Raw genomic sequence first — 142,500 nt, 5'->3', positions numbered from 1 at the left:
GTGTGTGTGTGTTTCAGTCATGAAGACCCAAGAGGTGCATGAGATATAACACACAATATTATTATTATTAATAATAATTTTATATAGCACCTTCCTCAAAATCAAGGTCACTTTACAAAGGTAAAATATAACCCAACATATTTAAGCTGTTTAAGAGAGATGAAGGACATGACAATCTTTAATTTAAAAAACCTAAATCAGACATAGCCAATTTAGACAAAATCTTTTAAATATAGTGACAACAGAGAAAGCCAATGCCCTGGGAGACATTTGTATTGTACATCAAACACACCAACATAACCATGTGTATGGAAAATGTGAAGACATTATTTAAGTTGTGATTTCAAATCTGAAAGTGAGTGATTTTCCATAGCAGCTAAAGTCGGGCAGCTAAAGTCGGGCACCGTAAATAAGCCAGAACTGGAAACCCTAAAGGAAGGACCCAACTGTACAGGCCAGGGAGTAAAGGAAGGACCCAAGTGTATAAGCCTGGGTGTAAAGGAAGGACTCAGGTGTACAGGGATGTTTCACTGGTGCACCATGTGTGTGCACAATGTAGCATGATGGTTTGGTGGGTGTGAACACACTATCTGATTGTGCTATAGTTTAGTTGACTTTAGCAGGAACATTACATTGGTGAAGTTGAGAACTGATAAAGACATGATACAGTGGCTCAGTGTGTGCTACTGATCATAAAGAAGAGTCTAAAAATAATAATAAGATTACAAATGCAAAATTGGTGAGGGTACTAGTGTATCTAGTTAAAATCTGGGGGTGATGGGACAAATAAGACACCAATTACAAACAGTTTGAGAATTTTAACCTGAACTCCATTAATCTCAATTGATAGGTTAGAATGGGTGCTAATCAGATATTTGGAGCCAATTAATAGAACAATGATTTTGTTCAAGCAACCTAACGCTCATCCAGATCTCATGGTACAGATACAGATGTTTACAGAGGGAGAGGACGGTTAGAGACGGTCTGGAAATGTTATACATCTGTGTGTCATCAGTATAGCAGTGAAATCTTTGACCATGACAATGAATTATGTGCACGCAAACGATGAAACGGTGCAGACCAAGGACACATCCCTGGAGAATACGTTCAGCAAGGGAAACAATGGTGGATTTATGCTGTAGTGTAGTAATAAAATGCTGTGGACCTGAAAGGACCCGAATCAAGAGAGAGTAGTGCCAGAGATGCCAGCTGAACTTGGATGTAGCAAAACACAAATACATCGGAAACAACTAGATATGACCGATTTAAAACACACTCTCCTTTCCCAATCATACATGTCCTATTCAATAGGCATGGGCTAGGAGTTTAGGATCGTTAGCAATGAGTTCATGTGAGGTATTTATAGTGTTATAGTCCTGGGAATCTAGAGAGTGTGGTACTCCTGACCCAACGCAGGGTGGGTGTGTTAGGGTGAGATATGCATAATGACACAGCACACATCATTATAACAGCTACACATATTTCAAACACATTGACCTCTATTTTGTCTCACAAAACAGCACACTACACAATTGTTTGCTCAGTGCTTCTGCTTCCTCTAAATTTCAATTCTAATTATGTTTCTGCTTTTTCCTGTTTTTGATTTGTTGACAAAAACAGGAAAAATGTGTTCCATGGATGGATTATGTAAAGCAACCTTGAGTGTGAGGAAGCCAATATATATATATATATATATATATATATATATATATATATATATATATATAGTATATTATATTACTCTATCAAGAGATCTCTTGCATTTGCACCCTAACCCTCTAACCCCTAATGATCTGTAATTCCAAAACATCTCAGGTACTCACAACCGTTCTTTCTGTAAAGCTAATGGGTCTAATAATAAAACGGAAAGCGCAGCAGACATTTCAGAAAACTCAACTGCAGGGAGACAAGAGAGGGTGAGGGGCAAGGCAAGAAGACAGAGAAAGAGAGGGAGAGAGAGAGAAAGAAAGAGAGATGGGGAGGAGAGTGGTCAGCTCACACTGACAGATGCTCTCTGGCAGTGCCTGGCTAGAGCTGCATAGTCCCAAACCCACACACGCACAGTAATGTCTCTGTCTCTGCCTTCAGTCTCTGCCCAGCTCTCCTGTGCTTCTCCAGCTCATCACGTCTTTTTCATACATGCCCCTGGGTCTACTCAATACTTCATGACACTGGTTACCTAAACGAGATAAACAGCTTCTCTGCTAAAACTGCATTTTTGACCACAGCTGCTGCTGGGTCGTCTAGTTAACCTCCCAGCATGAACCGAGAAAGTCCCTTTTCGATCATCCAGTAACAATTGCGTTGTTTCCAGAAGACAAAGAGGAAAATAATAAAAATAGATTTTAGGTCCCCTTTGAATTCTTTCAATCACGAAATGTTCCCCATATGCTCCCGACGTTTCAATTGTTTCCAAAGAACTGGAAATGCTTTCATGATAAAGTTATTTTAGTGGGATTCATTAACCGAAATAGAGTTCTTATTATATTTGTTCCACTTAGTTGTAAGATGAATTATAATGATCAATAACAATGTGAACGCTCACAGTGAGCTCATTAGCACACTGCCCATAGCACTGGTCAACAGATGCTTCAGTCTGAAGCTCAGAAAGAGGAGTGTTGCTTTGTTAAAGTAAAGAAAGTGCGATGTAAAGAACATGCCTGAGAGAAACATGCCTGAGAGAAATCCTGTAAATCATTATCTGCATCCATTTTGATCTAGTCTTACCTTTCTACATGTTTTTATATGAATTTAGTGTAAGACTGTTGAATTAGTGATGCAATTCAGTCGAGTATGCAAAATGTACTCCACAAACTTTGTCATTATATCTCACACATTGTTAAGAATTATGAATTGGCTGAACTGACTGGTTGAAAAAACATTTTTATCTCAAACCACGATGTACTGAAGAATTTTCAAGTTAAGATATACACTGTAGTGGAGTTGTGTGTCTGGCCAGTTTAAGCCTTGGAGGTGTGGGCCGTAAACTTTAGCAGTCACCAGTTACCCAGAATTCCCTTCTAGAAACAAGCAAAATTACAGTAATATCTAGCAAAATTCACTTTCTTGAAGTTGACAAATATCTAGCCATATAAAACACTAAGTTAATTCTACAAATGAAGGCATACAGATCTTGAAAAGTATGTCTACATTCCAATCTATAAAAACTACATCTATATACCAATCTATAAAAACCATGCCCCATTGTTCTAAACTAAAACACAAGGATATAGCCAATTTAAAAATGTCTATATACAGACCAACCTAACTTTTTACATTTGAATGTTTGGCTCTGGTAAGACTTCAGTTGCCTCTTGTGAACATTGTGAATAACCTGACAAAAATCAGTTGGTAAGAAAGCTTCCATGAAATGCATTACATACAAATATGCTCTCTTTTAAAGCAAATATAATACAACCAGAGTCTATAATAATGCAAAAACTTTATTTTCATGACAATCTTAAAGTGACAAGACTGGTCCTATTTTTTATGTTTATAGCCCAAAATTGCCTACGTTTGTCCAGTCCATATAGAGCTTAGCATCATGTACTTTTGATGTCAGAAACAAGAAACAGAAACTTTTGACATGAATTTCATTTTCAATGCACAGAACGTATGATGTACTCCTAACAGACATCCAGCCTGTCACATGCTGTCAACCACAATAAGCAAAATATTTATTATGATAAAAGAAAACAATGTAAAATGAATCCTTTTCTTCTTTTCAACCAAACAGGTAAACAGATTTCTAATTCATTTAATTTAACAAGAACAACAAACACACTGGGTGAAGGAGGTTGGCCCTGATGGAGAAATGACATCAGACAATGAATACAAAACATTTCAGTTAAATAAATACAGATATTAGGACCATTATTTGTACACACTGAAATTGCGTACAAGTGCATACTCTTACAAACCTTAGAAGATGATCAGTTTGTCCAGATGTTAAAAACTCCTTTATAAATGTAAAAATGACCTTTATAAATGCACCAGCCAGCAGCTACCTGTTTTGGGCCTGTTGATTGTAAACCACTCAACTTGCTTCATGTGACAGGAGCAGTTTGTTACAATAAGGGGCAGAGGAAAAGTGGTACAAAACTAAACATAACGAGAGAAGCACAACCGTGGAGTTTCCACAGGTGGTCTGACTGCTTTCTGTAGCAGGGGACTGGCCCAACAGGGCTCTGTATCCGTGCCTTTCATCCAGAAAATCAAGGCCTAAAAAAAAAGACAATATGTCCCCATTGTAGTGCCGCACATTGGAAATTCCTTTTTTTTCCCCTGAGATATGGAGAGGCATATGGGGAAGGATGATGGCATCCAAGCGCAGAGTGCAAATATTTTTCCTCTGGAACTTTCCTTCCTGCCTTTTTAAATGCTTTAAGGCAAGAAAAAAGAACATGTTAAACATTTATGCCCTACCTGCAGCTATTACGAGTCCTCATTCACTCACTCATTCCATTGTATTGTCATGATACTAACATTTTGTTTTGATACCAAGTCATGAATTTCAAAATTGGTACTGAAACAATAACATGGCATAGTGTTGTCAGGACAACAAAATGTTTATTTTGATATATCGATAGCAAGTCATGAATTTCTATACATTTCATAAAAAGTGGGAAACACTCTAATGTCACCATTGAGCTTTATTTCAAACCTGGACAATGTTTTCAAACACACATTTTTAGTGCTTCTTGATTTGTTTATTTTTCTTTCTCAGTTTACTTATAAGCACCTTTTGGTTACTGAAAAGTGCTTTATACATCTAATGTTTTATAACAATAATAAGAATTCTGGGCAATGTTTGTCAAAATTCAAAATATATTATGGTGATTAATTTGTCATATCACAGGCTCTAGGGTGGCAGTAATTGATTATTTTAGTAATCAAGTATTCGGTTAATTATACTACTAATTGCTTTATTAAATAGTGAACATACAAAAGAGAATATAAGAGAAGTCACTTAAAATTAACAACAAATTGGTTTCTATTTTAGAAAAGTCCAGTTTTATTGCTCAAACTGCATATAGCATCTGAAAATAACCCAGTACTCAATGTAAATTTAATTCCCTCAGAACATGGCTACTTTCGTGAACATGTATTCTTTTACGAACATAACAGGGGCATAAACTACCCAACTATGACCAATCGGTCTTCAAAATCCTCGAAAAAGGTTGGGATGTTTTTCCGACAAATGTTTGGTCAGGTTTTACATGTTGCCTCCCTTTGCGACACATGCTTTAAAGTACCGTGTGCACAGAGGTGCTGCTGTGTTTGCAGGCCTTTTTATCCACATTTAAGATGAAATATCTCCATATTTCACACCGAGTCCCCTCAAAACTCTAGTGCCACAGTATGCTTTCAGTACCAGTCTATGGTGCAACACTGTTTCATGCTCTGTATTCAAACCAGGTAGACCAAGATAAAGGTGCAGCTTCCGGTCAAGGCAACACGCCCCTCGTTACCCCTGACAGCTTACTGGTGACACTAGTGACAAGGCAACCACAAGCACATTATTCCACATGAAACAAGGAGGACTTCCTTGTAAGAATTTATTACTCCTGCACAGAGCATCTAAATGTTATTCACCAGGAGTTGGAACATTGTCTCAGTCCGGTCACCCCTGCAGAAGGCTAATCAAAAATGACTCAACACTCTTTCACTGTCTGGTGCATAACCACGATAAAAAGGTACTTCTGCTTCTTTTGTTTAATTTTATTTTACTATTGATTTATGCTCTTTTGTATGCATGGCTAAGAGAAATAATAAAACATGAGCTTATATCCTTATAATATAGGCGGACAGGCGGAGGTACTGTCCAGACATTATTTTTAGACAGAAATTCTGGCCAGAGCAGGCGCCACAGGAACACAGTTTTAAAAACTAACGTCCTAGAGAACAAAGTATTGTTTTCTGCTGATCGTTACTTTATGGTCACGATGAAGGGTTTATTTAACCCTGATGATGAAGTTGATGCTCCCACAAAACACATGCGTGCTCATCACTTATAAGGGACTGACATTAACAAGCAGGAAGGAGCGACCCCTTTGCACAGACATTTCAGGGGTTAATATTCCTAATTCTACTTAGTTGCTGTTTACAGAGCACAGGACCACCTCCAAGATGTTCTGTTCTCAGGTCAGCTATGAGCAGGCTGTAAATACAAAATGCCAAAGAGCTCTTTAAAAAAAATGTACTTGTCGATTGAAGATTGAAAATAAGTAACATAAATTCATTGGTTGCCTTTTTGTTTACAGGTTAGCTGATGTGTACTTAAAAAAAAAATAAAAAATCAGCCTATAATTGGAAATAATATACCTTGGTGTCTCTGATAATATAAATTACTACTTTATTGTCATTCAAATAGAAAGAGTTGAACACAATGTGGCAAACAGATGACTAGTATGCTTTAAATACATGCACATATATTCATATACATGCACATATTTTACAGATAACTGGTATATCTTAAATACATGCACATATGCTCACTATGTGTATATACTGACAAACAGTACAAATATTGTACAAATATCTGGAATAACACATCACATATATCATGGACAAGTACTGCAAATATGAACATCTGATATAGGAGGAAATTTGCACATATTGTCTTTATGCATGGTTCAGTAGTGTGTGAAGTTCAGAATGTAGGTTCAGCTCAGTACTAGATATTAAAAGACCATACGGCATTAACCATAAACAAGTCCACTTCAAAGCAGTCTGGGCCTAATTGGAATTTGCTGGTATTTTCATTATAAATTGTGCTGGTGAACTTTCAACCCCACTAAATGTTTGCATCACACTTCCTTCAAAATTCAGTTCCTCATCATGCATAAAACTCTTTAAAGGTATAAAACATGAAGGAAAAAAGCATAAGATTAAATAGAGACTCCAACCCCTGTATCCCAGATAGCCAGAGAGTAGGGGATGAGTGTTTGAAAGAGCTCTTACCACCTTTTCCATCAAATCTGTCCCACTCCCTCTCTTGCACTCAAACACAGAAGCCCTGTCTCTCTCAAACACAGACACACATGCTCTCCTTCTTCCTGTCTCCCACACACTGTTTTCTCTCTCTCACACATAAGAACTCTCCATCTGCCTCCCTACTTTGCTTTAGCCTACACACTGGATTTCATTAGACCTCTTTATCTCTGAGCAGACTGGGCCAGTGCTTCGGCTGCTACTCACTCACACAGCAGACAGAGGGAAGTGAACTCATATACATATATTAACACTGGATGGTTTCTTTAAGAGTGAAGCATATTTCCCCATGGACAGCTCCATGTGCGCGATAGAGAGAGAGAGAGAGAGAGAGAGAGAGAGAGAGAGAGAGAGAGGGGATATTATATGTAGATTAGCAGATTAACACATTACCACATTAAGAGTGTGTGACATTTGAATTTTAATTTCAGGTTAGGTTAACAATAAAATCATAAAGTCTTTTCTAAAGAATCTAACAATAACAATACTGCAGAACTCAATAACACATTATTATGGCTAAAAATGTTTAATGCACATTTGAAATTATACACTACTATAATACACTACACTATGATTATATACTACTATTATATACCACTATTATACACTATTATATACTATGATTATATACTACAATTATACACTACTATTATATACTACGATTATACACTAGCATTACAAACTACTATTATACACTAGTATTACACACTACTATTAAATACTACTATTATACACTACTATTATTATATACTACAATTACATACTATGATTATACACTACTATTACATACTACTACTATAAACTGCTATTATATACTGCTATTATACACTATTATATACTAATATTATAAGATACTATTATACACTACTATTACATACTACTATTATATGCTACTATTATACACTCTTATAGAGTACTATTATACGCTACAATTATGCACTATTATACATTATACTACATTTCCATACTACTATTAAATACTACATTTTATAGTAGAGTGACAGTGCCCTTCACTTTAGTATATATTGTATACTAAACAAACACTGCAACCAAACCAAAACGGCCTATAGTTGTCCTTTAAATATTGTTTCACAACTGTCCTAGGAGCTGTATTTATAGAGCAGAATTGAATTGGCCAGTTCTCTACAAATGAGGCAAGTAGGATTTGTCAATCAACAAATAAATCAATGGATCACCCAGGAAACTCTATATCTGAGAGCATCACCATAGACAGAAGGCTGTCTAAAGCTGGTGAGCACTGCTGTTAGAGCCACAGCAGGGTTCTCTACTGTAGGTTACATTTATCACAGCGCTTTCTGCTAAAGGCATTTTATCATGCAGGACTGCACTTCTGTGCAAAGGACTGAACTGTGTATGTGTGTGTGTGTGGGGGGGGGGGGGGGGTGTTGTGTTAAAGGCTGCTGGAAGTGTTATACATGATCAATGATTGGGGGGGCGGGGCGTTATCATGTTATTGTGAAGAGTTATACATGATCAATGATCTGCTCCATTATTACAGATTTCCTACAACACCATCACTCACACACCAAAGTGGTGGGAAAGAGAGAAGGAAGCAATTCTCCCCGAACAAGACAATAGGATTTTATTAGCAAAGGAAACCACACACACACTCACACACACGCAGCTATACAAAATAAGATACTCACACACACATACACACACACACTCACACACACGCAGCTATACAAAATAAGATACTCACACACACACACACACACACACACACACAGCTATACAAAATAAGATACTCACACACACACACCCACCCACACACACACACACACACACACACACACAGCTTTACAAAATAAGATACTCACACACACATACACACACATACACACACACACACACACACAAAATCTCTCTCATTTGTCTCTCATACCTCACAAGTCCCAGTATGCAGAGATTTTTTCAGAGATTTTCTTTCTTATGTCCAGTGTACACTCTGATCTTTGGTCTGCAGGTTAGCAATACTTTTCAAAGTTCACACGATTTCCAACAGCAGCCTTTTCAGAAAAAAAAACACCTTTTGCACAAGAGAAATAGAAAGTGAGAGAGAAAGAGATCCAATTAGATCATTCTGATGGAAAAATCCTATACCAACATGTCGGGCAAGATTCTTTGGCTGAGTTAAGCAATAAAACATAATGCATGTTGTCTTAAACAAAACTAATTATGCCTTGACCAAATGATTAGGTAGCAGATGTTCGTTTGGTGATGGATAAGTATATTTAGTGGGTGGAAATAGGCCAGTGCTGAATGCTGGTGTGGTTCATTATTCAGTATTCAGTAAAGTGTACATTGTGATTCATGTGCACATCTATATTCATATCAGTGGGAGGGTTGGACCGTTTGGGGTCAGTGGGCCCCACAGGTCCAATAGTAATGGAGGATAGTGGACGGAGAGGGAAAGAGGACAGAAAATTCTTGGAACTGAAAGAACAGGAGGCAGAGTTTAGCCGTTTCTGGGAGCTTCATTTGGCCCACTGAAACCTGCACCTCACAAATAACAAACAAACTTACCACAGTGCAAGAGCGAGAGGGAGAGAGAGGAAGAAAGAGAGATGTGTATGCTGTTTTTATGGCCTGTCAATGAGCAGTTGTGAAACAGGTGTTCAACCTGCTGCAGTACACAAAGGAGAGCCGGAGGCCAGAGCTTCACACTGTCACTCCCTTTACACACAGTTCACAAACACGCAAAGCACCAGGCCTGCTGCCTGCGTAACTGCTGAAAAACACACAGACACACACACGCACGCACATGCACGTGCGACCTCACGAAAATCAGAAGCAATCATTCGTCCCCAGCCCAGATTAATTTCCATCAGAACACCACTGTACCTCCATCCAGTCACACCATCTGCCACAAGAGCAAACTGGACTACGTCTCCCAGGATCCTCTGCCTGCCTCCTCTCCGTCCCTCACGTCTTTCTCTTGGCTGTTTCCATCCATAGCAGCCATTTGGAGAGGGCAGCAGTGCTACGCACACAGACGCTTAATGAAGCTCATTCTGACTCTGTGACACTCTCTCACAGAGCACCATACAGCAAATTAGACTCATAAAAACCAGCTAACCGCACAACCTGGCAGGTTGACAGAGAAGCTTGGGTGAACTGCAGAGAAAGGTCTGGCAGCGATGGGACTTAGAGCATTGTTAACATGCAGACCCACAAACACAGCGCACACACACCTCTTCATATTTTCTCATACCCACTCTCCAACCTATTTCCCTCTGTGTCTGCTCCATTGCACTCCACTGTGAGATATTTTCGAATTTAATTATTTGATATAACAGTGCTTTAAAAAGTGCTAAAAATGTTCTCACTCATAACGCCAATGATTTTTTTTAAAGACAGCCAAGCACAGTGGAAGCCTTGTCTCTCGTGCATGGTCACTCTGTACAGTATCATAGTTCAGGCAGAGTTGGTGTTCCTACACTTGTACAGTTCAGGATAAACTCACCTCTGCACTAGTTATTAAACACGTTAGAGGTGCATTTCTGTCACCAGTCATATCCCTCCTATTCAAAAGCATCAATTAGTCTATGACTAATTAAAAATCGATTAGCATTGACCTCTGAATTATAAACGGATTATAGCAATGCTGAGTTGTCGTGCCTTCTGCCTCAATGTTTTAAGTAGCTCATACTCACCCTTAAGTGCACTACAAGAATGCAACAGGTGGACTCGCCACGCGAACTCACCTACTCTGAACTGTGACGTCTGGTCAGTCGTATCCTGGTGTTCCTTCATCAACATCATGTGCAGAATTCCGAAAGAGTTTTGTATTCCGAAGATCGAGCCATTGCACCAAGTAGCGGCGAAGACCACGAGCCATCCAAACCCCCCCTCGGGCGGCACGAACCCTTGGCCTTGGTGCCCGCTCGGCGCCGTGGGCACGGGGCCCGTCTGTGGATGCTTGTCGGAGCCCGCAGTGTCCATCAGTTGCACCGTGCTGTCCTCGGGATGTGGTTTGCCCTCCGCCTCCCAATGTACTCCTTGCCCGTCGGTTTCGCTCTCCTTGGGTTTGAGCGAATAGTGCTGCTGCGTTGCGGAGCAAGACCGCTGACCGTCCCGCTCCGTCTGCAGCTCAGACGGGGGTACCGCCGCCCTGGTCTCGGCTCCATTCTGGGTCTCCGGCGTTCCGTTGCCGATTTGACTGTTGTCAGCGCTGCTTCTGCTGTTTTCTGGATGCATCCTATATGCATCCAAATCTAGGCTATATTATGTTAAGGTCTTTTATCATATAAAATCTAAGATATATTATGTTAGGGTCTTTTATCATATAAAACAGAATGATCTCCGTGTACAGACAGAGGTTTACGCCGGTCTGTGTGAGTGCTGAGTTTTTATAAAAGCTTGAACTAAACGTCCTGTGTACTGTGATCCGTATCTTAAACACCATCGGGGCGCCAAAGGGCAATCGGGCTTTGCATGTTGAAACCTTGTACTTGGCACGGATAATCCCTCATGATCCGATCGATAAGCGCGAAAGTAGTGCAGAACCAGTACAAGTTGTCCTAAAGAGAAACGACTCTCCCTTTCTCCGGTCAAAGCGAACGCGGCGACCCACGAGCCTGCAGGCGTAAATAGAGCTAACTCCCAAGCAACGTTCTCGTGTCCCAAATCGGGACACATCCCTTTATCCGCGCACAAATGAGCCCCGGCTCCACCTCCTGCTCTGCTCTGCCTCTCTCTCATTAGTTTAATATTTATGCTCGCTATTCGGCGAAGCCCCGCGGTTTCAGTTCACGCCTGAGCGAGACTCAGCGTGCGCTACGAATCTCAAAGTAAACGATCATCGTTCAACAGCCTCTCCCCAGCGCTCCCTCCCGCCCGACGCCTCTCCCTTCGGCGCCAACGTGCAGCCAGATGAGCGGATTAAAAATTCCAGAAGCTCAAGATTACAGAAACAATCGGATGGCGGAGCCCAAATCCCTCCCACCCCGCCCGTGTCTCGCACGCCCTCCACAGCCCTCGGCTGGCCCGGAATAACGAGGGCTATCGTGCCGAGGACGTGGGCATTCGCAACCCGGGAGCACGCAAGGCGAATTTGACACGGCTGCAGTTTCGACGGCGAGCGGGGAGCCGGGAGAAACCGTAGCCATCGATTGGATCCGCTTTCATTGACCCTTGATTAAGGCTTTGGCGTAGGTTTGTTTTTGCAGAAATGAGACCACGCACCCGGGTTTTTGCACCTCAAGGCTTAATTGTGTGACCTATATTTAGGCAATGTTGGGCATTAAACGAGCAGCAAAAATGTTTGTATTTTATATCCTCAAACGCACCTTGATAAAGACAATAAGGTGTTCAGAGACATCATCCCCTTGATAACCCCGGTCCGAGGTAGAGCTTTGGCCAGTGTGAGCAGAATCGGTCCGATACCGTCGGAAAGTCAATGTTTGGGTAGCCATTATGTGCTATGCTATGGAGGGGGTGGGACACGTGACACGCTTCCCTAGAAAAATTTCTAATAAGTACATTTACAGTACGGATCGCGCTCTGAAAAATGCCAGATTTACCGTGTGCTGATATTACCAAACGGGATATTCAAATTAAGGAATTAGTCATATTATATACTTCTGTACGGATCCACATTTGGTCAATTAAATGCTGACATTTAAATGTATTGTTTTGAACGGAAAGAACACAATTTACGATATATTTAATCTCGAGATTATTAAAGAAAACCTCGGACTATTCATCTTTTATGGACAGCATCGTTTCTATTTTCGTATACAGTTTTCATGAAGTATCACAGGTGTGTGTGCGTTGACTCTGTTGGCCACCAGGGGGCAGCACAGTCTAGCTGAACGTGCTGAGTAGCATGGTATGAAGTCAAATAACTTCGAGATTTGTTTGCTTGTTAGGTTATGGAAACTAAATATTACCCTAATAATATATTGCTATTGAAGCTGAGCATAAAGGTGGCATGAACAGGGGTCCAATGGAACCTGAGTGATCAAGTCCACTCTATTTGCAATAGATTAACATCTTCCAACATTGTTATTAATACTACTATAGGACTGCTATATTTTTAACAAGCAAAAAAAAAAAAAATAAAATAAAAAAAAAAAATATATATATATATATATATATATATATATATATATATATATATATATATATATATAACTTTTGTCGAACAATAGATGTGTTATGTGTTCATTTTAAATAATTGTTATTTAATTCAAGAATGTGATTAGACTAAAATTTCAGTAAAAAGTTACCAATCAGATCAGATTCATACATTTGCAAGAAAGCTTGTGAATTACCCGAATTTCAGCATGAATGATGTCTAAAAGGTCTTTATTTGAGTCACAACCAAACCCACAATCCTCACCCCCAGTACTGAGTTATTGTTGATTGTTAGACTTTTTTAGATGTGCACTGATCTTTGTAGGGTGCCAAGGTTAACCTTTACCTTAACCCTAACCTATATCCTAACCCTAACATTTACCCTAACCTTTACCCTAACCCTAACCTTTAGCTTAATCCTAGCCTTTACCCAAACCCTAACCTATATCCTAACCCTAAACTTTATCCTAACCCTAACCCTAACCTATATGCTCACCCTAAACTTTATCCTAACCCTAACCCTGAATTCTCAGAGAACAGAGGTGCTGATTATCTGAATATTTATATCTGCAAATGAGTGAATGCCCAAGAATTTAGAGACCAATTATAATCCCTTTCAGCCCCATCATAAAGTTTCTTCTAAGATCTTCAAAATATATCTTTAATCAAGACATGACAATGTGATATGTGGGGTGTGTGTGTGTGTGTGTGTGTGTGTGTGTGTGTGTGTATGTGTGTGTGCTTTCTTAAATGGATTGATTTTATTATCAAAACTTGAAAGAAAACCAGGTTATTTTCAGAAGTCATTCATATAGAAATGCAGGTAAGTCTGAAAGTGTTCACAAAAGTTTCAAAACGTTCAGTGTCACATATATTTTGTGATGTCTACCTTTACCAGTTCTCACAGTAGAGATCAAAAAGATTTCTGTTTATGTACTATTACATTATCTATTATTATATATCATGTGTTATCATATGTATTATGTATTAATTTGGGTATTGGTATTAAGATACTAGTTAAGTTACTGGTCATAAATATGAGTTGACAAATACATCATAGACTGGTGGTCTAAGGAGGTGACAATCACCTCCAGCATGATGGAGTAAGATTGTGGTTTTCTCTAAGAACATTAACTGATAGCCAGTCTCAAGTAATCAGACCATAACAGCAAAAATCACATTTATGTGGTCTGGAGACACAGACCTTGAGATCAAGGCACCAACCCTGATACATCCTGGGTTATAGCCCATATTTTTGTGGAATATATTAGAACATTGCTGATGTAACAGTGGCAGAGAAACTGGCTAATTTTAGAACCAAACCTACAGTCAATGTGTTCATTTTTGATTAAAGTTGCTGCTTTATTTACTATCTATAAAATGCATATATATGAAGGAATGTAATAAGGATAAATTAATTCCTTAATCACAGAAAATCATACAAAAAGAAACATATGGGTACTGTTATTTTGGAGAGAGGGAAGAGATTATTTCCAGATGTTTCCCATCATTCTCACACATAAACTAAAACCTTCTACACACCCACACTTCCCTAGAGATGTCTATATTGCCACAGTTACGTTGTCAGACTAATGATGAAACCAAGTGCAGAATTATATCATAAGACTATTTCTGCTTATTTTAGTACATTACCAAACTTTTGTATTCCAAACCCCATCTTTCCCCACTACCAGCCATTCTCATTTCTACTTTTTGAGCCAGTTCAAATGCTATAGAAGAACTCTTAATGAGCTGGATCAATCCTTAGAGGTGAACCTACCATTGCAAGTCTTACTGAGCTGGATCAATCCTTGAAAGAGAACCCACCACTGCAAGTCTTATTGAATTGGATCAGTCCCTAGAGAAGAACCCACCGCCACAAGTCTTATTGAGATGGATCAAACCCCAGAGGAGAACCCACTGTTGGCAGTCTTATTGAGCTGTAGAAAACTAGAGAGCAATAGATAGAGAAATTAACTTAATATATTTTGGTATTTTTGAGCATGTGTACATTCAAATGTGGTTCTGTTGTTATAGAAATGCAAATCGAACATGAATATTTAGTATATTATAATATTTTCTACACATAATATTCCAGAACTGCACATTCCACTCATCCCTGAGAAGGTTAAATTCAGTCAGTCCAATTCTCAATTCAAGACTGACAACCCACTTTAGTTAAACATCTCAATCAGTGTTGAATATCGGGAAGAATCCCTCCACATTCATTCTCTGCAGTCTCTCCAGCAGTCAGGGGAGGTGATGTCCATGAGCACAGGAACAAGTCTTGACTAGCAGCTGAGAATATTTTTTACGACTCTCAAGTCTCAGGTAGAGCCGTGCAGGTAAATGCCTAGTGTCTGGAGCATCCTTGCCTCCCTCAAACAGCCAAGGCCTGACTCCACTAAGTGCAACATATCCAGGGGTACAATGTCATGGGCACACCACATCATAATCATTCATTAGTAGTTGCATACGCAGACCACAGTGTTGGCTAAGTGGAGGTATACAGTTAGATTGGAGACGTATTTCAGAAAGAAACCACTGATGATGTAAAAGAATCTAAGAAATCCATACTTACCATGAGTCTGTCTTATCTGACTCATAATCAACCATGTAAGTAACTTTGTAAATATTGTGGTCCTAGTCATGTGTGGGTGGATATGTTTCTGATTGCTTTTAAATATATAAATAACTAAAACTGGACATGAGTCACATTACATTTTTGCTTGGAACATATGTTGATGTAGTAAGTGCTAAATAAAGTGTCACCACAGTAAGTCTGTGTAGATACTTTCTGGTAAGTTCCAGTGAGTTTGTTTTGCATAAACACACACACACACACACACACACACACACACACACACACACACACAAAAGTATTTACATTCATGAAAGTAGATTTTAAAAAGAGTTGAATCCTACTAGCATCCTCAGTCAGACACCAGAAAATAAGGAAGGCTACAAATAACTTTATTCAACATCTACCATGCAGACAGCTTCTCATTCAAGAAGGGAGTCACCCTTTTACCACCCAACGCAGTGCTTTTAAACTCCAAGCTTCTCCCATAATTAGCCTGGGACATACCACTGTTAAGGTATAGACACAAGCGGTGGTTTACAAACAATACAATGAATAATATTAAGGTAAATAATTATGTACTTTACGTTATTCACAGACTTACTCCTGCTGTGCTTCCCTCCTCATAGAAGCAGTATTCTGTGGATCCTGTTGGCTCCTAGAAGACCCACTTAGCAGCTTCCTGATTCCCTGGTGGAACAAAGATGAGTCTTATTACCACCTTTACTTTAGAACTTGTAAGAGGCCTGGTGATGAGTCAGCTTCCAGTGGCTTCATTACAGAGCAATGTATAGTGTCTTTCCAGGCTCACAAAACCCTGCACAGTGTAGGTCGCTGAAGATGCTAGTTGTAAATTATGTGTGGGGGTTGGAACACCTAAGCATATTTTATTGGCATGTAAGATTATATTGTCACAGGGATGATTTACATGGAGACATAATGAGGCGCTTGGCACATTAGAATGTTTACTCAATAATAAGCGCATAGAAGTTAATGCTTTGTCAAGTAGTGATACAAACAGAGCAATTAGGTTTTGTGCAAAGGACAGTGTATTGCAGACTGAGTGCATGCTACTAATATTGGTAGATAAACTGAAGCAAGATACTGGAAATTGGTAGTGAAAAATCTACAGGTCAAACTACACTGTATTGCTTTGACTACACTGAGGGCAGACATGGCGTTGTGCACTGAAAGTAAATGGATAGGTTATTTAAAGAGTTTAAAGAGGTATGTGTGGCAGGTTTAAGTTTGAAGGGGGTGGGGTGGGGTGGAGTGGGGCTGGGATCCCAGACCTCACTGTTGAGCCTTCTGGTTTTGTCTTAGGATTCATTCAGAGAAACATAGATGAAGGGAGGTACTGACCTGATAACCTCTTGTTGTTGTTTTTTTAGTATGAACTGAGTGGGTGGGGTCCTATGTAAAGCTTTAATGGTTTGGCACAGGATATCTGACATCTTATCCTGTGTATAATTACAAGCAGTGCAACCCGTCTGGGTTGACGTTACACTCCTAAGAAGACATGTGCCCAGGGAGTGCATGCAACTCTAGGATTTGGACTATGCTATCTCTACCAGGAAGACTGGGCGAGAGAAAGAGGAACTAGTATAACTAAAGATTGAATGTAATGTATGTAATGTATTACAATAAAATACTTGCACTGTACAATATATCGTGGAACCAGAATAACGTATCTTGTTATGTACCATCTGTCAATTCTCTAGAGAAATGAATGTGGTATACACCTGCAATGACGTACTGGATTTTACCTAGGTTAGGTAGGTTGGTGTGAAATCCAGCGTATAAATACGCACCCCAAACCAAGCCTAGTTAGTCCTCTGAACCGTTTGAAGAGCTTCGATATAGACATGGAGTAATTAAGTTACTTGGGTATTGTAGCTACACTGACCAATTTTAAATACTGTTCACTGTATATTACTTTTCAGTGTGCCCTGGCCTGCAGTGCATAATGCTATTTTGTCCATCTTTTTATGTCAATTGAACACTGTAGTTTTGTGGATAAGGCATGTGTGCACTGTTTTTACAGGATTTACTTGAGTGAAGAAAAATTAGAGAAATATAAGGAATGAAACTCAGTTGAGGCGTTTGTCCTGTCTGCTTCCTACCACACGGTCACAGTACCACAAGGTGTGATGCAAGCAAAGCAGGTACTAGTGTCTTTGATATTTCCTACCCAGTAGCATGAAAAATAAAAAACATCTTCGAAGGTATACTAATTTAGAAATTAGAAGTGAGTGATGAGTCAAATATAATTCTGAGCACCTGGAACATAGTTCCATACCTTATTTACATCCATCTTTTTTGATCACTCCACCACAGGCAGACCCAGTACTCAGCTATGCAAAATATGGATTGGATGTAAATAAATAGCAGATTTTGCCCTGGACTTCCATGCTATCATGGCTGGCAGTGGCCAGAGTGCTTTTGACCATCTTTTGAAGAGGTCCTTTTTCACAAAAGTCCAGATGTTAAGTGTGGTCCATTTAGGGTAGAACCTTGCCCTTCTTGACGTTTGTTGGTGCTCAGAGTGTGGGTATACCCAATCTTCCCACCTCACTGGGGCTTAGTCATACCCGAGGCTCACCGTTAACAGGTACACTTTATCTATTCGTCTTGTTGACTCTGTTCTTCTGATTCAGCTTGTTCAACTGGTTCAGGGACTCTCGTATAGTGACTGGGGTGGACCCACGTGGTTCTTCCTGCTGTCTTCACTGCTGTGCGTGTAGTAAGTAGTACATGAAATGGTCCGGTCCACCTAGGCTTGTTCCACCTCGTTCTTCGGAAATCTTTGATTACCACCCAGTTCCCGGGATTCAGGTCATGTAGAGATCCTGTTGCTGGAGCCAGTAGGGATGCTTTCACCTACTTGTGAATAGATTCAAGAACACAGAACAGGGTTGTGCAATAGTTCAGCATCATCACACATGGGTAGGTCAGTTATACAAGGTTTCGCAGGTCCTATTCCAGTGTTGGGTGGTCATCCGAACAAAATTTCAAATGGGTTTAGCCCGTGTTTTGGTCTAATCTGTAATCTCATTTGCATGAGTACTATGGGGAGGACCTTAATCCATCCTAGCCCCAAGGTGCCATTTTCCCTCTCTACTGCTCCTGCAATAGCTGGGTGGTAAGCACAATGCTGTTTTAGATATATTCCCAGGAATTTTCTCACAGTTTCCAATGCTTTGCTTACAAAGGGTGTACCGTTGTCGCTAGATATCTTACTAGGTATACCCCATCTTGGAATTATATCTCTCAGAAGCGCTTTTGCAACAGCATCAGAGTCTTGCTTTGCCTTTGTGAAAACCTCAATCGATTTGGAGAACATATCGATTATTACCAGAAAATTTTTCTTTCCCTCACTAGATGTAAGTCCTATAAAGTCCATTTGTAAATGGTCAAATGGCTTGTCTGGTATAGGGAGTGCTGCCTGTTCTACTGTAAAACCCCGTCCTGCATTGTGTTGTGCACAAATACCACATTGTTTGCAAAAATGTTGAGAGTAATTAGAAAAACCCTTAGTGTACCATCTTTTGTTTACTATGGCTACCATCCCCCTTTTAACACATGTGCTTTACCAGACAGCTTTCTCATCCATTGTGGCCCTGGCTTGGAGTTCTGTTAGCTGTAAGGGAGGCATCACAAGCAGTGGGCAAGAAACAGTTAGTTCCTTCTTCATTAGCGCTGCATTCTTGGCTTACGCATCTGCTCGTATGTTACCTGGATAGGCTGGATCAGATTTGTTAGTATGATCTGAACATTTAGATACTGCACTTGCTGTGGGAGGTTGGATGGCATCTAAGAGGTCAGACACGAGTTGACGATGGGCTATTGGAGTACCTGAGCTTGTGAGAAATTCGCGGTGTTTCCAGATGGCACCAAAATCGTGAGTTATGCCCAAGGCTTACCTGCTGTGAGTGCATATGGTGGCTGAGCAATCCTTAGCTATTTTACATACTTCTATTAGTGCATGGAGCTCAGCTGCTTGTGCAGAGAGATGTGATGGGTGAGGTGCTGCTAGCAATACCTCATGATCTATGACCACTGCATAGCCCACATTGTTTTAACCAGTGTCTCGATCTCTGGATGCTGACCCATCTACATACATAATCAATTCAGGGTTCAGGAGGGGCTCATCCTTCAGAACAATCCTGGGAGAGCATAAGTGGTTAGTTAATGAGATACAGTCATGAGTTTCTCCATCGTCCTGTTTTGGAAGTAACATAGCGGGGTTTAGCACAGTACATCTCTTAACCATGATGTTTGGCATGTCTAGCAAAACTATGTTGTACCTGAGCCACCTCTGTGTCAACAGATGTGATGTCCTCTGCTCCAGTAGGAGCAGGGAGATGGCATGAGGATCCAGGAGTGTCAGATCAGAATCCTACATCCTACTATGTCTCTGGAGTCTGCCACTGCCTTTCCTGCTGTGGCCACCGCTCTGAGGTACTCAGGGAGTCCCACATGTATAGGGGCTCTCCCGGGCTATACATGACTCTGTGAGGCTCCCCCATGGTGACTGTAATACCCTTCGGAGAAGAAGAAAAAGTAAGATGCAATTTGCACATTAGGTCACGCCCCATTGACTGGGCAATGTTCAGTTATTAGAAAGGAGTAGGTAGTACATGTCCCACTGTCAGTTTGGCACTGCAAACCTTCAGAAAACTCTTTTGTAGTTGAGTGACCCATGACACCCACTGTCTAAATTGTTTTGTCAGTTAGGCCTGGTGCTTTCTTCAGTTCACTGTTGTATGACTGAATGTCCTGCCCCTGAGTCCACTAAAAATATCAACACCTCCCCATCAATAGTTAATGGAACGCACAGTAGTTGGTTGTAGGGTGTACAGCCATATTTTAGCAAACAATAGGAATTTTCTGATGGTTTAATTTCCTCATTGTCATCAACCTTTACTTCTTTGGGTGTTTGGGGCTCGTCTTTCTGCTGTGAATGTATGTGCTTTGTGGTATGTTTTGTATCCTGACTAATGTGAGCTAACTGATTTTGCTGGTGTTGTGTGTTACCTCCCCTGCTCCCAGTGGAGGGCCCCTCCCTGTCCTCCACCCATCAGTCTGCTTGATCTTGTGTGGAGGCTGGGCTGTCTTCTTCCTCTTCCTTGGGACAGATTTTAGCAAAGTGTCCAAAGCTCCCGCAGGTGAAACAGGCCCCCCTCTGTCCGCCTGACTCATATCTTCCTCGCCCTTCCTGTTCCTCATCCTTTGCCTCTTCCTCTCCTCCCTCACCTGAAAGTGTAACTTGGAACATCGTAAAGGTGGCTGTGTGCAGATCTTTTTGCCATTTCTCATTCCTTTGCTTTTCCTTGCCCTGCAGCGTCTCAGCATGTACAGCATACTGCTCGATCTTTGTGAGATTTGCAGTTTCCCACAAGATACAAAGCTGTTACGTTGTGTGTGCAATATCTGGTTGCAGGCCATTCATGACGGATTTTGAAGATAGGCCTCCCACACTCCCGGAACTGCTTGACCTGCTGCTAGTGCTTCTGGCTCTTCAATGCCACAGTGTTTCTCATGCAGCTCTGTAAGATGTGGTTAGATGGGAAGTCACTGTTTTCCCATCTTCTTATTTGCACATGCTAATTTTGGCCATATCCATTCTGACTGGGAAAGCTGCTTCTAGGTGCTGACAGAAAGCTGTGTCAGGCACATACGGCTGATTGTCTGCATGGTCCCAGTTTGGATCAGTCATCTTATGGTCTTCCTGGGGCCAGCCACGTGATACCTTGCTTCAGTCTTTGCCCATTTTATCCATGAGGAGGCGACGGAGTTCTTGAGTTGTTGGGCAGAACTCCCTGCAGAAGATTTGTAATTCTTCACCAAACCTTATTCCTCCTACCTCTCGGACATCTGGCAGGGTGGTCATGCTCTCTTTGATATCGCTCACAGTCCATGGCCTGTGGACGAGAATCACGCCTTCTAGTCCCGAAACCTCGATCATGGGTAGTGAGAATTCCTGGTGGACATGACCTTGTGAATTGGCTCTCATGGGACTGCTTGGCATGCACCTTTCATCGTGCCTCGTCTCCTACGCATGATAAGCTGTCCCAGAGCGTGTATATGGTGGGGAGAATAGAGGGAGATCTTTGCAGTCAGGAGGTAGAGCTGATGTGCCTGATGAGTAAGGGGGAGGCTCCTGAACTTGGGAAAGGTTTGGATAGAGTGATGGGACTCTTCCCTTAGCTGTTGGATGCTGCACAGGCGGAAGTGGTTGCACATTCTGTGGTGGCTCTTGTCTCGGTTGTCTAGGTGGGGCAGAGTCCAGGTCTGTAACTCTGTAACTGTAACATTGAGAAGAGGGTGAGGTGCCTGCCTGTCGCCACTCTTTTATGTGCCTCCGTCTGCCAGGCCCCAAACGACTTCCAGTCTTTGTTATTTATCCCTATTCTTCTCATTTTGTTCTAATTTCACTTTGAGTTGTTCTATCTGTCTATCAGTGCTCAGACTTCCCTTATTCCCCACAGTTCTCAACCCATACTTCAAACTGTGCTAAACATTCTTCTACATAATTGACCTCCATAAACTGAATATTTGGACTGTCAAAACAACACCCTTTTCTCTTCAATTCATGTGTGATGAGGGGTGGCGGTGGACCCTTAGCTGGTAGAGTTGGTTCATTGGCCCCTTTCTTTGATTTTTACTATGGTTTTGTCTTATCTTCTAAACACACACACACACACACACACACACACACATATATGTATATATATAAAATTGGCAAATGTTCGTGGATATCTAGAGATTAAAATTTTTGCTTGATTTGGCATTTAATTCAAAGCACAAGCGATGTTTCACATAAACTTTACTAAGTAGTATATTACAGTAAGGATGATCACCAGAAACACAATACAGAATATATTTAACAGGATGTGTCTATTACACACGCTTGTCAGACTGTTCCCTGCGCACCGGTGCGTCTTCACTAAACACAAATTCTCAGCAGTATAAGGATCCTAGTTCTCCGCTTCAACTAGGTGAACATCTGTGATCATCATCACCAGTACAATGAACACTCACTGACTATTTTTTAGTCTTTTGAGATTATCTCCTACAATCTCTCGGAATCTCTTATAATTCCTTTTTCATTGTCTCAGCTCTGATGAACATCTGCAACCACATACACTACTATACTCAATACTCAACATGCCAACTTATGCTTTGTACTATTATAATTACCACTTTGTTGTTATTTGTTGTGATTCGGAGGGCAATGACAGTCCACTCCTCATGTAGAAACCTCCCTCAACGTGGAGGTCACAGATGAATTTCCTGGAATTCACAAGTGACCTCCGGTTCTTGACATCCACGAGCGAAAGCAGGACTCATGTTGCCCACCCAGGGACCCCAATTTGTCATGGTAATCTCTAATAAAGAGTCAGAGTCATCCTTACATTTTCAAAGAAAGTTTACTTCCGAGAACTGCTTGCAATTCAACTGGCCCTGGGACATTGGCATCACTGGCTGAGAGAGCCCACTGCCCCTTCTTAATCCTGACTAACCATAAAAAAATAGTGAATACCTCGTCAAGTAAAAATCAAAACCCCAAGACAAGCCCGATGGGCCCTTATCTTCGCATGTATTCAGTTTATTGTGAATTACAGACAGGGATGTAGAAATATTAAAGCAGATGCTGTCTCTCACTTTCACAAACAAGATGAAAAAACGTGAACCAATCCTGCTTTTGACCTATTTGCTTGCTACCGTATGCTGGGACTGCCACGAGGATGTGGTAAACCTCAACCCAAAACCTCACCAGTAAAAATCCATCTTCCTGTCTTGGCTATCTGTACAGGACACCCTAGCATCACCCACACCAACAACCTGCACCAACACCAGCCAGTGAGTTATACCCCTGTCAGTTCTTTATAGGCCTTGGTCACACATAATGGTTGACTTTGTCCTGGGCCTCCCCTCATCTGTGGGCAATATGGTCATCACCACTGTAGATCACTGTTGTAGACTATTATCTGCAATCTAATGAGCAGGTTAACCCAGAGATCGGTCAGTTTGTATGTCAACACTGTCCCAACAATCAAAGGGATTGGCATCGCTTCTAACTGTTGACAGAATATATCCAGAATTCCCTGGTTCATACCTCACTATGTTGGACACCTCTCCAATGCATGCTGGGTTACCAACCACCGATGTTCCCATGGGACCCTTCACTTTCCAAGGCCCCATCTATAGATGATTAGCACCACTGTAGCACTCACATTTGGGAGACATCCCACGTGCGACCCCAGCAGGCTGTACAAGCTCAACAAATTATTGCCAAAATCTACCCCCTGATCCAACCAGGACAATGGGTGTGGCTGTATCCACTGGACCTGTTCAAAATGTTAAGATACATTAACCAAGTCTCTTAGCTCCTCCAGATCCCACCTTGCATGTGTACCTTCTATGTTTCCCTGTTCATTACAGTCCTACTGTCCTACTACAGGCTATGTTCTTCTACAATGTGTTGATCTCCTCCTGTCAAGTGAACCAGCTAGAGGAATGACAACAGTGACAACACACACCAGAGGAATGAACTACATCAAACTAGAGTGTTTGAGTGTTTGAGCTAGTGTATGTTACTCTGAGAGTGTTTGAGCTAGTGTATGTTACTCTGAGAGTGTTTGAGCTAGTGTATGTTACTCTGAGAGTGTTTGAGCTAGAGTATGTGACTCTGAGAGTGTTTGAGCCAGAGTATGTGACTCTGAGAGTGTTTGAGCTAGAATATGTTACTCTGAGAGTGTTTGAGCTAGTGTATGCTACTCTGAGAGTGTTTGAGCTAGTGCATGCTACTCTGAGAGTGTTTGAGCTAGTGTACGTAACTCTGAGATTGTTTGAGTGTTTGAGCTAGTGTATGTGACTCTGAGAGTGTTTGAGCTAGAGTATGTGACTCTGAGAGTGTTTGAGCTAGTGTATGTAACTCTGAGAGTGTTTGAGCTAGAGTATGTAACTCTGAGAGTGTTTGAGCTGGAGTATGTGGTTCCGAGAGATGACTGAGCATCAGCACGAGACCATACCTGATATATATATATATTTAAATCATTTATTTAGAAAGTAGATCATGTTGCTTATTTCCAGGTCTTTCCAGCTGTATTACCCTCAGAGCTAACCAATACAGAAACTACTGGTGGTCTGACTGATTACATGGGAGGACTATATCAGGCCTTCTTGAGGGCATGGAAAAGGCAGAAAAGAGCTTTAGATTATTCAGATCATGTGGTATGATTTCCAGGGGTTTTCTGAAAATCAAGATATAAGAATTTCCCCTCATTTCTGGGCTTAAAATAGAACCGTGCAGTGTGAGAGTAAGGCAGAGGTGAAAAGTTCAGGAGGTCAGCAACTGCTCAGATTCTTTTAATCCCAGGAAAGAAGGAATGAATCACAAGTGGAGAGAGGGGGGAAAAGAGATAGAGGGGAAATAGGGAGAATGTGAAAGAAAGAGGGAACGAGGGAGAGGGGAAAGAGGGAGAGAGAGAGAACTTCAGGGGTGTGGGACACAGAGAGAGAGAGAGAGAGAGAGAGAGAGAGAGAGAGAGCTATGGAGTGATAAATTATTCCATACATTTTGAGACAGACAGAGTGTGTGTTTGTGTGTTTATTATTCAGCGTGATTAATAAAATTGGGTTAGTCTCACATTTGCATTAACAAGAAAATCCCTGGTGTCAGATGGGACCTTCAGAGTTTATCAGTGTTGTGCAGTTATGTATGGAGAGAGGAAAACCACATGCCCACCCCCAAGCTTTCATTCTCCACCTCAACCCTGACACAGGCCAGCTGAAATGATCACGTACTCTAGCCATCCGTCACAAAAAAGACCAACCTTGCCTAGAATATAACTGGTCTCACATATTAATGATAAGTAGTAGTTTGATTTATATAGCGCCTTTCACAAACCTAAAGATACTTTACAATATATAATATAAACAAACTAGGGATCAGAGAGATGGAGTAAGAAAGGTTTTAAGCAAGGATTTGAAAGAAGACAATGATGAGCAATTATGGAGCGATTGAGGCAGAGAGTTTTAAAGTTTGGGGCACTAAAGGATCTGCCACCCATGGCTCAATGTCTAGTAACAGTAACAAGTAACAAGAACAAGACCAAATAACATTAACAAGAACAGTAACAAGTAAACAGTGACAACTCAACAGTAACAAGTCAACAGTAACAAGTCAACAGTAACAGGTCCAGAGCTGGAAGATCTAAGTGTGCGAGAGGGATGGTGTAAAAAAATAAGTTCAGAAAGATTGCTAGAAGCCAGATAATGTTGAGCTTTAAAGGTTAAAAGAAGAATTTTGTACTTTTTCTGAGAAAAAATGGGGAGCCAATGTAATTGCTGGAGAACAGGTGTAATGTGTGAAGTGTTTTACCCACCTTGACCACAATTTAAAATGTCTCATATATTCTTTGTTGAACGGCATTATTCTAAAATAGATTACATGTCTACACATCCCAGCAAAGGGCCAATTCAACTGCAATTTAAGCAATTAAGCTGATCTTAAATGGAAATTAAAATGATGCCAAACCCACCTACAATATATGATAAGTAAAACAGCATGTTATCAAGTAGTATAGCACTGTGCATACGGTTACATTTTGCAACGGTCCAGTACAAAGAAAGGGGATGTCAGCAAAAAGAAAAATAAGCAAATGTGTTTGAGACCAAACAGAGGGGAGTCCATGTGCTAAGAGTTTCAAGTCTATTACAGAAATAAAATGTATCAAGCTGAATCAAAATGAATCATGTTGATGGTATGTTTGACAATACAGACAGGGCACTGAACATGTTCCTACAGAAGTGTATGTGTGTGAGAGGAAGATGCAGGGACAGAACACACAACTTCCTTCATCTACTCACCGGTTCATGTCCTTTTTCAGACAATGAGGGTGTGTTTTGTCTGCTGCCCCTCACACACACACGATACACCTTGCCCGAGTGAGGTAACCCTACATGCTCTCACATGGCATGGCTTTCTCCCTCCCTGATAGCGTGCAGACACATGCAGGAGCATTTGAGCTCATTCTATCACACAGTGGCAGACGGCGCGTGGCTACAGAGAGCCTCATAGTGAAATAGATGCCAGTGCCCTCCTACTGAATGAAACGAGCACGTGTGAACACAGGGGCAAAATGTAGATGGTTGCCGAATAATCACCTCATAACTAAAAAATTGCCTCTACTTCCTAACCAATAGTGAGGCTCCACAAGGCAGCAATTAGCCACCAAGTGTTGGCCATGATCACATCTGGAACCTGCGCAGTCAAAAAAGTAAATAAACCAAACTGAGTCTCATTGGTTGCACAACAAAAGAAAACTTGGCTCACAGCAGTGACTCTTTTCTTATCGCAGTGCTCTATTTCTTTAGTATAAAAGGCTTGCTGTGATCCCTCTTTTCTTAAAAAGGTTGGCTGTAGCTTGTTTTGGTGTGCTGCTGACTGGAAATGAAAGCAAGACTGTCTCTGTTTAATGCTGAGTGCTTACAGATTCATAATGGTGGGCTTTGGTCTTCACACTCATGTGTAGACAAAGCAACAAGCAAAGTTCGTGCTATAAGTAGTGAGTAATTCACAGGTGATTTAGATCACCTCACTCCTAGGAGAAGATACTGGTACAGATATTATCTTTGTGCACATCTGTGCTCAGGTTTGCACTTGTGCTATATATGTACATGACTCTGGCTTCCGCCTAGGCCCTCTACAGGAATGTCATCCGTGGGTGGTGGTGGTGGTGGTGAAGGTGGGGGGTATAGAAAATAAACACATACTACACACACAAAAACACAAACTCTTTACCCAGCTGAGCTCAGCACAACTGCCAATGGCAATAGAACAACTAATTGTGTGATCAACAATCTTGCTGTGACTGTCATAACAGTTTTGGCTCACAAACACACAAAAACATAGTTTCTGATATGTTTGAACATGTATCCAGAGCTGCTGGTACTACCTGCCCTAGTTACTAACGCTAGAGGGAGGGGGGGGGGATAGTGGAAAGAATGAGAATATTGTGTGAGAGAGAGAGATTTTTTAAACTTGTTAAAAGCATACATTCCATATTTGGAAGAGAAAATGATTGATATGTTGCTTGATTATAAGAGAAATATTTGAATGTGTTAAAATCTCAGCTTGCGTTTATAACTGCCACACCCTCAAACAAAACATTTGTATCCTGAACAAACCCCATGTACATATAACATACATTTATTTAGTTGTGTGTGTGTCTGTGTAAGCATATGTGCATAATCAAAGTTTGTGTATCTGTATGAGTCTACATACGTATGTATGATGTACGAATCTTTATGTATAAATCTTTGTTATATTTATTTAAATGTTTTAAAATGCAGTTTTATTACTATTAATATTAAGCATTTTTAAAATTGTATTAATTGCTTTGGCAAAAGTTCTTCAGACCAGTAAAACTACATGAATTCGAATTTACATCTGAATACAACAGAGAGTACGAGACAGAGAGAGAGCGTATGAGTTTGTGTGTGTGTGTGTGTGTGTGTGTGTGTGTGTGTGTGTGTGTGTGTGTGTGTGTGTGTGTGTGTGAGAGAGAGAGAGAGAGAGAGTATGAGTGTGTGTGTGTGTGTGTGTGTGAGAGAGAGTGAGTATGAGTGTGAGTGTGTGTGTGTGTGCGTGTGAGAGAGAGAGAGAGAGAGAGAGTATGAGTGTGCGTGTGTGTGTGTGTGTGTGTGAGAGAGAGAGAGAGAGAGAGAGAGAGAGGCTGAGTAAGTAATAGAACAGTAGGAGGATTTCTGGCATGCATGGGAGATTGGGGTGTGAAGAGGGAGGGGACACTTTGATGGGAAGAAAAGAGAAAGGTAAAGAATGAGTGTGCTTCACACAACGAGACAGCAAAGGGGCTTTCACAAGAGTTCTGAGAACGCTGGACTAAGAGAGAGGAGACAGAGAGGAGACAGAGAGGAGACAGACTTCATTTCCTTCAGGTATGATCAGTTTCTTAAGTCGTATTCACTCAGCTGCATGGCTGTGAGAGGTAGCCATGGCAACCAACGTGACAAAAATATGGATCGCAACTACCTATTAGTTAAGGTTTCTCACAATTTCCATCTATTAGTTGATGTATTTTGCCTTTGTTACTGTAGTAATCCTAAACTATATCCATAGTCTTTTAAATAAGCGCTCCATAAAACTAATAAAATGATTCAACTCTTGAAACTTTTATATCCAGAGAATGGGGAAGATCTATCTGTTGTGGTATGCAGCCAGGTTTCCATGGAAACAGTCTGGCTCTGAGCCAGGGGGGTTTGAGGATAATGTGCTGAATATGTGGGGTTCTGTGGGGAGGGCTTGAGTAAGAATAGACTCTAGTGTTTACTGTGCCTGCCTGTTTGTACAAGTTACATAAGCCCATCTATGGGAACAGACGCATGGTCCATATCTGTGGCCAGCACTGAAAGAAACATCATCATCTAGAGAACTGAATGTTTCAGCGTTGATTATGAGTTTAGCTCAAATGGCTTAAAGATGACAGAGACCTGAGCTGAACAGCATTTCCAGGTGTTCGTGGGGGATGAGGAGTCCAACACTGACCTGATATTAGGTTGCAATTTCACTGTTCTTCCAAGTGGATTAAAGTACTAAGAAGATCCCCCACACACATTCCTTTTTAATGGGATTTGCTGTTTAGAACTAGCTCTGACGGTAACACTTCCTACAGAAAAGATGGACTTGTTCAGGAAAGCTGTAGCTATATTACAAAGCACAGAATCAGACCACACTGAGAGCGGTCCTTGTTCGAAGGCACAAGTGGCTCACCAAGGAGAACAAATACAAAATTACTCAGATTAACATAAATCTTGTGCTTTTCATTCCTTTGGAAGAATGAAAAAAACATCCTATTTGGGAGTTTTACCTCTTGTTTTCAGATTAATGGTACAGCCAAGAGATTAACACTGGACCTCAAACATATGTTGTCATCCAGTTTTTAATACAGGCATTGATTTATGTTACAGCTGTCATAAGGTTTTACAATATTATTTGTGGTCACTCTGTCATGGTGTCTGTGTATATGACTCATTTAAGATGGTTTGTGTCATTTGCGCGATCGTCATAATTTCCTTGTGTAACTTTGAGGGAATCAACTCAGCAAAACAACACTGAAACCACACTTCAAAATTATTATGAGTTAAAGCAGTTTAAATTAAAACTGACTAAAAGAGAATATGACTAACTTTTACTTGTATATCTTTTACAGAATCAAGATGTTTGGGGTGTCAAACTTTATACTCTTCCTGCTAATCTTTGTGGTTGACTTCATATGGGCAGCCTCAGTGAGCCCCTTAGCGCCTGACCTGCCTTTAAGGAAAACAAACATCATCTACATCCCTGACATTGACGAAGACTACGAAGACGAAACCTCCAAACCTTCGTATGGTCCCAGGCTGCCCTGGGAAACCACAACCCACTTAATCCCCCAGGAATGTGACTATGACCCCTGTGTGGTTCATGAGGTCTCATGCTCTGAGATCTCTGCACGCACCAAGTGTTACTGTCCGGGGCTTACGGGCCCGCAGGAGCTGCCGCTATCCCCACAGCTCCGCGAGGTCAAACAAGGAGCATCTGGAGAGGCGCAGGTGCATTGGTGTGCTCCTCTTTCTATAGTAACGCACTACAAACTGATGGTAGAAGGAAGAGAGGGCCTCCCGCCGGTTTTTGGGCAGTTTTCCCGTAATGGGACAGTGCGAGGAGTGAAGGTGGGGTCACGGGTATGCGTGGTGGCTGTGAATGACGCAGGGTTCAGCGTGGAGACTGAAATGTCATGCACCCAGTTCATGCCACAAGAGCTCAGCCAGGGAGCCGTCAGGGCCGGGGTAATCGCTGGCTCCGTCGGCTTCCTGGCACTGTTGTCATTAGTTGCACTGTTACTGTGGCGACAGAAGTCTTGTCAGAAGGACAGGTCCTTGAACGCGGAGGGACTCGGAAATCCTTCATACACCATAAATGAAACCCTGTGATTGGACAGAGAGACAGAGGACATGATGTGGCTGGAAAATGTGACAGGACACTGTGACAGAAGAGTGAAGGAGGCAGGATAGCAAGAGACTGTAGAAAAAGCCCTATTGGATAAATAGATTTCCAAAATATTTTCTAATAATAGGTTTGTAAGCTTGTTGTTCTTAAAGTTTAATTTATGGTGCTATAGCACAATGGAATTGTTTCTATGAGGTTTTAGGGAGTCTTAGTTGTACAGACCCTGCTGGTTTAGAAGTCATGTACATAAATTGTTTACATAACTATGTCTTTTGGCACAACTAATCTTTTAACAAAATAACTTTAATTGCATTTGTTGTACCAAATGATTTGATTTGACCTGAAGAAAAAATATTTTAATAGAACTTAATTTCTTACTTGGTTTGACAGGGAAAAGAATAAAGCGTAAACTTATTGAAAATTTGTTTTTGAGTTATTGGTTGTATTGTATTTGTAATGTGAGGCACACCCACAGTTTTCCTTCAGCAAAATACTTTAGGAATGTAAAATGTAATTTAAGAAAGAGGCGTGAACTGGCACAGCTGGGGCACACTGGTACAGGTGGGGCACGCTGGTACAGGTGAGGAATACAAGTACAGGTGGGACAAACTGATACAGGTGGGACACACTGATACAGATGGGGAATACAAGTACAGATGGGGCACACTGCTATAGGTGGGGCACACTTATACAGGTGGGGAATACAAGTACAGATGGGGCACACTGATACAGGCAGGGTGCACTGGTACAGGTGGGGAATAAAAGTACAGGTGGGGAATACTGGTGCAGGTGGGGAATTCAAGTACAGATGGGGCACACTGATACAGGTGGGGAATTCAAGTACAGGTGGGGAATACTGGTACAGGTGGGGAATACAAGTACAGGTGGGGCACTCTGGTACAAGTGGGGTGCACTAGTACAGGTGAGAAATACAAGTATAGCTGGGCCACACTGGTACAGGTGGGGTGCACTAGTACAGGTAGTGGGACCTAGTTCAGGAGGGGCACACTAGTACAGGTGGGGTACCTTTATACAGGTAGGGCGCACTGGTACAGGTGGGGTGCACTAGTATAGGTGGGGTACCTTTGTACAGGTGGGGCGCACTGGTACAGGTGGGGTGCACTAGTACAGGTAGAATATCTTTGTACAGGTAGGGTGCACTAGTACAGGTGGGGTGCAATAGTATAGCTGGAGTGCAATGGTATAGCTGGAGTGCACTGGTACACCTCAGGAAGGTTTTTTGCAGAACAAAAGAAAAAAGAAGTTTCATAAAACATATTACAATCTAAAAAATTAAATACAATTTATGTAAATAAAAAACAGAAAATGCATATAAAAGAGCCAGAGCAGATGAAAAAGTATCAGTGTTTTAAGAAGCACCGCTAAATTTTACAAAAATGACCCATTTTCTATGAGACATACAGTATGAGCTCATTTATTCAGCAGCATACCCAGCAGATGTTAATGTATGTGTCCACCAGTAAATGTCTGTATGTGTGTATTCCTGTTATTGCTGGGTTTCCTGTATATTTTCTCTCTCTTGTTTTATCTAATCTCTAAGCATTGTATCTGTGTCATTTTGTTTGGACTGTTTCCATTTGTCTCTGTAATAATAGGTTGGGGGGAAGAAAATCCCTAATCATACTTTACTGTATGTCATAAACTCATAAGTGCTCAGTAATACTCTCCATACCCACCGCAATTAAACTTTAGCAAGAACAGTAAACCATTCCTTTTTATCTTCATTCAGGCTGGTGTCACATGTCTATTCTGCATGCATATTTACCCTAAAGTACATGATTACCATTGTAAGGCTGCATCCCCAGGAACTTTGCTTTGTTTTACAGCATACCTGTAGCACAATCTTCAACATTAAATGTAACTTGCAACCCCTAATGGCTGAACAAGGATGGTGCTGTTATTCCTGGTGTCTATACTGCAGAGCTGCCTTGGTATTGGAGTAATCTCAGTACTGCCAGCAATTCTGGAAATATGGCTAAAACATATTATTGGATATAAGATCCTTATACATATTAAAAGACATTATAGGACAAGCTGCTTAAATATATTATCTACATACACATCTCCAAACAGATGGGGGGATCTAGATATATTTTTCTGAGCTAGAATAAATTGTTTTCCCTTAAATTTAGACAGAGAAAACTATCATCTTGAGTTTTTTTTAACAAAGCCTAAATGCTGGGCTGGTCTCAATTTTTGTTTAAATGGTATTTGTAACCCTTTTCACCTCATACATTTTATGTATTGCAGAAATGTAAAAAAAAAACCATAGAATTAAGTATGTGTAAGTATGTGTATAATCTTATACAATAAAGGACTGAATTTTGTTCATTTCTGTTTGTTGAAGTTTACAATATTTATGTCGTAAATGGTTACAATAGCCACGTCTCAATTAAGTGTATGGGCTTTCCGTAACATGTCTTTTATTTTGAAAAGACTGGTCAGCCTAGTGATTGCTGCTGTCAAATTCACTGTTTTGTTCTAGGCAGATCAGCGCTGACTAATTACAGACGGATCCTCAGCGATCTTAAAGCAGGTTGATGGGAACTCAAAACTGTTGACCCCTGGTTTTGTCTTCTTGTAACCACATATATGTAGCTTCATCTGGGACATATAAAACTCCTTCAGCACAATGTCTGCGCCGGGTTTTACGAATCTCAACCCCTCCGTCAATAATTACGTGAATCCAACACAGAACGGTGGCGGAGGTGCAACCCCTTATCACAACGGTACGAGATTATCTTATTTTATCTTAGCCTAGCGTAGCCTAGCCTAACTACCCATCTTATTAACATCCTTAGCTAATGTAGGTTGCTAAGATATTGGCTGTCTAGCTAGCTGCCGAGGGGTGAGTTCCACTTTGATTAGCTAGCAAGCTACCTTGTAGGAATTATGTTTTGTCTAATATTTTTATGCCAGCACACCTCCTTAACTCTACCTAACTAGCAAGCTGGTTAATATACTACTGTAGTTGTAGACGTTTATGTGTATGTGTGCTAGCTGGCTAAATGGTCAACTATAACACACGTTAGCTCCGGGATTTCGGGCATGACTGCTTTCCTTCATCGACTAGCACTGACGCTAACCTAGCAGGCTAACTTAGCTAACGCTAGAGTGGTTACACGTCCAGCTGCGGCTTATTTTTTACGGCGTGTGATCGTCTGCGATCTCAGTGGTAAATCTATGTTAATGTAACTACATGTTATGTGTATTTAAAACTCCCAGCCATACAGAATTGACTTGTTTTGAAGCCGTTTTGCTGCTGTTCGGCTAATCTTCCTGTGAGCTCCATGGTCAAATACACTTACATCGTCCTTACTCACGCCGTCAAACTGGTGCAGTTTGCAGGGCTCGGATTTGCCAAACACGCCACTCATCTTTTTCTCAACTCCCAATGACCAGCCTTGAAATGTTCAGTATTATGTCAACTACGTCCGAACCAAACCCTTCACTGTCCGGGGAGACTGGGGGATTTGGTCCCGCGGGGATTAGCTAGCGGTGTTCTCGTATGTTCCTACTCTGAAAACTACTCGGGCTGCGCGGATGTCGTGGTTTTTCAACGGCGGACATAAAACCCTTCCAACCTAACAAACGGCAGTGGCATATCTTCATCGAGGGTCGCTCGAATTCATTTTTGGCCTCCATACACAAGATAGCCAACGCTATTGCTATTTCATATTTTCAAGTTTGGCCCTGGCCTTTTTTAATTATACTCCGGAGGACTGGGCAGCCGTTATTGTCTAAGTAACTGCCCTTTGATCAGATGTTGTAACTCTGATGGATCACTTTTCTGGCAGTCAGTAATAGTAATAATAATAATCGGATGGCATTTTTGCCTTATTTTGACTGTTAGTCTTATTTGCTTATTTTTGTTGGGGTCTTTAAGTGTCAGTGACAAGTCAGACCTGGTTTATTTTTGTTTTTTTTTTCTGCTTGATGATTTTCTTAATTATTAGAATATAATTTAATATAGTAATGATACTAATACTTTATTTTTCATTTTGCAGGTCCAGGCCAGCCACTCCCAGCCATGTATCCTGCTTCAAACTACTACACTGGAGTTCCCCAGCAGGGTTATCTTGCCATGCCGGGTCAGTTACCCCCACCGCCCAGCAAAGCCCCACCGATGAACACTGACTTCAGCGCCACCTACTACCACAACAGCCACTCCCAGGCTGGGGCAGGGCCAGGTGTAGGGCCCACCCCTTACCCACCTCCCCATGGCTTGCAGACTCCAACCCAGCCACCTTCCACCGCTACCCACTCTGTTTCTGGAGCCCCCCAGTACCAGCCGCCTGCCTCTTATGCCACACCTGCTAACTACTACGGACAGCGTTATGGTGCCTCCTCTCAGGGCCAGCAGCAGCCGATGCTGGTGCCTGCGTCGAGCAGCAGTAATCCACTTTTCCCCATCGTCTCCTACCCATCAGGCCCTGGGAGCAGTGAGTATGGGACGCTAAGATCATCCCAGGGAGCTGCAGAGCGTCCCCCCATCCCTGCTGTGATCCAACCACCAACCCACAGTGCTTTGCAGCAGTATCCTCAGGGCAATGGGGCCACACCCAAACCAGCGCAGCAGGGGTACGGAGCCCCACCCCTCACCCAAACGGCCACTGTCAATGGCCAGTCAAATGCAGGTGGGTGGGACTTGGACCCAAACAGAAGGAAAAAAAAGTTATACAATCAAAATTTCACTGGTCGTTTTACTTATTCATGAATTAATTAATTTGCTTTACTTTTATCATTTTTTTTTGTAACTTTTAATTCAAAATTAATTTTGTCATATTTTATTGTCTCTCTCCCTAGTTCAACAGTGCTATGACCAAACCCCCCCAGGCCCTGTGGGCCCTCATTACAGCAGCACCTCCCCCAGTTTGGAGGGCCCTGTCAGGGGTCACGCCCCCTCGGGGACGCCCTCCACCTCCGTGCATTCTTCACCGAGCCGCCAGCAAGGTGAGCACCCCCCCCCCCCAGAAAGCATTTCAGCCCCCTTGGCTAGCCCATCCCCTCCTCACGCTCGCCCCCTGGTGGCCACTGCACTCTGCAGCCTTGTGCAACGTGCTCCTTGTGATCATGTCTTGATGTGTCTGGCAGGTCTGCAGTGCAGCGGGCCAAGGGGGGGGCCACGGTCCGAGACCTCTGCTCCCTCAGATGCTTCACGGCCCAGTTCTCATAGCCAACTTATGTATGCTTTGTTCCGCCCATTGCTCGGTGCGACTGTGTGTGTCTGCGTGCGTGCATGCGTTTGAGTATCATTTATATAGACGATGTCCCATCCATGTATCATTTATATAGCATGAGTCTCAGGGTGTGGGTTTTTTTTCTGTTGGTTTAGCCTCAGCAGAGATTGTGACTAATGGGCCATTCTGCCCCGTGAATTCATGACTTCGTCTTTGCGTCCATGGCGCGTCACTCCAACCCTGTGCTCTCTGTGCCCCGCCATCCCTGTCTACCTCGTCCTCCTCCAGCTTACATATAGACTTCATCTGTTAGAGGGACCTGTTTTTGTGCCTCATTTGTCCACACTTGTCTAGACTATCTGGATTTATTTTTCTTGACTTATCTAGAACAGTGGGCTTAATGCCAGTCCTGGATTACACCCGAGTTTTGGCTAGTGCTGACTCCTTATGCTGGCTCATCCAACTGTGGAGGGCAGTAGAGTTCCAGGAAAGGGCCTGACGCCCACTGATCTAGACTCTGTGTGGGCCTGTTGTTGTTGCGTTTGTTTGTTTGTTTTTGGCCCCATCACTGCCTACTCCATGCATGTGTCTGACATACTGGGTATCTTGGTCCTGATCCTATCCCGCTCCCCTTCATGATCTTTCACAGGAATACACTTGTTACTACGTTAATAGAACAACAATAATAGTAGTGGTAATAATATTAATAGTGATTATAGTAGTAGGAACATGAAAAGGCACTGTAGATTTAGTGTTTTCGCGCCTTTCACTCTTTGCTCTTTCGCAGTGCTAAGTCTTTCATTTTTTCCACACACTCTCTTTCGTCCGCTCTCTCCTGCTATCTCTTTCTAACTCTCTCTTTCACTCTTTCCATCTCTCCCTCCCCCTCCTCCCTGGCTCCCTCTCTCCTGTGTCTGTCTCCTGGTCTGATGGTTGGCTATGCTGTATTTCAGGGCTCCTGTATGGTGGATATGGGGAAAATAGCGCTCCTAGTTCATCCACAGGGTTGCCAGGTGACCACTCCTCATCCAGCTCTGACCAAGACGACGAGGATGAGGAGGATGAGGAAGCAGGTCTGCTCTCGCTTTTATTCCTCCGCCCGCATCCCTTCGCCTTACGAGTCCCCAACCCCGGGAACCCCGAGCCCATTCACTGTGACCCAGGCCCCTCAGCCTTGTGACCGTACTGTGACCCAGGCCCCTCAGCCTTGTGACCTTGCTGTGTCCTTCCTGGTCAGATTAATAGGTTGAAGGTTTAATAGGTTGGTCTTTGCTTCCTGTTTTGTAGTTGTATTAGCTCAGTGAACATCCATTTCTCAAAAGTGATGGGCTGCCATTTTCCATGCACACCTTGCTTTCTTGTGTAACTTTCAGTAATTTCCAGTTTTTCATTTTACCTCTATAGCAGTGTGAACTTGGTGGCCCTATACATTAACAGAAATGATGTAAGGTTCACCTTGTTCTCTCATCCTCTCATATGCTTAGGACTGTCATGTAATGTGTGTGTGTGTGTGTGTGTGTGTGTGTTGAAAGACAAAGTGTTATTAATACCAAGCATGAAAAATGGAGTTCTTACTGAGCAGGTTTTTGTAAACAAGTCTTTACATGAGAGTAACTATTACCTCTGCAGGCTTATCTACCCTCATTCGCACACACCCCCACACACTCCCCATTAAGTCACATTAGGGAATAGGTTTGACTGGGCGAGCATGATCTTTGGATCATCTTTATTGCCACTGAGTGAGTGAGAGGTATAAGCATTTTATCTTGTATGCTAATCCATGTAAGGTGTGTGTGTGTGTGTGTGCGCGTGCGTGCTGGGAGTCTTTAGTCTCTTTGTGTGTGTGTGTGTGTGTGTGTGTGTGAGAGAGAGAGAGAGAGGGGGGTTGGCCTTCTGATGGACCCTGGAGCAGAACTGTTGTCACATGGTGGTGGGTGGGTGGTGTAAGTCAAGGAAGGTGTTGCAGTTTAAATCCTCACTGGTGTTTTTCTCTTGGGTTCAGTTCCCTGCTATATTAAGCTGAACCCTGAGGGCACTGGCTGACACGTCACTGTAGCGCTCTAGAGAAAGTCAGGCTTTTATCTCCAGCTGATTCCGCTCAAGGGCGAGTGTTCAGAAGAGGAACCATGTTGAGCCTTGGAGCGGGTGTCAGTGTGACGATGCAGTTCTCCTCTCGCTGTCTCTGTTCTTTAATAAAAGCCACTAATGCACAGAGGACACAGATTTAGCCTGTTGTCACTAGAGCCTAGCCAATCAGATCTCGCTCTCCCACGCTCTCTCGCTCTCACTCACTCACACACTCACACGCATTGTACTTGGCCCAAAAGTGTATGAGATTGCAGATTCGTGTCCTGTATACAGAATCCCCCTTTTCGCCCTGAGCCAAAGAAGCATAACCTTTTCTAGTAGCCTCCTGTTGGTGGGCTCTCGGGCTCGGACTGGCGTGTCCAAACAGCACAGCCATACAATTTCAGTAGGAGCACTTTGATAGGAGCACTTCAGTTTTATGTAGGATTGAGAGATGTGCTTATGGAGTAATAGAGGTCACAGCAGGTGGGTTTTCTGTTGAAGTGGGTAGTAAAGAGGCATACACACACACACACGTTAATGCATTGTACTGGTGGTTGATCAGAGGCTAGTGAGGATGTGGGCAAACACTTCCAGTTCTGAGATGTGGGCTGATTTCACAAAAACACCTTTGTTCTCCAATTGACTGATGTGTTTGTGTGAATGATAGCAGGTCATGTTGTATATTTATAAAGTCAAAGTCAGATTTATTTCTTTTTACAACACACATTGTCACAAAGCCGCTTTACAAATATCTGGGTCCAGATCCATGATGAGCAATCTGAAGGTGACAGTGGTTGAGTTAAAAACTCCCTGAATGTGTTTAAGGAAGAAATCTTGGGAGGATAAAGACTGAAGGGGGAACCTGTCCTCCACTGGGTGGGCCAGTTAGTAACCCCACACACACACACACACACACACCGGACTGAAGGGGGAACCCGTCCTCCACTGGGTGAGCCAGTTAGTAACACCACACACACACACACACCGGACTGAAGGGGGAACCCGTCCTCCACTGGGTGAGCCAGTTAGTAACCAGTCCATCATTTATAATGTTGTTATTTTTAGTCCAAGTATCCACTTCATTATAGATGTGACCAGGGGCCCCTGGTTCTGCACCTTTACATACAGAAGGCTTACTAAAAACTTCAGTAAATAAGTTGTTATATGCAGTCTCTTACTCTTTGTGTGTGTACACACAGGTGGAGACAGTTCTTCCACCACCACAGGTAGTGCATCTCCTGTTCCCAACAGCTACGAGTCCTTGGAAGGAGGCATCTACCCAGGTACACACGTCTTTCTGCCCTTTACCGCTGGGTGGCTGACCTGCGCTCTAGGTGCTGTGGAATGATTTGTATTCATCTCTCTCCCAGGCTCCTCCTCTGTTCCTCCTCCTGCTGACCCAACCAAACAAGCCCCGCCCTTTGGTTACAACTATCCAGCCATGCAACCTGGTTATCAACAAAGCCCCACCCCGAGAGCAGGCTCCTCCCCATCACATGGAGGGTACAATGCACCTGGATATCAGCCGTATTCCCAGGTAATAGCTAGGCCTGTCGTCGTGATTTATTGCATAATCACAAGATCGAGATTGATTGAGCTGACGGCAATCATTTGCTCCGATCTGGATTATGTTCCATACTAATTTGATTTCAAGACTGACTGACTCTTTATTGTAGTGTGTGTATAAAGCAGAGCAATAACGGGCACTTTCTCCTGACCCCTAACGTAACAGTACAGCTCAGCGTATGATGTCTATTGTCCAGCTCTACACTGGAGCTTCGAGGCTAATGTAGCTAGCAAGCAATGAAAGCATGTGGACATGATGTAATATCGTTCAAATGGCAAATTCTGTCTCTCTGGCACTCTCAAAACTAGTCATCAAGTAGCCTCAAACATTAAGTGGTCTCAAACCTTCTTAAGTAGTTTCAAATATTATCAAGTAGCCTCAGACCTTGTGTTTTCTGATCACGTATAAAATGTTAGCCATGTGTGGCCTCAGCTAACGTTACTGAGAACACCGTTAAGAGTCAGTGCCAGTAGGATGGGGTACCCCACATCCCATGACTCTCTGCCTCTTCTGTACGTTGAGAGTTGTAAATATTTCCAGCTGTTTTTTTTTTTTTGGTTTTTTTGGTCTCTTCACCATAAGAGCTCTCAACCTGTAATAGCGCAAGTCTTCTCTGAATGCACGTGTGCTCACGGAGCGTAACCATGGAAATGGGAGACTGTGACTGATGCCTCGGCAGACGTTGGCCTGTGTAGCTAATGTAGGGGTTAGGGGACAGGAGGGGATGCATGTAAGTGTGTGTGTGTGTGTGTGCGTGCGTGTGTAGCCGTTCCCCAGTCTTTCTCAGCTGTCGACAGCGCTGGGGGGTCTGAGTGGGGTTTCAGAACAGGAAGTGGAGGGCTTGCGTCCCGTCAATCTTCTGCAAGAGAGGAACCTCCTCCCCCTGAAACGCGGCACTCCAGCTGAGCCCAACCTCAGCAGTAACCTGCGCAAGATGAACTGCAGCCCAGAGTAAGGACTCCCTCGCTGAGTTTGTGAGGCCCATGGGATTAGCTATAATCTAAATTCTTTCTCTCTCTCTCTCAGTACGTTTCGCTGCACTCTCAGCAGTATTCCTCAGACTCAGGCCCTGTTGAATAAAGCTCGCCTGCCCCTGGGCCTCCTCCTGCACCCTTTTAGGGATCTGACGGTATGGCACTGCCCGCACCTCATTATCGCCACATTTGCTTCAGGTAAGCCGTGGTCACACCTGTTCAGTCGAGCCTAAGCGTGCACTTACCCTCCCTCTGCAGCAGTTGCCAGTCATCACCTCCAACACCATCGTGCGCTGTCGCTCCTGTAGGACATATATCAATCCGTTCGTGTCGTTCCTAGACCAGCACCGCTGGAAGTGTAACCTCTGTTACCGCGTCAATGACGGTAAGATGCACGTGAGAGGTCGGTGAAGGGCGCAGGCTAGTCCTCACCTCCTCGCCCGAGTTGCTGATTTCCATTGCCGCCATCTGACCGGTTCCTCTACGATTTCACAAGGTGTCTTCAGCAGTGTGAAAGCCATTTAAGATGTGAATCAGTTCTCTTGAAACACTCCTGCTGTCTGAACATTTCACAATGTGAGCTCGGAGGTTAAAATGGAAATCACTCTCTCTCCCATACTTTTTCTCTCTCTCTCCCCGTCATTGTGTTTTTCTCTCAGTTCCTGATGAGTTCATGTATAATCCAGTCACACGGTCCTATGGTGAACCACATAAGAGGCCAGAGGTGCAGAACTCCACAGTAGAGTTCATTGCTTCCTCAGATTACATGGTGAGGGAGGGTGTGTTAAACGTGTGTGTGTGTGTAACTGTGTCTGTGTGCGCGCGCATGTACTGATAGACGTCTACCTTTCTGTTATGGATGTCTGAGGTGGTATTTCTCTAATGTCTCTCTCTCTCTAGCTGCGCCCTCCTCAGCCTGCAGCCTACCTGTTTGTGTTGGATGTATCCCATAATGCAGTGGAGTCGGGCTACCTGAACGTGTTGTGCCAGTCGCTGCTGGAAAACCTGGAGAAGTGGGTGAACTGTGATCTTCATGACTTCTGTGTGGTTTAGCGGGAATATGATCAGCTGCAAGCTCTCACTCTCCTGCTCTCCCTCAGGCTGCCTGGTGATTCGCGCACTCGTATCGGTTTTCTGACCTTTGACAGCACTATCCACTTCTACAACCTGCAGGAGGGTCTGTCCCAGCCGCAGATGCTAGTGGTGTCCGACATTGACGGTAAGGCCCCCCCACCCCTCCAAAGCTCAGACTAACCAGGCGGAACAGGACAGATAGCAGTCAGAACTAGCTCTGGGTGGAATGTGGGTTTGGGGTTAACTGGACCGGATGAGGTTTAGTTAGAATACCGATGGTTCCGGTTCCGGTTCCAGCCACTAAGTCCTTTACATCAAAAACAGCCTGATTTGCCAGTCGTGATGTTAAATATTGTGTGTGTGTGTGTGTGTGTGTGTGTGTGTGTGTGTGTGTGTGTGTAAAACTCAAATGTGCTCTATGCTCTTTACAGATGTGTTCATTCCAACTCCTGACAGTCTGCTGGTAAACCTAAAAGAGAGTCATGAGGTATAGAACTTACACATATATGCGCGCGCACACACTCATTCACTCACTCCCATACCCCCCCACCCGTCACTGTGTGTGACAGAATTACATGCACCTGTTTGTCTCTTGTGGCTTGTAACAGTTTCTCGTTATGTTCCATTAAGTGCGTGTGTGTGTGTGCAGGTGTTTGTAAATTTGATGTTTCACTAATAGTTTATGATTACATTCCTGCCTATTTCTCTAACATTTCAGTCTTTAATGTGTGTGGTGTTTGTAGATGGTGAAAGATCTGCTTAATGCATTGCCGGCGATGTTCACACACACCCGGGAGACCCACAGTGCTCTGGGGCCTGCACTGCAGGCCGCGTACAAGCTGATGTCAGCCACTGGGGGGCGCGTGTCTGTGTTCCAGACCCAGCTGCCCTCCCTGGGGGCAGGACTGCTCCAGTCACGAGAGGACCCTAACCTGAGATCCAGCACCAAGGTACACTCACACTCTCTCTCACACACACACACACACACACACACACGCGCGCGCACGCACACACATGCTGGGATGTCAGAATGACCTCTGAACTCATAGTCTCTGTCCTGTTTTGACGAACGCGTCTTCCCTGTGAATGACAGCATGCTGTGACACGACGTCTGACTCTGGCGCTCTGTCCCGCCTACATCTGACTGTAGTGCCATGTGCAACAAGTTTCTGTGATGTCACATCAGTGCTGACTTTAAAATATGTTCAGACCTTTCCTTTAGTTTTTCAGTTGACTTTTTCATTCAGAGCTTATTACTGTTGATATATACATAAATCCAAAAATTTTTATATTGTTTGAAAGAAATCCAGCAGTTGGTTTTCGAGTCAAGTGTTAAATCTCAGCTTCAGCAGAACTTCAGTTTCAGCCAAGAATTCTCAGGCACTACACGTACTGCAAGAGTGATGAGAGGATGTCGAGCAGAAATGCAGCAGCATGAAACACACACACACACACACTCCCTGAGATTGGTGAAGAACTCCTAGTTCCAACAGTAGTGTATGGGAACACTGCAGGATCTGATGTATTTGCCTAAAAATACAAATGCAGTGAAACAGTTGGTGTCCTGTGGAGTATTGTTATGTTAGAGAGGAGCATTGTTACCATAGGAGGGGAGGGGAGGGGAGAGGGGAGGGGAGAAGGGAGGGGAGAGGGGAGGGGAGAAGGGAGGGGAGAAGGGAGGGGAGAGGAGAGGAGGGGAGAGGAGGGGAGAGGAGAGGAGAGGGGAGGGGAGGAGCATGGTTACCATAGGGGGAGAGGAGTCTTCACACTGACCATTTCCTTAGTGTTCATACTTTCTCAGTTTCTGGTAAAACACAGAAATGCCACTGGGGGGTGTGTGTGTGTGTGTGTGTGTGTGTGTGTGTGTGTGTGTGTGTGTGTGTGTGTGTGTGTGTGTGTGTGTGTGTGTGTGTGTGTGTGTGTGTGTGTGTGTGTGTTGTAGGGCGTACAGCACCTGGGTCCTGCTACAGACTTTTATAAGAAGCTGGCTCTGGACTGTTCTGGTCAGCAGATAGGGGTGGACCTGTTCCTGCTCAGCTCTCAGTATTCTGATCTGGCATCTTTAGGTACTCACATACACAGTCTTCTTAAAGGTGTCCTGGTCTGACCTGACAGCAATACTAAAATGAGCAAAAAGTTCAGTCTCTCTCTCACACACACACATGAAGTCATGTGTACACTCCCCACAGCGTGCGTGTCGAAGTACTCGGCTGGCAGCATCTTCTACTACCCCGGCTTCCATCATGTCCACAGCCCCGCACAGAACCTGAAGCTTCAGCAGGACCTCCATCGCTACCTCACCAGGAAGATCGGCTTCGAGGCCGTCATGAGGATCAGGTGCACCAAAGGTGAGCAGCCGCTCGCTTCCTCGCATCTCTGACCTGTGGGTCCATGCTGGGCCGTCACGATTTGGCGGTGATGTTTGATACTGTTTGGACTGTGAATACACACCTTGAACTTGACGTATAGAAGGATTTTGTTATGCAATACTGCAGTTCTGGTTGGTAATGGTCGAAATACAGATGTTCTGGGTTTTGGCCTGTTAACTGCACTTAAATGAACAGCAAATAAGTCCGTACAGGGTTAACGGCAGGGTTAATGCTCACATTTCAAAAATATTGTATGGAGATATGGTGTGAATGTATATTACTTTCATTCACGCGCAAGTGAACGTTTGCACTGGTATCAAGTTGTGCTTCTAAATCCAACATAGCAATCGGACCAAAGCGACAAAAGGTAATATAATATCTGACTTTACGATGGTTACTTTCCTGCAGTGGAAAACGGCACTTGGAAACGGTGTATTTAAGGCTCTTCACTGATCTGCATTGCACACTTTATTGGTTTTAAAGTCCCTGCACAGTTGTCTTTTTATTTTCACACTGTGAAAATAAGAATGTATTTAAATATTTTTGGAATCTTATATATTCCAGTTACTTTTCTTTTTTTCCCCCCAAAAAACAACATTAAAGGGGGTGTTTTGAATTTAGTTTTTTCTCTGTCGCCTTTTACCATTCTGCCGTGTGGGTGTGGCCACAGCGGGTTGATTGACGGCCCCAAACTTAATGGCCCAGTCAGGAAATCGGATCAACACGGCTTTACTTACCTGAACCTGAGGAGGTGAAACGCTGTTAGACCATCGCTCGGGTAAACAACTTCTCTGCTTAAATCGCAGGGCGCCACAGTTCATATTTTAATAATGTATTTAGAGAGTCATCAGGTGTGAACACAACACACGTCCTGCGGAAACGTACTGTGCGGGGCCTTTAAACTAAAACTATGAATATGCCAAAAGGTTGTTGCATGGTAGGTTGCACAATACATAAGGCTTATACAGAACGGGGACCATATTGACGGTAGTATTCAGCTAATATTCAGGCTAACAGTAGACTATTGACCTGACGGTTCTGACGTTAGCCATCATGTTGACGGTATTGACTAGTTTAGCCTACCTGTGACCCCTCTGTGGGGTAAATGTCCACTTAAATTTCTGATCGCTGGGGCTGTTTAATCAGACTGATTTTCTCGATATATCCGGGCCTTGCTTCTGGCAGAAGAGTACTGAAATAGGAAGGTGTTGACAATTCGTTAAAACAGTTTCAAGACACGATTTCCCACAACTTCACACTCACTCGTTTTAACTTTGCGGAATGTTTTCCCTCCCTCCGATGACGTGATGTTGCTAAGGGTATGTTGTCGAGGAAACGTCTGAGATACCGGGACTGTTTGTTTTTCTAGCTAAGCTAATTATAATATTAGAAGTTAACTTTCGCTCCATTTGTTTCTTATTCTGGTTTTCACGGCTAAATGTGACGTCGACTAGTCAGCGCCGTGGCGTGCCGTGACCCCCCCCCCCCAGTCAAATGCTGAGTCGTTACCCGGGTCTGATGGCTCACCGTATAACTAGTGCTAAATATGGAAATTTGTGTTCCACTGATAAAACCAGTTTGGACTACCATGTGAAAAAGGAAGCGCCCAGTCTCATGCCAGTCCCCCACCCACCCCCGCCCCCGGGTACAAAAAATACTTTATAAACTTAAAAAAAAACAAAAAAAACATCTGAGTAGGAGAGACAGACAGGTCAATGATATGGAAGTCATGCTTGAGTGTTGCCTGCTGTCTGAAAAATGTTAATTTTACTAATGTTATGTTTTGTTGTTTGATTCACTGGCAGGACTGTCGATACACACGTTCCATGGTAACTTCTTTGTGCGGTCCACTGATTTGCTGTCTCTGGCCAACGTGAACCCGGACTCTGGCTTCGCTGTGCAGATGTCCATAGACGAGAGTTTAGCTGACACGTCGCTAGCCTGCTTCCAGGCCGCACTTCTCTACACATCCAGCAAAGGTGTGCGCGCGCTGTTTTGCACTTGTGTGGGGTGGAGCACTTGTTCTGAAGTTGATGAGCAAAAGTACATTATGGTCTGTTTTTTATATTTGCCTCATCTCGACTGTGACTGGGTTCAGCACTGTGTTCTAAAAAAAAAAAAAAATCGTTCCTTTCTGATTGTGTTTGTGTAATTGACAGGCAAGCGGCGAATCAGAGTGCACACGCTGTGCCTGCCAGTGGTAAGCCAGCTCAGCGACGTGTTTGCGGGAGCTGATGTTGAAGCCATTACCTGTCTGCTCGCCAACATGGGTGCGTATGTTTTTCTCACACACACACACGCTCCCCGTTCTCTGAACTGACTTTGCTTCCTTTACAGTGTCTCATATTTAAGGTCTCAGGTTTCCTTTTGCCCAGTTAAATAATGACTTTTTTCCATAGAGAAATCCAGATTTTTCCTCCCTCTGGTATGCTGTTTTTTAAATACTTTTTCTGCCTCTTGCCCCCTTACGTCCCCCTGTGACCATGTCTCCCCCTCTCTGCAGCCATAGACCGCTCCATCTCCTCCAGTCTGTTGGATGCACGGGACGCGCTGGTGAACGCAGTGGTGGACTCTTTGGAGGCGTACCGTGCTAACGGCTCCAACCTGCAGCTCTCGGGCCTCACCGCCCCTGCCGCCCTGCGCCTCTTCCCGTTATATGTACTCGCACTGCTCAAACAGGTGGGGGCGCCGCACACACACACACACACACACACACACACACCATTTTTGCCACCCACACACAAGCAGAAATCAACACCCAGCTGGCCGGTTCACACAGCCTTGCGCTTCTGGCAGAACCATGCAGCGTTTTTAAAATTATTTGCGTTTTTTTTTCTGGTAGGACTGCATGTATTGTCCTTGTAGTGTCCCAGTCCACCAAAAGTTAGCTGATGGGTTTCACCAGAGGTTTCACGCCTGTGTGGTGTGATGCGATGCGAAACGTGTACAGAGCTGGTGATTCAGCTGTGTTGCTCCGCAGAAAGCGCTGCGGACGGGGACAAGCACTCGCCTGGATGATCGAGTGTTTGCCATGTGCGAGTTTAAGAGCCAGCCACTCAAACAGATCATGCGCTTGATCCACCCCGACCTGTACCGCGTCGACAACCTGACAGAACAGGTACACAAGTGTACACACACACACACACACACACAACACTATTTAGCTTGATGTCAGGGACAAATATATCATGCACTTATAAATAAATAAATGGTTTTATTAAAAAAACTAAATGGGAGTCGCATTTTTGTCACTTGTGTGCTGTGCTGTTTTATTTGCATGCATGCCCACTTTTGTCCTGCAGGGGGCCCTGCACCTGAATGAGCGCATGATTCCCCAGCCTCCTCTACTGCAGCTGTCCGCTGAGAAGCTCAGCCGAGACGGCGCCTTCCTCATGGACTGTGGCAGCGTTAGTGCCACTCTCACCAACTCTATACAAGTCTGTCCTGTTTCTTCTCATCATTGAACCTTTGACCTTTGCCCTGCAGGTGATGTATCTGTGGGTGGGAAAGTGCTGTGACGAGATGTTCGTACGAGACGTTTTGGGCTGTCCAGACTACGCCTCCATACCTCCCGACATGGTGGGTGGGGGTTTCATGGTAACCCGGGGAAGTTGCATGTTAAGTGGAAGATTTTCAAGAGTGTAGATGATGCATCTAAATCCCCAAACTAAATATGTGGTTGCACCTCAGTCGTGGCGCAACTCTACGGACATACAAGTTCTCCAGCACAGCTCACGTGCACACACACACCCTGCTGTGTCTGTAGCCTAGGAAGACAGAGAGATGATTTTTGAAAATGAAAAAAAGCTGAAAAGGTAATGTGTGCGTGTGCAGACGGAGATCCCAGCTCTGGAGACGACGGCGTCGGAGAGAACCCGAGCGTTTGTGTCCTGGCTGCAGGAGGCCAGAGCATTCTGCGCCGCCTTCTGTGTGCTCAAGTACGCCACTACATCCTCCCTTCCTCTGTCTCTCCTCCTCCCCCTCAGGAGAAGGATGTATGTCTGCTTCCCTGTTGTCATATTAAACAAGTATGCAGCCAGACAACAGAACACCAAGATAGAAACAAATGGCTTTTGGGTACACGCGGCAGGAGACCCACCCACACACACACACACACACACACACACACGAACAACTTCCCAAGTTCACAGGTTCACCTCCCATTGAACGAACACAATGTCACACTGATAAATATGTAAGTCGCCTGCCGTGTACTGCACATGTAAATGCATTTGTGTTTGCTTTGTACTTAGAGAGACTCTCCTCCCTCTTTCTGTCATTCTGTCCTTCTGTCTGTCAGAGATGAGCCCTCTGCTAAGAGTAGCTTTTTCCAGCACCTGATCGAGGATCGTTCCGAGTCCGCCTTCTCCTACTACGAGTTCCTTCTGCACATCCAGCAGCAAATGTCCAAATAGAGGCCCACAGAACCGAGCCCGGCGCTCCACCGCTGGTTCTGGCACTGTGGACCCATTTCTGCAGCAGGCTGTGCCATTGGACAGCAGAGTGTCTCACACACCCCTCCCGTCTCCCATTGGCCACAGCCCGTGACCCCTCTTGGGGGAGAGGGGTCAAGAACAATTGAAGCAAAGCATTGAATAAATGAACACATCATTTTACATACGCTGAACAACAGTGCAGCAAGTACATTGAATGAAAAAGGAGCTATACCCCATATATGGACACCGATCGGCCAGGCCGCACTGGTCCCGCCTCCACCACTCATTACCGATTGGGCAGGCAGCACTGGTCCCGCCTCCACCACTAATGTCCTGTCATAGCTACTGTTGTACCACATAACTTGATTCCAAATATTTTTATCCCCTCCCGCAGTGCCCCTCATCTCTGCTACATTACCTGTAGGTGCACTCTCACACTAGTGATGAAAGTTTTCACACCTAGCCTTCACTAACACTGCTCTTGTTTGCTTTTTTTGCTTTTTTTTAACACTGCCATACCGCACTCCATAGCACCTGCAGACATTCTTGTCATTCCATTTCTATTGCCTCCCTCTTTTTTGCTCTCTTATATTTCATCTGATTTTTATTTTCCCTCTAACATGCTGGCGTGTGTATGGGTGTGTGTGCAGTTGTGGTGTACTGAGTACAGGTCCATCTGTGTCACAACCATAACGCACACACCACTCTGCATCGCTGCCAGGATCTGTGCTTTGTGTGATGCTAGGATAATTCTCCTTCACTCCTTGCTTCCGTGAGGACCCCACATGACGACGTAGATGGCAAAACCGTTGTCATCCATCCACTTTGTAACTCTGGGGAAAATAATATTTTATGTGCGATAATTTATGATGAGCTTATTGAATAAAATGAAAGGCTGTACGTCTCTGTGGCGTTTCGAGTGGATGTCTGACATGCCGTGTTATTTAACTTTTCAGAGCACATTCCTGTAACACCAGCCCTCACCTTGTGGGTAAGAGCTACATGTAAACTAGATTGCTGTTGTGGCATCAGATTGTCTTTCAGGTCATGCTAAGCTAGGGTTTGGTAGAAGTGTGAACACAGTCTGAGCCTACTTTGGAGCAGAGAGAAACCTCCCCTGACCACATCCGTTGTCATGCTGGCTCAACTAGACTTTAGCAATTTGCGGAATTCTGGAGTGTTCTAAGAATGCCAGAACCCTAGAGTGTTCTAAGAATGCATATTCAGAATGACTGGAAGCCATGGAATCAAATGGAGCTTTTCCAAAGAACCAGTTTGCTTTAGGCTGAAGCCAACAGCAATTATGCCACCCTTTATCCAAACAGTATCCCAGAATGCACTGCTAATCACAGGGCCTGAGCAAAAGATGCAAAACCACCATTTACTGTCTTACATTCTGCAAAGGTAACACATATACACTTAGAATGGCTATTAGAGTAGACAGATCTTTGACATTCCCCATTGCAGACATTTTTTTTGCACCCACGTTTTGCATGTTCATGGAAACGGCACAATTCTATAAAACGAGAAAGTTTGAAGATGCAGTTTAGTTGAATTATAACGATGGTGCTTTTTCCTCTCACAGATGTTTAGGCTTTGTTGGTGATTCTGAGGGATAATTGTGAAGAGAATTCCTTTTTGCTGCTTTTTCCTCGTAGGAATTTGGGAACATGGTCCAAGGGGGGTAAAATTGACACTTGCGCTCAGTCAGATTTACGCTAGCAACAGGAAATAATCTGAGAAGAGCTGGTTATTTGCTCAGGGTTTTCCCATGACAAAGGAGTTGTTTCTGTGTTGTTTACTTTGTTAAACAGTCATCTAAGTGATGTCAAAGAAAACATGATTGATCAGAGCAGGTCGCCTTCTTCTATTGCGCCATGGTCCAGTTCTGATGCCCAAGTGCCCATTGGAGGTGTTTTCCTCTCTGTACAGAGGTCAGCATGGGCCCTGTGACTGGTCTCCATCTACGCAAGCCCTTACACAGAGAACTGTGATGTTCAGTGTGGAAGAGTGGGCACCAGGATGGACTAGGGCAAGAGTGCAAACCAGCAGTTAGTGTGACACTCTGGACAGTGTTCTGCCATGGTCTGCTGTCACGTAGATGCTCAATTTACATGTACCATCTATATAAACATTTGTTACAGAACCTTCATGCAAACTATTCCCTAATGCCTGTGGCTCCTTTAAGCAGGATAATGTGCCCTGCCACACTGCAGAAATTGTTCAGGAAATTTGAAAAACATGACTTAGAGTTGTCTGTGCTAATTTGGCCTGCACATTCTCCAGATTTCAGTCTAATTGAGCATCTGTGGGATGTTCTGGTAAAACCAAGTCAAATCCTCACAACTTGCAGGACTAAATACATCTGCTGCTAATGTCAAGGTGCAATACACCACAGGACACGGCAGGACACCTTCAGAGGTCTTGTGGGCTCCAGGCCTTCACAAGTCAAATTTATTAACAAAGCCACCAATATAACCAGCCCAAAAGGAACAATTGTTAATATATTCCTCCTCATGCATCACTGCACTAGTTATCTATTCTATATCTTACAAGAAATAATATCAACTCTAAATTGGAGAAAATCTAAATTGCTGATAGTCTAAATGTATATACTTGTCAACAAAACTAAGTTATGTTTCTGTAGTTTTAAACATGTCCACTATTGGAATTATAAAATAATATCATTTAAACATTACTGTTGGAACTATAAAATGTGTAACACATAATATTTAAATATTTAAACATTCTGTTTTGAATTTAAACTGGTTTCAACTCCTAGAACTTCAGAAGCACTTTGCTTGCACAGCTGATGAAGCTGTCTGAAATGTCCTGTTTCTCTGGAAGCTTTTGCGTTCCTGCCATCTTTAGTCCATCATGTTCTTTTGCCATGATACCATGCAATTACTCTTTGTAAACTTTTTCAGATATCTGTTTATCTCTCAACATTTGCTTTCCTTTAATGTGTTTTTTTTAATCAGATTCTAGGGGTTTTGCATGATGTCCGTTTTAGAAATAGCATTAAAATACTATGCTAATTTTGGAATGTAGCGGTGTTTATGGAGGTGCAGATCAGAGGCACAAGCACGCTCCTCTATGGTTGGCCGTATATGCTGCTTGTATTACAGGGGTCATACCCTCACTTCCTTGGGGGTTTTGTTACTTGCAATAGTAAACCACTCTCTTGGCATGTAGCTACCAGCATACTGTAACAAAAAAGTGGCAGGCTGTTTCTATACAGCTGTTTGAGTCTTTTTCTCTGTCTCACTCACACTGTTCCCTTGGCCTAGCCAGGTTTCCACAGCAGCCGCTGTTGATATTTTCATGAGGATGATTTCACTGGTTTCCTCGTGCCCAGTTACATGAGATTTTCCCTCCCTCCTGGTTCTCTGTCTCTCTCTGTCTCTCATTCATACTTCTTTTTGCTGTGTAGGATGTTGTGACTTCTGCCATATCACGGATGTGCAGGAATGCTTTGAAGATGATCTTTTCTTTGTGCGGTGTGTTTTCTTCCATTATAGTGGACTTCTGATAGTACAGCCAAACACAATAGATAACCAAATGTGTATGTGCCCGTAGGGATAAAAATCTTTCATTTATGCTGCCATATGAAAAAGAACCAAGATGCTCACGTTTAATGGAAAAAAAGACCTTATTCCTTCCATGTCACCGACACACATGTACAAGGGCTCCTGGAACGCTTGAGCTCTCTTCTCCTGCAAAGGTACCAAATTAATTTTCTTTTTGTATTTTACTCCTGCAGAGGCAGATTGCAGATATCTGTTATCCCTGCCCTGGGCCTAACGCTGTGTGCATTTCCTGTCTGAACACAATAAGCATTGTTTAAAAGGAAGTGAGCCAAGATAGCTCTGCTCCACACACAGCTCACTTAACTTTCCATCATTATACAACAAACAAACCCCTATTGCTCCTGAAAACAGTAACCATGTTGAACATCTTTTTTAAAAATCATACCCCTGCAGCAGTTCCAGCAAACATTCATTTGAAGGTTGCCAATAATTTGTGATGCCGTGGGCAGTGCCCTTGCTGCAGTTCTGTTCTCAACCTCTAGGGGCATAAGGGGTATCTTGGAGCTTCATATGCAAGGTGTAAGGAACAAGGAAGCAGGAAGGGCCAGGCAGGAATAAACCTACAGCTTGTGACCATGTTATCTGTTGCGCTCTCTCATCGTTACAAAGAAACATGACTGGTGTCTCTCTTGATAATGGCTTATTTTATGATCTTATTCTGATTAATGCTGGATTGATGTGCTGAGGTCGGACTGGAGCACATTCCCTGCTAATCTATGGATCATGTCCTTGGTGTCTTATGAAGCCAGTACCAGCTCCTGAACCAGCTCCTTTCATCAGAATACATCATCAATACTGAGTCGATCTAGGGTGAGATCTGTCCATATATGTCCATATATCAGTCCAGTTATAATGGACTATGGAGTTTGTGGACATTGCACCTAAAGATGGACTGGGTGAATTTGGAAATGTCTGTATGTCACATTACGGGGGGTATGTCTTGGTATTAATCCAGTGAAACAGTCTTCACACATTAGGTGATATCCCCCCTTTTATGATAACGTCTTCCATTACTTGTTTGCGAGTGTTATAAATGATATATTTGACATGGAAATATGATCTACATCAGTGCAGTTAGCTGCATATAGCCACAGGCTGTCATGAACAATATCCATACTCCCATCTCACTCAGTATTTCCATATGTCAACATTTACTTTCAGTATTTACATTTTGCTGAGGTGGGTGAGAGACACAAATGTCATGTGATCAGATGGCAAGTGTCTGTCGCTTGTGCACGCCACTGCACCCCCCCCCCCCTCTGACGAGCACGTCTGCTATAATACCATGTCAACTTTACTATGTGTCATCCAGGATGCAGAGTAAACAGAAATGTCTACCTACTATCCTGCACTAGCCGGAACACAATCAGGCATCCTGGAGAGGGAGAGGGAGAGTACATAGAGGTCTCTGAACATTAGATTCTGTTCTTTATGTGAAGGATGTGACTCTCTGTCAAACTTATACTTATATATACACACACACATACACATAGAGTAGCACAGTAACAGTTAACCCTGATTAAGCCAGGATATACTGCACTGCAGAGAATCAAATCCTACCCCAACACACACACTTTCTAGAGTGTGTCCTGCTTCCATTAAACTGCATTGTTGTTGTGTAGCATCACTGACATTAGTTTGGAGATTTCATTTTTTGCTTTCAGTGTTTTCTTTCTCTCCATGTCTTCATTAACCAGAAATTAAGTTTAGTCTGGGTGTTGTGTTCCAGCTGTATAGAGTGGTGGTGTGTGTGTTGTGGAAGGGACAACCATTATATAAGGATCATGCACCACTCAGACTAAGTGCTTTACTCCTGAAAAGAAGCCTTCACAAGTCTTTACATGGTGCAGGAAACTATTCAGTTCTCTGAGTTTTGTTTAATGCCATTGGGGGAGGGTGAAGGTTTTCATAATTGTAGTGAGATTGGTATGATGGGATTTAATGAGGCTGAAATTCTGAGTGATAATAGTTGCCACTGTAAGCTTATTGTGTGCTCCCAAGGCCAAAGTTGATCTTAACTTTGCTGTTAAGATTTTCACAGACAAACACTAATTGCTGTAAGCCCATTGTGGTGAATTCATGGGTGCTTTTGTAATGAAATACTGCAGACTGCCTACTATTTTTGGGCACAGTCAGTATACGAGTAGTACGCAGTATGCTATTTTGAATGCACTGCAATGCAGGCTTCTCATCCTTCAGAATGTAAATCTACGGAGCTGTTGCTCAAATTCATCCATTCATTTAACTGGAATGAAGAAATGGAAAGGAAAGAGATAGAAAGACAGAGGGAGATTCAGCCTTCATAGTGTATAATGTGTAGTGTTTTCACCATAATATTTCTCTGGAGGCTAACAAACCAAGACTAAAAATTCTCTTTCCTACACTTTAGAGACAACAGCATTATTAACTAAATGGACAGATTAACAAAATGTTTAATAACAATGACTATAGACATAAAACAGATGACCTATAACAGCAGATGATGAGTTCAAGTGCCATCGCTGTCTAAGGGAAACAGAAAGGCAAGACTCCAGTGAGCAAAACCTGGATCACTGAGCAGTGGAGAAACATCACCTGGTCCAGATTTCTGTTACACCATGCTGATGGGAGGGTCACAATTTGGCACAAGCAGCATGAATCAATGTTTATCTCAGGCTGGTGGAGGTAGAATAATTGTGTGGGGAATATTTTCTTGGCACACTCTGGGTGTTGATACCTGTGGATGGGAGTGGGGGTTTACCCAAGCTTTGTGGCCGGCCAAGTTCATCCCTTCATGGAAGCTGTTCACCCTGTAGCAGTAGGACACTTTGCGCAGGACAGTGCACCAGGGGTTGTACAGATATGGACTGGTTCCAGGAACATGACGGTGAGTTTTCCTTCCCTGGTCTTCACAGTGCCCAGATCTTGATCCTGTAGAACATCTCTGAAAACCAGACTAGACATTAATTGCTCCCCCCCCTCCCCATTTTTAATTATTATTTATTAATTTTTCTCTTAAAATTGTTACTACTGTAGTGTCCGTTGTCCAGAGGAGGATGGGTTGGGTTGAGTCTTGGTTCCTCTCCAGGTTTCTTCCTCGTGCCCTACGGAGTTTTTCCTCACCACTGTCGCTCTTGTCTTGCTCACTGGGGGCTTGGACTCAGACATTTATAAAGCTGCTTTGTGACAACAACTGTTGCAAAAAGTGTTATATAAATAAATTTTATTTGAAATGTTCTCTCTGAGATGAGGTAGAACAGTCTGTTCAGAACATTCCAGTGAGAATCTGTCCTGTCTGCATGGGCCAAGATTGCTGCAGAATGATTTCAACACCTAGTTTAATCAATGCGAAGACGAATTACTGTGGTTCTGAAGGACAAAAGAGGTCCAATGTGCTTGTAGACGGGTGTCTCTAATAAAAAGGCCATTCTGTGTGTGTGTGTGTGTGTGTGTGTGTGTGTGTGTGTGTGTGTGTGTGTGTGTGTGTGTGTGTGTGTGTGTGTGTGTGTGTGTGTGTACTTGTCACTATTTTACTTTACTTTGATTTTATATAATATGGTTCATAGAGACCAAATGATTTCTGGTGTCCACTCTTTCTTTCCTCTCTCTCTCTCTCTCTCTCTCTCTCTCTCTCTCTCTCTCTCTCTCTCTCTCTCTCTCTCTCTCTCTCTCTCTCTCTCTCTCTCTCATTCACACAAACACATTAGAGATCAGAGATCACAATATTTTGGAACACAGGATAAAGATCAGCATCACAAACTCACTTTGTGTAAGTCCATACAGGCACTACTGACCCCCTACTATGACTGTACAGAGCATACTTCCAGTGGTGAACACATACACAAACAAACAAACATTTAGTAGTTATTCATATACTACACACTACACACAATAATAATGATGAAACTAAAGTCATTATTCACATAATACTCCCTATACAGTCAATATTCACAGTCAAATGATGCTTATTCAGTGACTGAGGCCATATCAGTGCTAAAAACTACTGCCCACACTGTAAATATTATTCTATTTAAAAGGTCTGACATTTTACCAGATATTTTAACAGTTTACCAAACAGTGCAGCAAATTACATACAGGTTCCATCTCTTAACAAGAGGGTTAGTGAGATTGTACAACAATGAGTTGATCACCAGGTAAACACAACTTTGTGCATCACAGGACAGGTGTGATAAGAATGTAGTCCATCACTTAGCTTCTAGTGGTCTGTTTGAACTGCACGTTGAAGCTGAAGCAGTACTGTGAGTGTGTTTGTCCAATGACCTGTCCAGTCTCATCTGAGAGGCCACATTTGCCTGATTCAACAATGATTATCTATCCCCCTCCTCTGGACCCCCTTACTGTTAAGGGTTGTGTTGAGCTCGTGAGGTTTTTTGGGTGGGGTATTCTTTTTAAGAGCAGGACCAGAGTATGCGGAGATGGTCTTGCAAAACTGATAAAGACCCATAGTTTCTAACCATAAGTCCACAACCTATCTGCTTCTCAGATTATTATTATTATTATTATTATTATTATTATTATTATTGTTGTTGTTGTTGTTGTTGTTGTTGTTGTTGTTGTTATTATTTCTATTATTATTAGTATTAGTATTATTAAAGTTTATTACTTGGGGTTTAGACTGCACTCTCTACGTCAGAGAGGAACATCATGTAGGCTACATTTATTCTCTGTTGTTAAGGGCTGAATAAAATCCTTTAAAATGAAAAACAATGTATTGGTCAACTGGACATTAAAGTTAGATGACATGAGCTTTAACATAACTATTGCTCTTCACTCAAATAAACCGAACCGGAAATTAATGATGCCAGCTGACCACCTCAGAAAGCGAAATAATGTAGTAGCTAAACGTGATATACAGCAAACGTTGGCGGACATCTGGTTTTACAGGTGCATCAACTTCTGAAAGGCGCAAAGTACAAAAGCACGCCCTTACGTCAGCGGGTAAATATTACACAAGTGGGACAAATATCGCACAGATGTTGTGAGAGGAGGTACATTAAAGCTCGTAGCCGTAGTCGTTTTCTATATCTCGGTGTGTATTTTGCGCAGAACCTTTTTAGAGTCTGCCTTTAAAACATCCAGGCGGGAGGTTGTGTGGAGTTAAAGCGAATTGGCTGTCAAAGGGGCGGTAACTGTTTAAGTTCGTTCTGCCGACCGTACGCCGTTTTACGCGCTTTTTCTTGCTCCATTAGAGCACATTTTTGCTTCTTAACTTGTTCACGGCGGCCGCAGAATAGTTCGCGGTTTCAGTTTGTGATTTGGTGCAACGTATCGTCTGTGAAGCTGTTGTTTTCTAGAAGGGTGCGCTCCTTATTTGTATGGAAACGTGGTTGTCCGTGCAGTGGTGCGACGTTTGTCCGTTTCACATCGACACGGTTTAACCCAAAGCTTGCTTTAAGGAGAAACATGGCTTCGAGTGGGAATAGCATGGCAGGCGTGGGGATGCAGCTAGCGGAGGACCAAATCAAAGTTCTGGAAGAACATTTCACGAAAGTCAGCAAGCATCCGGACGAAACTACGCTGATGTTGATAGCGGCGGAGTGTGGGCTGTCGGAGGAAGAAACTGCGGTGAGTTGCCTAGTTCCCGCAATGCACTTATATTCTCATGATGTATAAGATAGCACGACCTTTCGCTGTGACCAGCGCTTCTGTATCTAATGTAGGCGTGCACTGCTGTACGCTATAAGAAATGATTAGTTCAGCAGATGGTTTTACAAATTGACTAAATTGTCAAACATTCAACTGCTGACTTTGCCCGTAACACCAAAACGCGTGATCCTATATAAATACCAGAAAGATTTTATTAGTAGATCATGAGAGATTATATAGGCTGCATATTTTTTCTAATGGCAAAACGGTAACTATGGTAATTTCTAAAGTATGTAAGACTGTGGGCTCAGTGCTCGTCGGATTGAGGTAATTGGGAACGTAATACAGAACATTACCACAGTGTCGTTTGTTTTTTGTTGACAACAATCACAAATATGGGCTCCCGCACTCATTCTTGCAAGCTTTTGGCAGAGAGGCGCAGAAGATGCGCTACAGGACCGGGTGTCGGCTGCATGAGCGCTCGCGCCTCACTGAAGCATGGGCGCCCTCTGCGCGCCCTCGTTGTTCCCTTTATTTAAAACGTACCGGAATGTGCGTTTTCAATGATGAATAACGTGGTATGACACAATGAAGTCATCCGGAGAAGATTCGGGTGATTTCAAGTCTTTAGTCGAGATGACCGCAACTTCTCTTTTTGGGTAGACACTTTTCCAAGATATTGTTCCAGATTAAAAAACAAATAATTACTGTATAAAAGCTGCGCTAGTACGTTGAGTGGTGGTAGTTGTATTCTTGTGTCTGAAACTTGCGTCCAGTGTATGTTCATTCGATTTAAATAGCAAATATGCCCCTGGTAAAGTGAGAATGAATAAGCGCTTCCTTGCCTTGAGCACTTTATTTGAATATTAAAAAGTTAAAGCACATAGCATCGGATTTAAATATGCCCGCAGCAGACGCTACGCCACACGTGAACTTTTTAGAACAGCTCGCATCTCTCTGTGTCTCTCAAACAGGTTTAGCCTGCCTACAGTTCTCAGGGCAGACATATTAAGGTGTGACAGGGTGGAGACTGAGTGTTTGGCCATGGGTAAAACTGGCTCCACTCTTTGTCTAGTCTGACTCTATTTAAAAACCCAAACAAACAAAAACAAACATGGACCCACCCTGTTTTTAGCGTGAGTCTGTATCTACCACATTAATAAGTGAAGGTCACCTTGTGGGTAAGTGCAGGACCCATACTTATCAATAGTCCAGAACAAGAGCGTATGACTGTTTATGTTAGCTGATCTGGGTTCAGCTCATTGATCAGCAGTAAAGAACTGGATTTAGCAGCAGAACCTACCCAGAAAGCACCGAGAGCTGTTCCCATTTCAAAGCCGTTTATAAGCGAGTGTTCGGACTGAAACACCCACTCCCCATTCTCCCCTCCTCAACTTGCACTGTGAAGTGGCCACTTGTGAAATGCAGGTGTAATGTTTGTCCCAGTGGTCAGTGGAAGTTTGAGAGGGTATGTTAACAGGACTATTGAAACAGGGATGACCACTGCTCAATGTTTCAGTGCAAAACTACATTTTTCCCCAAGGTTATTAAAATGGTCCAAAGATGATAGTTTAATTAAGATACTTTAGCACTATATTCTTTTCTTATTAGGCATGTTCTTGTTCATTTTTGCTAATTTAGAGACTATAAAAGCCACACCTGTTTCATGTGCTGTCTGGGCAGAGACAGCCCAGCAATGGTTAATGGTTATGTTTAGAAGGATTCAATTATATATCATGACCTGAACTCTCAGTTGTGAGACACACTAATCTCACAGGTTTAGCAGCACTCCAGAAATAGTGACGATGAATTGTGGCAGGAGTGCTACTATATTGTGAAGAAAATAAAATAATATTCAATTGCTTATAAAAAAGCAAAAATTTACATAAACATTTGCACACATACAGGCTCTGATCTTGGACCAGACAATTTCTCTCTACCCCCTCAGATAGAACCAGAAAACTGCACTTAGATCAGCATCCAACAGCGTCTGCTGCTGTTGTCCACAGTCACAACACAATGCAAACATAGTCTACTAGTATTTAAATTGACCCTGTGGCTGCTGCTCCTTGTGGGAAATAGCAGAGCTTCTTTCTCTCTCCCTGTCTCTCACACACAGTACTCATAGCAGGAATTTCTCATACTTTTTTTGACATGACTACTTACAATATTTCCCAAAAAGGGGCGTTGGATATTTTGTAAAAGAGGTTTAGTAACTTCTAGTGTGGGCTGTGACTACCGGACCTCAGGTTTACTCACTGTGTAACTGTCAACGTATTAAGAATAAGATAAACAGAGCTGAGGGCATGTCACCAGGATGTAGTCACTGAGAACACACTGCTGACAGCATCTATGATTCAATTTGCATTTATTTGATCATTTCAATGGTTTTGCAATCTATACAAGCAGTTTTGTGCTCTATCCATGTGATTAAGGATTACAAAACTGATAAAATCATTGTCAGGAAACTAACATTTCTTCATTCTCTGTGTTCTGCAGAAATGGTTTAGGCAGCGTAATGCTCAGTGGAGGCAATCAGAGGGCCTACCTGCTGAACTGGGATCAGTGAAAGACTGACGGAGAAAGAATCATGCCCCCACACACACAATCAGAGGGCCTGCCAGCTGAACTGGGATCAGTGAAAGACTGAAGGAGAAGGGCACACAATTCCATTGCTCATCTGTATCATTTTCCTTTGTGTCTTTCAATCTTTTTCCATCCTGCTTTCTCATCCTTAAATGGTAGTGTAAGATAGATGCTGAATGGATACTTTGTATCCTCTCTCTTGCTTGTTGTCACTATGCAGACGTTTTGATGATTGTTACTTATTTTGTGTTCATAGGTTAAATGTGAACTATATATATTTTTTATTGCAAGCATAACAATCATGTTTACATAAATAAACTGTATATATGTGTATATAAAAAGCATATATAAAAAGCTTCACTGAACAGTGTTCCACAGTACTACATGCCTGGTATAGTGTAACATGTCAAGCAAAACCAAGTTTCCTTTTAATTATAATTTGGAAGTTAATGTGCAGCTTTAAAGCACCTTTTAGATCCCAAGGATGTTGCCTTGAATTGAAGCACTAAGACCCTAAAGTTATTAACATCTTGCTCAAGGATTGACAATTATTCTTGAGTATTTTTTACTACTGGTACAGGGACAAAGAGAAGTGTATACAGTTTGTGCATCAGACACACAGTGTGTACAGTCTATGGTCTGATGAAACAAACAACTAAAAACAAAAGGCTGTAGGCTTTATTTCAGAAAACAACTAACAAAAAAAAAAAAGCAATAGTACCTCTACACAAACATATGAAAAAAATGGCAAAAAAAAGGCAAAAATATTTTTGCTCCAACCAAACAAGCCTAAACCTCTCAAACGACAACTAAATGTACAGTGTCTCATTTTTCTTGATGAATAATAATCTCTTTTGGGTTGTGAAGTGTGTTTGGATGGCCTGTGTTGTGGGAAAGAGCTGGGACTCTGTGGGTAACCTTGGCAAGAGGACGCACGGGATCTGCTGTGGCTGTGCCTGTTGCTACGACGACTCAACAGACACATGTAGAATCCATCACTAGGGGTGGAACAGGGGCACAGAGGGAGGGAGAAAAATAGAGGTGAGGAAGAATGAAAATGGATAAAAGGAATGAAGAATCTGAATATTAGAAGAGGAAGATTGGAAAGAGGGTGAAAAATAAATGTTGGGGAAAGATAGAGACATAAGAGTTGGATCGTTCTCTCTCTGCTCCAGGAAGAGATCCTACTACTTTGTTATGCCAAAGCTGATGAGAACTGAGGGGACCCTGTGTCCACCACTGTATCTGCACATATTATCTACAAGAAAAAGCTGTTATTTCATAACAGTCAGATCAGAGGTTTCTTAGTCAGTCCTTCATGACCCCGAGGCAGGTCAGCGAGGGCTATGGCACACTGACTGGATCAGGGACAAGGCTTCCCAGTGTTCTTCAACACTGCTCCCAGGGTGACTCAACACTGCACATTTTAGATGTCTGTCTCACCCAACACATATGATTCTACTCATCAGCTCTTTAGCAGAGTGCTTTATAAGTTGAAAAAAAACATGTCTCGAGAGAAAGAGACCGAGACACAGAGACAGACATAAAAACACAGAGGCAGAAGGAGAAAGAGACAGGACCCCCCCCCAACACATTTTTATGGTTACATCCATAGCGACAACATGGAAAAATAGTTAAGAGTGTATGTAAATGCAGCCACCTAACGCATCACAAAACGCAGACACGGGTGGTGTGATGAACCCCCTCCATGTTCTCTGATAGCACGCGGCTGCTGGGGTTTGCTGAGAGGAGTTAAAGCACAAACACTGCCAGGAAGCTGAAGAGATAAATAGTAAATACTGCCAGGGAGCTGAGGAGTTAAAGCGTAAACACTGCCAGGGAGCTGAGGAGTTAAAGCGTACACACTGCCAGGGAGCTGAGGAGTTAAAGCGTAAACACTGCCAGGGAGCTGAGGAGTTAAAGCGTACACACTGCCAGGGAGCTGAGGAGTTAAAGCGTAAACACTGCCAGGGAGCTGAGGAGTTAAAGCGTACACACTGCCAGGGAGCTGAGGAGTTAAAGCGTAAACACTGCCAGGGAGCTGAGGAGTTGAAGCGTAAACACTGCCAGGGAGCTGAGGAGTTGAAGCGTAAACACTGCCAGGGAGCTGAGGAGTTAAAGCGTACACACTGCCAGGGAGCTGAGGAGTTAAAGCGTACACACTGCCAGGGAGCTGAGGAGTTGAAGCGTAAACACTGCCAGGGAGCTGAGGAGTTGAAGCGTAAACACTGCCAGGGAGCTGAGGAGTTGAAGCGTACACACTGCCAGGGAGCTGAGGAGTTAAAGCGTACACACTGCCAGGGAGCTGAGGAGTTAAAGCGTACACACTGCCAGGGAGCTGAGGAGTTAAAGCGTACACACTGCCAGGGAGCTGAGGAGTTAAAGCGTAAACACTGCCAGGGAGCTGAGGAGTTGAAGCGTAAACACTGCCAGGGAGCTGAGGAGTTGAAGCGTAAACACTGCCAGGGAGCTGAGGAGTTAAAGCGTACACACTGCCAGGGAGCTGAGGAGTTAAAGCGTACACACTGCCAGGGAGCTGAGGAGTTAAAGCGTAAACACTGCCAGGGAGCTGAGGAGTTAAAGCGTAAACACTGCCAGGGAGCTGAGGAGTTGAAGCGTACACACTGCCAGGGAGCTGAGGAGTTAAAGCGTACACACTGCCAGGGAGCTGAGGAGTTAAAGCGTACACACTGCCAGGGAGCTGAGGAGTTAAAGCGTACACACTGCCAGGGAGCTGAGGAGTTAAAGCGTACACACTGCCAGGGAGCTGAGGAGTTAAAGCGTACACACTGCCAGGGAGCTGAGGAGTTAAAGCGTACACACTGCCAGGGAGCTGAGGAGTTAAAGCGTACACACTGCCAGGGAGCTGAGGAGTTAAAGCGTACACACTGCCAGGGAGCTGAGGAGTTAAAGCGTACACACTGCCAGGGAGCTGAGGAGTTGAAGCGTACACACTGCCAGGGAGCTGAGGAGTTGAAGCGTACACACTGCCAGGGAGCTGAGGAGTTAAAGCGTACACACTGCCAGGGAGCTGAGGAGTTAAAGCGTACACACTGCCAGGGAGCTGAGGAGTTAAAGCGTACACACTGCCAGGGAGCTGAGGAGTTAAAGCGTACACACTGCCAGGGAGCTGAGGAGTTAAAGCGTACACACTGCCAGGGAGCTGAGGAGTTAAAGCGTACACACTGCCAGGGAGCTGAGGAGTTAAAGCGTACACACTGCCAGGGAGCTGAGGAGTTAAAGCGTACACACTGCCAGGGAGCTGAGGAGTTAAAGCGTACACACTGCCAGGGAGCTGAGGAGTTAAAGCGTACACACTGCCAGGGAGCTGAGGAGTTAAAGCGTAAACACTGCCAGGGAGCTGAGGAGTTAAAGTGTAAACACTGCCAGGGAGCTGAGGAGTTAAAGTGTAAACACTGCCAGGGAGCTGAGGAGTTGAAGCGTAAACACTGCCAGGGAGCTGAGGAGTTGAAGCGTAAACACTGCCAGGGAGCTGAGGAGTTGAAGCGTACACACTGCCAGGGAGCTGAGGAGTTGAAGCGTAAACACTGCCAGGGAGCTGAGGAGTTAAAGCGTACACACTGCCAGGGAGCTGAGGAGTTAAAGCGTACACACTGCCAGGGAGCTGAGGAGTTAAAGCGTACACACTGCCAGGGAGCTGAGGAGTTAAAGCGTACACACTGCCAGGGAGCTGAGGAGTTAAAGCGTACACACTGCCAGGGAGCTGAGGAGTTAAAGCGTACACACTGCCAGGGAGCTGAGGAGTTAAAGCGTAAACACTGCCAGGGAGCTGAGGAGTTAAAGCGTACACACTGCCAGGGAGCTGAGGAGTTAAAGCGTACACACTGCCAGGGAGCTGAGGAGTTAAAGCGTAAACACTGCCAGGGAGCTGAGGAGTTAAAGCGTACACACTGCCAGGGAGCTGAGGAGTTAAAGCGTACACACTGCCAGGGAGCTGAGGAGTTAAAGCGTACACACTGCCAGGGAGCTGAGGAGTTAAAGCCTAAACACTGCCAGGGAGCTGAGGAGTTGAAGCGTACACACTGCCAGGGAGCTGAGGAGTTAAAGCGTAAACACTGCCAGGGAGCTGAGGAGTTAAAGCGTACACACTGCCAGGGAGCTGAGGAGTTAAAGCGCAAACACTGTCAGGGAGCTGAGGAGTTAAAGCGTACACACTGCCAGGGAGCTGGCTTCTTAAAATAATGCAATGCTTCCACTTCAAACAGACAAATGATTGAAAAAGAGAAGAAAAAGAAAGTGAGAGAAAGAGCATGAAAACCTATTGGACAGAACAGGGTAAATAAAAGAACTCAGAATATTCTTTGTCTGTACTTCTTACTGCAGTCATTTATTATATCCACCACTTTTTTTCCCCTCGGTCTCTGTTCTGTGACCACTCTAGCAATGCTGTATGTATGTGCATATAGCCCCTCTCTCTCTGTCTCAGAGGCAGCCTTGGTCTCGGGGAGGGATGTAGTCTTTAGCAAGGAGCTTTGGCATGGATAGTGCTCTCACACGAGCACTAGCAGTGGCCTTCCTTGCTTCCTTTGATACCTGCAAGCCAAAAAATATGTCTTCAAATCAGCATTTAATTTTTAGCAATATAAGAGAAGTCCTGGATTGTCTATCTTATTTACAGGAAAACAGCCACACACATGCAAGTTATAGACAGAACCAGGCACTGCTGCCATGCACACCTGCGTGCAGATGTACACACACACACGTACATACTCATATGCGCACACGCATGCACACGTATGTACTCATATGCATGCACATTACACACTCACATGCACATGTGTGCACTCACAGGCCGGATGGGGCTCTCAGGTGGCCCATGCTGATAGAACAGGCTGCTCTCTCTTAGTTTGGGCAGACACAGCTGCTCCAGTCTGGGGCTTGGCTGAGCCTTTTTAGCCGCATATGTGACATTCGTTTCTATTGTCTGAAACACACATGCATACAATATGAATGCATAACTCAAAATGACTACATGCAGATCCATCTTGTAAATTGTTTATTCTCTTCCTTGTCAAGTTCTTTATAATTGTTCTTTATAATTGTGTGTTTTTATATAAATGTATTTAAAGTTATTTTTCTTCTCCCCTTAACGCTCCCAGAAGATTTCATCACCGTCTTTGAGAAGGTTTCAGTAATCTGCCAGTCTTATTCCTCTGTTCCCACTCCTCCCTCCAGTCCTTTTCATCTGTTCCCACTCTTTCCTACAATCCTTTTCATCTGTTCCCACTCTTTCCTACAATCCTTTTCCTCTGTTCCCACTCTTTCCTCCAGTCCTTTTCCTCTGTTCCCACTCTTTCCTACAATCCTTTTCCTCTGTTCCCACTCTTACAACCAGTGTTCCTTCCTCTACATCCAATTCTCTGGCTTCTTTTTCTCCTCTCTCTTCAGACGAAATTCTTCAATCCTGACTTCCAGCAATCTGACTACATATCCGCTGGATCCCATTCCTTCCACTCTGTTCCACATGATCTCAAGAGATCTGCTTCCTTTCATCTCCCTCATCATCAGCAACTCCTTATCCTCTGGAAATGTAACGACTGTGTTCAAAACCGCCAGGGTGATCCCAATCCTCAAGAAAGAAACACTCGACAGCTCCAACATAAGCAATTATAGACCAGTATCACTTCTCTCTTTCTTCTTAAAAGCCCTTGAATGAGCAGTTTACAATCAATTATCTCTTTTCCTCACCCAGAACCAGCTCCATGATACCCATCAGTCTGCTACAGACCAGCACATTCAATACAAACAGTCCTCATAGCAGTGATGGAAAAATGTCATGCTACTAAAGCTGCCAAACTGTCATATGTCTTGATTCTTCTGGACCTTTCAGTAGCCTTTGACAGAGTAAACCACAACATTCTCCACTCTCTTCTCTCCAGCCTAGGTGTGACTGGCTTTGCATGGAAATGGTTTCAGTCCTATCTGAAGGGATGGTCATATCAGGTAACATGGAGAGGACCCACATCCAAACCATGTAGACTCTCCACCGGTGTCCCCGGGACTCAATATTAGGCCCTTTTCTATTCTCCTTGCATACTCGTTCTCTTGGAGATGTAATATCTTCTGATGGCTTCTCCTACCCCTGCTAACACCCAATTATATCTTTCTTTTCCACCCTCCGACACGCAGGTCTCCAGTCGTATCTTAGCATGCTTGACTGACATTGCATCATGGATGAAAGCCCACCAGTCAACCCCAGTAAAACAGAGCTTCTTTCTGTACATCCCAGGAACTCCCAGCCCTTACCATGATCTCGCAGTTCCCTTTGAGAACTTCGTGGTATCACCATCTGAAGCTGCTCATAGCCTGGGTATTGTTTGGACAACAAGTTGTCGTTCTAAACTCATGTTTCAAATCTGACCTGGTCTTGCAGATTTCTCCTTTGTAACATGCGAAGGATTTGGCCGTTTCTCTCACAGGAAGCTGCCCAGGTGCTTGTACAGTACTTTTGTGATCTCAAAGCTAGACTACTGCAACTCGCTACTTTCTGGTTTTACTTTAAGAGCAGCAGCACGACTGGTCTTCAGTCTTCCAAAGTTCACACGTTACTCCACTGCTTTACTTCCTTCATTGGCATCCAGTAGCTGCATGCATCAGATTTAAGACATTGTTGCTACAAAGCCAAAAATGGACTAGCCCCTCCATATATGATGTCAATGGTCAAAGCCCGATCCATACTGTTTGACTACTCTGAACCTCAAGTGCGGCTCGGCTTGAAATACCATGCTTCAAGTCTCATGGAAGACAAGCATGGAGACTATTCTCTGTCCTGCCTCCCAGATGGTGGAATGAACTTCCTTTAGCTGAGTCCGTTCCGGTCTTCAAAAGCAGACTGAAGACCCATCTATTTGTGGATTATTTAAATGACCACTGACCCTGCTCCTATGTTGACTAACTAAAACCCTAGTACTTATTGTAGAGTATTGTTTATTGCACTAATGTTGATTGCTCCTATGTTGACTAACTTATCTAGTACTTATTGTTTATTGCACTGATTGTTGCCTGAGAGAAAGCTTATGTATCTTGCACTTCTAGGCATCAGCATTGAGCCCTGTATTTCAACAGTATTATAGTTCAATGATATATTGAACTCTAACCTACTGAACTGGCTAGGATGTATTCTATGAGTAAATGACAAAGCACTTCTTATAAGTCACTCTGGATAAGAGCGTCTGCTAAATGCCGTAAACGTAAATGTAATTTTTAAAATACATCTTTTTAAAAGGGTCCTGCCCCCTCGTGGGGCTCGAAGAAATTGCAGTGAGTGCACGGTGAAAGAAAATTGCAAAAAGTAAATATTTTAATGATTGTCATATAAGTGTTATTTTCATAATATGATATTTTATTTGTTTCACAATCTACTGGTGATAGCTAAAAATTTACCAAACTGACTACTTTCAAAGACCATATATTCAACTAGCATTATTGTGAGTTACTGGGAGTTACTGGGAGTGTGTCTGACCTGGCGGTTGCTTCTGAAGTTGGGATGGGTGGATTTGGGTTGGGCAAGCTGGAGAAGACGTGGAGAGATGACCGCATTCAGTGCACTGAAGCTAATGTGCCATACAGGACAACTGTATTCACACCACTCTGAGTGAGGAGGGCTGGTCTTACACACACACACACACACACACACACACACACACACAACGAGAAAGTTATAACGATACCACACAAGTGAGAAGGGCTGACCACACAAGCCCACACCCACCCCCAACCCCACATCCAAAAAACAAACTTAGTCTTACCAGTCTGAGTAAGAAGGGTTAGTCTCTCTCGGACAAATTACACTCTCAATGGAAATTATCTACAAGAAATGTTTTAGCCTTAATCTGTGTAAAACAAACTCATACATAGAATTCAACCAAACACACTTTTTGAGACTTTCATAAAAGGCAGTGCTCTATGTTCAGTTAGTCTTAACTGTATCTGGTCTGAAACAAATATCTACAAATCCAGAAATCCATCCTATTTCCTGCACATGCGTTTTCTACTAAACAATGTTACATATCGGAAACCTCAGACAGATCAGAGGAATACCATTCTGCTACTACTGCGGATGTTTGGACTTCTGCCTACAGAGCATTTGTAATGAAGTGTACAGAAAATAGCTACCTCATGTCTCCATCAGAGATGTGTCTCAAGAAAGTCTGTGAAAGTGGGTTTATGTAATTTTATTTTAAAAACTTTCAGGGGTCTCTTATTAATGGTAGCTATTAATAAGAGATCCAGCAGATCTGTGCCACACAGAGACCTTTTGTCTCACAACTTTTCTCTCCCACCATCCCAGGGCCTCACTTGTTCAATCTCCTCTCTCTCCTTCTTTTTGCTTGTGTGGACTCTAATTTTAGCTCGTTATGGCTCATGGGGTCTCTGTTGACTACTGGTTGTGCTCCTTAATGTGTAGTGTGCTGCTTCCTGTGCAATCATTTACCTCACTTCCTGGAAGCTCCTGGACCGGGACCTTGGGGTGGCCAGGCGGACGACATGTTCATACTGTGCTACACAAGACAAAGGATGGCTCTTCCTCACCCTCCTGTCTTCCTCCTCCTCCCTACTGGATAATAGGAGGAAGTTTAGGTCTGTGACAAAATCCACCATTTCAAATGCTAACAACAGGAAAAGGATCGCAAGGTAAATGTTGGGGAAAAAACAGCCTCAGGTGTGGAGACAATTTCAACAAACTCATCAGCATAACTACTCATGTCAGGCATTTATAAACTCCAAGTCCAGAAGTGCCTGGAGCCAGTAGTCTGGACAAAGAACAGTGTGAAAGACAAAATGAAGTTTCCTTATTAACTTATGAGGATTTACTGCACATGCGATGCAGGAGTGGGCACACTGCTCTCCTGTAGTCCAGCAGTGGTACAGGTAGCTGAAACTGCCTGAAACTTCCATTTAAAGAACACAAGTCTCTTCTTCCAGTTCATCAATTACATCACAAATACGGTAAAGAGAGTGAGTTAGTGTGTGAGGAGCGTTGTGTGGTGGTGGTGTTTTGGGTTGGGGTTTTTTTAGTAATCAGAATTTATCATTAATACTGTAAAAACAGAATATTACATTATCATCATCATCCTTATTATTTACAAATGTATAAGATGTTGACAAGGTTAAAAATGATTAAACTGAGAAGTTGCATTGCTTTCCTACAGTAGTTTATTCTGGAGGTTACTTTCCATAATGATGACAAAAAGCCATGGGGTCCAATAACCAACCATTGGTCTCGCTATGACATCTCTACAAAATGGTGTATGGCCTGATAGCAAGCCTGCTAAAGCTTTTCTTGAAGTCACCGATTCTTTCGGTGACAAGGGGGTAGCGATTAACACACAGTGTGTGTTTATACAACATAGCAAAACGGCAAAAGGGTGAAGTCACTGAGGTGTTTCATGTTTTTACACCCTCTGGTAAAAGTGGCTTGGTCCCATACATCCAGCTGAGTGGTGTAGGCCATGCTAGATGATCAGATTTTGGGTTTCTGAGATCAGTAAAACAGTAATATGAGACTTGCAAAAGAAACAAACATTGTGCTGAACTTGTAAAGCAAAACTTACCAAACTCTATACAATACCTATTAGCTAATAACAATAATGGTCTCTTTAGAAACAGTTTGTAGTAATGAGCCCTACCATAGCTGTTCTTGGTGGAAAGCAAAGAAGTCTTTCTTGTGTTGTGCAAGAGCCTGAAGCCTTGGTGTTGGAACGGCTTCTAAGGCTGCTAAGGTCACTGGCCATATGGGCTCCTGGTTGCCCCATGTCAGCTTCCTCCTGCAGGGAACACACCCACGATGGAAAGGGTACAATACCCTGAGCTGCAGGGTATTCTGTACATATGCCTTTTTTCCAGTCAATTTGTAAGAAAGGGAATAAATAAATAAATAAATAAATATTATATATATATATATATATATGAAAATTCCCCATTGGAGGATGTTATGATCCGTGGAATTTCTGGATTTACACATGGTTTTGTGTCAAGGACAGAGTATGAGGTTCACTGCCCCAAGAGTACGGCACACCTCCAGACAAGTTTAGGGTGTTCAATGGTAAAAATAAAGAAAAAGGAAAATAAATAACTTTTAATGTAAACAGCAATTCAGTGGGACTCTAATAACATCTGTTGCAAAAAGCAATATATAAATAAATTTTATTAATACTCCTCAGGCAATAATCAACAGTCCTATTAATTAACATTGAACTAGGCTTCAGCACCAGGCTGAAATAAAACTGGATGCTACTCAGTCAGCAGACAATCATGAATTGAGTAAAGCTGCCATCTCCCCCATCTTCACCCCCATAAATACAGGGAGCCCTACCCTGGGCTAAACCAATATCTCAGGCAGGTGACTCTACAGAAGAGCAACAAAATTGATCTCACCCCTGTGCACAGTTCAATGGCCACTACATCTATACATTTACCAGTAAATCTGAACATTTATTGACTGCTTTTTTCTCTATAGGTATTCTTCTTTGGCAGCTCCCCCTACCCTCGTATAAACAAATACAACACACTCATGGGGACATTAAAGGACTGCTGCAAGTTGGAATGCTACTACACAAGCAACCAGAGTGTGGGAGGGTATATGCAGAGCATGTGGGAACTATTGATTGTTTGACACCCAACACCTAGACTAACACTGAAACATCTAGCAGCTCAGTATTCTGACTTCCACAACTGGCAACTGCAGTCAAGTAGAGATCAACAAGGTACAACACAAATGCTATGGCAAGGGGGAGCCAGCACAAAAGGACAGAAAGTAGACATCTCCTCCACACCCTAAAATTGCGAACAAAGACCCAATGAGACACAAACAGCAACAGTGATACTTGAGATTCTTGGCTACAAGATGTTCATCATCAGGGAACAGTATCCTCTGAGGAGAAGGAGGTTGGAAGCCAGGATAAAGGCAATATGGAGAGAAGTCAGCCAGCTATCAGAACTGCAGAGTGTGATGAAAGTACCTGAGGTCTTGGAGACTACCAAGCAAAGATTAACAACTCTGGCTGTTATACAGTAATGACATTGGAATGTCCTTTGGAATGCATAAGTGTGGTCGGGTGGTTACAAGGAAAGGAAAGGTAACCAGAACTGACGGGATCGTACTACCGGAAGGTAACATAGCAGACGTTGAGGACAGCTAGACGTACCTTGGATTCCCTCAGAAAAATGGAAATTAAGAAGAGGCCACAAGAAAAGCAGCCACAGCCAAAGAGAGTGAGGCAAATCCTGAGAAATCAGCTGAATGGGACGAACAAGATCCGGGCTAACAACACTTACACTTTGCCAGTCATCAGATATCCCACTGATGTAATAAGATAGCCTAAGTAGGAGATAGAAGTCACTGACATCAAGACAAGGAAAGTTTCCACAATGCATGGAGGGTTTCATCCCAAATCCAGCACTCTGAGACTGTACACTAAGTGGAAGGAAGGTGACCAAGAACTAATGAGCATCAGGATTAAACGACAGCATTGAAGCACTAATCATGGCAGCACAGGAACAAGCTCTGAATACGAGATCAATAGAGGCAGGACCCCAGATGCAGGCTATGTAAAGATGTCCCTGAGACAATCCAGCATATAACTGCAGTATGCAAGATTCTACCAGGCAGGGCATACATGTAACGCAATAACTAAGTGGCTGGTATAGTTTACAGAAACATATGTGTTGAGTACCGGCTGGAGGTTCTAGGGTCAGAGTGGAACACACCCCCAGAGGTTGTGGAGAATGACCGTGCTAAGATCTGGTGGAACAAAATGGTAATGGATAACAAACTGGACATAGTTGTGATGGACAAACAGCAGAAGATGGCCGTAGTGATAGATGTGGCAATACCAAGCGATAAAAACCTCAGTAACAAGAAAGAAGAAAAGGTCAATAAATACCAAGGGCTGAAAGAAGAGCTAGAAGAGATGTGGAAGGTGAAGGCAAGAGTTGTTACAGTGGTAACTGTAGTACTAATGGCCATGACTCCCATAACTGGGAGAATGGCTCCAGCAGATCCCTGGAAAAACATCTGAGATCTCAGTCCAGAAGAGTGCAGTCCTAGGAACAGCTAAGATACTATGCAGGACCCTCAAGCTGCCAAGCTACATCCCAAGATATCTATATTTATGCACCTGAACATATGTTTGCTGTATTCATAGGTTTGCATAAACAATAATGCAAGTGCATAATTGCATTTAGTATAAATGTTTCTGTGAAGCATCCAACTAACAGAGCTTAAACTCAGAACAGCCCTACGTGCACACAAAATAACATGAAGGTGACAGGTAGGGCCTTACCCAGGTGTTGTGACCCACATCGATTTAGATTCTTTATGTTGAGCAAGCTGTAAGATTCTAAGGGGAGCCACAAATAACTTTATCAAAACAAATGTAACAAGATCTAAACAAAACATGCAACATGAATATGTTGAGATTTTTATGTTAATACCTTACCTGTTAGATGGGTTTGAGTTGAACTCTCAGAACAAATAATAAAAAAAAAGATATAAGATCCAATAACACTTAAACGCTATTATGAAATCAAATGTCATTACATATCACTGCATAAAGATAATTTTATATATATAATAAAAACAATTACTTGTTTTCAGAGACACCATGGTGCACAGGTGAAGACCCCCACTCCAGCTAATGGAACTTTGCAGTAGAGCTCTGCTTGTCACAACAGAGGCCCTGCTGTTTCCACAGCAGCTGTTGCCTCAGCAACAAGTGTCACACAGCTCTCTATAGCAAGGAGAGCTGACCCTGGACTCTGTAGGCTGCAGCGAAGCTATAAAGCAATTTTATCCTCAACCCAATACATGCGTCACAGCACTGCAGTAGGAAACCTGAGCCAATGAGGAACAGGCACAAAGACATCAGAAAAAGTGTTTTAAAGTATAGATATTATTTTTTTAAAGCAGTTCTTAACAGGTAACATAATTAAATTGTTGTAACATTTTATTGGTTAGTAAAATACCACAGCTTTATGTTCATTTGATGTAATTCAAACAGATTTATTGCTTTCAAAAGCTAGCTGGAGGTAAAGTGAGATGCAAAATAAAATACTTTTAAAATACATCTCTGAGACATTAAGTCTACGTAACAGTAGCACCCACATAATATACAGATCGAGACCGAGACCTACAATTTTAGGGCAGCTTTACATAGGACAGTTTTCTCTTACACAAAACATACACACAAATCGATTCCCAAATACACACAACTACAGTATAACAGAGAAGTTAACAAAAAACACTCAGCCAGCATATTTTCCAATGTTCAATGTCCTTTGAAAAACAAATTCATTTGCCCCTTCTCACTTTGGAGATAAAACAATCACAGAGTGTTTTCCTTTTAAGCTTTTTCTTGTATAAAGCCCCCCATTTATAAAGTACTATTTCTACAAAAAACTAATTTTTTAAAAATCACAATCCGATAAAAATCCTTTTTCCCAAGCAACAGGTATTTCTGCTAAAGTAACAAGAAATTCTTTGGTGACAAAAGGGCCCTGATAAATTTAGATAATTTGATTTTAAAGAAAAAAATGGATATGCAATCAACCAAGCTTATCGTGGTGTTCAAATTTTTTTTTTTTTTAATTTTAAAAAGAAAAAAGTGTGTGTGCGCACACATGTGAGTAAGTGCTCTCCTTCACCCACTGTTGGTGTTTTTTAAAACATTTATTTAGATAATATTCAGATAGAAGTAACCAATCAACTTAATCTGTGATAAACTTATCAGGCTGGCAATTACAGACAATTAGGTGGCACATTGTTGTTATAAGTGGTTATTTTTCATCAACTCTAGTATGAGCTCATGAGCATCCTGGATGCTGCCGTTGTTCTCGGTCCTGCCCTTCTTCACTTGCGTCACCAAAACATAGAGCTTCCGACCATCACCCACAGAGTCCAGTGCCAACGCTTCATAAAGGTCTGCCACTCCACAAGCCCCAGAAAGGTCCTAGGAAGGAGCGGGAGAAAGAGAGAGACAGAATACAGGAGAACAAGTTGGGGAAACAAGAACGAAGGAGGGAGCGAGAGCAGGGAAGGAATGGTAGAGAAACCACAGTTAAAGAGAGAGGGAGAATAAATGTCATGCACTTTATAAGGACCTGACACAGCAGGAGAGGATTGGCTGTGGTATAACGGCATCTGTGACCTGCCACATAGTCACTTGTGTCATCCTCCTGTGCATAAGCTGCACTACTCTGAAGGCTTTAAAAGAGCCTATAAAAAACACTGGACTCCTGCACAATGATGAGCTGTGATGAGCTGTGCAAATATGCCAGCCAAACTTGGGCACTGATCAGGACACATTACAAGCTAGCTCACCTGTTTGTTGGCTAGCACGACCAGCGGCAGGTAGGGGTCAGCAGCCAGTAGCTGGTGAAGGTGGGTTTTAGCCAGGGGGAATCGAGCGGTGTCGGCCGAGTCCACCACGAACACCAGCACTCGAGCCTTTTTCAGGTACATCTGCCAGTATTCTCGAAGCTTCTCCCTGCCTCCAACTACACACACCACCCACAAATATAAGGGGGACATTGCAGGATTAACTAATTAACTACAACAAATCTACAGAAAACATCATGATGTTACCAGGAATTTGGCCTCTTACCAACAATTCGATAATTTGTTTTTGTAATATGGCATAACTAAGTAACAGGACAATATATGGGACTGTGTGTTAGAGTGTATTTTCAATAATAACCACATGATACAGTAGTTCTAAATAATTGTTTCTCACTCCTGGGGCTGGGGTTCCCCTGGACTACACATTTTAGCATTTTCCTCTGCTCCTAACACACCTGACTCAACTCATCAGTTCAGTCCTCATCACAAATTTAAAATGAGCGGCAGTCTCCTAGAGTAATGATGTCAGACTGAGTGTAGGTGTTAGCAAGCAGTTCTATGTACTCTCAAGGAACTCGACTTGTAGTCCCTCTCTGTTGATGGAGATAGCGTTGAATCCCTGTGTGGGTGTGACATCCTGTTCCAGGTTACCAGTTGTAAAGCAGTGCAGAATGCTCGTCTTTCCTGCCCCTTCCAGACCCAGCACTAGTACCTGAGTACCACTCACCTGTGGCTGCTTAAAAAAAACACACACACACACACACACACACACATATATATATTAGCAAACACCAAATGCATCATTACAAAAATAAATAAAATAAAAATGTAACAACCATGAAGGCACGTAAAGGTCACTTCTTCACAAACGAACTTCAACAAAATAAATGATAAAAATCAGTCATACCAAGCCTCCCATTTATTTAATAAACACATATAGGGTATATTAAGAGGACAAAGACGACCACTGGAATAATGAATTCCATGTAACTTGTTCACAGTAAGGTCATGCCATCACCATGGTGACAGATAGCATTACTTAGCTGGCTAGTTATCTAGTGGGCCAAGATAACCTCCGTCATCAAACAGTAGCTAGAATTAGAAGCTGTGAATTAGAAACCTTTAGCCTACATTAACTGCCTATGTTATCTAATGACAACAAATACTTCGAAAGTGTAGCTATAGATTTTAATTTGTTGCTAGCATAATTGTTTTAGGGTCCAGTGGTAACTTTACTGATAGCTTATTAGCTAGCGTTAGCGTAACCAACTAGCCAATTAACACAGGTTAAAGTAACAAGCACTCATAATAATTCTAGAAAAAATATCTAACTAGCTAACTATTATGGTCGCTGTGTTGACATTTCTTGGCTAGTTTGTAAAGACTTTGCAACCAGCCAGTCAGTTAGCTAAGCTAGCGAGCTACATGATGGCTAAAGCTAGCTACCTTACACATGAACATGTATTGAAAAACAAACCTCAGATACCACCGGAGCTTGTCGGATGGTTTCAGTTCTTATTTCTTCCTTCACTGAAATTTCATATTTCGCAGCATCTAAAGCCTGTTTTATTTTCTTTGGTTCTTGTCCTTTCTTGGCATGTGCGGATTTCCAGATGGTATACGCGACGACTCCCGTTAGTGCCACACCAGTCCCAACTAACCCAAATTCTCGTAAACTGGGCATATTTCTTGCCCGATGGCGACGGTCTCCCAAAATGTGGTTAACAGTTTTCACACTGACATGACATGGAAGCTTTCGTTCGATTTGTGAACTGGGCCACAATTGCCTAGCCTTGATGGACAGCGAGTGTAGCCGGATGGAGTCGGGGGAGGAGTTGAGAAACGATCAGCCAAACTGGAGTTTTGCTTATAATGTCCGCCGCCCAGGAGAGACCCCAAAACTGTACAAAACACACAATAATCATGTCTATAGTCCAAAATGTATGGGGGCGAATGGAGCTGAACGGCTAAAGACGAAAAAAAAAAAAAAAATCTCATCACTTCCGTTTAATTTTGGAAACTACAAGTAAACCAGATGCAGATATTGGCCTGTGTATACTCATCACTGCACTTTAGCACCTCCTGGAGTCTCTACAAACCTTTAGTCAAAAGCTGTACTGGAATACATAGGACGCTTGACTAAATCAGGTTCACACAGCATCAAACAGTCCGTAGTTGTCTCAGTAATGTAGCTGAATATGTTTTTGTAAAAAAGTTGTATTTAGATTTTTAGGGGAAATCAAGGTTCTATGATGATTACTATTTTTAAAACTCGAAATATAGCTAAAGTAGTGCTGCCTAAACCCAATCTATGTATCTGTGTAGCTGTTATATATTTTAACAAACCAAGTTAAACAAATATCAAATTTTACTTCAAGAAAATCAATGTATTTATTAAGACTTTACATGGGAGTTCTTCCTACCATATTTCCTCTCAGAATCTTTTATGAAGTAAAACATCCAAAGTACCCACCTTTTTAGACTTTTAATTGAGCTTGATCCAGGCATGTAAAAAATAAATATACTTAGAATTCACATCAATAGCCTGTTTTTGAGCTGACAAAGTTGTTTGTCAAACACACATTTATCAGACAAGGCTTAAAAACTGAAAAAGAGAAACTAATGAACGGTCAGGTAGGGCTTGGTTAAAAATGAAACAAGAAAGAAAAAGTTTAAAAAAGAAACACAAAACAGCTGATTCTGAAAAACAAAAACATTCAGACCATGTCATGCTCATGTGATTTTTCACAGGGAGTTCTGATTATATAGTGTGACTGAACAGTGGACTCAATGGTTAAAAACGACAAAAAAAAGGGTCATATTTCTATGTTTATTAATTCAATTTTTTAATGTACAATTCCTTTCTTACCTCTCCAGTCATTCACATTTCCCCTCCTCCAATTTCTATTCGCGTAATTTGAAGGACTAGATGCATTTATGTTACAGCAAGCCCATCATCCAGCCCAATAGGGGTGCTGTGGCATCACTCCACTCATCCAGCACTTGAAAATCTCCAAATGTATGGTTAACATGAGGAAGTCGTTGGACAATGCCTCTGGGCTTCACCTCATCTGTCCATCATTCTACCATCCACCCTTTCCTCCTTTCTTCTTTTTCTGTGGGGGCTTTTTGCGAGCTGCTGCGGGAGCCGCAGGCTTTTGTTGCCGTGGCGGCACCACGTTGGTGGCGGAGCCAGTGCCGGAGCCTGGTCGTGGGGAGGTGGGGGGGCTGCTGGCCATCTTGCTAGCATCGCTGTATCCCAGAGAAACAGCAGAGAAACACTCAGTCAGCGCACACGGGCCATCGGGCGTGCATAGTCAGCCAATTAACTTCAACTATTACATTAAATTAAGTTTTATCTATTAAATATTCAACCTTGAACAGCTTTACTAGATCTACAAATTGCTCACTCTTCCTATGACCATTTTCTAAGGGTGTTCATTAAATAAACAAACAAAAAACTACCCATTACCATTACATGAAATTCATAGTTTATCAAACTATTATAGCTGGTTTGCGAAGAGGTACTTGCATTCTAGATGTTAAAAGTTTATTCTACTTAGAATTTTCAACTTATTAAACCTGCAAAACCCTTAGAATTACATCTACAGAAATTTCAGCAACTCCTCAATTCTAATTCTGGATCATTCAACAATTAAACAATTTAGATATTAAAATTTGACTCAATTCACCACTTTAGAATTCTAGCCATAACTTGGTTTTGTCTCCCCCTGCTGGTCATTGTATATAAACTCACAGTTCTGCAGCCGCTCCTGATGTTGCTCCTTGAGTTCCTCGGCCCACCTGCTCCTTCTTCTTGCCCTTTTTCCTGCCGCGATAATATGAGCGCTCCCGCATTGGCAGCCAGCGCTCAGGGTCAGGAGTCGATTTAGGGTCATAGTTCTTGGGCATTTTACCTGTGGTAGCAGGTGTTACAACACCCAATTCAATACAATGCTGCAACATTGTTGATAGGTGTTCTAAATGAATGAACAAATTAATGAATAAACAAAGTTGATATAAACATACCCTTTTTCTTTTTCTTCTTCTTTTTTACATCACCTTGCCTAAGCAAATATACATATTAAAATACAGGGTTCTTATATAATTACTTAAAAGATATATTACAGTAATAATACTCATTCATACTTTTTGACAGCATTTTTTAAAAGCCCACCCCATTCCCTAAAGAGAAAGAAGGTACCCCTGGTCCTTGGCCAGAGTTTCCCCTGACACTTTGGTAGCTCTCTTCCTGATGTAAGTGGCATCGTGGGAGTTTTCCAGCTCGTCTACGTCTATGTTAAAGGACATCGTGTCCGGGGAGGGGAGGTGCTTGCTTAGCCTAAGAGAGCTAGCTCAGGAAAAGTCCATTCCACTTTTAAACACAAGACACACATTTCAAATAGAAAACACATGCTAACAGAAGGCTAATTCAGGTTCTTAAATATAATAGTTTAAAGGTAGCAAAACACACACACACACCCACACCCACACCCACACACTCACCCACCCACCCTGGGCTGACTAAAGTTTGATTATAAACACAAGAAACACACACACGCATAAACAACAACTAAATCTAACAGCTCTACATATGGACAGCATTCTAAAATTATGCCTGAGACTGTAACTGAGTGGGATTCTATTGCAGAAGGTTCAGAAAAATAATAATAACTAGCCTGGTACTTTCAATCACAGAGAAATACTCCTAATTCTGCCCACACTTAAATGTTTTTCTTCTGATTCTGTCCACGCTTAAATGTTTACCCTTTCATTCTGTCCACATTTAAACATTTTCCCCCACTCTACTGAACCTGAATAATCTGAAGGATATGTTGACAAAGTACAGTGGCTAACAGAGACATCTACCCTTGGGAAACATTTAAAGGTGCCATAGAATAGCAAACTGAGTTTACTTTGGTATATCTGCAGAAGTGGAGAATAGTACATGGAACTGACATAACGTGAATGTCAAACAATACCGTCACCTCCTTCAACTGCAAATCCCACATAAGCAAAGAGCAGTGATACAGTGTAATGAAGGCTGAAGGCAGCCACCCTACCTGGGACTTGGACACTGGGCTGACGGGAGGTAAATGTGAGCTCTGACCACCATACCCAAGAGCCAGCTCTCTAGCAAAATCTTAGACTGTTACATAACAATTTTGACTGATTAATATTTAATTTCCCAAAATTTGCATAGACCAGCCCACATTCTAGCGCAGGCCTGCACAGCCAAAAGGTCAAAAGTTCTGCCGGCGAAAGATAAAAACAATGATCACAGAACAACAAGAACTGCAGACTATGTACAGAAAAATACCAACGCAGGCTGTGAAGGTGATGTCGGCACTCTTCATTCCCTTCCATGGACAATATCAAGAAGGCTTTCCTCAGCATTTGACAGGCATCACAAGCCTGACTGCAACCTGTAAGTGGTTTGTAATTTTATCCACTTTTGGTCAGCTGAAGTCATATCTTAAACTGAAAGTTTCAGTGAGCTAACAACTTTGATTTGTTTGTGTTGTCAAGCTCAAAAGAAAATAGCTAGTATAGGTAATGTTATCTACTAGCAAGCTCCAATTAACCAACATATCTCACTAAATACTATGACCATCTACCTTACAAGGAGGTTAATTTTCTTTTCCTTCCTGTGTCCCATTCAAAGAAATAGCCTGTGTTGTTATATAAATCTATAATATTAAAATGCATTTGTTAATCCCTTTGTCAGGTACATTTGTAATTCATATTTCATCAATAAGATATAACTCAGAACCTGACTAGTTTGGTTGCTTATAGATAACCACTATATACCTAACTCATTCCTTCTAGCTAATGTTAGCTTCTCGACAACTGAAATGGAAATGGTTGTCAAATGTGGAAATGTTTGACAAAACATCTAGCCAATCTGTTAAAATCAGTTTGTTTGAAAACTGAAGTATGACATCTTTGCACATCTGTATTTGTAAGCTCCTGCTTACAAATGAAGGTTTCCTAGCCAATTTATATTTGACAAATGTCTGTTGGAGTCTTCACAGTGCTTATCTGTAAGCCATCCAATGACAGCAGAGCTCAAATTATTCATGAGCCCACAAAAAAAGGGAAAACAACTTGTTTCATTCTAGGGCCAAATCAGGTGTTTTTCACCCAAACCAGTCGCAAACCTGCTAAATAGACATCAGAGAACAATTGAAAATACTGAATAAATTCATTCTAGGGCACCTTTAAGTGACTTGACTAGCAAGCATAACATTACCTTGTGGAATACGGCCTTAAATTACCATCTTAAACAATGCCGGTGGTGTGTGTATGTGGATATCAGTGCATGCAATAATGTATGTGTATTAAAGTAGTGTGTAAGGAGGCAATGTTGCATGAGTGTGTGCATGTGAGTGTGTTTAGAACATGCAAGGATACGCCTTGGCCTTGTCCTGGTCCACAAGTGAGTATGCAGAGATGAGCTGTGCCAACGTGTGAACGTCCTTCCGGTTCTGCTTCCACAGCTGCTCCAGGTCAGTGAGGGCCTCCTTCTTCCTGCCATAGCGAAGCTTAAAATCTGCAGCCTCACGTACGAGGGCAAGGTGGGTCACACTGCCAGGCTGAGACGGCAGCAAGACAAGACAGGAGATATGTGAGACAGGGAAAAACACATACCAGTAATAAACTGAGTTTAGATTAGATTTGTCAGTACAATTAATGGCTCTGATATAAAAGCCCTCTCCGTGATCATCAAGAAAACGTCTTGGCTAGGGCCTCACCTGCTCTGACTGGTAATAGTGGATAGCTTGGCTGAACACATCAATTGCACTATCAATGTCTTCTTCATGTGTGTACATCATCACCAGGGCAGAAACCTTTCATAAACAAAACTAAAGTTAGTAATAACAGCACATAACCCAACACATGTAATGGCCTTAGGCAAGCTTACTCTCATCAGGCACCGGTAACAGCAAAGTACAAAGATCTTTGGAAAAAGAATGAAGGAAATCTTACCATTCCTTGTTTGTGCTTAAAATCTTCTATGGACCTCAAAATGTCACATGCTTTAGTCACATGACCTACAAGGAGAAAAAAACAGACTGCTGTAAATTTAGTGGACTCTAGTTGTGTGTGTGTGAGTAAGTGTGTGTGCATGAAAAAAAAACAAAAAAACAAGACCTTGAGTCAGATAAAGTTGTGCCATGGTCAGTTTGATTCCAGATGCACTCTCTGGGTGGTGTTCTGAAAAGCGCTACAAATACAACAGACAATCTGTCATTATATCACAGGGAAATACTGAGACGAAGATAATAAAAGAAAAAGACAGGGACAGAACGCCAGAAAGTGGGGGAGAGAGACAAAGAGATAGAGAAAAGAGAGAGAGAGAGAGAGATAGAGATTATGATAAAATGTTAGTCAGTCAATTCCGATATACAAGCACACAACACTCAAACGTACGCTTTCTCCCTCTCCCTCTTGGCTGGCAGGCTTTCTCCCTTTTCCCCCCCCTCCTTTTTCATTTTGTTTTTTTTTTTTTACTTAGTTTTGTGTTATTTGTAGGTTGGTTTTGGTTTGCTTTTTAGGGAGCTACTGGAATTTTTTTGGGTTGTCGTTTTGTGCAGAGGTTTTGTTTTGCTTTGTGAAAGTGTGGTTGGCGTCTCTTCCTGGGCGCCATGGTGAACCGGGGCAGAATGGCTTTCAAGCAGCTGAACCGATGACATGCAGTGAAAGTGGCTGCAGGTGTAAACGTTTTAATAGAGGAGTGCATTCTGGCTGTAGTGGACGTGGTGGGGCACGACAGTATCTTATTTGTGTCCAGAATGAGTAGTTCGATTGTTTTGTTTTGGAATAGCGTTGATAAAGTTTAAGATGCGAGTGGTGTCATTATTAATGATAGCTTCTTTAGTGCTCTCCCCCTTGTTTAACCCCGGCTAAGCGAGTCAAGTACCACCGTTTATAAAAGACGATGTTCTAGCTTTGGCCAACCAATGTCTCCAATTTAAAAAAATTCCACTCGGATGTCAGTTACCACTATTAAAACATGTCGTGTCTTTTAGGAGGCCCGTAGTTATGATTTTGAAAGAACACAACTGATCTCAATGTCTCATTTAAATTCAAAATTGATCATTTTAAATTATATGGTCTTTGCTACAATGGAAACATTGAAGTGCTTTGGGTGTGGAGGGGAAGGCCTTCTTGTATGATCCTGTCCAGAAAAGGCGGATAATGTCACCTCCACGTACGGACAGCTTGAGTAAATCAATTTTGGAGGTTGGAGATGAGCAGGATGGGAGAATCGTGCAAGGTCCTGATGACAGTTTGAAAATCATGGTGGATAAACACAACTTAGGAGGTAAGGAGAGCGAAGATGGGTGCAATAGGGAAGACTTCGGTCAGTCTAGGAATGATACAAGCGGAACAGAACTGGGACTAGGCACAGAAGGGATTATTGGTGATGGTTAGTCTAGAGGTGTCACTTGTGCAACAGTGGGAGTAGTTAAATCGGGGTCTGAGGGCGTGGATGATATGTTGGCTGATTCAGTTAGCTCCAGTGATAAAGTTCCAGTTACCAAAAGGAAGAAGGTCTGTGTCAGTCAGCATAAAACACAGAGTGCTAGGAGACTCATGGGAGTGGGCGAACAGTTGTGACGAAGTGTCTACTGAATATGCTGAAAATGATCCGTCTGATTCAAACATTTCCTTATATTCGTAGCCCTGTGGTCTTTGAGAAATGTATACTTTAAAAATGATCAGAACATTCTTGGAAAATACAAAACATGCAAAAGGGTACAGGTGGAAGAGCACTTTCCAGATCGGGCGGGTTTTATACAGTCTTTGCAGTATTTGGGCTAGATTTAGTTTTCATTTTCAACATAAGGGTCTGCAGTCTGGCTACAATTAATATTAATGGGGCCAGACAAACAACACAGTTTTTTCAGTTAAAAATTTAAAGTAATTAGTTTTTGTTCGAGAAACTCAATGACAGGCAGAATGAAGCAGACTGGTTGAGAGAGTGGGATGGTAAAGGGTAACTCCTTCCTTAGTCACAACAGCACCATGTCTGGGAGCGTGGCTGTGCTCTTTCCCAGGAGTTGGGTTCCTCAGTCATTTGTAGTGGAGGATATACTAGGGGAACAATTACTAAAGATTTGAGCTGTTTTTGAACATTGTGCTTTTGTATTTGGATGTTTATATACACCACTAGTCGGAAATGAGAGAATGTCTATTCTGCATGCACTGTGTTGACCAGTTGTAATGTTGATGACTAGTTTGTTTTATCTGGAGATTTTTATTGTACAGAATCGAACAGATAGGAATCATTTAGAACCTCATGTCGCCTCTTGTAAGATTGAGTTGATTAAAAAACTAACTCTGACATTTGGAGGCATTTTAACAGTCAACAGAGACAGTACACTGACACATGCAAGACTGAATTCCATTTTCTTTTAGCAAAGCTGGACAGAATTCATGGTTTTAAACGCCATCTTAATGCATTTCAGAGCTACCAGATTTCACCGATTGCACTGTCTGCTCATGGCATGGCCAAGTGTGTAATGGGGTAATCCATAATCAAGCCCAGGATGTCATATTGGCACTTTAATAGATTATGCATACTTTTGGAAAGTATATGTTGCTTTTTTGGGTGAGTTCAGGGCAACTAAATCATCCTTTGAAACTTTACAACATTGGTGGGATCTTGACAAAGCTGAAATAAAGCAGTTGTGCCAGCAATACACTCACAGCATCACTAAGGACACGGCCAGATCCATAAAAAGCCTTGAGACAGAGAGAGTTGACATCCAGGAATGAACAGAGACCATGGGAAATGTAGAGCGTATTGAGGCTCTTAAAGTAAAAACAGTGGCACTAGCCAACCTGCATGGAGTAAAGGCACAGGAGGCCCTGGTCCGTTCTCACAGATGGACACTGCCATCTGTGTCCATTTGGTTTAGACCGTAAAAATGGTCAGAAGAGACGGTCACAAGAAGAGATGGTTTTTAGATGGTCTTCCGCACGTAGAAGAAGAGGCTGTCTTGAGGGGTCATTAGGGGTCACTGTCCCTGGTGGAGTTGCAGGATGCCCTTCAGTGCATGGAGGGTGGGAAAGCCCCAGGTACTGATGGACTGCCAGTGGGGTTTTACAAATCCTTCTGGTCTCGGAGCCATGAGGATGCGCTGGAGGTTATACACGATGGTCTTTTATGAACGTCAGAGTCTGCCATCAAGCTGCTGTAGGGCAGGTCTGACTTTGTTACCCAAGAAAGGAGATTTACAGGCATGGAGAATTTGGAGACCCGTTTCATTGTTCTGTTGTGATAAGTTTCTTTAAAAAGCCTTGGCCATTAGGCTAAAGAAGGTGATGGGCCAGGAGATTGATCCTGACCAGAGATGCTATGTGCCAGGGAGGTCAATGTTTGACAATATAACTAATTCGGCATCTTCTGGAAGTCTCAAGACTATTGAGTCTGGATACTGGACTGATTTCTTGGACCAGGAAAAGGCTTTTGACAGGGCTGAACATGAATATCTATGGAAGACTCTAGATGCCTTTAGCTGAAGCCCTGGCTTCACTGCCAATATTAGGGTTCTGTATTGTGATGCTGAAAGTTAACAGTGGTTTGAGTGCTCCTTTCAGGGTTCAGAGGGGGATTGGCAGGGCTGTACCCTATCCACAATGTTATATGCTTTAGCTATAGAACCCTTCTAACATGTGTTATGGAGAGTCATCCCTGGTTTTGCTTTACCATAATCTGATCTTGTCATTTTACATTTTATTTTTAAATTTTACTGTCTGCCTATGCTGATGTTATGCTTATCATAATGTGATGCTTAAAACCCAAGCTGATGTTGATAACCTACTCAGCACAGTGGAAAGGTTTAGTAAGACTTCCTCTGCTAAGGTAAACTGGAACAAAAGTGAGGCCTTGCTGGTAGGAAGCTGGCCAAATGGGACACCATGTTTACCACAGTGGTTGAGTTGGGTTAGGAAGTGTTTTAAATATTTGGGAGTCTTTCTGGGGCCCAGACAAACTGAAAAGAAAAACTGGGATGGACTGTTAAAGAAAGTTAAAGGTCGACTTGACAGATGGAACTGGATATGGTCTCAGCTGTCATATATAGGATGGGTTCTGATTTGTACCCTCAAACCATCATCCAGGTCTTCTGTCCAGCATCAAGGCGGTGTTAGAGGACTTTTTTTGGGACAAGTTACATTGGATCCCTCAGAGCATGTTGTTTCTATCTAAAGAAGATTGCAACCTTTCGTCTTCAGTTTTTGCAGGGACTTCCCACCGGGCCAGCAAACCTGGTGTGGATACCTTTAGGCCAACTGTCCCTGGGGGAAGGGTTCAATCCAGCATGGAGAGCGCTCTATAAACCACTTTTGACGAGGCCTTATGGTGATTTACAGTGGAAAATTGTACATGGCATAGTAGCGGTTAATGCTTTTGTTTAAATTTTAAACCCAGCTGAGAGTCCTGAGTGTCCGTATTGTGGCATGATGGAAACAGTTTCACTTTTTTATGGAACGTCTCAGGTTGATGTCTTTGTTTAGCCTCTTAGTAATTATTTTTGATAAGGTTGGTGTTTTTACATCAGCACTCTATTTCTGGGTATAATTACAAACAGAAGAAAGCACAATGGGGGAAACTATGATGGCTGTGTGAATCAGTAGGAAGTTACAATTACAATTCCATCAATTACAAGATGGAACTGTACATTCTGTACATACATATATACACTGTGTATATAAACATAATATACATATATTGTACACACATTGTTAATATATTTTTTTATATATATATATATATATATATATATATATATATATATATATATATATATATATATATTTTTTTTTTTTTTTTTCTCTATGCACCCCTGTTTTTCTTTTTCCTCAGTTTGGACAGAGCACTCTCAACCATTTCACTGTGCGTTATACTGTGTATGACTATATGTGACAAATAAACCAAACTTGAAACTTGAGAAGTGTTTGAGGGCCAGACTGACAGTAGTATTGTAAATGTGTTCAAAAGAGTTGCATAGTGTTAGATTAGTTTTATTAATGATCTACTTTTGAAAATATTTGGGGTTACAATGATGTTTTGTGCTCTGTAAAAGATGAGGGAGTTGTTTTTGATTTTTTGTGTTAAATTTTCTTTTTCCTTTTTGAAATTGAGAGAGAGCGAGAGATGCTTGGTGGCACCTGCAGTTGCTCCAAGGCCTTGCTGTGCTGTTTCTCTCTGCAGAGCTGGGCCACCTGGATGAGGACAGGTCGCGGGTGACTAGGGTTCTGTGCCTGCAAGCTCGATGATAACTTCCTGCACTGGTCAGCCTGTCAATGCACATGACAGCTCTCACAGTGGGTCCAATCAAGTGGAAGGCCTGCTGTGGCCAAAAAAACTAAAACAATCATGAAAACATAAAACGTTTTACATTTCTATAAGGAACTGATGGCCAATATAATGGAAACTACAAAAGGAAAGGACAGGGGGAAAAGGCATTTTATGGTATAAGGTCTGTATAATGACTAACATACATGATGCTGAGCAGGACGCAACAGTAGACTTATAGGGCTGTGTGTGCGCGCTTGTACCTGGTTTGTATACATTGCTAACAGAGCTTTGTTAAACTCGATGGCTTGCAGCTGCTTCTTGGCTAGTTTGTATTCTACTCCTTCAGCATTCATTAGTTTGACCTTCTTCTTGGAATCAAACACATTTTGGTCCTGCAGGATCAAAGAGCCAACACATGAACCGACAATACACACCACCCACATCCATACACACTTCTGTAACTATAGCTCAAGCACCCTAGAATTATTCTGCTGCTCGTTATGTCTCACCTTATTGATGGTGATGATGTTATTGGCAGTTACAGCAAGCAGACCCACATCAGATGGTCTGAGCAACAAACAGATTGAAACATTAATAAGACAGTCATGAAAAAACATTTTGAGGTAGACTTTTAAGTTTAAATGTCTATATTTGAAGCACGGGCTCTGTCCGTGTGTGTAGGAGCATGTATGTGTCCATACTTAAGTTTGACAACTTGGTTATAGAGGGCCAGTGCATCTTCTGTCCTGCCTTGAAGCTGCATAACGCAAGCCATCTGAGAATGGATCACAGCCAGCTCAGCATCGATATCCTCCTCAGTCACATCCTACACACACACACACACACGGTTACAACCTTTTTACAACCATTTAAAACAAAGCAGACATATGCATACGCATGTACATAAATCTTATTTTCAGTAATTTTTTAAAATTCATTTTTATACAAATTTTCCAATACCTTTTTTTAAATTCATTTTTATACAATTTTACAATGCATCTCTTCCACCATTTCATTTACTTATTTTAGTTATAATGGTGTACGGTGCACAGAGCAGAGTAATAGCACGGTAACAGTCATAGCACAGTAACAGTAATAACAGTTTATAGTAATAGCAATATTTCTCAAAAAATGGGCTCTTGGTGAACTCACTGTGTCCTCAGACAAAGACCTCCTACAGAGCTCTGCAATAAGAAAGCCAGCAAATTAGAACCACAACAAAGAGAAACGATTCCAGATTCACATCCGAATGGATTTCATGAACACCACTCGACCAGTTATTAAAACAAATGGCCTTTATCCACAAAAGGGGAAAAGAAAAACATGCCCACAGTGCTTTAAAATAATGACCTCTTACCTTCAGCTTCCTGAAGTTTCTTCATGGCCTGAGTGAGCAACCCTCTACCAATCAGACCACAGGCAGCATTGTAGCACAACTCGTACGTGCTGTCAGTGAGGCCCAGGTCCTCCTGCAAACAATGACAAAGGGAGCAGCTCAGTAAGAGCGTGAACAACTCTTTGCAAAAGCGTAACCTTAACCACGCTAATTCAGCAGATGGTAAATCTAGTCCTGAATGCACTCCTCAGCAGTTTAGTGTTTTCCTGATTCAGTTCATGCAGTGTGTGATTATAGGAAATTGTGAACAGATCTGTGTCACACGAACCCTGCCTGAAAATTGCATGGGATGCATATGTGGGGCTTTCTCCATGCACTTAGTGCATGTGTGTAAATGGTATAGAGTTCTCCCACATGCTCTGTGTGCATCTGTGTTTTGACACACAGGTGGAGATCTCTCCCACATGCTCTGTATGAATTTGTGTTTTGACTCACAGGTGTAGAGTTCTCCCACATGCTCTGTGCAGCCAGCACCGCTGCCAGATTAGTCTTCCTTTCCTCCTCATACTCATCCTGGGAATTCCTGATCAGGTCCTTATACACAGTCTCACACTCACTGTACCGCTCCAGCCTATACAGCTATACACATATGAATCATAATTACATTGCCAAAAATGTATTAGATATTTTGCTCAAACTCTAAACAGAAAAAGACACACTCAGGAAGGAAAATAAAGACCTGGTAATGACCATTATAAGGACAGCTTATGTAGAAACAGTCTTATGCATTTGAAGCATTAAAGTGTGCAGAAGGTGCACCTGCACTAGTAGTTTTGTAGTGCAGAGAATATTTCAGTTTCACTGACACATGACCTCAACTTACCACTATTCCCAAATAACTTGTATAATTATTTAAAATCTGAATAATCAGTATAGGTTTGATAGTATGATAGGACTAATACTAAGTGCCTCTAACTTCTAAAGTCAGGGATAACATTCTCACCACTTGGCCATAGAGCTCTTTGAGTTTGTCTGTCTGTTCAGCAATTCCTTCAATGGTCTTCAGCGCACTCTCCACTCTGTTAAGCCGATATTCACAGTATGCCTTCTCAAACCCAATCATATCACTATGGACAGACAAAACAGCAAATCAACAGGTTTACACTTCCCCCAATGCTGCTTAATGGACTAGTTTTGGAGGACCCATGACTTTCCATATCACTCAACTCAGAATATGAATATGGAATGGCTTTCCAAGTAATGGCACACTAATAAATGTGCTTAGGTAGGAACAAGAATGAGTGACCGGTTTGTTGTGTGTTTATGTTTGTTTTGTGAGAGGGTCCATTCTAGAGGACAAATGACTATCTGTGGTCTATGCAGCATGTTCTGCTGGCACACACTGTGCTTTAATTTCTTTGCTGAATATGCAGTTTTCATCTTCTCAAATTCTTCATTTTTTATAAGCATTCTTTTTAGCAATGGTTCATAAAAATCTTTCATGATAACATGGATTTGTTGTTCCTTGTTTACTTTAGTCAAATTCCTAAATTTTCAGTCAGCGCCTTGTTTCAACATGATGGGTATTTTAACCAGCAATGCCATTAATTCATTACAACCAGTCGGGCGTGACTACATGAAATAAAACAGAGGAATAAAAAACACCACCGTAAATTTGTTACATTAAATGTCCCGACTCTTTTGACCGCACAAGCTCAGTGGAGCGCTGGTGTCGTTGCACGAACTCGTCCAGTGATTTAACGCCACAGTTCGAAAGCACGCGAAAAACACAACAAACAGCAGTGCATGTGTCATCCTGGACCAGAATTTATTAAAGAAACAGAAACAACAGGTACAAAAGAAGTCAATTTGCAGTGCTTAACCTTAATCCAAGTTAAACTACAGGGACATGAATAAAATCCAAGCTGTTAAAGCCGATGCTTACCTTGTGAGTGACCTGGTGTGAGTGTTTATGACATTCAGCGCTTCTTTGAACCCTCCGTTTTGAATAAGGCATACAATTTTACAACGCAGCGCTGTCACGTCGTCCTTATTTTCATGAAGAACTTTGAAAGAAACAGCATAAATTGTAAAACGCCTTCAAAACATCCTATCTGGCAATCTAGTATTTTTACCCTAAGTAAGAAGCATTAGGTGCGTCTGATAAACAATTTAATTTCGAAATAAATATGTCTTTAGAGAGTAGACAAAATTAACAGGAAAGCTAGCAGAAAATTAGTCTGGCTAGGTTAGTTAGGGATAACTATGATAGCCAGCTACCTCAATTGTTCAGGATGTTAAGCGCTAACCTATGTTAGCCGACTGGGGGCTTTTCACTCCAAACTATGATGGACACGTAATCATTAATTTTCTTACATTACAGACACTTATCTAGCTTATACATCCACTGATCGCTAAAACAACAGTTAACTTGGTTATTCATTTCAAGATGCTGTAAATTAAACAATTGCCAGATGACTAATAGCTTATAGAAAGCTAGCGAACGTGGTTTTTCACTCAGTACAAATGTCTAGGTAACGTTAGCTACTTAACGTTAGCTTAGCACGCTACCGGCCCTAACGAATATCGCAAAACCACAGAACTGCGATAGACCGCATTTAACCAAGCTATTGCGATATCGCGCAAAAAAAGAATACGATTATTATCGTTACTTTTATTCACAGCTTTGAGGGCTCTTGTGAAGTCGCCATTCTGTCCACAGCGGCTCACTTCGGTCCACAACGACGCTGAAGACCCCACACCACTCGCCATCTTCTGCGATGTAAATGACCTGCGAATGAAGCGATACAGGACTTGAAATCATGACTATTTTCTTCCGGGAAGAATACCACTTCCATAATAAAGGTCATTTTTATGGGTTTGAATATAATTACTGATATCAAGGATATATATTCTACTAAACAAAACTGATTTTTTTTTACTAGTACAAATTAAATGCCGAATATTTAAAATTCAATTCTGCTTGTCAAATATTTTTGTATGTGGAAACTAAGCAGTTTACCTGAGTACTGATTACTAATCACTCTCTCTACGATCAACTTAGTTTTTGAGAGATTTGTTTTTAAATATGATCACACCATACACTCCTGTAAGAATCGAACATGATCTTGATCAACATTAGATAGCAGCGACAACAAAATTGTATCTCTCTGCAAATTTTATATCATAGGCACTCATGCAGTTATCTGTATACAGGATGAATAATAAAGTCAGCAACAGATACTTACAGGTAGATCCTTTAGGTGCTTGGAGGTGTCTATGCAGTGAATCCAACAAAAATAGTTTAGCATTATTCATACCCCTACCAGGGCAGTATACAACTGAAGAGGACCTATTTGATCTTGAGTAATTTTAAGAAAAATGATTTCATAACTAAGGATGTAATAGCTATTGGTCTAAAATCATTTAAGACCTTAAGATAGGATTTCTTGTCAACTGGAACAACTATAGAATGTTTCCACGTCTGAAGAATAAGGGACTTCTAGAGCTGGAAGTCAAGCCCTGTCTGGTCAACACAATATTTTATATCCTACCAGATATGCCATCAGAACATACAGCCTTGTATATGTGAATTTTTTATAAGTTATCATCTTTATTAACATATTTTCTCTTGCTCTGTACCAGTAAAATATTATTTTCTTCTTATTAAATGGTTATCACCAGCTTTTGTTGACATAACAGAAGCTGGCACCACAGATTTTGCCTTGTCTTCTGTTTGTCCTGATTGAACTGCAGAGTATTGTCGAAGCCATCTATATACAATCCATTATCACTCACAGCTGGATCAAGACACGTCACTGTAAAAGCCAACATACTTGCACTCATGCAAGTATAGAAATATGGAAAGCTAAAGTAGTCAATATTTGCCTCAAACTAAACACGTTTTATTTATAAAATGATATTAAAAAAACCCCCAACCAAAACCCCTAGAGTGTTGTAGGTTTTTATGCCACAAAATAAATGTAAGGCCAAAGGAGTTAATATTCATCCTCAAATCAAACACATTTTATTTATAAAACATGGGAAAAAAGCAGCAGTTTGGCTGTTTTGACGCCACAAAATATGATATTAATCTTCACTATATACCGCAAAACAACAAAAACGCCATATATTGTGGCATTTAAAATGTTATGTTAAATCGTCATAAAGAATGCCATTTTAATAGCTCTAAAATAGCATTTTTTATGTTGCTTGTGCCCCTCTAACAGCATTAAAACTTTGCTTTATAATAAGGCAATGAGCTCCACCTGTGAGCTTTTGACAGTCAGTAGAGAACTTTTCACCCAGTTGCTCACGAATGAACAAGGTCAGACTAGTTCACTACAGATCTTATTGGCTGATAAACCATTGTAAACAATTATTAATTTTTGGGATTCACCAATGTGTTAATGGTTTGATCATTCATTTATTAATTCATATAGCTCTTAGCTAGCTAGCTAAATGTTGGTTAGACCTAGCAACAGTGACCATGGTTAGGTGCTTCAGAAATCGGATAACTTTAAATGGGCAGTTAACTAGTTAGCGACATTTCCTACAGTTGGAAGATGGCAAGGAGGAACTTTATTTTGTTTTGTAGTTGGACACTAAATTACTCACTTGACAATCCTGGCCCTGATATACCTAAATTAACATTAACAAGGTAAGGGCTATTTTAAATGGGTTAATCGCAGAGTCTGTTAGACTGGCACAGCAGTAACCAGAGCCAAACTAACTAATAATTGGCTGCAAAACAAAGCTCATTTAAAGGTAGCTACAGTTGGGAAGGTGTGAGATGTTTCTAGTGTTACACAGAAATAAGTTTGCCATCTTGTAGGAACAAATGCATAACATCAGCATTTTTTCCCCATTTTATACAGTTGTTTCATTCCCTTTTCCTCAAAGCTCTCCATTTCCTTCCTCTCTTTCTCTGTCTTTTTCAGCAGTTCTCTGTCTCTTTTTCAGTATACTAAATGGCTAGCTTTCAGTCTTCTGTCTCAGGGCTCACTCTTTGTTCTGATAATCAGCAACAGCCTCGACTTCTTCCATGAGTGCTGCCTGCATTTTCTCCACACTTGTCTTAAAAGTGGGAAATCCAGTCTCCCTGACTGGAGAAGATTAACAAGATTGCTTAATAAACATAAGTCTCCTGGATAAATTTCACCCACAGCAAAGGTCAAAATGCAGCTACTCATAATGGCAAGCGCTTGACCATACTAAACTAAATGAGTCTCCATCTAAAGAGGGCTTCATATCATAATTTAAAGTGGTATTTTAGTTGTAACAGTTGACAACTCACCTTACTCACTCTATGATGCGCTTAGAGGGTGGAATCTTCCAGCTGCTCAACAACCTCCAGCTCAACAGGAGATTGTCCTACAATGTGGGTTGGATGTAAAATGTGAGATGTGCTGCTACTAACTTTAAGGGGATGGACACTGTTCCGCCGAAAATACATGACACTTTTGTAAGCATGTCTTTTTAAAATGATTATATGATAGCTTGAGTTCTTTATATTCTGAATACCACATATTATGACACCATGCGACTAGAATTTTATACCCATGACACCCCATGTTTGTAAGATACAAAAGGTTACCGTTAAGGCTATATTGAATACACTTTAAAATGTGCTCATGAATGAGTTTAACAGAAGCCAAGTAATTTGAACACAAAAGAAGAAATTACTCTGCTCATAGAGTTAATTTACTTGTTAAAAATTTTTTTTGAAGGAAGTGAAATTCCAGTAGTCTAAGCAAGTCACTGCACAAATAAAACCAAACAGGCAATAACGAACAGATTAATGGAATTACATTGTTCAGTGCATGTTTAATTTGGGTTTGCACACTCTCGTCATTCAAAGAACAAAACAGGCATCATCATGAAAATTTCTTTGGACACCACGTGACAATTACCGCACACAATATAAATTAAAATTGTTACTTACATTATATACATATATAGATGTTCCATGGACATAAAAACAAAATCTATTTCTGAAGTTGGTGTTAATATTGCATTATTTACTCAACTGCTGGTTGTGACATATGAAACTCAACAACAGGTTACTCAGATAAAAGCTAGCAAAAAGGATTTTTTTTTTTACTATCAAAGTCTGAAGTAGCTTGACAGCTTTCTAATATGCAACAATAAGGAGAGCTAACATCAAGACCAACAGGAGCTCAATCCCATAACCCTGAAATTAAAAGGTTCATGCTCTACCAGCTGAGATACCCTGGCAACCTTTCTGCCCTTCTTAGGACCGCAAATAATTTAACAACAAATAATTCAAATAGGCAACAAAAATGGAGCAAATAGGCGTGAATGGGTTAAAAATATAACAATCCCATGGTTGATAATTATAGATGATGATGTTTAACAAGATGTTAACTAGCAGAAAAGGGATACTCATCATGATTCTGCCTTCTCATGGCTGGTAATTATAGATAATGATGTTTAATGAGATGTTAACTAGCAGAAATATTACATTATTATTGAGCTGGACATTAGCTACGCTTGCAGTGTGTTGCAGACAGTCAACAAATTTACCTATAAAAATAGACCCACCCAAGTAAGTTCTCTGTTTGTTTCACTGCTTTCTTTAACTAACAAAGTCTAAAGAGTACTGGTAGCTACTAAATTACATAACAATAAATGTATATAACATCAGGACCCAATTGTAAGAAATACTCTGACTTTATTAAGTCTGTGGTGCCAACGTTTAGCGCGTTCGTCTGTTAGCCGAAAGGATAAGGGATTGCCTCCTGATAAGATTTTAACCCCACGAATTTCCAATCCCAGGGCTGGTAATTATATATGATGTTTAACGAGATGTTAACTAGCAGAAAAGGGATACTGACCCTGATTCTGCCTTCTCATTGCAGTAGATTGTCATTACATCAAAAGCAGTCGACCAGCAGGAGGTCATGTGAGTTTGTTTGTCAGAGAATTGTACGAAAAGTTAGCACAGCCTTATCTCTGTGGCGCAATTGGTTAGCGCGTTCGGCTGTTAACCGAAAGGATGGTGGTTCAAGCCCACCCAGGGACGTTATCTGTTAGTTTCACTGCTTTCTTTAACTAACAAAGTCTAAAGAGTACTGTTAGCTTTCTACTCCATTACGTAACAATAAATGTAAATAACATCAGGACCCGTGAGGGGCTTGAACGCACAACCCTGAGAGTCTCATCCTGGACTAGCCTGGCAAATTTTAAGTCCTTTTTTACATATTTGCTCTCACAGTACATTATCATTAATATATTGAGCTCGACATTAGCTACGCTTGCAGTGTGTTGCAGACAGTCAACAAATTTACCTATAAAAATAGACTCAGCATGGTGTTCACCCTCTGGAGATCAGGAGCTTAGGAGTCTCATCTACCAACACCTGAGCCAACACATGGTCCATTCATGAGCCTAATAATGGATTGACTCCTGACAAGTTTTTAACCCCATGCATTTACGCTTGTGAGTCAATTACGTCAGAAATGGGATATTGACCCTGATGCTGCTTTCGCATTGCAGTGGCTTGACATTACATGAAAATCAGTTGAACAGCAGGAGGTCATGTTACATTTTTTTAGAGAATTGTAAGAAATATTCTGACTTTATTAAGTCTGTGGTGCCAACGTTTAGCGCGTTCGTCTGTTAGCTGAAAGGATAATAGAGTGCCTCCTGATTCGATTTTAAACCCATGAATTTAGATTTGGGAGTCAAAAGCATCTTCTGTTAGTCTCTTTGGTGATTGAATGTGGCTTAGAAAGACAGCTACAATACAAATGGAGCAAATAAGTGTGAATAGGCTCAAAATATAACAATCCCAGGGCTGGTAATTATATACCATGATGTTAAACGAATGTTGCAGAGAGTCAATAAATTTAGCTATAAAAATAGACTCAGCCTGGTACTCACCCTCAGGAGTCTCATCTACCAACACCTGAGCCAACACCTGGTCTATTCACGAGCCTGATAATGGAGTGCCTCGTGATAAGTTTTTAACCCCATGCATTTACACTTGGGAGTCAATTGCATCGGAAATGCTATATTGACCCTGATGCTGCTTTCGCATTGCAGTGGCTTGTCATTACATGAAAATCAATTGAACAGCAGGAGGTCATGTTACATTTTTTTAGAGAATTGTAAGAAATACTCTGACTTTATTAAGTCTGTGGTGCCAACGTTTAGCGCGTTCGTCTGTTAGCCGAAAGGATAAGGGATTGCCTCCTGATAAGATTTTAACCCCACGAATTTCCAATCCCAGGGCTGGTAATTATATATGATGTTTAACGAGATGTTAACTAGCAGAAAAGGGATACTGACCCTGATTCTGCCTTCTCATTGCAGTAGATTGTCATTACATCAAAAGCAGTCGACCAGCAGGAGGTCATGTGAGTTTGTTTGTCAGAGAATTGTAAGAAAGTTTAGCACAGCCTTGTCTCTGTGGTGCAATTGGTTAGCGCGTTCGGCTGTTAACCGAAAGGATGGTGGTTCAAGCCCACCCAGGGACGTTATCTGTTCGTTTCACTGCATTCTTTAACTAACAAAGTCTAAAGAGTACTGTTAGCTTTCTACTCCATTACGTAACAATAAATGTAAATGACATCAGGACCCGTGAGGGGCTTGCACGCACAACCCTGAGAGTCTCATCCTGGACTAGCCTAGCAAATTTTAAGTCCTTTTTTACATATTTGCTCTCACAGTACATTATCATTAATATATTGAGCTCGACATTAGCTACGCTTGCAGTGTGTTGCAGACAGTCAACAAATTTACCTATAAAAATAGACTCAGCATGGTGTTCACCCTCTGGAGATCAGGAGCTTAGGAGTCTCATCTACCAACACCTGAGCCAACACATGGTCCATTCATGAGCCTAATAATGGATTGACTCCTGACAAGTTTTTAACCCCATGCATTTACGCTTGGGAGTCAATTACGTCAGAAATGGGATATTGACCCTGATGCTGCTTTCGCATTGCAGTGGCTTGACATTACATGAAAATCAATTGAACAGCAGGAGGTCATGTTACATTTTTTTAGAGAATTGTAAGAAATATTCTGACTTTATTAAGTCTGTGGTGCCAACGTTTAGCGCGTTCGTCTGTTAGCTGAAAGGATAATAGAGTGCCTCCTGATTCGATTTTAAACCCATGAATTTAGACTTGGGAGTCAAAAGCATCTTCTGTTAGTCTCTTTGGTGATTGAATGTGGCTTAGAAAGACAGCTACAATACAAATGGAGCAAATAAGTGTGAATAGGCTCAAAATATAACAATCCCAGGGCTGGTAATTATATACCATGATGTTAAACGAATGTTGCAGAGAGTCAATAAATTTAGCTATAAAAATAGACTCAGCCTGGTACTCACCCTCAGGAGTCTCATCTACCAACACCTGAGCCAACACCTGGTCTATTCACGAGCCTGATAATGGAGTGCCTTGTGATAAGTTTTTAACCCCATGCATTTACACTTGGGAGTCAATTGCATCGGAAATGCTATATTGACCCTGATGCTGCTTTTGCATTACAGTGGCTTGTCATTACATGAAAATTAATTGAACAGCAGGAGGTCATGTTACATTTTTTTAGAGAATTGTAAGAAATACTCTGACTTTATTAAGTCTGTGGTGCCAACGTTTAGCGCGTTCGTCTGTTAGCCGAAAGGATAAGGGATTGCCTCCTGATAAGATTTTAACCCCACGAATTTCCAATCCCAGGGCTGGTAATTATATATGATGTTTAACGAGATGTTAACTAGCAGAAAAGGGATACTGACCCTGATTCTGCCTTCTCATTGCAGTAGATTGTCATTACATCAAAAGCAGTCGACCAGCAGGAGGTCATGTGAGTTTGTTTGTCAGAGAATTGTAAGAAAGTTTAGCACAGCCTTGTCTCTGTGGTGCAATTGGTTAGCGCGTTCGGCTGTTAACCGAAAGGATGGTGGTTCAAGCCCACCCAGGGACGTTATCTGTTAGTTTCACTGCTTTCTTTAACTAACAAAGTCTAAAGAGTACTGTTAGCTTTCTACTCCATTACGTAACAATAAATGTAAATAACATCAGGACCCGTGAGGGGCTTGAACGCACAACCCTGAGAGTCTCATCCTGGACTAGCCTGGCAAATTTTAAGTCCTTTTTTACATATTTGCTCTCACAGTACATTATCATTAATATATTGAGCTCGACATTAGCTACGCTTGCAGTGTGTTGCAGACAGTCAACAAATTTACCTATAAAAATAGACTCAGCATGGTGTTCACCCTCTGGAGATCAGGAGCTTAGGAGTCTCATCTACCAACACCTGAGCCAACACATGGTCCATTCATGAGCCTAATAATGGATTGACTCCTGACAAGTTTTTAACCCCATGCATTTACGCTTGGGAGTCAATTACGTCAGAAATGGGATATTGACCCTGATGCTGCTTTCGCATTGCAGTGGCTTGACATTACATGAAAATCAGTTGAACAGCAGGAGGTCATGTTACATTTTTTTAGAGAATTGTAAGAAATATTCTGACTTTATTAAGTCTGTGGTGCCAACGTTTAGCGCGTTCGTCTGTTAGCTGAAAGGATAATAGAGTGCCTCCTGATTCGATTTTAAACCCATGAATTTAGATTTGGGAGTCAAAAGCATCTTCTGTTAGTCTCTTTGGTGATTGAATGTGGCTTAGAAAGACAGCTACAATACAAATGGAGCAAATAAGTGTGAATAGGCTCAAAATATAACAATCCCAGGGCTGGTAATTATATACCATGATGTTAAACGAATGTTGCAGAGAGTCAATAAATTTAGCTATAAAAATAGACTCAGCCTGGTACTCACCCTCAGGAGTCTCATCTACCAACACCTGAGCCAACACCTGGTCTATTCACGAGCCTGATAATGGAGTGCCTCGTGATAAGTTTTTAACCCCATGCATTTACACTTGGGAGTCAATTGCATCGGAAATGCTATATTGACCCTGATGCTGCTTTCGCATTGCAGTGGCTTGTCATTACATGAAAATCAATTGAACAGCAGGAGGTCATGTTACATTTTTTTAGAGAATTGTAAGAAATACTCTGACTTTATTAAGTCTGTGGTGCCAACGTTTAGCGCGTTCGTCTGTTAGCCGAAAGGATAAGGGATTGCCTCCTGATAAGATTTTAACCCCACGAATTTCCAATCCCAGGGCTGGTAATTATATATGATGTTTAACGAGATGTTAACTAGCAGAAAAGGGATACTGACCCTGATTCTGCCTTCTCATTGCAGTAGATTGTCATTACATCAAAAGCAGTCGACCAGCAGGAGGTCATGTGAGTTTGTTTGTCAGAGAATTGTAAGAAAGTTTAGCACAGCCTTGTCTCTGTGGTGCAATTGGTTAGCGCGTTCGGCTGTTAACCGAAAGGATGGTGGTTCAAGCCCACCCAGGGACGTTATCTGTTCGTTTCACTGCATTCTTTAACTAACAAAGTCTAAAGAGTACTGTTAGCTTTCTACTCCATTACGTAACAATAAATGTAAATGACATCAGGACCCGTGAGGGGCTTGCACGCACAACCCTGAGAGTCTCATCCTGGACTAGCCTAGCAAATTTTAAGTCCTTTTTTACATATTTGCTCTCACAGTACATTATCATTAATATATTGAGCTCGACATTAGCTACGCTTGCAGTGTGTTGCAGACAGTCAACAAATTTACCTATAAAAATAGACTCAGCATGGTGTTCACCCTCTGGAGATCAGGAGCTTAGGAGTCTCATCTACCAACACCTGAGCCAACACATGGTCCATTCATGAGCCTAATAATGGATTGACTCCTGACAAGTTTTTAACCCCATGCATTTACGCTTGGGAGTCAATTACGTCAGAAATGGGATATTGACCCTGATGCTGCTTTCGCATTGCAGTGGCTTGACATTACATGAAAATCAATTGAACAGCAGGAGGTCATGTTACATTTTTTTAGAGAATTGTAAGAAATATTCTGACTTTATTAAGTCTGTGGTGCCAACGTTTAGCGCGTTCGTCTGTTAGCTGAAAGGATAATAGAGTGCCTCCTGATTCGATTTTAAACCCATGAATTTAGACTTGGGAGTCAAAAGCATCTTCTGTTAGTCTCTTTGGTGATTGAATGTGGCTTAGAAAGACAGCTACAATACAAATGGAGCAAATAAGTGTGAATAGGCTCAAAATATAACAATCCCAGGGCTGGTAATTATATACCATGATGTTAAACGAATGTTGCAGAGAGTCAATAAATTTAGCTATAAAAATAGACTCAGCCTGGTACTCACCCTCAGGAGTCTCATCTACCAACACCTGAGCCAACACCTGGTCTATTCACGAGCCTGATAATGGAGTGCCTTGTGATAAGTTTTTAACCCCATGCATTTACACTTGGGAGTCAATTGCATCGGAAATGCTATATTGACCCTGATGCTGCTTTTGCATTACAGTGGCTTGTCATTACATGAAAATTAATTGAACAGCAGGAGGTCATGTTACATTTTTTTAGAGAATTGTAAGAAATACTCTGACTTTATTAAGTCTGTGGTGCCAACGTTTAGCGCGTTCGTCTGTTAGCCGAAAGGATAAGGGATTGCCTCCTGATAAGATTTTAACCCCACGAATTTCCAATCCCAGGGCTGGTAATTATATATGATGTTTAACGAGATGTTAACTAGCAGAAAAGGGATACTGACCCTGATTCTGCCTTCTCATTGCAGTAGATTGTCATTACATCAAAAGCAGTCGACCAGCAGGAGGTCATGTGAGTTTGTTTGTCAGAGAATTGTAAGAAAGTTTAGCACAGCCTTGTCTCTGTGGTGCAATTGGTTAGCGCGTTCGGCTGTTAACCGAAAGGATGGTGGTTCAAGCCCACCCAGGGACGTTATCTGTTAGTTTCACTGCTTTCTTTAACTAACAAAGTCTAAAGAGTACTGTTAGCTTTCTACTCCATTACGTAACAATAAATGTAAATAACATCAGGACCCGTGAGGGGCTTGAACGCACAACCCTGAGAGTCTCATCCTGGACTAGCCTGGCAAATTTTAAGTCCTTTTTTACATATTTGCTCTCACAGTACATTATCATTAATATATTGAGCTCGACATTAGCTACGCTTGCAGTGTGTTGCAGACAGTCAACAAATTTACCTATAAAAATAGACTCAGCATGGTGTTCACCCTCTGGAGATCAGGAGCTTAGGAGTCTCATCTACCAACACCTGAGCCAACACATGGTCCATTCATGAGCCTAATAATGGATTGACTCCTGACAAGTTTTTAACCCCATGCATTTACGCTTGGGAGTCAATTACGTCAGAAATGGGATATTGACCCTGATGCTGCTTTCGCATTGCAGTGGCTTGACATTACATGAAAATCAGTTGAACAGCAGGAGGTCATGTTACATTTTTTTAGAGAATTGTAAGAAATATTCTGACTTTATTAAGTCTGTGGTGCCAACGTTTAGCGCGTTCGTCTGTTAGCTGAAAGGATAATAGAGTGCCTCCTGATTCGATTTTAAACCCATGAATTTAGATTTGGGAGTCAAAAGCATCTTCTGTTAGTCTCTTTGGTGATTGAATGTGGCTTAGAAAGACAGCTACAATACAAATGGAGCAAATAAGTGTGAATAGGCTCAAAATATAACAATCCCAGGGCTGGTAATTATATACCATGATGTTAAACGAATGTTGCAGAGAGTCAATAAATTTAGCTATAAAAATAGACTCAGCCTGGTACTCACCCTCAGGAGTCTCATCTACCAACACCTGAGCCAACACCTGGTCTATTCACGAGCCTGATAATGGAGTGCCTCGTGATAAGTTTTTAACCCCATGCATTTACACTTGGGAGTCAATTGCATCGGAAATGCTATATTGACCCTGATGCTGCTTTCGCATTGCAGTGGCTTGTCATTACATGAAAATCAATTGAACAGCAGGAGGTCATGTTACATTTTTTTAGAGAATTGTAAGAAATACTCTGACTTTATTAAGTCTGTGGTGCCAACGTTTAGCGCGTTCGTCTGTTAGCCGAAAGGATAAGGGATTGCCTCCTGATAAGATTTTAACCCCACGAATTTCCAATCCCAGGGCTGGTAATTATATATGATGTTTAACGAGATGTTAACTAGCAGAAAAGGGATACTGACCCTGATTCTGCCTTCTCATTGCAGTAGATTGTCATTACATCAAAAGCAGTCGACCAGCAGGAGGTCATGTGAGTTTGTTTGTCAGAGAATTGTAAGAAAGTTTAGCACAGCCTTGTCTCTGTGGTGCAATTGGTTAGCGCGTTCGGCTGTTAACCGAAAGGATGGTGGTTCAAGCCCACCCAGGGACGTTATCTGTTCGTTTCACTGCATTCTTTAACTAACAAAGTCTAAAGAGTACTGTTAGCTTTCTACTCCATTACGTAACAATAAATGTAAATGACATCAGGACCCGTGAGGGGCTTGCACGCACAACCCTGAGAGTCTCATCCTGGACTAGCCTAGCAAATTTTAAGTCCTTTTTTACATATTTGCTCTCACAGTACATTATCATTAATATATTGAGCTCGACATTAGCTACGCTTGCAGTGTGTTGCAGACAGTCAACAAATTTACCTATAAAAATAGACTCAGCATGGTGTTCACCCTCTGGAGATCAGGAGCTTAGGAGTCTCATCTACCAACACCTGAGCCAACACATGGTCCATTCATGAGCCTAATAATGGATTGACTCCTGACAAGTTTTTAACCCCATGCATTTACGCTTGGGAGTCAATTACGTCAGAAATGGGATATTGACCCTGATGCTGCTTTCGCATTGCAGTGGCTTGACATTACATGAAAATCAATTGAACAGCAGGAGGTCATGTTACATTTTTTTAGAGAATTGTAAGAAATATTCTGACTTTATTAAGTCTGTGGTGCCAACGTTTAGCGCGTTCGTCTGTTAGCTGAAAGGATAATAGAGTGCCTCCTGATTCGATTTTAAACCCATGAATTTAGACTTGGGAGTCAAAAGCATCTTCTGTTAGTCTCTTTGGTGATTGAATGTGGCTTAGAAAGACAGCTACAATACAAATGGAGCAAATAAGTGTGAATAGGCTCAAAATATAACAATCCCAGGGCTGGTAATTATATACCATGATGTTAAACGAATGTTGCAGAGAGTCAATAAATTTAGCTATAAAAATAGACTCAGCCTGGTACTCACCCTCAGGAGTCTCATCTACCAACACCTGAGCCAACACCTGGTCTATTCACGAGCCTGATAATGGAGTGCCTTGTGATAAGTTTTTAACCCCATGCATTTACACTTGGGAGTCAATTGCATCGGAAATGCTATATTGACCCTGATGCTGCTTTTGCATTACAGTGGCTTGTCATTACATGAAAATTAATTGAACAGCAGGAGGTCATGTTACATTTTTTTAGAGAATTGTAAGAAATACTCTGACTTTATTAAGTCTGTGGTGCCAACGTTTAGCGCGTTCGTCTGTTAGCCGAAAGGATAAGGGATTGCCTCCTGATAAGATTTTAACCCCACGAATTTCCAATCCCAGGGCTGGTAATTATATATGATGTTTAACGAGATGTTAACTAGCAGAAAAGGGATACTGACCCTGATTCTGCCTTCTCATTGCAGTAGATTGTCATTACATCAAAAGCAGTCGACCAGCAGGAGGTCATGTGAGTTTGTTTGTCAGAGAATTGTAAGAAAGTTTAGCACAGCCTTGTCTCTGTGGTGCAATTGGTTAGCGCGTTCGGCTGTTAACCGAAAGGATGGTGGTTCAAGCCCACCCAGGGACGTTATCTGTTAGTTTCACTGCTTTCTTTAACTAACAAAGTCTAAAGAGTACTGTTAGCTTTCTACTCCATTACGTAACAATAAATGTAAATAACATCAGGACCCGTGAGGGGCTTGAACGCACAACCCTGAGAGTCTCATCCTGGACTAGCCTGGCAAATTTTAAGTCCTTTTTTACATATTTGCTCTCACAGTACATTATCATTAATATATTGAGCTCGACATTAGCTACGCTTGCAGTGTGTTGCAGACAGTCAACAAATTTACCTATAAAAATAGACTCAGCATGGTGTTCACCCTCTGGAGATCAGGAGCTTAGGAGTCTCATCTACCAACACCTGAGCCAACACATGGTCCATTCATGAGCCTAATAATGGATTGACTCCTGACAAGTTTTTAACCCCATGCATTTACGCTTGGGAGTCAATTACGTCAGAAATGGGATATTGACCCTGATGCTGCTTTCGCATTGCAGTGGCTTGACATTACATGAAAATCAGTTGAACAGCAGGAGGTCATGTTACATTTTTTTAGAGAATTGTAAGAAATATTCTGACTTTATTAAGTCTGTGGTGCCAACGTTTAGCGCGTTCGTCTGTTAGCTGAAAGGATAATAGAGTGCCTCCTGATTCGATTTTAAACCCATGAATTTAGATTTGGGAGTCAAAAGCATCTTCTGTTAGTCTCTTTGGTGATTGAATGTGGCTTAGAAAGACAGCTACAATACAAATGGAGCAAATAAGTGTGAATAGGCTCAAAATATAACAATCCCAGGGCTGGTAATTATATACCATGATGTTAAACGAATGTTGCAGAGAGTCAATAAATTTAGCTATAAAAATAGACTCAGCCTGGTACTCACCCTCAGGAGTCTCATCTACCAACACCTGAGCCAACACCTGGTCTATTCACGAGCCTGATAATGGAGTGCCTCGTGATAAGTTTTTAACCCCATGCATTTACACTTGGGAGTCAATTGCATCGGAAATGCTATATTGACCCTGATGCTGCTTTCGCATTGCAGTGGCTTGTCATTACATGAAAATCAATTGAACAGCAGGAGGTCATGTTACATTTTTTTAGAGAATTGTAAGAAATACTCTGACTTTATTAAGTCTGTGGTGCCAACGTTTAGCGCGTTCGTCTGTTAGCCGAAAGGATAAGGGATTGCCTCCTGATAAGATTTTAACCCCACGAATTTCCAATCCCAGGGCTGGTAATTATATATGATGTTTAACGAGATGTTAACTAGCAGAAAAGGGATACTGACCCTGATTCTGCCTTCTCATTGCAGTAGATTGTCATTACATCAAAAGCAGTCGACCAGCAGGAGGTCATGTGAGTTTGTTTGTCAGAGAATTGTAAGAAAGTTTAGCACAGCCTTGTCTCTGTGGTGCAATTGGTTAGCGCGTTCGGCTGTTAACCGAAAGGATGGTGGTTCAAGCCCACCCAGGGACGTTATCTGTTCGTTTCACTGCATTCTTTAACTAACAAAGTCTAAAGAGTACTGTTAGCTTTCTACTCCATTACGTAACAATAAATGTAAATGACATCAGGACCCGTGAGGGGCTTGCACGCACAACCCTGAGAGTCTCATCCTGGACTAGCCTAGCAAATTTTAAGTCCTTTTTTACATATTTGCTCTCACAGTACATTATCATTAATATATTGAGCTCGACATTAGCTACGCTTGCAGTGTGTTGCAGACAGTCAACAAATTTACCTATAAAAATAGACTCAGCATGGTGTTCACCCTCTGGAGATCAGGAGCTTAGGAGTCTCATCTACCAACACCTGAGCCAACACATGGTCCATTCATGAGCCTAATAATGGATTGACTCCTGACAAGTTTTTAACCCCATGCATTTACGCTTGGGAGTCAATTACGTCAGAAATGGGATATTGACCCTGATGCTGCTTTCGCATTGCAGTGGCTTGACATTACATGAAAATCAATTGAACAGCAGGAGGTCATGTTACATTTTTTTAGAGAATTGTAAGAAATATTCTGACTTTATTAAGTCTGTGGTGCCAACGTTTAGCGCGTTCGTCTGTTAGCTGAAAGGATAATAGAGTGCCTCCTGATTCGATTTTAAACCCATGAATTTAGACTTGGGAGTCAAAAGCATCTTCTGTTAGTCTCTTTGGTGATTGAATGTGGCTTAGAAAGACAGCTACAATACAAATGGAGCAAATAAGTGTGAATAGGCTCAAAATATAACAATCCCAGGGCTGGTAATTATATACCATGATGTTAAACGAATGTTGCAGAGAGTCAATAAATTTAGCTATAAAAATAGACTCAGCCTGGTACTCACCCTCAGGAGTCTCATCTACCAACACCTGAGCCAACACCTGGTCTATTCACGAGCCTGATAATGGAGTGCCTTGTGATAAGTTTTTAACCCCATGCATTTACACTTGGGAGTCAATTGCATCGGAAATGCTATATTGACCCTGATGCTGCTTTTGCATTACAGTGGCTTGTCATTACATGAAAATTAATTGAACAGCAGGAGGTCATGTTACATTTTTTTAGAGAATTGTAAGAAATACTCTGACTTTATTAAGTCTGTGGTGCCAACGTTTAGCGCGTTCGTCTGTTAGCCGAAAGGATAAGGGATTGCCTCCTGATAAGATTTTAACCCCACGAATTTCCAATCCCAGGGCTGGTAATTATATATGATGTTTAACGAGATGTTAACTAGCAGAAAAGGGATACTGACCCTGATTCTGCCTTCTCATTGCAGTAGATTGTCATTACATCAAAAGCAGTCGACCAGCAGGAGGTCATGTGAGTTTGTTTGTCAGAGAATTGTAAGAAAGTTTAGCACAGCCTTGTCTCTGTGGTGCAATTGGTTAGCGCGTTCGGCTGTTAACCGAAAGGATGGTGGTTCAAGCCCACCCAGGGACGTTATCTGTTAGTTTCACTGCTTTCTTTAACTAACAAAGTCTAAAGAGTACTGTTAGCTTTCTACTCCATTACGTAACAATAAATGTAAATAACATCAGGACCCGTGAGGGGCTTGAACGCACAACCCTGAGAGTCTCATCCTGGACTAGCCTGGCAAATTTTAAGTCCTTTTTTACATATTTGCTCTCACAGTACATTATCATTAATATATTGAGCTCGACATTAGCTACGCTTGCAGTGTGTTGCAGACAGTCAACAAATTTACCTATAAAAATAGACTCAGCATGGTGTTCACCCTCTGGAGATCAGGAGCTTAGGAGTCTCATCTACCAACACCTGAGCCAACACATGGTCCATTCATGAGCCTAATAATGGATTGACTCCTGACAAGTTTTTAACCCCATGCATTTACGCTTGGGAGTCAATTACGTCAGAAATGGGATATTGACCCTGATGCTGCTTTCGCATTGCAGTGGCTTGACATTACATGAAAATCAGTCGACCAGCAGGAGGTCATGTGAGTTTGTTTGTCAGAGAATTGTAAGAAAATTTAGCACAGCCTTGTCTCGGTGGCGCAATTGGTTAGCGTGTTCGGCTGTTAACTGTTTAGTCACCACTGCTGAGATATAATGCTAATATTCTGGAGTGTGTCAGCTCCCAGTTGCTTTACAGAAAGAACTTCCTGCATTGTCACAGCTCTAACAGGGAAGATCGGGCTTGATCAGACCGCGTAACACCCGATGGATTCACGCACGACTGGGATTTAGTGGGTGGAACACATTTAGGAAAAGTTTAAGACACGCACCCTGCCGTGCATGGTTGCTTTGGCAAGATCTGGAATCGAAAAAGGAAATGGCGCATGTCTCACTTATTACTCATGGACTGACAAGCTTTTGAGCACTTGAAATGGCCATTTGCCACTTTGTGCCAGTGAAACTGTAGAAGTCCTAATTGACCTTCAAATAGTCCTAGGAATTGAAGTAGAAACAGCTGCTCTGTTGTCATGGGCCACAGTTTAAGGTGTTGGTGTCAAACTCCAATGTGGTCTCTTGCAGCCTAGAGAATTAAGTTGCTTATCTGAGGTGATTTCTGCTGAGCCACGTGCCACCAGTGGGGAGAGCTTGAACTCCCTGATCCTTTACTGAAACATCTACCTGCCGCATGGCAGTGTATTCTTTCATGTAGTAGAGGAAGGTTTAACCTTCTTGCCTGCGTGAGTTAAATGTCAGATAAACACTCTTCAGCTATTGGACCTTCAACGTAGATCAATAAAAGATCTGGAGGAGCCTATTTCTCATGCGCAAGTTACAGTGGTGTTTGCCTATGCTTCTCTTCCATAACTTGTAGCAGCATTCCTGGGACAGCTTTGTCTTTTCTCTTAAGCTATAACACTGTTAACTCCAATGACACCCCCCCTCCCCACGACGACCAGCACAAGTCAGTAACAAGATGTACTTGCAATTAACAAGTACATCTCAAGTCTTGACAGTCAAATCCTGTCTCAAGTCCCAACTCAACTCATGCATGTCCAAAGTCAAGATGGGCATTTACCAAGTCCCAGTCATGCCACCACGTTTAATGTCATTTCAATATTTGACACCAACAAAGTATTTGATGTAGTGCACGAAACTGACAAATAGCTTTTTTCAATATATTTTTAGTACAAGACAAGAAGATGCAAATACATATGAAATGACTGCAAGCGCTTTAAACAATGAAGTACAACTGATTTTAACAGAAACTACTGAGAACTTGTATGACAAGTGCAGCTAGACCAGAAAAATCAACAGTATAAACAGAATGTTGGAAGAAACCACCCTTCATATTAGTTATTAGGCTGTCCTTTGTTATTAGCGTGCTACTGTTACTTAGCTAGCTAGCTAGGCTAATGAATTATTAAGTAATCTAAAGTAGAGAGACACAGAATTACTCTTTGTGCAGCCTGAAATGTCAAAGTCTGAAGTTGCATCTCCATATTCTTTCACTCTTCGTTCTCCGCTTTTAACAGTGTCGGAGTGTTATCTTAAGACTTGTATTTGTATTTCTTTTTGAACACTTGTAAAAAAAAAACAACAAATTCAAAGCATTTTGGCTATCCCTGTATGATAAAGGTGTGATTAATACGGATTACAAATTTGCCTTTGACTCTATTTGCAATATGTTTTGTTATTCTATTGCAATGTAGTGTACCGAGCTGTATCGTCTTGTCAACGTTCAGCTTACGTCAAGCGATGTCCTGCAATACTCCATTTCCAATGTGCAAGTTTCCATTTTGTTGACTTACATTTCTGCTCACATGGACTAACAGCATTCCAGGGAAAGCTTTACATGACATCTTCGTCAGCTAGGTGTAATTTTTTTAATGAACAAAAGCAGTGCTCATGCCAACCTGCTGAGCCACCTTGAGCGGTCCCGCGTGTCCACGGACTGCACTGCGCCAGCCTCGTTAGCGCAGGAGGTAGCGCGTCAGTCTCATAATCTGAAGGTCGTGAGTTCAATCCTCACACGAGGCAATTGAAGCTTTTTGAACGGATGAACAACTAACCCTAAGCTGTTGAAGTGCTATTTCCCCAGTTAGTCGTATGTCGAGTGCAGTCCTAAGCAAAGCTTCTACAGACGTGAGAGTCTCGTAGTTTGCAAATAGTGCACATATAAGTCCGCTCACTCTATCTGTGTTTGCAATTTGACAGTAAACACTATGATTCCTCCCTCTCTTTGCTTGCAGTGTTGTTATCTCTGTGGCTACAAACGTGCATGTTGACAGGTCTACACGAGTTGCGCAGTGGACTGGTTTGTTTTCTAGAAATTCTATCATAGACAGCAATTTATTTTGTGTCCACTTCTCTCCACCACCTGTTCAGTCTTTTTCCTTGATGGCATCTGTTTAGTCACCGCTGCTGAGATATAATGCTAATATTCTGGAGTGTGTCAGCTCCCAGTTGCTTTACAGAAAGAACTTCCTGCATTGTCACAGCTCTAACAGGGAAGATCGGGCTTGATCAGACCGCGTAACACCCGATGGATTCACGCACGACTGGGATTTAGTGGGTGGAACACATTTAGGAAAAGTTTAAGACACGCACCCTGCCGTGCATGGTTGCTTTGGCAAGATCTGGAATCGAAAAAGGAAATGGCGCATGTCTCACTTATTACTCATGGACTGACAAGCTTTTGAGCACTTGAAATGGCCATTTGCCACTTTGTGCCAGTGAAACTGTAGAAGTCCTAATTGACCTTCAAATAGTCCTAGGAATTGAAGTAGAAACAGCTGCTCTGTTGTCATGGGCCACAGTTTAAGGTGTTGGTGTCAAACTCCAATGTGGTCTCTTGCAGCCTAGAGAATTAAGTTGCTTATCTGAGGTGATTTCTGCTGAGCCACGTGCCACCAGTGGGGAGAGCTTGAACTCCCTGATCCTTTACTGAAACATCTACCTGCCGCATGGCAGTGTATTCTTTCATGTAGTAGAGGAAGGTTTAACCTTCTTGCCTGCGTGAGTTAAATGTCAGATAAACACTCTTCAGCTATTGGACCTTCAACGTAGATCAATAAAAGATCTGGAGGAGCCTATTTCTCATGCGCAAGTTACAGTGGTGTTTGCCTATGCTTCTCTTCCATAACTTGTAGCAGCATTCCTGGGACAGCTTTGTCTTTTCTCTTAAGCTATAACACTGTTAACTCCAATGACACCCCCCCTCCCCACGACGACCAGCACAAGTCAGTAACAAGATGTACTTGCAATTAACAAGTACATCTCAAGTCTTGACAGTCAAATCCTGTCTCAAGTCCCAACTCAACTCATGCATGTCCAAAGTCAAGATGGGCATTTATCAAGTCCCAGTCATGCCACCACGTTTAATGTCATTTCAATATTTGACACCAACAAAGTATTTGATGTAGTGCACGAAACTGACAAATAGCTTTTTTCAATATATTTTTAGTACAAGACAAGAAGATGCAAATACATATGAAATGACTGCAAGCGCTTTAAACAGAGAAGTACAACTGATTTTAACAGAAACTACTCAGAAGTTGTATGACAAGTGCATCTAGACCAGAAAAATCAACAGTATAAACAGAATGTTGGAAGAAACCACCCTTCATATTAGTTATTAGGCTGTCCTTTGTTATTAGCGTGCTACTGTTACTTAGCTAGCTAGCTAGGCTAATGAATTATTAAGTAATCTAAAGTAGAGAGACACAGAATTACTCTTTGTGCAGCCTGAAATGTCAAAGTCTGAAGTTGCATCTCCATATTCTTTCACTCTTCGTTCTCCGCTTTTAACAGTGTCGGAGTGTTATCTTAAGACTTGTATTTGTATTTCTTTTTGAACACTTGTAAAAAAACCCAACAAATTCAAAGCATTTTGGCTATCCCTGTATGATAAAGGTGTGATTAATATGGATTACAAATTTGCCTTTGACTCTATTTGCAATATGTTTTGTTATTCTATTGCAATGTAGTGTACCGAGCTGTATCGTCTTGTCAACGTTCAGCTTACGTCAAGCGATGTCCTGCAATACTCCATTTCCAATGTGCAAGTTTCCATTTTGTTGACTTACATTTCTGCTCACATGGACTAACAGCATTCCAGGGAAAGCTTTACATGACATCTTCGTCAGCTAGGTGTAATTTTTTTAATGAACAAAAGCAGTGCTCATGCCAACCTGCTGAGCCACCTTGAGTGGTCCCGCGTGTCCACGGCCTGCACTGCGCCAGCCTCGTTAGCGCAGGAGGTAGCGCGTCAGTCTCATAATCTGAAGGTCGTGAGTTCAATCCTCACACGAGGCAATTGAAGCTTTTTGAACGGATGAACAACTAACCCTAAGCTGTTGAAGTGCTATTTCCCCAGTTAGTCGTATGTCGAGTGCAGTCCTAAGCAAAGCTTCTACAGACGTGAGAGTCTCGTAGTTTGCAAATAGTGCACATATAAGTCCGCTCACTCTATCTGTGTTTGCAATTTGACAGTAAACACTATGATTCCTCCCTCTCTTTGCTTGCAGTGTTGTTATCTCTGTGGCTACAAACGTGCATGTTGAAAGGTCTACACGAGTTGCGCAGTGGACTGGTTTGTTTTCTAGAAATTCTATCATAGACAGCAATTTATTTTGTGTCCACTTCTCTCCACCACCTGTTCAGTCTTTGCCTTGATGGCATCTGTTTAGTCACCGCTGCTGAGATATAATGCAAATATTCTGGAGTGTGTCAGCTCCCAGTTGCTTTACAGAAAGAACTTCCTGCATTGTCACAGGTCTAATTGGGAAGAACGGGCTTGATCAGACCTGGTAACACCCAATGGAGTCATGGACAACTGGGATTTCGTAGGTCGAATGCATTTAGGAAAAGTTCAAGTTATGCACCATGCCATGCATAGACTGATAATTGAGCTTTAAGAAATCCTAGTGCTGGAAGTGCCATTGATGGTAAGATGCTATGGTTGAGTGGTTAAAGTGCACTTATACTGCCTTGGGGGCTCTGTGTGCAGGTTTCATTCCTGCTTGCAGTGTTAGGAACTAAGTTGTTTCTTTTGTGAGTACACTTTGCCCTCTTATTCAAATTTTGACTATGCTTGCCATGCCATTTGCAAATTTGTGCCAGTGAAACAGGTAGGCGTCCTAATTGATCGTGTAATAGTCCTAGGAATTAAAAGTAGAAATAGCTGCTCTGTCCTTGAGTTGTGAGGGCCCTGCGTTTATGGTGTTGGTGTTTGAACTCCAAAGTCTCCTTCAACATAGAAAATGAAGTTGCTTATCTGAGCTGATTTCTACTGAGACATCATGTCACCAGTGAGGAAGGCTTGCACTCCTAGATCTGCATCTCTGTCTTCACCCCCATTGCATGTTGCAGTTCTTTTTTATTCACAACAATAAAGACTTTATAGTTTTAATTTGTTGCATCATGTTATAAACCTGCGCAAACTTTTATTCATTGGCATTGCAAGTATTTTATGATATTGTGGAGTTGAGTCAAAAGGATCGACTGTGTTGGCAATATTGCTATTGGTGTTACAACCTTGATTATTGACAGGCACAAGGTGATTGACAGGCAAAAGGTGCAGGTAGCATTCTAAAATTCCAATGTATATTTGATAATTAAATAGATTGGGTCTTAAAAGAACTGTAATTTCCTAGCCTAGTTAGCTACTAAGAAAAGTTTCAAGGGTTGTAGCGTTGAATTAGTATCGACGAATAACCTAGATAACTATAGAAATAGCTTCATGTACTATCTAGCTAACATCTGGGTAGGAACCAAGTTACAGTAGCTAGTTAGCTACCTTATTTAGCTTGCTAGCTTCTAGATACAATTATATGTTCCTCGCTAGCTAACGTAAGCTCGCAGGGATCAGTTTGAATTGCAGACTGGCTTTCCATCTGTTGCTAAACCCAGATCTGCAACCTGTAAACTAGAAAAGAAATGATAGCTACCACTGAGATGCCATAGCCAGATACCAAAGAGAGGCAGAAAAACTTTATTTTTAAACAGCTTGTTGATTTGTTGCAGAAAAAAAAGCCTGGCTTGTCTGTTTGAGGGTCGGTAAATGACTGACGGATTTTAGGGTTTTCCTGTCGTCAGCGTTCCACAGAAAGTTCTATCACCATGGTCACCTACGATATGCAAGAACACACTTAGCAAGGTGACGTTTTCATTATTAATTTGATGTTTGTATGCAGGCCATATATGGCATAAAACTTGGAAAATTCATAGACATTTAATAACAGTGCTATTCATTCACAGCGGTCATGCCATCTGCACTTGGCTGCTCGGCCGCACTCTCTACATTAATGGCTTAAGTGCATCCCTACCTTTTGTATTACAGTAGCCAGTTTGTGAAACGACGTAACAGAAAGTTTGTTGCACTTTTAGTGCAGACATTGAAAATATAAAAGAAATGTGTATGTCAGCTTAATTAAATATGCATTAAAACATATGCAGAAATTCAAACCTTCCCAGTTAAAAACTATTTCTTTTCATTTACATCCATTATATTTATAAAGCTCACTTTCTTAGCTACTCCTGATAAGATTTCCTTGTTTTTACTGTGAGAAGGGTGGCTAATCATTTCACCAGAGTATATTTAAAAATTTCCTAAAATACACAAATCAAATTATTAATTCACTCCTCTATATTCTTGTAGAACACTTTCCAACATATTCAGAATATGATGTTGAAGTAGGACTTTGGAGTCATGGGATGGCAAAATCCTCTTAATTGTATATTTGGTTCACTATATGTCACTACTTGAAGCTCTATAAAATACTGTTATGACCCTGTCTAGGTGGTAAGGTCACAACAGTGATGTGATAAGACTGGTAGCTGATAATGAGGCAGTATGTGAAATGACAAAACACTGGACTAGTAGCTGAATCAATTAAGGCAGGCAGAGCCAATAATGAGGTGTATTGCAAGACCCAAATCCCGAACTGGAGCAGGAATGCACTGCAGCAGTCCAGGAACATAACAATACCCAAATCAAATTGTTATCAGATCTATGAGATTCTTGAAGCACATTTATTCTTGTACCCATAGCATGATTTACAGTAATTTTACTATGGGAATTTGGAGTAATAGGATAGCAAAATCGTATTAAATGTATGTTCGGTTTCATATATGCAATATTTGAAGCTCTTATATTTAAAGTGTATGCCGTATGTACACTAAGAAAGATCCAGGCTTCCAGTATTCCCACTTAACATTGCACAAGGATACTTTAGTTTTGTGACAGAACTTTCACTTCAGTGATTTTGTTTTGTAAATGCTGTATAGAGTATAACTATATACGTATATAAGTTCTGCAGTAGAAAGCATGACCTCCATTCACTTCTATTTCCAAAATTTGCCCTGTGTGCTCTTTGTGTGTTAGGAAATGTGTAATGTGGTGGCTTCCATATAAGAAGGGCTTTGAGTTCTGTGTATGTATAATGTTATGTATCTCCTAGTTAGCGAAGCTTGGCCTTTATTGATCACGTTGAACTTTAGGAAATGAAGGATATTCACACTGGATTCATGTGATAGCATAATACGGCTAGATATAACTTTTCAAAATTGCGTAACATCTGTAAACAAATTCATTCACCCATTTTCAGGTGTCTATTTTAATTTGCACTTATATAACTTTTACATCACAGTCAAAATGTGGCTGCAACATAGAAAAGAAAGAGCAACATTATACAGATTGTGGCACCTTCCTCTAACTTAATGTAACTATAAAAGGATTTACCTTCATGCAGGGAATGTACTTGGTAACTGACACATTATCACTGGAAAACAAGGAGCTGTTCAGTTTCTCATCACATCAAGATACAATCAAACACTACGTTTAAGGTGACGACGTCTGAAAGAGACAGATGGAATTTGACATTTGATGTTTGAAATTTCAAGAAAGTATAAAGAATATCTTCGTGCTGTAAAACACTGCATCTGTAGTCCACTGGGACTGTATGTTTGCAGTCAACTCTCAGACTCCTCCGCTGTCACGGTTAGTCCCTCCCAGCTTCCATGTTCCATGTTTTTCCTGTTTTGTGTACTTTAGCTCCATGCTGTAGTTTTGTTTTCTCTGCCCCTTGTTTGATTTTCCACACCTGTCCCTTGTTTCTAGCTTGTTAACTTCATGTATTTAAACCCTGCCATGTGGCCTGTCTCTTGACTGTTTATTGTGTTTGTGTGGAATATATTGACTGCATTGGCTGTATGTAAGACTGTCTTTGTTTCTAAGCTTCTGTGTTCATTAGCCTGTTTGATTCTAACTATTTTGTTTTTCCTTACTTCCGTATGTTACTTCTTAGTTTCTGTTATAGCCTGCTTGTGGTTTGTGTTTCATAGCCTTCGTTTATCCTAGCCCTTGTTTTTCATATCATGTATTCTAAAACTCTCCGTATTGGCTCGATGACCCTGGACTACGACTGCGATTCTGGATTTGCCCTTAATAAATCTCCCTCTTCTCCGCACATGCGTCCGCCTCCTTACTGATCACCATTACATCCCCAAAAGTAGCTTGCAGTCTTTTAGTCTCTAAAAACTCAGTTTAGTTTGATATCAGCATTTGGTTTCCTGAATTCGTTTGTACAGCAGTTCTAATTACTGTCAACACTGGCAAATCATCCAGGACACAAAGGCTCAAATTTATCATGTGGATGCAGCATCGTGGCAACCTTTTGCAGATTTTTTTTATTTTAATTAGTGAGCTGAGATCAGTGATTTCCAGGACTGTACCTGACCTCAAGGGCTGCCAGGGACAGCGCTCTGAATCAAAGGGCATGAGCTACCATTAGGTCTTCCTAGTTTGGCTGTCTCAACCAAGCCAGCCTCTATGATAGTGGCCTTGGGATTATTATTCACTTCATTTGTTCTTATTCCATCTCTGTGTCCTGTGAAGACTAACCAGTACAGGATCATAGATTAGTGTGGATCTCTGAGCTTCCTATCCATCAGATAATGTATTTCCAGTTTGGTGGATATACATTCAAGTTTTAGATCTACACCTTGAATGTATATTTGTCAACAGGATTTTGACCCATAGGTTTGTCTATCCATGAAACACAAAATCTTAAATTACATTGTGACCACTTGTGTTCATCAAAGCACAAGCCCCTGGTAATAATGGAATTAGGAGATATGTTACAGATTACAATGTGTGACAATCATTCTTCCTCCAAAATATATTTACCTATCTTATTTTCATAGACATAGTGTAGATTAAAGAAACCTACTTTTGCTTATGCACACTAATGCACTGATTGATTAACTGGATGGACCATGCATAAGTGTTCATGAGGAAAAGACTAAATCGCTCAAATGCGATTAGTGGATAAGTTCAACCTACAACATGTTAGCCTGTAACTCACTAACGATGGTTACAAGAGACACTGAAGGTAAACTCACAAGACAATATGATTCCCTTGCAATTAAAAAAATGACTTTACTGATAAATATTTTTAAAGCTGTAAAAAATATTTTACTAAAACAACTGACAAGACATGATGAGGTTGGCTGCAGTGGTGAGGATCCTCTGCCGATAAAAGTCCCATAATGGCTGAGCTTGTAATGCTGATGGTGATGTTGATCACTCCATGGATGGTGATTGTGTCCACCTTTCCTTACAGTGGAAAACTCTTCAACGATGGCACAAATAATACTGATGATCAATTCTTGGTGGTGATCAGTCCGCTGATTGGCCTTGTTGTTGTAGTCTTGTGTAGATCACAAAGTCTCCAATTATCCCAATGCACTTGTTGTCAAGGCTTATTACTTTGGCCTAGTCCAATAACTGAAGTTGTCTTCTTGTCCTGCTCCAACAGGTCAACATCTAGGCCTCACACGATTACTTGAAAACTGTCTGCAATACACACAAATGCATACAGGGACATTAAAATAGGTGGGTAAATAAAATTGCATGATACATAGTGCATAATAAATTATAAATGATATCATAAATGAAATAATATCAAAGTGCTGTGCAGGTGAATTAAATCCTGGAGGTGGTCCTCTTGGTGATCTTGGCCTGAATGGGGAGGGGGTTGAAATCAAATGAATGTCACAGAGCTGTGTAAAGGAATAAAATATAGGTATAGGTTAAGATCGACAAGAGTAAAGTAAGACAGCTAAGTGCAGAGAGGAACAATGGGCTTTGCTGTCATGTAGAGCACATGGTTTACTATTGCTTGTTTAGTTTGTTCTGCTGTAATGTAGAGTGCGTGGCTTAGTTTTGATAGTTTAGTTAGTTCTGCTGTCATGTAGCATGCGTGGCTTAGTTTTGCTGGTTTAGTAAGTTCTGCTATCATGTAGAATGCATGATTTAGTTTTGCTTGTTTAGTTAGTTCTGCCCTCATGTAGAGTGCATGGTTCCAGCAGAGTGGCTCTAGAACCCTGTGGCAGGGACTACAGACTATCACGGACTACAGGAGCCCACCCCCTGGATTGATGAGCGTAGATGAGTCTCTGGCGAATGAGCTAAACACATTCTTCGCTCGCTTCGAGGCTACATCTAGCAGCGCAAATGCTAACAGCGCTAGCGCCAACACAAATGGTGCTATCAGTGCAGCCAATGTTGCACACGCAGAGCCCTCCATAGGACAGTTCTCTTTCATCATCATGGATAGTGACGTGAGGAGAGTGTTCAAATGAGTAAATACCAGGAAGGCAGCGGGACCAGACGGAATCTGCGGTAGAGTCCTCAAATTCTGCACAGACCAGCTAGCTCTGGTATTCACTGACATCTTTAACTTCTTCCTGACACACAGTATTGTCCCATCCTGCTTCAAATGATCCATCATTGTCCCTGTATCAAAGAAACCTCTGCCTTCCTGCCTCAATGACTACCACCCTGTTGCCCTCACATCGGTCATGTTGAAGTGCTTTGAAAAGCTGGTCAAAGACTTCATCACCGCTTCACTGCCAGCCTCCATCGACCCACTGCAGTTTGCATACTGTCACAGCTGCTCCACTGCACATTGACCCACCTGGACTAAGGGAGGGGTAATTATGTTAAAATGCTGTTTGTCGACTAAAGTTCAGCGTTTAACACTATTATCTCCTCCATCCAGACTCACTACCAAGTTGGAGGATCTGGAACTGCATACATCCCTGTGTGACTGGATCTCCAGCTTCCAAACAGGCAGACGACAACTGTGGCAACTGTGTCTCATCCACCCTCACCCTCAGCACTGGAGCTCCCCAGGGTTGTGTGCTAAGGCCCCTGCTCTACTCACTGTACATGTACGACATCAAGTTTATTGACGATACTGTCATCATGGGCCTGATCTCGGAAACTGAAGAGAGGGCCTACCTGGCGGAGATTAAACACCTGGAGGACTGGTTCCAGAAAAATGATCTCCTCCTAAACATCAGCACAACAAAGGAGCTGTGTAATGTGGTCTTAAGCCCAGGTCAACTAGGTGAAGACACCAATAGCCTACTGGGTGAGCAACCATGCTCTAACAATAGTGGGCCCGTGTGCAGAACAGTTAGAGCTTGGATCAAGTAAAACAAAAGGAAAAAACTAAACACCATGCTGAGCGTGGAAAAAGGGAGAACAAAGGACGCCCCGGGAAGAAATGGCAACCCCGATGCACTGGGGAAAACTAAAACTTCCCAAACAAAACCAGAAAACAGGGAGGAACTTGAATGGCTAAGGGAAGCCCCGGGAGACAGACAGACTCGAGAGGGGAAAACTGGAGAAGGGAAGGGACGTGTAAAAACACTGACACCCTCGCAGAGCAGAAAAGAGGCACAGCACAAGGGCTCACAGACCTCATTACCCAGAGCTACAAACTAGGAGCGTGGCTCAAAACTTTAGCAAAGACCCAGCACTGAATGACTGGGTCACTGGACTTATATGAGGTCTAGCTCAGCTGTTGGGTGATAAGCCTGATTAGTGGCATGGTCGACTCGAGGCTTCCCTCTGGTGGCCGGAGGGGGCCTCAGCCTGGTACCAACCCTTACAAGCTGATTGTGGACTGCAGCAAGAAGCAGGAGCGGCACTACCAACCTGTTAAGATCAACAGAACCATGCTGGAGAGAGAGAGTAGACAGTTTCAGGTACCTTGGAGTTCACATCTCGCAAGACCTGTCTTGGTCCCACCACACCAACTTCCTGGCAAAGAAGGCTCATCAGCATCTTTACCACCTCAGACACCTAAGAGACTTCAGACTGCCCTCCAAGGTGCTGCAGAACTTCTACACCTGAACTATTGAGAGTATCCTCATGGGAAACATCACAGTCTTGTTTAGGAACAGCAGGACAGACAAGCTCTCCAGAGGGTGGTGCATTCAGCAGAGAACATCACTCATACAGAACTTCCTGGCCTACAGACCATATATTACAAGCGGTGCCACACCAAGGCTAAGAGGATTGTGAAGGACCCCACCCATCCCAACAATAGGCTCTTCTCTCTGTTGAGGTAAGGGAAGCGCTTTCGCTCCCTGAAGACTAACACAGAGACTGAAGAGGAGCTTCTTCCCACAGGCCCTTTGGGCTCTGAATCAGGGCAACTGATGGGACTACTCTGTGTATGATGTCCACAATAGCATAAAAAAACTGTAAAATTGTAAATTGTAAAAATTGAAAAATTGCACATTGTATATATTCATATTCATACATTCCCTGTTCATTCATTATTCATCTGGACATATTTATTTATTAATTAATCTGCATCCGTTTCCCTGTTCTGTGTATTTTATATATCTTTCCTTGGCCATGGGCAGAGCATAAACAAAAAAGCATTTCACAGCCAGTTATACTGTGTATGACTATGTATGTTACAAATAAACTTTGAACTTTGGTTTAGTTTTGCTTGTTTAGTTAGTTCTGCTGTCATGTAGAGCGCAGGGTTCAGTTTTCCTTGTTAAGTGAGTTCTATTGTCATGTAGAACGCGTGGGGTTTAGTTTTGCTGGTTTAGTTAGTTCTGCTGTCATGTAGAGCACATAGTTTAGTTTTCGTGGTTTAGTTACTTATGCTGTCATGTACACCACGTGGTTTAATTTGCTGGCATTCTAAATGCAAATTTGATTGATTTCAGGAAGGTTTTTAAAAGAAAATTCCAAAAACACAAGCAAAAGTGTTGACATTTTTAAAAGAAAGCAGCTTTATTACTGTTTAATACAATAGTGTTTTCCTCTGCCCTGTTTAGATGTCACAGGACAGGGCCAACACTAATGGCACTGTGAGAAGACAGCAGGGTCCCACTGCTCCCTCTGAGCAGTACTACAGGGACAAACTGGGAAAAGGTTTAAGTGTCCAAATCGGTTTATTCTATAATGCTAATGTTTTGATACAGTGGTGCATTCTTACTGCAACAGCTAACGAGTAAGTAGTTTAATACAATACAAAAATTTGGTAAATTTCCAGAATGAGTGAAAAGTGTTATATCAAAGACAAACATGACAGATATGGCTTTGTGTTTTCATGTTTTAGGAGTTTTAGTTGAGGGAGCTGACAATTTTTTGGTGAGTTTCCTCATCCAGTTTATGATGCTACAGAGATAAATCTGCATGTTCAGTAAACATAGTACCTTTAAATATATTAGTCTAGATGTTGTCATTCTAATTTTAAAATCATAGGAGTATTGAGACTGCTAAATTTCAGTTTGAGCAGAACTGCTTAATAATTTCAAATCCTGTTTTAACAGCTTCATTTATTTACCTATCACACTTCCCTGACTTGTTCAGATGAAAGTAAGCATTCGTTATACTAATGGAGTTTCCACTGAGGCAGAGAAAATAATAAGAGGTCCATTTCCTGCCCTGGTGCAGCCCATGTATCAGGAAAGTCTTTCACTGTCCAGGAGTACAGACCTTTACAGTGATTTTCTCTCACTGTGCTCTTTGTTGAGTGAAGATTTGGTCCAGACAGCTGCAGGGCCCACCATCAAAGTGCTGTACTGTAAGGACAGTCTAAAGACAGTCTTGCACAAATCTAGCTTTACTATAAGAAAACACTGTAGGACATGATGTCTGTTCAATTCAAATTTGTGGCTATTCTTTATTATGTTTCAATTGTCATATATTGCATTTTTATTGCTTTTTGGGGAAAAAATCTGTAGATGCAATAGAGGACAAGATGACAGACAACAATGCTGAGGAGCAGTCCTGCAAATCCTGCCAGTCCTGTCCTGGGAGTGAAGTCAGAGATGCCGCCAAATCTCCAGGGTGTAAATAATACATACAACAGGGAGGCTGGGAGGGACTAACCATGACAGCACCCCCCCCAAAGCACGCAACACCGGGGCACTCAAAAACAAAAACCACCAAAACAGGACTGGATGAGACGCCAACAGGAACAGAATGAGCAAGATGCAGAGCAGGGACAGGACCCAGACGAGACACAGAAACAGACAGGGCAGAGATGGGAGCCAAACACGGGACACAGCGAAGAGTGGGCACTGGCGGAATAGAGACCGCAGAAGAAGGAGGCAACAAAGACACAAGAAAAGATGACAGACGACGAGCAACGACTGGAGGGCACAACAGGACAAAGACAACAAAAACGCAAAATAGACCAGGCCAGGGACGGAGGAACAGGAACAAAAACAGACACGGGCGCCGGAATGGACACACGGACAGCGCAGGGACAGAAAAAAAGGGAGACAGAAACCAAAACAGGCACAGGGATTGACAGCACAACAGGAGCAAAAACAAAACCAGGCAATGGAGAAAGCAAAAACTATGGGACAGCAGGAGCAGGCAACAAAGGAGGTACAGGAGGCCCGCAGGGAACAGGAGAAAGTAGCTGGGGCGGGACGGGTGGGAACCCAGGGGCGGAGGCAGCAGGAGACACAGGCCGGGTAGCGTCTCTTATGCCGGGAACAAGATCAGGATGGATAGCGTCTCTCACGCCGGGAACAGGGTCAGGACAGGTGGCGTCCCTCATGCCGGGAACAGGGTCAAGACAGGCGGTGTCCCTCACGCCAGGAACAGGGTCAGGACAGGTGGCGTCCCTCATGCCGGGAACAGGGTCAGGACAGGCGGCGTCCCTCACGCTGGGAACAGGGTCAGGACAGGCAGTGTCCCTCATGCCAGGAACAGGGTCAAGACAGGCGGTGTCCCTCACGTCGGGAACAGGACCAGGACAGGCGGTGTCCCTCACACTGGGAACAGGGTCAGGACAGGCTGTGTCCCTCACGCCAGGAACAGGGTCAGGACAGGTGGCGTCCCTCATGCCGGGAACAGGGTCAGGACAGGCAGCGTCCCTCACGCCGGGAACAGGGTCAAGACAGGCGGCTTGCCTCACGCCGGGAACAGGGTCAGGACAGGCAGTGTCCCTCACGCCGGGAACAGGGTCAGGACAGGCGGTGTCCATCATGCCGGGAACAGGATCAGGACAGGCAGTGTCCCTCACGCCGGGAACAGGATCAGGACGGATGGCGTCTTTCACACAGGGAACAGGAACAGGCTGGGTGGCTTGCGGGATAGCCATAGGTACAGGTTGGGTGACCCTGGAGGAACACAAACATACAGAACCCTCTCGGCAGTTCTCAAGGTGGTTTTGTCCCAGTGGAATGATCACCTCCCAGAGTCTCGCTATCTCGCTGTGACTTTGTTTGGCTGTTCATTCTCTAATGGTGAGCAGTAAAGAGGCAGACACAAGTGTGGAGAAGAACAAGATTTATTAGGGGCAAATCCAAATTCAGAGTAGTCAGAGCAGTCCAGGGTCATTGAGCCAATACGTAGAGTATGGGGATACATGATAAACAAAAAATACACAAAGGCACACAAGGGAAGCAGGCTATAACAGAGGTTAGGAAACATGAAGGCTAGGATAAACACAAAGGCATGGAGTACAAACTTACAGATTCAGTCTTTCAAATACATCCAAACAATAAACAGCAAATAAACAGGGAATCAGACAGTGTTTAAGTACATGAACTTAACAAGGCTAGAAATGAGGAACAGGTGAAAATAAAGACAGGCATGGAAAACCAAATGAGTGGTGGAGAAAATGAAACTAAGGTATGGAAAGGAAAATAATACAGATGACAGGGAAACCATGGAACATGGAAGCTGGGAGGGACTAACCGTGACACAGGGATACTCCAGGTGTAGCAGGGGAAGCTGTCAAAAAGGCACCTGAAGTGGAACCCCCCCCCCCCCCCCAGCTGCTAAGTAACAGCCAAATACCACATCAGTAATTATAGTTTATTTTCATTCATTATATGTACACCAGTTTAAAAATCCTACTTTTATTTCAAATATAAAGGCTCAAAACCAAAGAAGAGGAGGAAAGTCTGTGCCTTCTTCAAACGAGCATGGAAGGCTATGAAAAGGACTTTTGTTTGTGCCACAAATTTGAACAGGATTGCTCCTGTTTAACTTTTTCCAGTTCTCCTTTTTTACCAGTTTTTTTTTTTCTTTAATTTTCCTTGGTGCTTGTTAAATTTATTGTTAATTTATCATTTGTTTAATTTATGTGACTCTTTTCCTGGCCACTGATATGATTAGGTCAATTTAAGCCAAATTTCACTTACAAACAGTCAGAATAGCTAAAAGTCCTTAAGGAAATCACATGATTCCTTATAATTTTTGTTGATTCTTATCCTGGACTTGCTGAGGGTACCAGTAGGTGTGTTATGTTTTACTATGCTGTCCACAGCTGTGTATTAAATGTTTGAGATCTGTCTTGACATGCTTAGCACCGATCATTTAAAGATTCTGATTGTGCAGCCCACCAAGCAGTGGACTGCAGGTGTACTACTTGCAGGAAAGCTTTAGATTTGTTTAAAGTAGTAAACATTCCTGCTTCTCCCATTACCGTGTCTGATCTAAATCCCTCTGAGAATGTGTGTCAAGTGGTAAAAACGCTCTCTGAGGTCTGGTCACAGAACATCAGAAGAATCAAGCACATTTCCCCAAGTCAGTGTGCAACATGTTTAAACTTGCTGAAAAAGAACTGAAGCTGTAACTATTGCCCAAAGTGCTTCCACCAAATATTAAAAACATGTATTTTATAGATGTATGTTTTGTTCTAAAAATGTGCAATAGGATATCTTATATTTTGAAAGAGATGCAATTCATATATATATTAGAAAAGAGGAATGTAATGTGATTATAACACATGAGAGAAAATCACTATTGAGATAAAATATTCAGAATTGAGATAGAATCATAAATGCATGGTTCTCAAACGTTTTATACCACGTATCACCTGAGAAAATACTTGGCTCTTAAAGTACCACCACTATGACCAAAGGCCTTTTATTTTTAAATGCTGTAAATGTAAATATAAATGTTTAAATATTTAATTTGAAACAGTTCGGAGATTCCTCCCTTTACCACTAGAGGGAGCACGTGTTCCGCAGTTTGAGAACAAGTGCACTATACGATCACATGTATTGCACAGAATTTTTAAGCTATATTTTATCTTATGACTGAGAAATGTTACTACAGACTTCAAGAGTTTGGGTTACGAGTTATACCTCAGAATGCTTTGGTTTATCTGCAGTTGCAGATAAAAAAGGACTGTATACAGGTGTATGTAAGCACAATAATGGAAGAAAACAGTTTTCACCCTTTCACCAAAGACAGTGGTTACACTGTCACACTCAAAACACACTACAGTTAACAGTTTTAATAAAGGTTTAATTGAGGACAAACCTGGAGAGACCTGTAGCTCATCTGAGTGCAGGTAGTGTTAGATTCTCTCTTGGTTGGATTTGATTAGCCTGACTAATGATTTAAATAAACTAAAAAGCTACTAAATGTCTTCACATTTTTATATATCAGCTGTTCCTAGTGACACATACTCAGAAGATCACTTGGAAAAAGAAAACATCTGGGATATTTCAGACAAGCACATATACTGACTTTAACTATTCTATCAACAGTATTCACTCCTCAAAACATTTTGTCATCTGACATTTTGGAAATGTATGATAAGGTTTCTTTGACCCTTTAAGAGGGAATTTAACTTACTGAAAAAGTGTAGGACATCAGTAAAATCAAATTCACATTCACAAATCCAAAGACATAACATGGACTAGGATTGGTGGAGGACAGTTAGGTGTGTTAGGTCAGAGTCAGGGTCAGAGTGAATGACAGTGATAGGTGTACAGTTAGGTGTGTTAGGTCAGAGTGAATGACAGTGTTAGGTGAACAGTTTGGTGTTAGATGTGCTAAAATATTGGTAGCTGATGTTTCATCCCCATTAAAGAAGACAACATCAGTGTGGATTGAACTATATTGGTCAGTGCAAGTGTTTACTTTTAAATGGAGTTTGAGTGATGTAATCCAATGTTAATGTTGTTTTTCAAATTTTGTGTGTGGTGCTCTAACTTGGAGTTGATTGACTGATTAGGTGGAGGCGTTGCCGTGACATAGCCTGCCTTCATATGAGCTGATTGATTAAAGAAATTCTGTTGTGTCATGGGCTACCTATTTGCGCTCCCCTTTATGTTTTCTCATTCTCAGTGGCTGGTAGATTGGATCAATATCGATATGTCTGTTTACAGAACCAGGCCTCAAGGAATTCCCGTTCTCTTCTTGATTTTTGGGTCACTTTATTTACTGCATTGAATCTGTGTCCCTCACGGTCTTTGTAAATAGACATGAGGGATAGCGGGTCCTGTCTTGTAATAGCCAGGTAGTGTTCATGTATCGTAGTTGACAACCTCCTTCCTGTTTGTCCAATGTAATTCTTTTCGCAGTTGTTTCATTAAATCTTATATATGACATTTGTCCTCTGACTTGTTTCCACTTGTTCTTTTGGTGGACAGTTAGGTGTGTTAAGTCAGAGTGAATGACAGTGTTAGGTAGACAATTAGGTGTGTAAGGTTAGAGTCAGGGCATGGTGCACTACTATCAGGAAGACATGTGAGGGGCACTAGTATCAGAGACGTGTGGCATGGGGCATTAGTATCAGCAAGCAGAGCCAATCACACCAAGCCTGGAAAGAACAGAGAGAAGAATGTTGTGTTTATGCATTTGAGGATGGGGGCTAATCTTCTCTGTGGCCAGTCTGGGGACCTGGGGTGGGGCTCCCCCAGGGGCTGTTTTGGAGGTGCCCGATTTAATCAGTGCTGTCTGCAGGGTTCCCGGACACACGGTTGACCCTGAAGCCAGAATTTGCCCAAATTCCTGTCCCATGTGACCTCTCTAGTAAGGAGGTAGGACTATGGTGACAGCTGGTTGGATGTGTTTTACATGTTGTGTAGCCATGTGCATTAGAGCATGCAGGTCAAGTAGCCATGTGGGTCATGCTGTTAGACTGATTTTTTTTTTTTTTTATCATATGTGTAATTATTCATTTTTAATCATGATTAAGATTGCATGCAAAATTCTACACATGAATGTCATTTATTGTCATCTTATAGTTTCTCATTATTTTAAATATATCCATTATATATTGTTAAAAATTGATCATTTATGAATAAGAATAAAAATAGATTTATTTGAATTAAGTTCATTTAACCAAATAATTTATACAAAGAAAATGAACAGTTAAAATAGTATTTGTTCATCAAATTAATATCAAAACAACAAGTGCATCTTTTGAAGCGTGTCCAATTACCAACAAGTCACAAAAATGCTCATTCACATTAAAGGAAAAAGCGGTTTAAATCAGTGCTCATTCACCTTGTGAAGTATAATACAATATTAAACAGTGCTCATTTGCTTTTGAAAGTACAAATGATTATGAAACACACAGAACAAATAATGAAGAGGAATAAATAAAACTATACAACTATTTACAACAGGCTGAGTGGGGTGCTCAGCAGACAACTGCCTCTGTCCAGGAACTTCTGGCCAGGCGTATGGCTTCGACAAGACTGCTGATGCTGGGCCACTGATCATGCCTCCTGCCTTGTCCAAGGAAGCAGCTGTGAAGGTACAAAAGGACAGACACGCGGCATCAATTAGTGACACAGCTACAAGTCAAACTTAAGGAAACTTATTGGATTATTGAGAGTCAACTTACTGTTTTAAGATCTCTGTTGTTGGAACAGAGTTTTGAGTGGCAGCTTTTAGACTGTTGGCCAGTTTACTACATGAGAATATCCAGGAACACCATCAGGTCCCAGGCTCTCCTGAAAATAAAAGAAAGAAAAATACAGACATTAGGTACTGTAGAAAAGGCTTAGTACAGAAGATAATTGCTTATTTTTTCATTTTTTAAAAGTGGTCTTGAAATTGTTATTATTGTGGTGACCACTGTCAGCTAGAGGAGTATGCCCCCCACCCCCCCTTGAGTCTTCGTTCCTCTCATGGTTTCTTCCTTATACTCTAGGGAGCTTTTTCTTGCCACTTTTCCCTTTGGTTTGCTCACTGGGGGCTTGGACTTGGACATTTGTAAAGCTGACACATCTGTTGTAAAAAGCACTATATAAATAAATTATTTGATTTGAATAGAAAGAACTACAATATACTTACATCCTCCTCATCCCCAGACAAAGCCAGAGTCTGTGTAGCAACTTGGCCATCAGGAATAGTCCCCTTGGTCGGCCCAGACATATGTGGGACTTGGTTGGGTCTGAGACAAGGCAGTCAGAGAATGAGGCCCCACTGCAGCACAATGGAGAGGTGGAAGTGGTTCGAGCCTGTGCTCAGTGCATGTGGGGTCCGCAAACTCATCGAAGCCCACATCCATATCCTTGAAGCCCTCATCCTCCAGCTCTGGAAGGTCCTCATTGCGAAGCCCATCCTGAGAGTCTGGATCTCAGTGAGGAGTTGCTGGCTCAACTCAATGGCGTAGTGCTGCAGGTGGCCTCCAGTACTGCATCTGTGTAGTCTTTGTTACACCTCACCAACCCTTCAAGCAGGTACGCCTTGAAGTGCAGGGCACATGCACTTGTACCTGCAGAAGTCGAGGAAAGAGGCTTTTACTAAACAATGCTGACATATATACAGAGAGAGAGAGAGAGAGAGAGAGAGAGAGAGAGAGAGACTTACCAGGTACGAAGGTGAAATGGCTCCAGGGATGTGGAACCGCATACACAGGGGCAGGACAACCCCGCCCCTGGTCACGTGCCCCACCCTCCTGTACAGCGGTACACTTGGAGGGTCCTGAATGTAGGGGAGGTGGCACCTTTGTCTGCCTAATGTCCTCCACCATCAGTTGCAGCTGGTGGGTGATGGTGCTGTGGTCAGTACCCGGGGCCAGCCACCTCTTGAGCACTGAGAGGTACTCAGAGGCCAGGGCCAACCACTGCTGTCTGTGCCCCACACACAGATGCCTGTACAGCAAGGTCACACTGTTACACAGAGTGCGAACCCACATCAGGCAAACGACCTTCTTCCCGCAGGACAGCCTACATCATGCCTACACAAATCACACAGAGAAACCAACAGGTCACAGCAATCCAACACAATATCACACACACTTGCAAATGCTCACACACGCAGCAGACACACACACACCTGTAGATCATGACTGCTGGGAACTTCTCCTTATAGACGGGGTGCAGATGATCCAAGACATCCTGCAACCAGCCCACCACTTTCTTCTTACAGCGGCGGCACTCCAAGTACTTGGTGGCCACAAAGTACCAGCTGCTGAAGTCCAAGACCCTTCTGATGGTCTTGTACAGCTCACAGACCATCAGCTTATGGCCGCTGCAATTTGGGCTGCAAAGCAGCTTGAATGGCCAGGTTGCCCGTAAACCAGCCGGGGTCCGGAAGGCGACTACCATAGACAGACTCTTGGTCAGCGCCAGCCTCACAGACTGCTCTCTGGTGAACAGCACCTGGCTGAGCCACTGATGCTGCTTTCTGCTGCCCTCAGGCAGAAGCACCTTAAACAAAACATGCATTATGAATATGGGATTTGTGTTTTCCTGAACCCACGACAAAAGCACCAGAGGTGGGGTGGTGCTGCTCATCTCAGCAATGAGCACTGGCTGTGTTTGCGAAGGCTGCTTTTCTGGTTCAGCCATCAGTAGGGAGCACTGGCGTGGAACAGGGGAAGACAGAGCGGGAACAGCAAGCATTAATGAGCTTAGAAAAGGGCAAAAATATCACTTAACATCACAGCATAGGTGTACATCCGCCTGTGGAGACAGCTGGGACAGCCAAGAAGCTTGAAATCTATTTATTAGGCTACAGTGCATCCAGAAAGTATTCACAATGATTCACTTTTTCCACATTTTGCAGAACCTCTCAAGCTCCATCAGGTTGGATGGGGAGCATCAGGGCTCAGCCATTTTCAGATCTCTCCAGAGATGTTCAATCAGGTCCAAGTCTGTGCTCTGGCTACTGAAGCCTAAAAGCCTGAAGTGCTACTGAAGCACGAGTCGCTCCCAGCCCACCCCTCGATGACGACGACAGCAGTCTCAAACAAATCTATGTCATAATGTGCAACTATGTTAATGAAATAAGCAGATGAAATGAAGATGACAGTTTTAACCCCCCAAAAGTGAAGGGCACTGTTTAACATGCATTTAATGAGTTAATGACCGTGCAGTGTGAAACCACCATCTCACATTACCTACCTTACCATTTCCAATTCCTTCCCATTAAAGCGGCATTACAATAAAACAAGTTACAGTCAGGCCAAACAACAAGACAGACATTCAATTTTATACTTGTGTAGTTAACTCAGTCAGCAGAACACTTCACCTTCATTGTCCAGTTCCATGGACACAGCCAGCAGCTCATTGTCCAAAGGCTCCCAAAGGCTCCTGTGTGCAGATGCTGACTATGAAACTCCATGACTCAGTCTTCCACACACCCACACACGCATGTACCCATGCACACATGCCTACCTATCACCGCACAAGCAGTAAAACCTGGATGATGAGGTACTGTGTCAGAGGAGAGATGGGGAGGCAGTCACTGCGGTTGCAGAGTGAATCTGCAACCGGCCGCTCTCCTTCGCGTCTCAGTGCTGGATGTACTGTTGCAGTGCCTCCATCTTGCTGCCAGGCCTGACCTTCTGCCGCCATATCCACTGAATGTAGCTGGATTAACAAAACACAGCGTGTAACTGCAAAACATTCCACTTTCGATGCTGCTCTGTTTGTTATGCATAAATTCCCTACCTACCGCCTCTTCTCCCTGTCCCTGGCCTCATATAGGTCCCTGTACGAGAAGCTCTGGTGTTCTCCAAAGTTCACGAGCCACTGGTCCTCCCTTCCAGGAGAGAAGGACCCGTCCCTGGTCCGGCATTCCCTGACGACTGTCATCACGTTTGGGAAGAGGGTCCCGTACAGGACCAGGGCATCCTTGTTAGCCATGCAAGTGAACACGGAAGTCTCTGCACCCTTGCACTCCTGTTGATGGGCTGCCAACACCATGATGGCATAGCTCATGTCATGGGTCTGCAGCCATTTAAATGTTTGAGCCTGATTACTGCCCAAACCAGACCATGCTTTCGCTCAGCACCGGGATCACCTTATCTCGTAACCACACAGACCTTGGTCACCTCCCTCACCCTCTTGGCGCTCCAAGTCCGACACAGGGCCAGCCACCACTTGTAGATGTTGGCCAGCGCCACAGGCTTGGGCAAAGGCTGGAGGGTGAGCTCACCAGAGGTCTCCCACCTAAATGTTGGCTTAAAATTCATTCTGGAAATGAGAGGAAAAGACATAAGCATGCACATGTCAAAGACAAAGACGGAATCCACACGTGAAAAATTTTGACAGGCTACTTACTAAATTGCTAGTCAATACCCAAACTGTGTCCGTAAAAAGAACACACATCAGTATAACATTAGAAAAACACCTAAACGGTTTTGTTAGTGAACACAAAATAACACGGTACACTGCTGCTCGGCTGCAATATATGGAAAGCCACAGTGGTCAAAATTCACTCATGAATTTTCAGACCAGACCACTACAGATCTTATAAGTTGATAAACCAGTGCTCAAGTCTGTTTATTTTTGGGATCCACATATGTGTTAAATTGCTCGATAATTTATGTATTAATTCATATACTAGCTAGAAGTTTAGTAGACAGCAGTAGTGACCATATTTAGGTACTTCAGACCTAAATATGCTAAATACTTTAATTGGGCAATTTAAATGGTCAAGTACTTTAAATAGGCAATTGGCTAATGAGTTAACTAGCAAGCAACATTTCCTACAGCTGGAGGATGGAGAGGAGGAACTTCATTGTATGAGGTAAGGGCAATTTTAAACGAGTTAATCGCAGAGTCCGTTAAACTGGTAAAAAACTAACCAGAGACAACTAACTGATAACTGGCTGCAAAACAAAGCTCACCCAAAGGTAGCTATAGTTGGTCAATCATGAATTGTTTCTAGTGACAGACTGAAAGCAACTTTGTCATTTTGTAGGAACTGCATCTTTGTGTCGAACTTGATGGTTAGCTAGCTATCAGAGGTTTGGGTGGGTAGTGTCATTATAGCAACTGCTCACTTCAGACTTTTGTTATGGTTAAAACTGAATGAAAGTGGAAGGGGTTATCACAACAAACTCAAGAAGGAGGCTGAACAGCATGTATGGATAACAGTGCTAATGGTATATCCCTGTTTTGTACCATTGAATTCTTGCTCCAAACTAGGACTGGCCAGTCTTGTGAACCTCACCAAACCTGCCTTCCATAGCTACTCCCCTCTCAGTCACCCAACCAGCCCCTGCCTCCAGTGGGAGAGTACATCAGGGAATAATACATCAGGCAGACTTTGGCTCAGGGCTAAATACACCCCTCTACCTCGCCAGTGTCAGCTAGTGTTTTTTTCGGAAAAAAGTAAGACAGGGGCTTGAGACCCTGTGTTGACTACTGAGGACTTAACGGACTATTGATTAGATATCCTGATTAGACTATTGATTAGATAAAAACGTCTATCCAGTCTATTTAAACTGTCACAGGTGGCCAGCCATCCAGCAGGAGGGACACGCCCACTCTGGCTCAGGATCACAGCGCACACCTGCCCCAGTCCCAATCACCTTCATGGTCTTCAGGTCCTGGAAGGCAACGCTGCACATTAGTGGTCTTACTACTGAGTATACAGCGGAGCTCCATGCTGCATTATGGAGTATATTCTTGTACTTTGTTCTACACTACATGTATTCACTATGGACAATAAAGAGCACTTTCTAGCAACCCCGTCCCTCGCTCCCTCTGTGTCACCACCCTCACAGAATATGCAGCCTACTGGGAGTGAGGTGAGCAGTCCCGAATGGGCACAGCCGCTATCTGTTCAAACGGTGACACTGGAACTTAGGGAGATTCGCTCTATTGTGCAGGGCCTACTTCAGGGACAGGTGAATAGGTTCACCCCAATTCCTGAGAGCTGACCAATTCCTAAGCCTGTTACAGAGGGAGTAAGGTGCCTGATCGCCACCCCTGAGGTCTTTGGAGACATGGAGCGTTGCGAGGGGTTTGTGGTCCAGTGTGACTTTTACCCGATCATGCCAAAGTGGCCTTCATGATCTCCAGACTTACAAAAAGAGCCCAAGTCTGCGGAGTGGCTCTGGTAGTCAAATCGTTCTCTTTGTTGAATGACTACTGCAGTTTCATTCAGGAGCTTAAGGCCATGTTTCATCATTTTTGCCAGGGGAAAATCTGTGGCCCTGGTGTGGATGAGAGAGGGGCTGCATTCAGTGGCTGACTATGCCATGGAGTTCCGAATACTAGCCGCAGGATCTCGCTGGAATGAACCAGCATTGATTGACATGTTCCTGAGTGGACTAAGGAGAGAACTGCAGGCAGAATTAGCCTGCAAACCTGAGGTCTCTACCTTGAATGAAGCTGTTCATCTGGCTATCACCTATGACTGCCTCTTGCAGGAGAGACTTCATCATTTTCACCAAGGATTGCTGCATTTGGAGGTTACCTCACCAGCTGTACTTATTGAAGCCCGGAGGAACCCATGCAATTCAGCGTGGCCAGGGTAAGATGTAAGCCGAGGGAGCAGAGAGAGAGAAACGATTTGGTGAGTTGCTCTCCAGTCCTGTTGATGTTTCGATTAGAGGTGTTGCACAAGGGCCGCTCTCTTTTTGCTACAGCTCTTGTGGACTTCGGAGCAGCAGGAAATGTGATGGAGTGGAGAATTACAAGGAAACTGGGGATAACTGCAATTTCCCTGCCCTCTCCTTTAAGTGTGCAAGCACTTGATGGGGGACCTGTGGGCTCAGGATTCATCACCCATTTCACTCCTCGAGTTACCCTCGAAATAAATGATCCAAGAGAGCACATATCCTTTTATTTACTCTGCTCCCTTTCTTACCCCCTCACATTAGGCTTCCCTTGGTTACGCTCTCACAACCCCCACCTGCTGTGGTCTGGGAATCAAATCCTCGAGTGGGTGCCCTCATGCTACCAGTGATGCTTCCTCAGTCAGGCCATACCTCACAAGTCCACATCAATAGAGAGCCCTGATGCTGACAAGGAATATACCATTTCCTGGGAGTATTAAGACCTGGCAGAGGTTTTTTAGTGCAGTGAGGGCTACCCAGCTACCTCCACATCATGAAGGGAAGGGGTTATACCACCTAAGAGTAGAGTCTATCCCCTCTCCCAAGAGGAGACCCAGATGGAACAATACATCAGGGAGACTTTGGCTCAGGGCTAAATATGCCCCTCTACCTCGCCAGTGTCAGCTAGTGTGTTTTTCGTAAAAAAGTAGGACAGGAGCTTGAGACCCTGTGTTGCCTACTGAGGACTTAACGGACTATTGGTTAGATATCCCTATCCCATTCCCCTGGTCCCTGCTGCACTTGAGTAGTTGAGGGGACCCTGATATTTTACAAAGCTAGACCTGCGCAATGCTTACAACCTCATTAAGAGCAGAGATGGAGATGAATGGAAAACAGCTTTCAGTACTTCCTCTTGTCATTATGAGTATTTCGTTCTACTGTATGGTTTAGCCACAGCTCCCTCCTGATCTATTCCACCTGCTTTGACTAACATATACATGACGTATGCATGTTTCTCGGTACCCTTCTTTTGTGCTCTTCTATAGAACCACCTCTACTGCAAGTTGGAAAAGTGTGAATTCCACCACAGAGAAGTGAGCTTCCTGGGCTACAGTATAAGAGATGGTAGAGTACGTATGCAACAAAGCAAGGTAGAGGCCGTGGCAGGTTGGCCGAGACCCCAGTAACGCTGGGAATTACAAAGGTTTTTAGGATTTTCGAACTTTTATAGAAGGTTCATCAGATCTTTTAGCACCTTAGCCAGACCACTCATGGACCTACTTCAGAGACAAGCAAAATGCCTCAAATGGAGTTCAGCAGCAGAGAAAGCTTTTGAGGAGCTAAAGATTGCCTTCGCTACCACGCCCGTATTAGCACAACCTGACTCCAAGAAGCCTTTTATCGTGGAGGTGGATGCCTCGGATGTTGGAGTCGGGGCAGTGCTATCCCAAGAAAGAAAGAAGGAAGGAAAATTGAGGCCTATTGCCTACTTCTCACAGAAGTTAAGCCTGTCCAAGCGGAATTACTCAGTGGGAGATTGTGAACTCCTGGCCATGAAACTCACCTTGGAGGGGTGGAGACATTGGCTGGAAAGAGTGCGACAGTAATAACCGACCACAAAAACCTTGAATGCCTCCAAACTACTAAGTGGTTGAATTCCAGGCAGGCTCAGTGGTCACTTTTTTTCTCCGTGTTTGTTTTCTGAATCACCCACAGACCAGCAGAGAGAAACATAAGGGAGTACAACGCCGAAGCTCAATCGACCAGCCAAGAACTGGTTCTTTCTCCCTCATGCTTCTTAGCAGCGATAACCTGGGATCTAGACTGCAGTAAAGAAGCTGCTAACCTGCATCCACACTGTCCACCGAACCGGCTCTATGTTCCGTCCTAGAATCGCAGAGCCCTCATTACATGGCCGCACACTTTGATGGGAATGGGACACCCGGGGTTGACACGCACGGCTCAGCTGTTGAGTGCACTTTACTGGTGGCCTGCAATGCACAAAGATGTGGTCAGGTAAATTGCTTAGTGCACGGACTATTCCCGCAGCAAGATGCCATGCACTCCACCTGCAGGTAAGCTGCTCCCTCTACCTACTCCCATGCGTCTGTGGTCTCATATTTTCATAGACTTTGTTTACGGACCTACTTGTCTCTGAGGAGAACACCACCATATTGGATATCATAGACAGCTTTTCTGAAATGGTCAGATTTATTGCATTGAAGGGGCTACCCGCAGCATTAGAAACAGCAGACCTGCTCTGCTGCAATGTGTTTTGACAATTCGGGTTGCCTGAAGACATTGTTTCAGACCAGGAGGCTCAGTTTACTTTGCAGATGTGGAAAGAGCTGCTGCAAAAACGAAACATTATCATCAGCCTAACCTCTGGTTACCACCCCCAGGTGAACGGACAAGTAGAGAGAGTAAACCAGGAGCTGAGGAAATTTTCACACTTGTATTTTCAACAGCATCCCAAGACTTAGAGCACATATCTCTCCTGGGCGGAATACACGCAGAATTCCCTTTGTCATGCAGGGACGAGCCTTACCCCTTTTGAGAGTGTTTTAGGCTACCAGCCTCTGCTTTACTCCTGGAATCCCCCTGCTTCTGACCAACTGGCTGTGGAGAAGTTCTGTCAGCAAAGTGAACAGGTTTGGGAGGAGACACACCAGAGGTGGCGCTCAGCTATTGCAGCATACAAACGAAAGGTGGACAGGCGGCACAGGATGACCCCTCAGTTCATACCTGGACAAAAAGGTGAGTCGCTACCAAGGACGGTTAGGCTGGGCCATCAGGCAAACTCAAGGCCAGATATGAGGGCCCTTACACTGTAACCAGCCAGGTGAATAACATGGCCTATCGGATAGGCCAGTCTGGACACAGTCGGGCATCAATGACCTTTCAAGTGTCGGCCCTGCACCAGGTATTGGAGCGTCCCGTCTCTGAGGAGGAGAATCCTTCAGGGGCTCCACCCCCACCACTGGAGGTCAAAGGAGGACCATCTTACAGGGTCAGCACCCTGCTCAATTCAAGGAGAAGGGTACCAACCTGCAATACCTAGTGGACTGGGAGGGGTACAGTCCTGAGTAACATTGCTGGATACCAGCCTCCCAGGTATTAGACCCCGACCTCACTGCCTCCTTTCACAGGGCACACCTGCTGAGGCCTGCTCCATGTTGGATGGGCAGATCACATTCTAGGAGGCTGGTGGGGTCTTCAGAGGGAGGTGGGGTCTGTCAAGGTGTGGCCGGCCATCCAACAGGAGGCACACGCCCACTACAGCTCCGGATCAACGCACACAGCTGCCCCGCTCCCAATCATACCCACCTCTGTCACATTTCACTCCCTCGTTATTTAAACCAACAAGTCCCGGAAGGCAGTGCTGCACATTAGTGGTCTTACTACTGAGTATACGATGGAGAGCCACACTGCCTTATGGAGTATATTCTTGTTCTTTGTTTTTTTGTTCTACACTACCTGTTTTCACTATGGACAATAAAGAGCACTTTCTAGCAGCCTAGTCTCTCAGGCCCTCTGTGTCGACATCGTCACATAAACAAAGGAGGTGGTGGTCATTTTTAAATGATTAAAAAAGCCCTAATGCCCTGATTATAGTGAGCTTTTTTGTTTCAATACAAATTCCCATTGAGACCAACCTATTAAATTCATCTAATATAATTTCTCATAATTTCTCAATCAATGTCTAATTGTAACAGTGTCACGCTGAGGCTAACATCAAGGGAATGTTTTTGGGGTTTTCTCACACAGCTGTATGGATAAAAGAACAATTGCTGGTATTAGCAGAGTATTGGTTAGAAAGTCAAATTTACGCAGATAAGATGACGACTATGACTTTACATAATTATAGTCTGTGACAATGGCGGCAGAAATACATTTATTTGCAGGAATTTAAAGATTTACATTTAGCATGTTGCTTCAGAGAAAAATGTTTCAGTTTGCACGGTATGTGGATACATACTTGTTCTTACTTTAACACAATATGCGTAAGACAATGTCAATTTGAAAACTTTTGCAATTTTCTTTGTACATCAAATTTTCTTTGAACATCTGTGATCATATTGTAAAAAAAAAGTGTTTTGGTGCCATTTTTATTACAGTTCAAACGCTTATTCTAAAACAATTGCAGTTAGCCTACAAAATGTATGACATTCCTATTACCTTACAGCTGTATACCTAATAATAGGCTAAAAGGCATCAAGTTCTTTCAAGTGTATTATTATGATGTATTTATAATGTAACTATAATGTTATTTATTATTCTAACAATAGCATCTACAAATTTACTACTTTTAGGGCTGTCAACAATAGCAATATTTATATAATATTTGTGAAATATTTTTGTAAATATTATTAATTCAAATTTATATGCATTTGTATACCTCTTTTTACAACGTATTGCCACATTGCAGCTTTACAGAAAACATGTATTGTCGAGGCCCATAATAAACAAGCTAAATTGACAGTAAACTCCTTGAGGGCAAGAGCATGAACCAAGCTTCAGAAAGGGAACCCATGCTCCTGTGATCAACACTAATAAAGCATAATTAATAAAACTGCTATTAGTTTTAATGTGCTATAAAACATTTTACAAATGATTAACAAATATTTGGCAGATTATTCAATTATATTATATTATATTTATTATATTATATGGCATTGTAAAACAAACAATTATTTAAAATTATTTAAGACATTATTTAAAATAGCTAAGTTTAAAATTGAATATTTAAATATTCAAGAAATATTTGAAAACTTCTGTTATCGAGACCACAGAAAGCAGGAAATCACGGACACAGAATTGTAAATGACAAGCCTATGATGGAAAATATGTCCAGTACTTCATTAAACCTTTCATTGTTGTTACACAAAGGAATTACACCATCAAACTTGCCCTTGCTGGCCGACATGTTGCGCTAAGTTGGCACCATTCACCGCATAAAAATACTTTGATTGTACCTAGTGCATAGTTGAAAACATTAGTTAAGGCTTGGAATTATTTTTCTCTCGTCCTGCTCCCCGGCCAAGAATGCAAGCTTTTTTATTAGAAAGGATTGAGACGGTGGAGCCGTCCATTCCCTCACTGGTTCTTGGCTCTGCATTTCTCTACACTCCATTAAAACAGTGAAAGCCAGTGAAATATTGTATGTTATTTTAGACGTTTTCATATCCACAATGCTTCTCTTGAAACATGACGTTAGTCTCCCTGAACCCGTTAGTCGCCCTTTTTAAAGTTTTAAACCACTTTGCAAACACGGCAAAAACACGGCATAAACAGGAATTCCTTTTCAATACCTAGTATTAAAGGGTCGTAATTGGACTAATTGTTTATCTGTAAGATTGTATTTTCAATCATCAAATCAAACGATGGATTTTGGCTGTGATAGAATATCTTTTTCTCTTTCACATCCATTTTGTTGAGTCCAAAAGTAGAAGTGGCAAGACTTATCACTGTAGTTTTAGCGTTGCGCCGTATGGACCCCGAAGCATAACCCCGAAGCATAACCCCGAAGCATAAGCAAGAATGCTTAATAAGACATCTTAACCCCGAATATGCAAGACCATTTAGTTTTCATCACCAACTGACGCAGTTATACAGTTAAAACGGGGCAAGCTGCAAATGCTGGTTTAAAACTTAAATTGATAAAACTGTGTCTGTATCAAGGAATGGCGTTTCTTATTGAGAGTTTTTCCCAGTGTGCATGAAATTAAATATTCTGAATTAACCTATTTATATCGAAGGAAAACGCATTAACATTCCCTTCAGTAAGACATGTGCATTAGATCCGTCACACCAACAAACGTTATGTAAACGCTAGCTTGACCTCAAGCCACAAGAAGTGAGACAGAGAAGAGGCAGTAGATGCTGGAGAAAACTTTGTTTGAACTAAGCAAATTTAGAATATTTTACTTAAAAATAGCACAATTATAAGATAGTGTTATATCTGAGTAACAGACGAAGAGAGAGAGAGAAAAACACGATTTAGAATAAGAATAACCACTGACTGGAGAAAGTTCTGCTCCGTAGGGCAAAAACAGGCCTAAGCTTGTTTTATTATCCTTTACTCGCTGAGGCCCCCTTTTCAGGCCATTGCAGACTCCTTGCCGACATCGTTTTTGTGGGCCGGTGTGGAATGTGATGCCGATCAGCGCCTCTCTTTCACCTTCTAGTTTACTGGTGGTCTTTGACTTTTTACATGTATTAACGAATTTAAATATATACCACCACCATGCTTATGGTCTGCTCTCATCAAAACCTCCCAACTCTCAAAACATTCTCTTCTTTCTTGTTATCCTTTTCCCGTTACCTCTGTTATAAGTCCTTCTCGGCGCCTTTTGTAATGAGCTGTGTTTAGTGGTGAAACTGTAGATACGCCGAGATATTAACGCAGAAGTACAACTTTTGGCATAAAATACGACGCATAGCCACGCATGAGCCAATGAAAAATAGTTTTGACACTGCTGACGACTTTCAAGAAAAGGCTGCAAACACATGCGTCACTAAATTATAAAAAAGGACACGCGGGCATATTGGAGGCTGTGCAGTTTTGTGCTAAAGTGATTCCAAAGATATTCATGCAAACAAAGGCACGTGGCGTGTTTGCGATTGGTTTACCCAGTACACCAGAATCCATTTGCAAGGGCAGTTATTGTACAGCGCAGTTTATCCTTTTGAGTCCCCATCTGTTAGTGCATGATGTACAGCTATTGATTTGTTTAGTACAACAGAAATACTTAATTTTGGATCTAAAACCTACCTTGTTTTGGTGAATACCAAATTTAATTTAAGACATATACGTTAGTAAATACGTTAAATAATTATGATGCAGGATAAGTCCTCTTTGCAAATACATTCAAAATAAGGTAACGCCCATCTAAAAAGAGTAAAACAGCGCAAACAACAACAAAAACAAGTCACCATAGTTAATCTAATATCAATAGTAAAAAATGCATATTGTTAAAGTGAAAACGCGATAAAACAGTATTGCAATGAGGCTGTATTCAATGTATATGAGACAGGGCGCTCAGCATTTGAATGCGTGGACTGATCAGCGGGCTCAGTAGCAGCACTTTCCTGCCGTTCGACCCCGTTTCCCGAACTGCTCTGTGGGGAGGAGATGGTAGAGGTCAGACTTTGCTAATGAGCCGCTGAGGAACAGCGAAGGCGCAACTAGGAGCAGATTGATTGATACATTCGAACATCACCAATCAGGTGTATTAAGCTTCTCTCTTTACTTCCCCCATCTCGTGCGCGCCCATGCCTTCTCACTCGCTAACTCTCACGTTCATTTGCATACTTCCATTCACTCACTCAGAGGCGAACGCACATTCTCAGTCACTCCACACTACTGACAGCTTGGTTCATTGTCAGTCCCTGTCTGCCCGTACAGGGGTTTGTCTTCAACACAGAGGATCACTGGAAAGCTTTAAAAAAGAAAACTCATATACGATATTGATATTTATTCCACAGTTTCTATACTTTCTGGAAATAGCTCTGGTGGAAGAATGCTCCAAAAAGGTGAGTGTGGATGCCTACTGCTCTCCAAACGTGCCTGTGCATCTTACAAGAAAAAGGCGAAAAAATGGGGAAAAAAAATCTAAAAAGCCACTATGTCTTGAAAGAACATTTGGAGAAAAACGGAGATATAGTGAAACAACAACAAACAAACAAACAAACAAAAACAGCAAAACAACAACAATACTACTACTACTAACACTACTAAACAATTACTACTAATGACAATGATAATAATAATAATTCGTAACAGCTATATTATTATTATTATTATTATTATTATTATTAGTAGTAGTAGTAGTAGTAGTAGTAGTAGTAGTAGTAGTAGTAGTAGCAGAAGCAGCATGTGGAACAAGAAATGCAAACTAGACCCTTACAACGTTTGTAGTCAGCCTCAGAGTAGTTAAGATCCTTTCGTAGATATGGCGAGTGTGTTTATTTAATTTAAGTTGATGCAGGCGTTTTTTCATGTTTTTGGATTAACTAATGATTGTTTATGGCAGAAGGAACAAGTAGTCACGTTAGGTCTAGACCGGGTTTAGTAGGAGAACAGAGATGCAATGACCCGTTGAGAAAAGGTGTCAGTTTGAATCAACCATTCAGTCGATTGCCTTCTTACAATGTGCCTGAAAACAATAGGCTTTGCAAGTTTTCCTATTTGCGTGTCCTGAAACATCTGTAAACAATTACAATTAATATGTTTAATCCCTCAGTTACAGTTTATCTGATGTGAACTATTGTAATATTATAATTCATAACAAAACAAGCAAAGATGATTGCAGAACATGTTTATTTAAGGTAAATTGTTATCTTACTTCTACAGTAATCATACAATAATTGTTTTAAATATTATTTTTAACATGCCTGATGGAAATTTCATCCAAGAAAATTCCAACTTAATTGGACTCTTAACACTGATGAAAGGTCTCACCAAGATAACTATTACATGTTAATGTCAGAATTCTGAACATTCAGATGCATGGGTACGGCTAATAGAGAATGTTGTGTCCCGTATAAGCAATACAGCGATTGTGGATATGGATTACACGAGGAAAGAAGTATACAACCTACATTTATCCTCATAAACAACAACAAACAATTCATACCATAAACAAATCATTAACAGGAATTTGCATGACTCATAGGCAAATCGTAGGGTAAAGAAAAACAAAACATTTTTGGTGGGAAATCTGCAAATTGTAATTAATTAATGTATTTTTTTAATTTCACGCAATCATAAATATAAAGTTATGTGGATTAATTAATTAGGCTACAGTCATATTATAAAATGCCACAAAATATTATCATTATTGATATTTTGAAATGATATTTCAACATTAAATCAATATTTTTAATGCGGGCTGTTAAAATACTTCATGAGATCTTTTTCATGAAGACGTGAAATGCTCTGTATGGAGAGGAGCGCTAAATGTTATTTTAGCGTGAAGGGGAAAAAATAAAACTATAGGCTTCTTTCTCTGATCCTCATTTTAGTAAGGCTACTGAATAGGTCCTTTATTGCAATTTTTTCTTACAACTGAACTCCCTACTGGGCTGTTGTATCCCTTTACAACCTCTGACAACCCGCACCAGTTACACAGTTACCTCCGGTTATTTATTCCGCCAAATTACTTGTCTATTACCCTTTAAAAAGTGAAATGTGAAAGTGACAGTGGAGTCTGCATGACCCTTTGGGGGTCATGGTACCAACGTTTGTGTTCTGCAAATGTTGCTGCGTTTAGTGGGAGGGTGTGTTGCTAGATAAAGCAGAGTAATACTCGCTGGGTTTGAATATTGATGGTAAAAGGCAGTCTATTGT

The 142,500-nt window shown here is 42.2% G+C and overlaps 8 protein-coding genes and 11 non-coding genes across 28 annotated transcripts in view; 15 read left to right on the top strand and 4 right to left on the bottom strand.

Moving 5' to 3' along the window:
• The window catches only part of slc16a2 (solute carrier family 16 member 2), a 27,634-nt gene extending 14,763 nt beyond the window's left edge, over nucleotides 1-12,871 (bottom strand). The window contains exon 1 of the mRNA XM_027031460.2: nucleotides 10,722-12,871. Coding sequence (XP_026887261.2) covers nucleotides 10,722-11,214 — 493 coding nt within the window. The 5' untranslated portion in view covers nucleotides 11,215-12,871. The remainder of the gene's footprint in view (nucleotides 1-10,721) is intronic.
• A 15,513-nt stretch (nucleotides 12,872-28,384) lies between these two features.
• Nucleotides 28,385-32,588, top strand: LOC113591098 (LRRN4 C-terminal-like protein). Its single transcript, XM_035532469.1, has 2 exons — nucleotides 28,385-28,645; nucleotides 29,917-32,588. The coding sequence occupies exons 1-2, from the start codon at nucleotides 28,527-28,529 to the stop codon at nucleotides 30,674-30,676; spliced, it is 879 nt and encodes a 292-aa protein (XP_035388362.1). The 5' UTR covers nucleotides 28,385-28,526; the 3' UTR covers nucleotides 30,677-32,588.
• A 604-nt stretch (nucleotides 32,589-33,192) lies between these two features.
• sec24b (SEC24 homolog B, COPII coat complex component) lies at nucleotides 33,193-49,302 on the top strand. Of its 2 annotated transcripts, XM_035526277.1 has the most exons (24): nucleotides 33,193-33,442; nucleotides 34,721-35,350; nucleotides 35,520-35,666; nucleotides 36,847-36,966; nucleotides 39,163-39,246; nucleotides 39,334-39,500; nucleotides 40,297-40,481; nucleotides 40,557-40,659; nucleotides 40,763-40,889; nucleotides 41,164-41,273; nucleotides 41,405-41,517; nucleotides 41,605-41,723; nucleotides 42,010-42,065; nucleotides 42,322-42,528; nucleotides 43,521-43,644; nucleotides 43,768-43,926; nucleotides 45,753-45,926; nucleotides 46,107-46,217; nucleotides 46,451-46,626; nucleotides 46,928-47,065; nucleotides 47,250-47,354; nucleotides 47,434-47,526; nucleotides 47,782-47,885; nucleotides 48,248-49,302. In XM_035526277.1, the coding sequence occupies exons 1-24, from the start codon at nucleotides 33,346-33,348 to the stop codon at nucleotides 48,360-48,362; spliced, it is 3,564 nt and encodes a 1,187-aa protein (XP_035382170.1). In that variant the 5' UTR covers nucleotides 33,193-33,345; the 3' UTR covers nucleotides 48,363-49,302. The 2 variants fall into 2 exon arrangements, with proteins under 2 accessions (XP_035382170.1, XP_035382171.1); XM_035526278.1 differs by lacking the exon at nucleotides 36,847-36,966.
• Nucleotides 49,303-56,947: 7,645 nt separating this feature from the next.
• On the top strand, nucleotides 56,948-62,001 carry hopx (HOP homeobox). 2 transcript variants are annotated; one of them, XM_027031467.2, is made up of 3 exons: nucleotides 56,948-56,961; nucleotides 57,370-57,538; nucleotides 60,059-62,001. In XM_027031467.2, the coding sequence occupies exons 2-3, from the start codon at nucleotides 57,377-57,379 to the stop codon at nucleotides 60,134-60,136; spliced, it is 240 nt and encodes a 79-aa protein (XP_026887268.1). In that variant the 5' UTR covers nucleotides 56,948-56,961; nucleotides 57,370-57,376; the 3' UTR covers nucleotides 60,137-62,001. The 2 variants fall into 2 exon arrangements, with proteins under 2 accessions (XP_026887268.1, XP_026887267.1); XM_027031466.2 differs by lacking the exon at nucleotides 56,948-56,961 and having other exon boundaries at nucleotides 56,972-57,538.
• Nucleotides 62,002-64,278: 2,277 nt separating this feature from the next.
• LOC113591104 (testicular haploid expressed gene protein-like) lies at nucleotides 64,279-72,815 on the bottom strand. 3 transcript variants are annotated; one of them, XM_027031470.2, is made up of 8 exons: nucleotides 72,755-72,815; nucleotides 72,607-72,631; nucleotides 72,451-72,507; nucleotides 69,796-69,933; nucleotides 68,601-68,723; nucleotides 67,629-67,770; nucleotides 64,936-65,090; nucleotides 64,279-64,699 (listed from the first exon to the last, which is right to left on the bottom strand). In XM_027031470.2, exons 1-8 carry the CDS (start codon nucleotides 72,771-72,773, stop codon nucleotides 64,657-64,659), a joined length of 702 nt encoding a protein of 233 aa, XP_026887271.2. In that variant the 5' UTR covers nucleotides 72,774-72,815; the 3' UTR covers nucleotides 64,279-64,656. The 3 variants fall into 3 exon arrangements, with proteins under 3 accessions (XP_026887271.2, XP_026887269.2, XP_026887272.2); XM_027031468.2 differs by having other exon boundaries at nucleotides 64,956-65,090; XM_027031471.2 differs by lacking the exon at nucleotides 69,796-69,933 and having other exon boundaries at nucleotides 64,956-65,090.
• Nucleotides 72,816-73,095: 280 nt separating this feature from the next.
• On the bottom strand, nucleotides 73,096-76,484 carry arl9 (ADP-ribosylation factor-like 9). 2 transcript variants are annotated; one of them, XM_027031464.2, is made up of 4 exons: nucleotides 75,982-76,484; nucleotides 75,069-75,240; nucleotides 74,487-74,662; nucleotides 73,096-74,115 (listed from the first exon to the last, which is right to left on the bottom strand). In XM_027031464.2, exons 1-4 carry the CDS (start codon nucleotides 76,186-76,188, stop codon nucleotides 73,933-73,935), a joined length of 738 nt encoding a protein of 245 aa, XP_026887265.2. In that variant the 5' UTR covers nucleotides 76,189-76,484; the 3' UTR covers nucleotides 73,096-73,932. The 2 variants fall into 2 exon arrangements, with proteins under 2 accessions (XP_026887265.2, XP_026887266.2); XM_027031465.2 differs by having other exon boundaries at nucleotides 75,069-75,237; nucleotides 75,982-76,482.
• An 836-nt stretch (nucleotides 76,485-77,320) lies between these two features.
• Nucleotides 77,321-90,926, bottom strand: srp72 (signal recognition particle 72). The gene is made up of 18 exons (XM_027031463.2): nucleotides 90,826-90,926; nucleotides 90,099-90,219; nucleotides 89,157-89,280; nucleotides 88,649-88,792; nucleotides 88,175-88,286; nucleotides 87,970-88,001; nucleotides 87,519-87,643; nucleotides 87,327-87,384; nucleotides 87,078-87,209; nucleotides 86,688-86,816; nucleotides 81,660-81,732; nucleotides 81,495-81,559; nucleotides 81,260-81,355; nucleotides 80,919-81,100; nucleotides 78,709-78,846; nucleotides 78,534-78,571; nucleotides 78,262-78,421; nucleotides 77,321-77,756 (listed from the first exon to the last, which is right to left on the bottom strand). Exons 1-18 carry the CDS (start codon nucleotides 90,923-90,925, stop codon nucleotides 77,588-77,590), a joined length of 1,998 nt encoding a protein of 665 aa, XP_026887264.2. The 5' UTR covers nucleotide 90,926; the 3' UTR covers nucleotides 77,321-77,587.
• A 4,198-nt stretch (nucleotides 90,927-95,124) lies between these two features.
• trnan-guu lies at nucleotides 95,125-95,198 on the top strand. The gene has a single exon. It is a non-coding gene; the product is annotated as a tRNA-Asn (tRNA).
• Nucleotides 95,199-96,580: 1,382 nt separating this feature from the next.
• trnan-guu lies at nucleotides 96,581-96,654 on the top strand. Its single transcript has one exon. It is a non-coding gene; the product is annotated as a tRNA-Asn (tRNA).
• Nucleotides 96,655-98,036: 1,382 nt separating this feature from the next.
• trnan-guu lies at nucleotides 98,037-98,110 on the top strand. The gene has a single exon. It is a non-coding gene; the product is annotated as a tRNA-Asn (tRNA).
• A 1,382-nt stretch (nucleotides 98,111-99,492) lies between these two features.
• On the top strand, nucleotides 99,493-99,566 carry trnan-guu. The gene has a single exon. It is a non-coding gene; the product is annotated as a tRNA-Asn (tRNA).
• Nucleotides 99,567-100,948: 1,382 nt separating this feature from the next.
• On the top strand, nucleotides 100,949-101,022 carry trnan-guu. The gene has a single exon. It is a non-coding gene; the product is annotated as a tRNA-Asn (tRNA).
• A 1,382-nt stretch (nucleotides 101,023-102,404) lies between these two features.
• trnan-guu lies at nucleotides 102,405-102,478 on the top strand. Its single transcript has one exon. It is a non-coding gene; the product is annotated as a tRNA-Asn (tRNA).
• A 1,382-nt stretch (nucleotides 102,479-103,860) lies between these two features.
• trnan-guu lies at nucleotides 103,861-103,934 on the top strand. Its single transcript has one exon. It is a non-coding gene; the product is annotated as a tRNA-Asn (tRNA).
• Nucleotides 103,935-105,316: 1,382 nt separating this feature from the next.
• trnan-guu lies at nucleotides 105,317-105,390 on the top strand. The gene has a single exon. It is a non-coding gene; the product is annotated as a tRNA-Asn (tRNA).
• A 1,382-nt stretch (nucleotides 105,391-106,772) lies between these two features.
• trnan-guu lies at nucleotides 106,773-106,846 on the top strand. The gene has a single exon. It is a non-coding gene; the product is annotated as a tRNA-Asn (tRNA).
• Nucleotides 106,847-109,286: 2,440 nt separating this feature from the next.
• Nucleotides 109,287-109,359, top strand: trnam-cau. The gene has a single exon. It is a non-coding gene; the product is annotated as a tRNA-Met (tRNA).
• A 2,204-nt stretch (nucleotides 109,360-111,563) lies between these two features.
• Nucleotides 111,564-111,636, top strand: trnam-cau. The gene has a single exon. It is a non-coding gene; the product is annotated as a tRNA-Met (tRNA).
• Nucleotides 111,637-140,365: 28,729 nt separating this feature from the next.
• The window catches only part of pax6b (paired box 6b), a 36,973-nt gene continuing 34,838 nt past the window's right edge, over nucleotides 140,366-142,500 (top strand). For 3 of the 5 annotated variants that reach the window (XM_035532016.1, XM_035532015.1, XM_035532008.1), the window contains exon 1: nucleotides 140,366-140,684. In XM_035532016.1, the coding sequence (XP_035387909.1) occupies nucleotides 140,424-140,684 (261 nt within the window). In that variant the 5' untranslated portion in view covers nucleotides 140,366-140,423. The remainder of the gene's footprint in view (nucleotides 140,685-142,500) is intronic. The other 2 variants (XM_035532032.1, XM_035532021.1) reach the window with 1 other exon arrangement.

The sequence above is a fragment of the Electrophorus electricus genome, chromosome 1, assembly GCF_013358815.1.
Source record: "Electrophorus electricus isolate fEleEle1 chromosome 1, fEleEle1.pri, whole genome shotgun sequence".
NCBI classification, from domain to species: Eukaryota; Metazoa; Chordata; class Actinopteri; order Gymnotiformes; family Gymnotidae; genus Electrophorus; species Electrophorus electricus.
Note: the sequence above shows the minus strand (reverse complement) of the source record. Positions and strands in the feature narration are given on the sequence as shown.

What these genes read in the sequence shown, in the direction of transcription:
- LOC113591098 (XM_035532469.1), top strand. Translation starts at nt 28,527, where the DNA reads ATGAGTGTGCTTCACACAACGAGACAGCAAAGGGGCTTTCACAAGAGT. An exon ending in ACAGACTTCATTTCCTTCAG is followed by an intron (nt 28,646 to 29,916) that starts GTATGATCAGTT and finishes TATCTTTTACAG; the next exon opens with AATCAAGATGTTTGGGGTGT.
- sec24b (XM_035526277.1), top strand. Translation starts at nt 33,346, where the DNA reads ATGTCTGCGCCGGGTTTTACGAATCTCAACCCCTCCGTCAATAATTAC. An exon ending in TTCACCGAGCCGCCAGCAAG is followed by an intron (nt 35,667 to 36,846) that starts GTGAGCACCCCC and finishes GCTGTATTTCAG; the next exon opens with GGCTCCTGTATGGTGGATAT. An exon ending in TACTCGCACTGCTCAAACAG is followed by an intron (nt 46,627 to 46,927) that starts GTGGGGGCGCCG and finishes GTTGCTCCGCAG; the next exon opens with AAAGCGCTGCGGACGGGGAC.
- hopx (XM_027031467.2), top strand. Translation starts at nt 57,377, where the DNA reads ATGGCTTCGAGTGGGAATAGCATGGCAGGCGTGGGGATGCAGCTAGCG. An exon ending in TGTCGGAGGAAGAAACTGCG is followed by an intron (nt 57,539 to 60,058) that starts GTGAGTTGCCTA and finishes TGTGTTCTGCAG; the next exon opens with AAATGGTTTAGGCAGCGTAA.
- LOC113591104 (XM_027031468.2), bottom strand. An exon ending in ATGTGGGTCACAACACCTGG is followed by an intron (nt 69,934 to 72,450) that starts GTAAGGCCCTAC and finishes TGTTCCCTGCAG; the next exon opens with GAGGAAGCTGACATGGGGCA. An exon ending in TTCCACCAAGAACAGCTATG is followed by an intron (nt 68,724 to 69,795) that starts GTAGGGCTCATT and finishes CCTATTATCCAG; the next exon opens with TAGGGAGGAGGAGGAAGACA.
- arl9 (XM_027031464.2), bottom strand. Translation starts at nt 76,188, where the DNA reads ATGCCCAGTTTACGAGAATTTGGGTTAGTTGGGACTGGTGTGGCACTA. An exon ending in AAGCTCCGGTGGTATCTGAG is followed by an intron (nt 75,241 to 75,981) that starts GTTTGTTTTTCA and finishes GTTTTTTTTAAG; the next exon opens with CAGCCACAGGTGAGTGGTAC. An exon ending in TCGTGCTAGCCAACAAACAG is followed by an intron (nt 74,116 to 74,486) that starts GTGAGCTAGCTT and finishes GCTCCTTCCTAG; the next exon opens with GACCTTTCTGGGGCTTGTGG.
- srp72 (XM_027031463.2), bottom strand. Translation starts at nt 90,925, where the DNA reads ATGGCGAGTGGTGTGGGGTCTTCAGCGTCGTTGTGGACCGAAGTGAGC. An exon ending in AAGAGCTCTATGGCCAAGTG is followed by an intron (nt 88,793 to 89,156) that starts GTGAGAATGTTA and finishes ATATGTGTATAG; the next exon opens with CTGTATAGGCTGGAGCGGTA. An exon ending in TTAAGCACAAACAAGGAATG is followed by an intron (nt 81,356 to 81,494) that starts GTAAGATTTCCT and finishes TGTTTATGAAAG; the next exon opens with GTTTCTGCCCTGGTGATGAT.